General features: G+C 43.3%; 1 protein-coding gene, 2 non-coding genes and 1 pseudogene across 3 annotated transcripts; 1 reads left to right on the plus strand and 3 right to left on the minus strand.

Moving 5' to 3' along the window:
* The first annotated feature begins 13,409 nt into the window (after positions 1-13,409).
* On the plus strand, positions 13,410-108,604 carry BLK (BLK proto-oncogene, Src family tyrosine kinase). The gene is made up of 14 exons (XM_073625136.1): positions 13,410-13,551; positions 13,656-13,690; positions 21,124-21,223; positions 29,175-29,229; positions 32,076-32,169; positions 37,215-37,316; positions 42,501-42,604; positions 56,992-57,141; positions 58,417-58,566; positions 63,362-63,541; positions 65,861-65,937; positions 89,212-89,362; positions 96,743-96,874; positions 106,686-108,604. Exons 3-14 carry the CDS (start codon positions 21,125-21,127, stop codon positions 106,886-106,888), a joined length of 1,497 nt encoding a protein of 498 aa, XP_073481237.1. The 5' UTR covers positions 13,410-13,551; positions 13,656-13,690; position 21,124; the 3' UTR covers positions 106,889-108,604.
* Positions 24,753-24,886, minus strand: LOC141141976 (U2 spliceosomal RNA; annotated as a pseudogene).
* TRNAA-UGC (transfer RNA alanine (anticodon UGC)) lies at positions 99,897-99,968 on the minus strand. Its single transcript has one exon. It is a non-coding gene; the product is annotated as a tRNA-Ala (tRNA).
* On the minus strand, positions 102,952-103,023 carry TRNAA-UGC (transfer RNA alanine (anticodon UGC)). Its single transcript has one exon. It is a non-coding gene; the product is annotated as a tRNA-Ala (tRNA).
* Positions 108,605-144,179: the final 35,575 nt, after the last annotated feature.

The raw sequence follows: 144,179 nt of genomic DNA on the forward strand, positions 1-144,179 counted from the left end.
TATGCTAAAAAAAAGTGAGACTTTATGACAGGAAAAGGTTCACCTTTCTGTTTATTTTTTTTTGAAAAGGTGAGCTACGCCTTTAAAATTAATCAATGGAGATGCAGCCCAAGGCCTCATACATGCAAAGCAGGTTCTTTGAGCGCTCTCTCATCCTGGCCTCACAGGAGACACTGAGATCAGCGGGAGCCATAGGCACCCGCTGCTGTCAGTCAAATCCTGTGAGAAGGGGGCATGGCTTAGCCATGCTGTGTGTGTCTATGAATGCACACAGCCTGGCTCTGGCAGCGCACCTACATGGGTATCCCCTCAGCTTTCGGCTTGCTGAGGGGACACACACAGTAAGGAGGAGCGGACAGCGCCGGCGGGGGACCACCAAGAAGGAGGTAAGTGACCACTCTGTCCACAGAGCAGGTAAGTAAGTAGGATGTTTTTTATTTTAATAAAAATAAATAATAAATAATAATCATAAATAAATAATAATAAATAAATAATAAAAATAAAAAAATTAGCCTTTAATATTACTTTAACGCTTGTGGCATAAGCTCCTTTTTAAGTAAACAATGGAAATGCCATTGAACCCAGAGACTCCCACGTGCAAGGCATTTACTCTACCACTAAGCTTCATACCCCTTACTCATGCCTATTGGCTTTTTTTTTTTTTTTTTTTTTTTACAAAATTGGAAATCTATGTTGCATCAACCAGCAGTTATCACTGATTTAGGACAAATTGCAAAGCCCACCCTCCAGGGAGGATGATAGACTTCTTCTTCTGTATCTTGTTCCAAGACTCTCAGCTTAACTATGGCTGCTGCTTCTTCACTTTTATTCTGAAGGACTTCCAACCAAGCTCCTGCCTTGGCCTGTAATGCCTGTGCCTCTACCTTCACTTCTGCAGCTTATGCTTCTGCTCAGCCACTCACACATTAGCTTGTGGTTGATCTTGACACGCATGTGCATATGGCCACCCAAGAAAAGTTTTCTTCCTTTTCCCCATTTTCCAAAAGTAGATCTCCAGTTTTGTTATTTTAGATAAATTAAGTTGTCTTAAAAATAAAATGTGCCACTCTCACTGCAATACTCACCTTGTTTTTAGCACTATATCCCCAGCAGAAAGCACACAAAATGTGAAAACAATTTTGCTGTAGTTGCGATGTTTAGTTGTTAGGGTTGCCACCTGTCCGGGATTTATCCGGACAGTTCGGGTTTGGAATCATGCGTCCGGGTTTCAGACTGCCTGAAACCCGGACACATTATTCAGACTGAACTATGGCTTCCCAGCAGGGTTCCTGGCTGCATTTGACTAAGCTGAGAGTGTCTGTTACACTCTCTTTCACACTGCCCAAAGCCAGCACTAACAATATAAACAATACCCCCAACCCCCTGCCCCCACACTGACGGGAGCAGAGAAAGGGCTTGATCTTCTCCTCTTCCTCCTGCCCCTACCCCCCCCCCTCCATGTCTGTCCACACTCCAATCCCTGGCGCTGTGCCTCAGAAAAGGATAGTGGGGGCTGGAAATTTGAAGTCTAGCAGCCTCAGATACATCTGAATTAGAGGTGCTGGCTGCCAAGGGGTGAGTGAGCTCACCATCCTTCCCTGTCTGTGACTGAAGACTCCCCCCTACCCCTTTTCTCTCCTGCTTTTGAGTGAGTACACTAAGGTAAATCAGGGTTCTCAGAACACCCCTTACATCAGAGTTCCCCTTTACACAAGAGGCCACAGTGTTTCCCCTTACAGCAGAGTCCTCTCTGTACAGAGTGCTCAGTGTTCCCCCCCTATAATCAGGGTTCCCAGAGCATCTCTAATGCCCCGTACACACGGTCGGATTTTCCGACGGAAAATGTGTGATAGGACCTTGTTGTCGGAAATTCCGACCGTGTGTAGGCTCCATCACACATTTTCCATAGGAATTTCCTACACACAAAGTTTGAGAGCAGGATATAAAATTTTCCGACAACAAAATCCGTTGTCGTAAATTCCGATCGTGTGTACACAAATCCGACGGACAAAGTGCCACGCATGCTCAGAATAAATAAAGAGATGAAAGCTATTGGCCACTGCCCCGTTTATAATCCCGACGTACGTGTTTTACGTCACCACGTTTAGAACAATCGGATTTTCCAACAACTTTGTGTGACCGTGTGTATGCAAGACAAGTTTGAGCCAACATCCGTTGGAAAAAATCCTAGGATTTGTTGTCGGAATGTCCGAACAAAGTCCGACCGTGTGTACGGGGCATAAGAGTCCCCAGAGTTCTTCCTTACATCAGAGTCAGCCTGCAGAGTCCCCCCTTACAGTGAAAGGGAACTCTATGAGTTCAGATGTAAAAGGGGAACTCTGTGGATTCAGATGTAAAAGAAGAACTCTGTGGATTCAGATGTAAAAGGGGAACTCTGTGGACTCTGATGTAAAGAGCGAACTCTGTGGACTCAGATGTAAAGGGGGAACACTGGGGACTCAGCTGTAAAGGGGGACTCTTGTTACTAATGTCATATGATTGGAAATGTTATTTAATAGCAAAATATATGTATAGTTTATACTATAAAAAAGAAAAATTGCTGTGCGCCGCTAAAGTGTTCGGGTTTGATTTGAAGAAAAGGTGGCAACCCTATTAGTTGTCCAGGAATCGTGGAGTGAGTGAGCTCTTACAGCAGTTATTTATTACATTGTGTTGAACCATATGCTCATTCCTTGGTGGAATCAAGGTCGGGGCTTGAACTACAAATGTTCAACATACACTAACAGGCTATATTTTTTTAACGGAAAATAGGCTATTTTTTAAGTAAACAAGTGGAGATGCCGGGATTGAACCCGGGGCCTCACACATGCGACACATGCGCTGCCACTGGGCTACATCCCCTTCATGTTCAATGGTGCAAATCATTTGGACCTGAAAGCTCTGCAGTCCCTCCATTGAAGAACAATCTCCGGATTCTTCTGACCTTCCCCTCCATGCCAACCAACAAGGAAGTGAATTACTGAGCCCCAGCAATATTCTCAGACGAGGTAGACAACAAAGACTGGCTGTTTTTCTAAATTGAGAAGGGAAAAAAAAGTTACAGTATGCAAACACAGATTTCATATGGAAATTAAGTCCTTTCTCTCAGACCCTAAAGAAAGAAATGCAGATAACTGACAAGTTTGTTTACATGTGATCGGCTGTGATTGGACACAGCTGATCACATGGTAAAGAGACAATGTGATTGGCCCTTTTACATGTGATCAGCTGTGTCCAAAGAATACAGTGGTGACAGTGCGTGCCCGATGTGCGCCCCAGAGGGAGCACGGGAGTCACGTTCTGGGAGGATGCCCCCCCCCAGAACGAGAGAGCTGCGTTGTAGCCGTCTTCCGGCTATGGCCTGGTAATAAAGACGTTAAAGCCCAACTGAAGCTTGCATTTAAATCAGCAAAATATATTTCAGGTAACGCAAAACAAAAAGTTCAAATCTTAGAGATTATTTTCTTTATAAAATAACTACACCGTGAGTAGAAAAGCTTGTAGCTGCAAAGAATGACCTTTGCTCTGCATGGAAGCAGTAGCCTCCCTGCAGAGGTCTGACACACCTCCTGATCTGTAAGACCTATAACTCTGCAATCATCAAAATCACATCCTTTCTGCTGATTGTAGAGCTCTAGCTCTGATTCAGCAGAGGGTGTGTTGGACCTCTATATACAATCCATGGCTTCCACACAGAGAGCAAGGGTCCTTCTCTATAGCATGCTAGCAGGGTACAGACTTTTCTTCTCAGAGTGTGGATGTTTTTTTTTTTTTGTTTGTTTTTTTAATCCTCTGTTTTTGACATTACGCATATCAGTACATTTCAGTCCTGCATTACAAATCTTCATTGCAATCAAGCAAAGTTGGTAAGGTTATTACAGATGAAAAATCTAGCATAAGACGGATTTAGCTGGGTAATGAGTTACAAGTTAACAGCTGATGCAAACTACCATCCTCAACACAGTATGTATTTTATGACACATGACATTACCAATGTATGTGATCTAGATCGGCTCCCATAACCTGCACAATGTTAAAAAGTTTTCATAGAGGAAACATGTTGGGGAAGTACAGAGATCATAAGAAGGGGGGGGGGGGGGTCCATGTAGGATAGGATATAAAGACAAGCTATACTGAAAATGAAAGAAAGTGAATTAGAGAGAAAGAAAAAAAAATGGTGGAGGTGGCGGTGGTTGGCGGAGGAAGGGTGGGTGATCATTTTGGGGGTATGAGAGCCAGAAGGCAAGGAAGAACATTCTGTATTTACCAGATAGACTCGGGCACTGGGAATTGTAGGTACAGACGCCTGGTATCCGTAATTCAAGGCATCTAGGCTTTGGTGTTGGACTTAAATTGGAACTTTAGTGAGAAAAGTCCTGCTAGATCACTTCAGGTTGGCACCTTTTGCAGGTATAACTATGTAAAACATTAAAAATAAGTGCCTATACTGTTTAGAATCCAGTAATACATGGTCTCATCCCGCTCTGCACATGCTCAGTTGCTCTCTATTTTTTGGCACTGTGCTAAAAATTTGCTAACAGCCTAAAGATTTACTGTTGCTCAAGGACTCTGGACTTCAGCAAAATGGCAGCCTCCAGTAAGAAGAAACAGGAGCAATGCTGGACACAATTTACAGCATACACTCATTTTGGTAACATAATTAATAATGTGAAATGCATGTTCCTTGATAAAGAACATTATTTATTATTAAATTGTTATGGTTAAAGTTCCGCTTTAATATTATTATATTATTATTATTATACAAGATTTATATAGCGCCAACAGTTTACGCAGCGCTTTACAATGTATAAGGGGGACAACACAATTACAGTACAGTTCAATACAAAAGGTACAGGAGGGCCCTGCTCGTAGAGCTTACATTCTAAAGGGAGGGGGTGGTGGTACAAAAGGTAATAGCTGCAAAGAATGATTTGATGGGGGTGGCTCAGGGACAGTTATGTGGGTGTGGGGTAGGCTTCCCTGAATAAATGAGTTTTCAGGGATCTCCTAAAGGTGGACAGGGTAGGGGTTGATCGGACATACTGGGGCAGGGAATTCCAGAGGATGGGAGAGGCTCTGGAGAAGTCCTGAAGGCGAGCATGGGAGGAGGTAACAAGCAGGGCCGGATTAACATAGGGGCTGATGGAGCTGCAGCTCCAGGCCCCTGCCTTAAAATCGGCCCTCCCAGCCAGCATTATAAGCCCAATTTCTCCTGTCCATAAACGTCTATGGGACAGGAGAAGCTGTGTGTGAATGTAGGGGTGTCTGGCTGCATCTGTGTTGGCTTACTGTGGTTATTAGTGTCACAGTGCACAGTTCCCCCCCTACACAAATGGCTCTGCCTTCCCCCTCCCCTCTCTCTTCTCTCTCTGTGTGGAGTGAAGGAGCCGTGTGGGTTGGGAAATTATGAACAGAGCAGCCGGTGTCTTGCCGAGAATGTTCCCTTGGCGGATAAGTTTCCCCCCTGTACTGCGCAGGCGCAACGCCTGCGCAGTACATACTACTCTCAGCCGCCGGAGATAGCCGAAGCTCAAACGCTTCAATCAGCTGTACACGGCGCCTGCGCTCTGGGTCCAGGTTCCTTCCCCACCATCCAAGTGGACCTAGAGGGGGAATCTAAAAGTGCCGAGCGCAGCGAGGCCGTGCCCGAAGCGTGGCGAGCGAAGCGAGCCCGCGAGGGGCCCTCTTACAGGCGCCATGTACAGCTGATTTTCAGCTGTTCTGCTTCGGCTATTTCCGCCGATACCTACTGCGCAGGCGCAGTAGAGGGGGGAACTTGTACGCCGAGCGGAACTTTCTCGGCAGAACACCAGCAGATAGAAGGTGAACTGAACACATATCTGAGTGATAAGCTTCCGACCATCCAAGTGTGAGCTCAGTGACTGGACTCTTATCTCCCTTCTCTCCCCCTCTTTTACCTTTATCTTCAGCAATGGCTGTTATAACTGCAGCCAATATGTAGATTTGGCTCTTTGTGCTTTTAGGTGGGTTCACACTGCTTTGCTGTGTTTTGGCCCATTGCTGGTGTATCCGCAGTTTTCCTGCGTTTTACCCATAGTCCTATTGATTTCTATTAGGTTGCATGTTTTTTCTGAAAGCGCACCAAAATTCCTGCGTGCTGCATTTTATCTTTGGCACACTGTCAGAAAATGCGGCACAAATATGCAACCTAAATAATAAAGCAATAGGTCTGCAGCTAAAACTGCAGATACACAAGCAGTGCGCCCAAACTGCAGCACACCAGTGTGAGCCCAAAGGCTTGTACATACCCCCCTCTGTAGAACTTGGTCTGATCAATACTGCTGGCATTCAATTTACACACAACCATACCATCCCAGATGAGGAGGGGTGGGGGCTCCAGGGATTTGTTTGACTATGCAGGCCCTGTCCCTTCTTTCCATCCTGGAAGAGTCCTGGCGGGAGTGACAGGCTGCTGGTGGCAAGTGACACGCTGTATCTGGGGTCAGGCTGCTGGTGGCAAGTGGCACATTGCATCTGATGGCAAGTTGCACACTGTATGTGGTGGCACGCTGCTAGTTGCAGGCTGCTGGTGGCAAGTAACATGCTGTATCTGGTGACAGGCTGTCAGTGGCAAGTGGCACACTGTATCTGGTGAAAGGCTGCTGGTGGCACACTGTATCTGGTGGCAGGCTGCAGGTGACAAGTGGCACACTGTATCTAGTGGCAGGCTGCTAGTGGCAAGTGGCACACTGTATCTGGTGGCAGGCTGCTGGTGGCAAGTGGCACACTATCTGGTGGCAGGCTGCTGGTGGCAAGTGGCACACTGTATCTGGTGGCAGGCTGTGGTTGGCAAGTGGCACACTGTATCTGATGGAAGGCTGCTGGTGGCAAGTGGCACACTGTATCTGGTGGCAGGGTGCTGGTGGCAAGTGGCACACTGTATCTGGTGGCAAGTGGCACACTGTATCTGGTGGCAGGCTGCTGGTAGCAAGTGGCACACTGTATCTGGTGAAAGGCTGCTGGTGGCAAGTGGCACACTGTATCTGGTGGCAAGTGGCACACTATCTGGTGGCAGGCTGCTGGTAGCAAGTGGCACACTGTATCTGGTGAAAGGCTGCTGGTGGCAAGTGGCACACTGTATCTGGTGGCAAGTGGCACACTATCTGGTGGCAGGCTGCAGGTGACAAGTGGCACACTGTATCTGGTGGCAGGGTGCTGGTGGCAAGTGGCACACTGTATCTGGTGGCAGGCTGCAGGTGACAAGTGGCACACTGTATCTGGTGGCAGGCTGCTAGTGGAAAGTGGCACACTGTATCTGGTGGCAGGCTGCTGGTGGCAAGTGGCACACTATCTGGTGGCAGGCTGCTGGTGGCAAGTGGCACAATGTATCTGGTGGAAGGCTGCTGGTGGCAAGTGACACTGTATCTGGTGGCAGGCTGCTGGTGGCAAGTGGCACACTGTATCTGGTGGCAGGGTGCTGGTGGCAAGTGACACACTGTATCTGGTGGCAGGCTGCTGGTAGCAAGTGACACACTGTATCTGGTGGCAGGCTGCTGGTGGCAAGTGGCACACTGTATCTAGTGGCAAGTGGCACAATGTATATGGTGACAGGCTGGTGGTGGCATGTGAAACACTGTATCTGGTGGCAGGCGGCACACTGTCTCTGGTGGCAAGTGGCACAATGTATCTGGTGACAGGCTGCTGGTGGCAAGTGGCACAATGTATCTGGTGACAGGCTGTCGGTAGCAAGTGGCACACTGTATCTGGTGGCAGGCTGTGGTTGGCAAGTGGCGCACTGTATCTGGTGAAAGGCTGCTGGTGGCAAGTGGCCCACTGTATCTGGTGGCATGCTGCTGGTGTCAAGTGGCCCACTGTATCTGGTGGCTGGCTGCTAGTGGCAAGTGGCACACTGTATCTGGTGGCAAGTGGCACATTGTATCTGGTGGCAGGCTGCTGGTGGCAAGTGGCACGCTGTATCTGGTGGCAGGCTGCTAGTGGCAAGTAGCACACTGTATCTGTGGCAGGCTGTGGGTAGCAAGTGGCACACTGTATCTGTGGCAGGCTGTGGGTAGCAAGTGGCACACTGTATCTGGTTGCAAGTGGCACACTGTATCTGGTGGCAGGCTGCTGGTGGCAAGTGACATGCTGCATCTAGCGGCAGGCAACTGTGGAAAGTGATACTCTACATCTGGTGGCAGGCTATGGGTGGCAAGTGACAAGCTGCATCTGGTGGCAAGTGACAAGCTCAGGTTCCCACTGATTCTGCATGATGGTGAGTTGAACTATTTCACTATATATTACAATGTAGTAACTGAAATAATGGAATTTGATCATCCTGACACCATATCAAGCATGGTGTCAGGATGATTGATTTTAAGTACTAACACTAGCCATTTGCCTGACAAATCACCTCCACTGCCGATTTCCCTGCCAACCCCGAGACTACATCCTCCACCCTCATCTTTTTTTGGGAAGAGGGGTTTGTCCCTAAATGACAGTTTGGAAATGTGGTCTCCCTATCTTGCTGCTGGTGAGAGACCGCATAGCAGGTGGTATTGCTGCTGCTCAGAGGCTGCACGGCTGGTATTACTGGTGAGAGTATATTTAATTCATTTTAGCGAAAAATTGTTTGCATTTTCATTTTGTTTCCATAAAAAGGCCCACCGAAATTCTCAGCACCAGGCCCATGATGCTCTTAATCTGGCCCTGGTAACAAGGGAGCTAGAGAGCAGGAGGTCCTGGGAGGAGCGGAGGGGGCGATTTGGGTGATATCTGCAGATGAGGTTGGTGATGTAGATGGGGGCGATGTTGCGAATGGCCTTGTATGTTATGGTTAGCATTTTAAATTTTACACGGTGGGGTAGGGGAAGCCAGTGAAGGGATTGGCAGAGAGGAGCAGCAGTCACGGATCGATTAGTGAGGTGTATTAGTCTAGTAGCAGCATTCATAATAGACTGAAGGGGGGATAGCCTGCTTAAGGGTAGGCCATTAAGGAGAGAGTTGCAGTAGTCGAGGCAGGAAATAATCAAGGAGTGAATAAGTTGCTTTGTGGTGTCATTAGTCAGGAAGGGTCGAATTCTGGAGATGTTGTGGAGGTTAAGGCGGCATGATTTAGCCAGTGATTGGATATGGGGGCTGAAGGAGAGGTCAGAGTCAAGGATTACACCCAGGACCCTGGCATGTGTGGAGGGACCAATGGTTGTGTTGTTGATATTAATGGTGAAGTCACAGGAGGGGGACCGTGAAGGAGGAAATATAACAAGCTCAGTTTTAGAAAGATTAAGTTTGAGGAAGTGGTGTGACATCCATACCGATATGTCATTCAGCAAGTTTGAGATCCGTGAGGAGATAGTGGGGGTGAGTTGAGGAGTGGAGAGATAAATCTGTGTGTCATCGGCATAGAGGTGGTATTGGAAGCCATGGGAGGTTATCAACTGGCCCAGGGAAAAGGTATAGAGTGAGAAAAGGAGAGGCCCAAGGACGGAGCCTTGGGGAACCCCAACAGAAAGAGGAAGGGGAGCAGAGGAGATGGAGTTGTAAGTGACACTGAAAGTGTGCTGAGATAGGTAGGAGGAGAACCAGGATAATGCAGAATCACGGAGGCCAAGGGAGTGGAATTTGCTGAGAAGCAGCAGGTGGTCAACTGTGTCAAAGGCAGCAGAGAGGTCTAAAAGTATGAGTATGGAGTAGTGGCCATTGGTTTTGGCAGTTATTAGGTCATTGGTAAGTTTTAGTAGGGCAGTTTCAGTAGAATGTTGTAGGCGGAAGCCAGACTGTAGGGGGTCGAGAAGGTTGTTGTCCATGAGGTAGCGACTCATTTGGTCATGAACAAGGCGTTCGATGAGCTTGGAGGCAAACGGGAGAAGGGAGATAGGTCTGAAGTTATTCAAACAGGTGGGGTCTAGTGAGGGTTTTTTGAGTATGGGGGTAACCAGTGCATGTTTGAGCGGGGAAGGAAAAGTGCCGGAGGAGAGGGAGAGGTTGATGTGGGTTAGGGAGTTGAGGATAGAGTGGGAAGGTGGTCGCAGTAATTGAGAGGGGACAGGGTCCAGGGGACATGTAGTGAGGTGGGCCATGGAGAGGAGTTTATCAACTTCTTCTGTGGTAACTGGGCAAAAGGAGGAGAGTATTGAGTGTGGTGTTGGACCTGATATGTTGGGTAGGGGAGAATTTGAATGCTGGATATCTCCTTGCGAATTGTATATATATAATAATATATCAGCATATTGTGCCAAGCAGGTGAATGCGATGCACAGAAGCCAAATATCCCTGTATTTGGCCTCATTATTATACAAAGTGGCAGTTAGTGACTCCATTGTCCAGATTTTGGGAAACCATTGGCGAAGAGAAGGGGCGATGCTTTCATAGATCCGGGATACATGCGAGAGCTGCATTCGGCATGTGAGCTGTCGACTTGTCAAGAAGGTCTTATATTATTTCTGTAAAGAGATAGTCCCCATGCCTCTCCAGATGGGGAGACTATGGATAATGGGGATTTTAAAGTGCCCAAGACCAGTAAACAACGTAGCACAACACATAAAATAACAAGATTTTTATTTATACAAAATTTTAAAAAAGCTCCATAAAAAGTAATATATCAGCCATGGACATATAATACAAACATCTGTACATCAATGGATAACAAGAAATGTATGGATCGATGCATTTCGCCAACTAAAGGGCTTCTTCAGGATCCACTTTTCAATGTTCATATTATAAACACTGGCATGGCTGGGAGGCAGTGAATATGGAAGACCCTAGACAGAAGATAATAGCATCTCAATTTAAAAAATACCCTGTGGTCCAATTAATAGTAGCTCACCATTTTTATAAGAAAAGGGGGTTTCTTACTTTTTACTTGATCCACAGGATTTGGGAAGCAGTGCGAAATGTCACCCAGCATAGAGGGTATAGGAAACATGCCCATATGGGATAACGTTTGTCTTTATGAGCTGGGCAGACCCTCGGAATTCTTAGATTGGAAAAAGGCGGGCATAATACTCTTGTACCAGCTATATGAAGGGATGTTCTATTCCTTTTTGATGTATTAAAGGGTCGATATCAGTTAACGAATAAAAACTTCTATCAATATCTTCAAATACGTCATGCACACCACCACCAACAATGAAGAGGCTTACCAGATTGAATGGACCCAAAGGGGCATACGCCGGGTTGGGTCAGACAAAGCTTAGGTGGTCATTGGCTGTAGATGGCCCGGAGGGGTGATGTTTATGGCTGGCTGCAGTGGGGGGAACCCCCTAGACGACCTCTAAGAGGACGAAACGTGTCGGGTAGGACCCCACTGCCGCCATTTCCTTACAGCGCTGTTTTTTATGGATTTACATGTGAGTGTATTTCTTTATTTTTAATAAATTCCATATTTGTTTACGGATTCACACTATGTGGCCTTCCTTCCTTTTTTCCTACTTGCCATCACCACTACTTGGTTCCTAACATCGTTCCGAGGGATACAACCACCTACGGTTCATTCCATAAACATCACCCCTCCAGGCCATCTACAGCCACTTACCCCCTAAGCTTTGTCTGACCCAACCCGGCGTATGCCCCTTTGGGTCCATTCAATCTGGTAAGCCTTTTCATTGTTGGTGGTGGTGTGTCTGTCTTCACCTTAGATGTCATACACCTATTGATTTGCTCCGTGTTTGAAGTCATATACCTTCAGAGGACTTTCTAACATCGGGATTAATATATATGGATGATTTCCTCCCATATTCCATGTTTGGGACTGCTGGTTTACTTTGTTATCTCTGATGTTGGACATTTTAAAACCTTTTTTAGCGCTACACTTATTTTGTTCTCTCTTTACTTGGCATATATCTTGTTGACCATGTTAGCTGCTGTTTTTTCTTTAGGGCAGTGCAGAATTAATTTGTATATTTTTCCAAATACGTCATGCACCACAAACTCAAAGATTAAAAATCCAATTACAGTATGAATACTCTAAAATATTAACAAAGGCAGCTTCAACTGCCTGTATGAAACGAGGATTAATAGGAGATCTTTATTCCAACTTACAGATAATAGAGAACACTGAAAAACATAAAAATAGTTTTCTCTGGTGGCAAGATGACATAGAGGATCTAGATGAAGTGGACTGGACACGAGCTCTGGAAACACTTCCCAAGATATCTCTTTCACCTTCTTAAAGGCTATCTCAGCTCTTTATTATACATAGGGCTCATTATACCCCACAAAAACTCCATGCTTGGGGAAAAAATATAACACCATTATGTCCGAGATGTTCTTTATTCAATGGCTCTCTTCTCCACATGCATTGGCGATGTCCAAAGCTTCATCGTTATTGGGGAAAAAATATTCACAACCTTAAATTTGCTTTACTGAGATAATAGGAACGCCCAAGTTTGTGCTATTGGGAATAATACCTGATGGAGCATTACCTGTAGAGATGTACACTATCTGGACAAGATCGCTATACTTAGCACGTAAAGTTATTCTACAAAAATCTGTTGATCCTCCAACCCATAAACAATAGGTTAAGAAACTTAACTATAAACTTAAAAGAGAAAAATTAATGTATAAGCATAGAGGTACACCTGAAAAGTTTGGTAAAATATGGTCATGGTGGATAGAACCTAGTAACAAACTTTATGATGGTTTATCTAGTAGAGATGAGTAAAGGTAATCTAGATAGTTGGGAGTAAGGAGCTGAGGTACAAGGAAGTGGAGTAGATGAGAAGAAGAAGAAATGAATATGCAAAAGAAAGATAAACTGAAGCTACAGGGAGGATGCTTCCATAATCTGATATAAAGGGAGCTTAATTTAATCTGATTAGTAGATCCTACTATGCTTTGGTTATTATATGATAAGTGAATTTGATACGAGAGGTGCAAGGTTTGTTTGGTTTAAGGGTTTTTTTTTTTCAATGTTTTTTTTTTTGTTTGTTTGTTATTTCTTTCTTTTCGTATATATCATTTAATAACTTCAGATATTTAATGAACTTATTTGATATATTATCTGTTTGTATGTATAATTATATAAATAAAAAAAGTATTTGATTGAAAAAAAATGGTACCTTGTTAACATGCAGTGTGCCTGTTTTTAAGGAAAGTGAAACCGTCTGTAAGCTTTTGCACACGTTTTGTTTTGATGCACCTAGAACGTATTTAACTGATTTAAAACTAAAATTAAAATTAAAATAAAAAGGTCCAGCATCTGTAATTTAATGGATACAGTATGCCTTTAAAAACAAACAAGTGGGTTGCAAGCTGTGGAAAAAATACATCACTGTGAAAGTTTAAAAATACATTTTTTAGATGTGAAACCTGTAGACATTTCCCTGTTCTTAGCAACATCATCTTCTGCCTTGTTTCCACTCTGGTGGATTGAGACCCCAGTCTGTGACTTTCAGAAGTTTCCTCCATACTATACTACACGTAGTTGTGAGACTAGAAAAAGGTGTAAGTTCTGCAATTGATGGATAGTGGGAACTTAGCTAGTGAGCGACAGCCATCAGATGTTTTGTTTATCAAAGCCAGCACGCTATGCAAGACATTTCTCATAGATGAGTGGGCAGGAAACCACGGGTCGGCTCCTCTACTAACTGACAGGTCAAAAAAGCAAAACATATCTTTGGTGGTATTTAGTAATGAGTACTAAATACGTGTAACATGGAATAACTGTTTTTTTTTACTGCTTTTCTATGGATTTTCAGACTTCTAGAGATATGCACTCCATCTGAGGACCAAGGTAGGACCCCCTTTCTACTTTTCTGTAGTATATTTATAGTATAACTCAAACTTTTATCACATTTTTGATGAGATGTTTGATGCTACACGTCAGTATAGAGTTCAGTGGGGTTGAACATTTCAGAAAGTATCTATCAGATGTATATATCTAAGTTCTGCTGCTGTGCACAACAGGAAATGTTTAAATTTAGTGGGTTACCATGTTCTCCTTTTTTTTTTTTATGATTTTTTTTTTTTAATGATTTTCTTTTAATAATAATTTCTGCAATGTTTTACGGCGGGCATTGAGGCTTTCACTTCAAGCTCTCCTCGTTAAGGAGCTTACAATTTGAAGAACATACCACTGTCATACAGATAAACATTGTAGACAGATTTGGGCAGTGGCTGATTAACCTACCATTATTTTTAAAGTACAGCGAGGAGCTACACAAACATTAGACAATATACAAGTCTAAGGTCATTGTTCAAGCCAGAGAGTGACCATATGTGTCCACTTTTAAAATATTCTATATTCTATGTTTTTTTTTTAAGTAAAAGTGGATTGTGTCTATGCAAATATTTCATTGTGTTCTGTAGAAAGCAGCAGTTTATTAGTGGCAATGCTCTATGGTTGCCATCTCTGTCTTTAGAAGCTATGCTACATATCTGGATTTGCCCCAAACGAATCCCCAGCTTAGGCTCCAGGCAGCTCCAGAAACCCTTCGTTCTAGTTCCAGACAGCTCCAGAAACTCGAAGCTCTGGTTTTATGTAGTGCCTGAAACCCAAAGCACTGGCCCAAAAAAACAATGGCTCTAGTTTAAGGCAGCTCCAGAAACCCTTAATGCTAGTTACAGGTAGCTTCAAAATTTGAAGCTCTGGCTTTAGGTGGCTCCAAAATGATGGCACTAATTGCAGGTAGCCTTAGAAATCTTTGGCTCCAGCTCTAGGCAGCTTCAGAAATCCTCGGCTCTAGGCAGCTCCAGAAATCTTCAGGTTAGGTTTTAGGTAGCTTTAAAAAACTTCAGCTTTGTATTTAGGTAGCTTCAGAAACCCCCAGCTCTGGTTCCAAGCTGCTCCACAAATTTTTCCGCGCTAGCCCCAGGCAGCTTTTAAAGCCCTCAACTCAGACACTGTTGTTCCAGTTGCAAAACTACTGGTACTGGTACTGCCAAAACCAATGGTGCCCCACAAACAGCTTTTTTTTAAAAAAAAGGGAAAAAAGGTATTTATAATGTTTTTGTTATATCTATGCGCAAATATTTTGCCTTTCATTTCTATTTTTAAATGAATGGGTTGTTTTACAAGGGGAGGGTTTACAATCACTTTAAGGAACACTGGAATATCTGTAAACCTTTCCTGATAGCTGAGCCTGTTTAGAGGAAGAATGTAATGGTTAGATATGCTTTCTTAGCCGATCATTATTATAATCACCCTTGTCTGATGCACGCTGGCATGACTGTACGTCAGGCATTGGTAAAAAACCATTTGTAAAAATGATTACACAGTGAATGTGAATAGTGAATGTGGCTTCATTTAGTTAGTTACATTCATTCCAAAATTGAATGTTAAGAGCAAACAAAATTTTTGAAGTACATTCGAATAACATTCAATAAGTCATCGAATGTACCTCAAATTTTTTTTGTACGAGTGTTAATTCTGAAAATCTACTAGTGTCTGGCCAGCTTAAGTCAGCACTAGATTCTAGATCTTAGCTGCATTCTTATATCTCCATCATCGGCTTTAGTATCAGCTCAAGCCCTGTAGTTTTTCTTAAAAAGCTAATGCCCCTTTTCCCAAGCCATGGAGCCAGATCAGGAACCAAAGCCTTAACAACCCTACTGTAGACCACTATGAATGAGCACCATGGGTGCCAAGAAATTCTGAGCCGTGTAGCAGAGTGCAATTAATACTGTGTTCAAGCTATAGGGGGCCTCAATAGTGGCCGTTAACATTGCCACATAATATTTAGATTATATAATGCATTATAGTTACAGTTCTTTTACAAATCAATGCTCCCATTCACATTATTGAATGTTGGAGTTTGAGGGCCATGCAACAAGTACCATAGGGCTGCATGTGGCCCTTGGTCTGTAGGTTGGGCATCAGGGCTTTATCAGTCCATAAAGCTAAAATAACAGAAGAGAGTAAATTAAAACTATTCACAAGCTATATTACCTGACTGCCCTCTTTTACAATATAACTTTGTTCAAAAAGGGTTTGAAGTGCTTAACGCTAGGCCCATCCAGTGACACTTGTTTCATGTGCAGCCGACTATAAATTATGGAAAGTTTCTTTTGTAACATGGTAAAAGCAGATCGAAACTTATGCCCCGTACACATGATAGGATTTTCCGACGGAAAATGTTCTATGGCAGCTTGTTGTCAGAAATTCCGACCGCGTGTAGGCTCCATCGGACATTTTCCATCGGAATTTCTGTCACACAAAATTTGAGAGCTGGTTCTCAAATATTCCGACAACAAAATCCGTTGTCGGAAATTCCGATCGTGTGTACACAATTCCGACGCACAAAGTTCCACGCATGCTCGGAATCAAGCAGAAGAGCCGCACTGGCTATTGAACTTCATTTTTCTCGGCTCGTCGTACATGTTGTACGTCACCGCGTTCTTGACGTTCCGAATTTCCGACAAGATTTGTGTGACCACGTGTATGCAAGACAAGTTTGAGCCAACATCTGCCAGAAGGAAAACATGGATTTTGTTGTCGGAAAATCCTATCGTGTGTACAGGGCATTAGGGTACAAATTCTATAGATTGACATAAATTATGGGTACATGTGAAGTACATAAACATCCCTGTGTAATTATATGAATTATATTCGCTATATTATAATTAGCTATGATTGGCTTAACATTTTAAGGACATTGTCTAAAATGCAATAAATCTGCATTAAGACCCTTTAGATGCTTTGTTTTTATTTTTTTACTAGCTATGCAGTAAAAATATGGCTTATTTTCATTTTTATTTTACTGTGTGTGTGTGCACTTTAGAGAAGTAAAAACTCCCTGTGTTGGCAGCACACTGGAGAGTTGGACAGCCTCTATGACACAGGTCAGTGATCCGACACTCCCCCTGCACAGTGCTCCAATCAAAAACGCTGCTTAGGGAGCATGAGTGTTGCTGATTGGAGCACTGTACAGGGGGTGTTGAACCACAGAAGATCCAGGACACTACACTGTATGTGACAGGAGCGGTCTGGTCCTCCAGTGTGCTGACAACAAAGGCATCTTTTACAGCCCCATCCCAGATAGCAAGCAATTGTGCTGCAAGTTTAAAAATGACTTGCATAGCTATTGCTGGACTTGCCAGGCTTCACAAGTTTGTTGCACAATTGCAGCAAGTCCACATTGCATGACTCCAGATCAACTTTCTTTGCAAAGATTCTGCAAGTCTGCTGCAAGTTCTGGTTCAGTAATGTTGTGTAATAGTCATCCCACCACCAGGGGTCACTGTGACTGAATTTTAATGCTGTAGACTTGCAGAGCTCTTGCTGTAGACTCACCACTGCAACTTGGCTCTTGCTAGAGACTTGTCACGCAAATTTGTTACAAATTGGAAAAGTGTCAACTAGGACTTGTGCTTCAAGTGCTCTGCAAGTGTACACATTGCCAGTGAAAATGTGCAGCAAGTTAACAGACTAACAATTCAACGCTGCCACAAATTTGTGGCAAGTTATCCTTGCTATCTGGGAAGTGCACACTAGTTATGGGACCTGACGGAAAAAAAAAAGGAATCTGTGCATACCGAGAACTACATACTGATGGCAGTGGCATGCTAATGCTCTGCTGCTCAGTAGCAATGTGCAACTATGGTGCTGACAGAGAGGCTCCCTTTAGGAGCTGCTGTCAATCAATCCAGGTGGCACTAGGCAGGGGAGCATGTCAACCAGGCTGGCTACAGGACTAAATGTATGTTGTGCACTTGCACAGAATCCTGTAGCTCGGATTACAAGTTGAAGGATGCAAGCTCAAGTACAGATCAGCCACCCTGCTTAGCTTGGTTAGAATGCTCCAAGAACATAAGGGGACTGCCAGGATCACCAAATATTTGCTGCTCAATATGAATGTTACTGTAAAAAAAGGAAGGTTTTGGAGGGTGTCTATGGGAATGTTTGACCATTCTTTCAGAAGCGCATTTGTGAGGTCAGGCACTGATGTTGGATGAGAAGGCCTGGCTCGAAGTCTCCGCTCTAATTCATCTCAAAGGTGTTCTGTCAGGTTGAGGTCAGGACTCTGTGCAGGCCAGTCAAGTTCCTTCACCCCAAACTCGCTCATCCATGTCTTTATGGACCTTGCTTTGTGCACTGGTCCAAATCATTTGGTGGAGGGGGGATTATGGTGTGGGGTTGTTTTTCAGGGGTTGGGCTTGGCCCCTTAGTTCCAGTGAAGGAAATCCTTAAGGCGTCAGCATAGCAAGACATTTTGGACAATTTCATGCTTCTAACTTTGTGGAAAAAGTTTGGGGATAGCCCCTTTCTGTTCCAACATGACTGTGCACCAGTATACAAAGCAAGATCCATAAAGACATGGATGAGAGAGTTTGGGGTAGAGGAACTTTACTGGCCTGCACAGAGTCCTGACCTCAACCCGATAGAACACCTTTGGGATGAATTAGTGAGAAAACTAGACATGTGCACCGCCAAAAAATTCGTTCATTTTCGTTTTCATTTCATTAGTTTATTATTTTTTTCGTTTTTCGGGTCATTCGTTATGATCGCGATTCGTAAATTCGTTCATTCGTAAATTCGTAAATGCGTTCATTCGTACATTCGTTCATTCGTACATTCGTTCATTCGTACATTCATACATTTTTACATTTGTACATTCGTAAATTCGTACATTCGTAAATTCGTACATTCGTAAAATCGTACATTTGTAAATTAGAAAATTCGTAAATTTGTAAATTCGAAGTTTGAAAATCCAAAAACCCGAAAATTCAAAAATCTGAAATAGAAACTAACTATTAAATTATAGGTATTGTAATTTCCTTTCAAATTTGACTGTCAGTGAACGTAACAAATACGAATTTAACCGAAGTTACGAATTATCCAAAATGAATGCCGCATCTAAACAAATGGAACGGAACAAATTAATAATCAATAATAATAATAAAACATTGTTATTATTATTTATTATTATTAATTCATTACGTTCCATTCTGTTTTTTCGTATCATTCATAACTTTGGATAAATTTGTATGTGTTACGTTCACGAACAGCCAAATTTAAAAGGAAATTACAATACCTATAAATTAAAAGTTACTAGTAATTACTAATAGTTAAGTTATTATTAGTTAACTTTTATTTCAGATTTCCGAATTTTCGAATTTACAAATTTACTATTCACTAGATTACTAATGTACGAATGCACGAATGTACGAATGTACGAATGTAAATTGCGAATGTACGAATGTACGAATGCCCGAATTTACGAATGTCCAATTTTATCGAATTTACGAATATTCGGAAAAAAATTCGTTAAATGGGTTTTCGTTAATTCGGATATTCCCGAATTAACGAATTTGTCGAAATTAGTTAAAAAACGAATTCGGAACGAAACGAATTGCACATGCCTAGCGAAGACTACGAGCCAGGATTTCTTGTCCATATCAGTGCCTGACCTCGCAAATACTCCAGATAGCAAGCAATTGTGCTGAAAGCTGAAAATGACTTGCTAAGCTATTGCTAGAATTGCCAGGCTTCAAAAGTTTGATGCACAATTGCAGCAAGTCCACATTGCATGACTCCATATGGTCGGGATCTCTCCTGAGCTTGGACAGGCTGAGTGACAGCCGACAGCAGACTGCACTCCTGTGACCTACAGGAGAGTTATAGCCAAAATAGCTTTGGCTATACTTCTCCTTTAAGAGAAAAGGCAATCCTACCTAATATTAGACGAGAGTACATAACAAATTGACCATAGAGTGTATATTAGGATATAGAAAGATTTCCACAGGCTTACTGTTGTCCCCAAACTTGGGCTCTTGCTCCAAAGCTGAAGATTGATTAATAAAACCGCATCCCAGTTATATGTGTTGGTGTGATAGGTAAACTAATAGATACAGTATGTGTTAAGCCTCCTTGGGTGTAGATACACTTTAATGACTTTCAGAGGAACACATAAATGAGTTAATGGGTGTTTTGTATATAGCACCCCCCTAGTTAGGTTGCAAACAGTTGAGGAAAATAAAGTTTTGGGCTCCCCTTGTAGCAGAAGAGCAGTGTTTAACTGTTTTTGGCTTATCTGGTTTCTGCTGGTTGCAGGCTCTGCTGCTTTCCCCTGGATTCTGGTAGGTTCCAAAATTTAGTGGGTGGAAGAGGCAGATCCTCACCGGCATATTCATGCAGCCTCAGCCAATCCCTGGCAGGAAGAATGGCCAATAGGGGGATAGGGTGTGTATAAATAGGCTGGGGCCTGGAACAGCAGGGTGCTTGTTCCTATGGAAGAAGACCCAGGTTGACAGCTGAGGCCCTCTAGGTTAATAGCTGCAGCTTAGAAGAAACCTATCTGTGTCCTAGATCCAGCTAGAGCTAGGGGCAAGGCCAGGAGAAGGGGTGGGTGAAAGGGGCAGCTGCCCTGGGTGCAATGGTTTACTGTAGGGATGGGGGCACCTTACTTTTGTTACAAGGCTGACAGGAGTAGTGACATCAGCAGTGATTTTGACAAGCAAGTGATTGCTGGGCAAAGGATCCCCCCGAAGCTTGCACATCATAGATGGGAGGGCAGTTTGGCATCTTTTTCCTGGGCACTGGATGAGCTTGTTCCAGCACTGGCTAGGGGATCCATGTCCAGAGTTACATAGTTACATAGTAGGTGAGGTTGAAAAAAGACACAAGTCCATCAAGTCCAACCTATGTGTGTGATTATGTGTCAGTAGTTCCTGAAGAACAGTGGAGGAAGTCCGCAGAGGATCTAGCCTGGGGGCATCCAGTACAGAAGCTGGCTGGTACTAAGAAAGCATTGAAGTACACAGGGCACCATGAGTACTAACCTAAAAGATCCCAGAGACTGTCCTTGCTACCTTTTGGAAGAGCTTACTCCAGTTTACTAACTCAGGATTTACCTTTGCAATAGGGTCCCCTGAGTTGTAGTTCACTAAACACTGAATTCAAGAGGGTGGTTGCACCCCGAAGAGACAGTACAGTTAGAGGTGTCCTCTATTTTTTCTTTCTGCTAGTTTGGAGTACCCCAAGGCTTACCTGCACCCTACCCAAGTTAAACCAATAAATAAACTACAAAATGACATGCACTGTCTGGTTTATGAGTTGAGAGACTATGATCTGCTGTGCACCTGGCTGTCCTGTGCCTCACATGGAATGGAACCTGGGATAACTCAGTCTGGGGTTTATGCTACAAAAAAATATTTCTGGCATTGTTTATAATGAGATTTAAATGAGATTGTAGAGATGCTTTATAATGTTGTGCTGTGTTCTCTAAGGATGGGTCTGGGTTCTAGCAAGAGGATTTGGAAGAGAGAGCAACAATATGAAGTGAAAGGACCCAGTCATAATAACTTTTACAAAACTCATCCACCAACCGTAAGTATCCACCTCTGTTACTGATGTGTATGTCTCTATTTTTAATATATGAAAGTAGTATACTGTATAATAATAATAGTAATGTTCCACATTCTGTGTGCTATATTACCTGTGGCCTGAATGCTCAGGGAATACCTGTAGTCATAACGTAACGCCTCAATGAGCACAGCACCAGGATTTTAGGAAATGTCCCCATGAATCAAACTACATATTTTACACTATTCCTGGGCAACTCTTGAATATTGAAGCCACCTCGCAGCATTCACACCAGTGGATATACACACCTTATTAGTGGTTTATTGGAACCTCACTTGAACTATATTATGCATCAACCATTTGCACCCAGTTCATTCAGTACCAAGATCTGTAGAAGTGTGATTGCTGGAATGAATGGATGCGAGTGCAGCTGCAACCTTTCCTAGGACAACGTTGTCTTTTTTCAATTTAGTTGTGGAAGATATCTTCACTGGTATTTCTAGTTTTTTTTGTTTATTAATTATGGTGCTTTTTCTACAATAAGTATATTTTTATTCAACCGTGGTGTTCCGCACATGTGACCTTCTTGGTAGGATTTCTTTCCTTCCTTTTGTGTATTCGTTTTTTTTGGTCACGTGGACTGCGCCATATGGATGCTCATATGGTGATTAGTTGAGCAATTATACTAGTGGACATACACAGCCACTTAATAGATAATCTTTTCAGAACACTCAGAGTATTTAGTCAATATTAATGGTTGCAATGTGATTTCCTCTCGCACAAGAATAGCACACAGGAATACCACAAATACAACCTACACACTGCAGCAAACCACATATTAAAGAACTTAACTCACATAGGAGAACAAAGACTGGCTCACAACAGGTTTCACAGAGTCAACAAACCCACAGAACCCCTTGGAAGAAACAATGCAGTGAGGAAAAGTCACAGTCTTTGGGTTCAACGGGAACAAAGCGGTGTCTTCTTATGTACATACTGGGGGGTTGATTTAATAAAGCAGTTTCTCCAGAGCTTAGTAGCTCTATTGACTTCCATCATCCAATCATGTGCAAGCAAAAATGCTGTTGTTGATATTTTCCTTGCATGTGATTGAGTATTCTTTGCAAAGTGAAGCTTTACCTCATAATCTAAGCTCTGGAGCAACCGCACTGGCAGAGTGCACTACCATACCTCCCAACTTTTTGAGATGGGAATGAGGGACACCTATTAGCAAACGTATGTAGGCATAGGACACACCCCCTGCCACACCCCCTTAAAGGAGAATTATACAAAAAAAAAATGATTGCGTATAGAGGAAGGGAATGGGATTTTCAGGGTGCAATTTAATTTAAAACGTAATAACAACTATGTTATATAAGAAAGTTTTTATTATTTTAGAAAAAATAATAAAAGTTTTTGTTAAAAATACAGCAATTGGCATGTACGGATTAACAACAAGTATTTGTGGATACAGCATATAAGGATAGAATTCCCAACATGTTTCACCCATATATCGGGCTTCTTCAGGGGATGCTGTCCAACTAGAGGTATGGGTATATCCTGAAAATTCAGGCTGGTGGTAACCAGAGTCAAGCATGGGAAGATCAACCTGATGCAAAAAAAGGTCCCGGGAATAGTTAATTAAGAGGGGGGATGGTGGGAAGGTTGGAGGTTTGTATGCCTGAAGGTGAAGGTGAGAAGAAAACAAGGCTGTTCTGTTTTACAGCATGGAAGCCTCTAATGACATCCTGGATAATGCATACAGGGAAACACTGTCATCTCACCACATCAGCTGTCTTATCCGTCTCCACCAGATCATCCACCTGTTACTCCCAACTACTCTGTGCAAATTGCAGACACGACCATGATGCGGTTAAGCCCAGATAGCAATCTTTGTATGCCACGTTGTCTCCACATCCAGGAACCTTCTAGGAATCACTTCACCTCCGCCAAACGGAGCCATGAGCTATGACCGTCCATTCGTCATTATCCAGGATGTCATTAGAGGCTTCCATGCTGTAAAACAGAATGGCCTCATTTTCTTCTCACCTTCACCTTCAAGCATACAAACCTCCAACCTTCCCACCATCCCCCTGCTTGATTAACTATTCCTCGGGACCTTTTTTTGCATCAGGTTGATCTTCCCATGCTTGACTCTGGTTACCACCAGCCTGAATGATCAGGGAATACCTGTAGTCATAGCGCAAAGCCTCAATGAGCACAGCACCAGGATTTTAGGAATCAAACTACTTTTTTTACACTATTCCTGGGCAGCTCTTGAATATTGAGGTTTATTGGAACCTCACTTGAACTATATTGTGCATCAACCATTTGCACCCAGTTCATTCAGTACCAAGATCTGTAGAAGTGTGATTGCTGGAATAAATGGATGCGAGCGCAGCTGCGACCTTTCCTAGGACAACGTTGTCTTTTTTCAATTTAGTTGTGGAAGATATCTTCACTGGTATTTCTGGTTTTTTTTTGTTTATTAATTATGGTGCTTTTTCTACAATAAGTATATTTTTATTCAACCGTGGTGTTCCGCACATGTGACCTTCTTGGTAGGATTTCTTTCCTTCCTTTTGTGTATTCGTTTTTTGGTCACGTGGACTGCGCCATATGGATGCTCATATGGTGATTAGTTGAGCAATTATACTAGTGGACATACACAACCACTTAATAGATAATCTTTTCAGAACACTCAGAGTATTTACTCAATATTAATGGTTGCAATGTGATTTCCTCTCGCACAAGAATGGCACACAGGAATACCACAAATACAACCTACACCCTGTAGCAAACCACATATTAAAGAAGTTTCACAGAGTCAACAAACCCACAGAACCCCTTGGAAGAAGCAATGCAGTGAGGAAAAGTCACAGTCTTTGAGTTCAGCGATGTCTTCTTATGTACATACTGGGGGGGGGGGGTTGATTTACTAAAGAAGTTGCTCCAGAGATTAGTAAATGAGCAGAAGCTCTGCTAACTTCCATCATCCAATCATGTGCAAGCAAAAATGCTGTTTTTTTTATTTTCCTTGCTTGTGATTGGGTATTCTTTGCAAAGTGAAGCTTTACCTCATATTTTAAGCTCTGGAGTGTACTACCATACCTCCCAGGTGCCAAAAACGTGTGTTGTGGTGAAGTGACCATGGTGCCATAAACTGTGACTGTAAGGCACCCCTGAACTGCCACTTCAGGGGCACATTCACTACTGGCTTTTCGTGCAACCCTGACACCCCAACCCAGACCACAGCAGCCCCCACCCCAGCCAGGAAGGCCTGAAGTTCTGGGAGCTTGGTGAGATCCCTTTACCATCAGGCCCCACCATCGCTCCCATCCCTTTTACCTAATTACATTCGGGAAATACTAACCACTCCCCCCGCCCGAAGGAGGAGCCAGTGTTCTCTCCCGAAAAACTGACCGGAGCTAGAGCTACCCCAATCTAGGCCAGAAGGCCAGGGACCCGACCCTCTTGCCAGACCCAATGGCTTTCCATCCCCATCAGAAGGCTTCCCTTTCGGCTACAAACCGCACCAGGTTACCTTTACACCAGTGGGTTTTGCATAGCCTCCGCCATCACTGATACCACTTCGCCGCAGATCAGGGTCAGAAGCAAGCGCCACCCCCTGGCAACTGATAAGAACAGATAATACACATGATCTTAGCCAAAAGGCCGAGAAGGTTCCTCCAATACAGCTTTTTTGGTTATCAGGACCCATTAGGGCTTGTGGGCATCAGGAAAACCCTACCCAGGTTGTCTTCTTCCACATTTGTGCTGCTAATGGAGAATGCAAGACTAAAGTGGTCACTACATTTACAGACATGAGGTTAAATTCACAAAGCCTAAACACAGTGATTAAAAAAAGAAGTGACATTTATTGTTAGCTGTGTTCAATGACATTGCAAAAATTACAGTTACTTGGCCAGAACAAAGATCTCCACCTTTGTGTTAAAGCTTTATAAATGAAGCCTACTGTACCTGATGACAAAAAAATGTATTATCCACAGCCAAAACTTAAAAACAAAAGTTGGACAGAGAATGTATTGGTATTTTTTTCTGTCTGTGTCCCATTGGTGAGAAATATCCTCACTTCCTGTCACATATATATAACAGTAAGTATGAGAAAATCTGTCCAAAGTGAGTTGAAAATCTCTTCTTAGGCTGTTGTCAGTAGAAGAGGTGCCCCATTGGAAAGTTTCCTCTCTATTCTGGTTATGGTGATAAATTTTGGATTTTTCTTCACTTTTATCCCTGGTGGCAATGGTCACCCAGACCAAATGAACCCAAAAAAAAAATACATAAAAAAAAATAATAATGTTGCTATAGATACTTTTTAACCACTTCGGCTCTCACACCTATACATCAGCTATAGAGCAATAGAGCAGAACATTTCTGCTATCGGCGGGTTTAAAGTGGTTGTAAACTTTTCCTCTGCTATCTGCATGAGCCACTTTTTTTTTTTTTTTTTTAGGGTATAACTATATACATTTATTAAAAGTATCCACTTAATGAGCCACTCATATACAGTGCTATCAGTCTCACAATTTTTTTTTCATCAATAATTGTTTATTAATTATATTGTGATACAAAAAGAAAGAAATTACACATATGTCAACATGACGTATATAAACAAAGTATCAAAAGACAATGGGCAATGCTTCTTATGAATTTGAACAGAACAAGTTCCCCTAGTGGACTTTAAAGGCACATATAAGAGGACATATAGGAGAATGTATAATAAATAAATGATAGTTTATTCATTACAAAAACATCATAGAAAACATCAAGATATAATTCAAAATCAAAGGAATGCGATTCATGTATATATACACATGTAACTAATGATACCAGTATGGTTGCATCCGACGCGTTTCGGAGTTGTTAGCCTCCTTCTTCAGGGGTGGTTGTAAGTTTTAGCAATGGTTTCTATATTAGAAATGGTATATTTAACATAGACATAAATATACATTGAATTATTTTGTTTACACTTACATCAGTATATGTGTAGATTATCTTTTTTATGTCACAATTGGGAAACACGATGGATGGCAGACAGTGTCAGCACGTTTGTTTTTAAACTTTTTTGGAATGCGTAGATAATCTACACATATACTGATGTAAGTGTAAACAAAATAATTCAATCTATATTTATGTCCTTACGGTCTGAGATGTACATATATTTACCATGTTTATGTTAAATATACCATTTCTAATATAGAAACCATTGCTAAAACTTACAACCACCCCTGAAGAAGGAGGCTAACAACTCCGAAACGCGTCTGGTGCAAGCATACTGGTATCATTAGTTACATGTGTATATATACATGAATCGCATTCCTTTCATTTTGTATTATATCTTGATGTTTTCTATGATGTTTTTGTAATGAATAAACTATCATTTATTTATTATACATTCTCCTATATGTCCTCTTATATGTGCCTTTAAAGTCCACTAGGGGAACTTGTTCTGTTCAAATTCTTATTTTAGGATGTGGCACAACTCGCAGATAATTAGCCGGCCAACACCCCATGCTCTCAATGCTTCTTATGAATACCACATAGGGCATTCAAATACCAATACAATACAGATACAGTAACATAGTACAATCACAGATGCAAGCAGTTAAATCTGTTCAACTTATTATTACAAAAGTAGGTACATCAGGGAAGATTTGCAAAGGGAAACGAACAGGTTGAGAAAATACACAATCATTATGTGGTAAATTTACAGCAAGAGTCTGCATGAAATTGTTCAAGATATAGAAATTGTTCAAGATATAGAAAACTAGGTCAGCAAACCATAAAATAACACATTATCCAGCATGATCCTTGCTACACCAGTCAGTTCATGGCTTCCATGTTTTGTCGATTGTCTCACCTGGACCCGCCTGGTAAGCTAGGGATCTTTCAAAGGAGAAGTTAGTTTTGACTAAAGTTATGACTTTTGAAAGGTTTGGGGCCAGATTTTCTTTCCAATGCCTAGCTAGTACTGTTCTAGCAGCAATAAGGATATGGATCATCACTGTGCGGGAGGAAGTGGGGATATCCTCTATTTGAAGATTTAGGATCGTTTAGGCAGGGTTAGGGTGGATTAGGATGCCAATTATTAGGGATAGAAGTCTAAATGTGAACCTCCAGAAGCTTGTGAGGTGTTTGCATGCCCAAAATATATGGATCAAATTTCTAACTTGAGTACACTCTCTCCAACGTATCGGGGAGTTAGGATTGGAAAACCTGGTCAACTGGTAAGAGGTTAGGTACCATGTAGTAATTATAAACTTCTGGGACATCTCCCAATGATCGGTGCAGCGGGAAGACATATAAAATGCACCCGGTGGCCATGAGTCACTTTTAAGAGTCTGGGCCAGTGATGGCGAACCTTGGTACCCCAGATGTCTTGGAACTACATTTTCCATGATGCTCATGCACTCTACAGTGTAGGTGAGCATCATGGGAAATGTAGTTCCAAAACATCTGGGGTGCCAAGGTTGGCCATCACTGGTCTAGGCCAACACTAGACAATCCTAGGAGCACCCCCCTTCTCCTCCAGCACACTTTAGACAATTGACAGCCTCATCTGTACATGTTTCCCAAAGAAATGCAAGAAGCGAAGCTACAGCACTACTGTTTCCCAATGAGACTGTGCAGAAGGGGGTGTGTCCATTTCCCCCACTCAGGTCTCAGATTACACTCTGCTCTCTTCTATATGCTCTTTAGTGTGTGACATAATATTCCTGCCCCCTGCTTTCTGGAGTTCAGAAATGCTGTGTGGCTACAGATAAACAGGTACAACTTATGTAGGAGGATGTTTCATCTCTGTATATCACCTGAGGCCAGTCACTTCACGTCACAAATGAATACATTTATCTTTTTTTAAGGACAAACAAGACTTTCTTTTGGTGATATTCTCTTGCAGTCGATAGGCATTAGACAAAAAGCATGTAAGAAAACCAAAAAAACTTTTCCTACTTTGACCAGTTTTATTTAAAAAGAAATAATTACAGTAGATAAAATTGAAAACATATATATTTATTCGTTTTTCCCATTTACTATAACACTGAAATTATGATTCTGATACAAAGCATTGCAATGTTACTTACAACTAAAATAAAGGCTTTTCCATTTTTTTTTTTCAATTTTGCACTTTTTTTTTCAATGCGAAAAAAATTAAAAATCAACATGAACCAAGGCAAAATTGTTTAGATATTAATGGTTAGAAAATAGGAATAAAAAATAGGAAAATAACTGCCTAGAGGAGAAGAAGACGTTATTAAGAACTGATTATGTTAAACTAAGGGTTAATAAGTATAACAAATACATTTTTTTTTTAGTAAAATTTTATTACATTTCAAGACTAAACATCCCTCTGTGATAAAAATATTTATTTATTGATTAAACCATCTACTTGCATTTTTTTCTTTCAGTGAATGATTTTATTATTATGTACATGGCCAGCATTATACTGAAGAGTGTACTACAAATTGAGTAATTCAGTAATATCTCTGTAGGGAATTGAAAATTATTAATTCACAATTATTGTGATTTAACACTCAAAAAATACAGTGCTCGCAGCACAATTCAATTAAATGCATAACCCTCCCACTATTTGTAAATCAATAATTGAAATAGAATAAAATATATATCAAACCAATAAAACAAAACATATACCGTATATATTGATTTGATGTGTACTTTATTTTTATTTATTTTTTGTGTATTTTTTGTGTATTTTGTGTATTTTGTGTATTTACATCTAGTGAGGGGGTTATGAATTTAACTGAATTTCGCAGTGAGTGCTCTATTTTTTGGGTGTTGTATGTAGTAGTCCCAATCGGATACACAGCTGCTTGTTTGGGTGAGGAGATTGTAGATTAGGAAGAGCAGAACTTTGAATTATTGTGATTTGCATTTGATTTAATTTTATCAATTGATACATTTTGCGTCTGATTTGCATTTGTCATTTCGGCCACAGATTCCAGCCTCCCGACCACAGAATTTTTCCCACCAACACAGGAAGTCAAATCAAGGTGAGACCCCAGAGTTTTTGTTTGAATGAACATATTAATGCTAAATTTTTGTTTAATCTAAAAAGTGCTGAATATATACCTACATCATGCTGCCTACAAGGCACAATGATGTCCCCATTTGTCATATAAATGGCTGTGCGGACACTTACTGAACAGACATGGTACTCTATTGTCACAGGAAATAACATGCATGAAGCAAGACGTTAAGACTCCACAGTCATTTTTTTTTTTTTGCTTCACTCTCAGTTTTTCTTGGTGGCTAATGTCTTGTTGTATAGAATATGATGGAAAATTCTAAATTGTTGAGTTGCTATGAGAGCAAGAGGTTAGGGGAAATGTTTCAATGGGGACACCTATTACAGTGACAACTGTAGATTTCCTTTAACTTCCTGTAGCACTAACTCTCGGTGGAGCTGCTTGTTTAAAGCGGGCTGTTACCTTCACTCTCGATACCTCTGTTTCACCGGCACCGGGTCTAGGGTTCCGTTGAGTTTACCTCTGGACGATATAAGCACCAAGCACTTTTCCAATGCTTTAATAAATGAATGTAGCAGGAAAGAGGTAGAAGGAAAGCTGCAGGGACGCTCAAATACCTTTCCTTAGTATACTTTAGAACATTTCTCTGGAATTGATCACTTGTGGTTGAAGCGCTCCCCTTGTGGGATTCAATCTTTGCCTGCCTGGATAGACCTCCCTCACTTGTCTAGCAGCCAGCACACAGCACGAACTAAAGTCTCTGCCACAGACTTGTTTAAAACAAAACCGTACGATCCTCTGCCACAGGATGTATTGGTCTGGGATGAATGTCAGACACAGCACTTGAACCTTTAAGCCAACCCGGCAGTACTGTACTGTAAGATTACTTCAGGATGCGTCCTACAACCGAGTCACCAGGCCCCTCTCCAGACCAGCACTCTGCATGATCCTTCCATGATGGGTCCTCCCCTGGGATCTTCTCGGTTGTCCAGCTTCTTCACTCAGGATAGACAGCTCAGGACCATTCCTCTGCTGCTGTGGTAAGCCCCAGACAGACTTCTGGGCCCACCCACACGCCACAGCGACGTGGGCCTTCCGGAACGGAGGAACACGAGGTGGTATTACTAGTGCATACCTGTCGGCCAGGAGGGCCAGTAGGTGGCTGATAACGAACCCTAAAACATGGCGTCTGTCCCATAAATACCCTCTCCCAGAATGCAACTCGGAGGACCACCTCCACCGAGTTATCTCCGGGACAGAGGAGCACTCATACGCTTCAACACTTTGCTCTTCCAACATCAGCCCATGATGACAACGACACCCACCGGCACAGTGTGGAACTACACGCAACGTCAGCCAAGCTGGAACAGAGGCAAATCTAACTTCCTCTAATGAGCGACCCACTAAATTTACTTATCAGCGGTAGATCAAAAATCTACCAGCGCTACATTCCTGTGAAGTAAACAGAAATCTCCCAAATAAAACACAGAAGGGAAAGAATTGACCGGGGGTTTAACCCTCCCTTACTGTAAAAAAAATAAAATAAAATTGCTTTAGATATACTTTGAGTTATACTGTTGGAAAATAGACATGTGCACAACAAAAAAATTTGTTTTGTTTCGTTTAGTTTCTTTTTGATTCGTAACGTTTCGTAATTTCGTAAGACGCGAGTTTTCATATTGTGACTTGTTCGTATTTTGGTAACAGTTATATATTGTCGTTGATATGAAATGATTCGTAATTCCGTTAGTCTAATGATTCGTAATTTCGTAAGACACGAGTTTTCATATTCGGACTTGTTTGTATTTTCGTAACAGTTTTATTTTCGTTGATACGAAATGATTCGTAATTCCGTTAGTCTAATTTTCTTTGATTCGAAATTCGTAATTTTGTTAGATAATAATTTTCGTTTATTCGGTACGCTACTCGTAATTTAGTAAATGTTACTTTTGTGAGATTGCCTTTTTCGTTAATTCGTACTTTCGTAGGAAAAAAAGAATATTAATCCTTTAGTTGCTTTTCTAATAAGTCCTGTACTTACTCCAGTCCACTCCCTCAGTCATGAAACCGGACTCAGTCTTCTCCTCAACTGAATCTAAAAAGACTCAGGAATGCAGTGTGACTCCGACACAAAAGGGATAAGCTGATTGGCTAAAGATATTAAGTAAGATACATCACTCACTAATACAATGCCCATTCGAAAGAACGATTCGAGAACACGAAATTACGAACATACGAATTTACGAACATACATATTAAGATACACTTACACTGTCCATTCAAAAGAGCAATTGAAGAACACGAAGAAACGAAATTACGAACAGACAAAGAAACGAAATGACCAACACACAAATGAAAATACGAAATTATGAACAGACAAAGGATTGAAAATACGAAATGTAAATCATTCGTTAGAGATGTCATTTTCGTTCTTTTACTGTTTTGGAGTTTCGTATTTTTTTGTAAGTTTGTCCGTTCATAAGTTTGTACTTTCACGTGTTCGTTTTTTTGCTTATTCGTAACTTCGTAATTTCCGTAGTTTGGTTCTTTCAGCTATTCGGATGTTCGAGTTGATCTGAATGTACGAATACTAACAAATTTTTACGCAAATCTATTAATTACGAACCGAATCACACATGTCTATTGGAAAATATGATAAAACCTTTGTAAATAAACCACCATCCAATCATTATGAAACATGAGCAACAAGATCCTGCTTGTAATGAATAACTGCATTACTTAAAAAAAACATCTGCAGATAATTCCCGTTTGTATATTCAATGTGTTATAAAATCAGATATACCTTACAGAGAGCATAATAATGTGTAGTAGTTCTGAGTGTCTTATTGATTCCCTCTCTTATGACACAGGGAAGAAGTTTGTTGCTGCTATGTTTGACTACACTCCAATTAATAATGGAGATCTCCAGCTACAGAAAGGAGAGAAGCTCCAGCTCCTGTCTGAGTGAGTTCTGTTTTTTTTTTTTCCAATAGATGATGGTCGGGGTGGTGAGACACTTGGTAAAGGTTTTCAGATATGGCTTGTCCTGAACTGACAGATTTAAATCCTGAGTGATATAACCATTTATCTGTGTTAATTAAAGCTGAAAAAATATGTCTAACCCTTTCCCCTCCTGTCATGGTTCCTTTTTTTACTTTCTTTTAGAGTTACTTTTCCTTTCCTTTTTCTTTCCCTTCATGTTCTTTTTACTTTCCATTCATGTTCTATTTTTTCTTTCTTCCCGTGCCTTTCCCTTTCCTTCATCATCATTGCCTTCCTTTGTGTTCCCTTGTATTCTTCCATCCCTTTCTCTTTTCCCTTCTCTAACTTTTTGTCCTTTCTCCCCACTTTATTTCATTATTTTTCTTTTTGTCTACAGTACTTTATTTTCCCTTCCATTCGTTTCCCTTACCCTTTGTCTGCTTCATTTGCCATTTTTACATTTTCTTTCTATCTTCCTTTACTTCCCCTTCGTTTCTCTTCCTTTCTGTATGTCTTCTTTCTATCCTTTTCTATCCAGTTCCCCATCATTTTCCCTTTTTCCTATCAATCTATCTTACTCTATTCCATCACTTTCTTTGCCTTCCATTCTCTCTCTTCCTTTAGTATATATGACATTATGTTTGTGTTTGACTTTGTCCCCTTCCTTCTCCTTTACTTCCATTCCATTCTGTTCACGTTTCCATTTATTTTCTCTTATGTACATAACATTATCTTCTTTGTTATCATGATCTTTCTTCTCTCTTTTACCTTCTATTATGCCTCCTTCCTTTCCATTCCTATCCATTTTCCACACCTCCTACTCCTTCCTTTCAGTCTCCTTCTTTTCTTTACCCTCCCTTTCCCCTTACCCCCCATTCTTGTTCATAATGTTAATGTTTCCTTTCCCTAATGTTCCTTTCTTTGTTTATTTCCTTCCCTTGGATTCTGTCCCCTCCGTTCCCTTAGTGTCCATTTCATCCCCTTCCTTTCCCTTTCTTTCCATTCCATTCCCTTCCCTTTCCCTCTTTCGTCCCCTTCCTCACCTTTCCCCACCATTTTGTCGCCTTCCTTTCCCTTCCCTTCCATATTCTCTTTCCTTTCCCTTCCTATCCATTTTGTCCTTTTCCTTTCCTGTCCATTTTGTCCCCTTCCTTTCTTTCCCATCCTTTCATCCCCTTCCTTTAGTTTCCCTTCCCTTCCATTTTGTCCCCTTCCTTTCCCTTTCCTGTACATTTTATCCCCCTTCTTTCCTTTCCCTTTCATTTTGTCCCCTTTGCTTTCCCTTCCCATTCATGTCATCCCATTCCTTTCCCTTCCCTTCCATTTTGTCCCATTCCTTTACCTTTTCATTCATTTTGTCCCCTTTCTTTCCCTTCCCTTCCATTCTGTCCCTTCCTTTTTCTTCCCATCCATTTCATCCCCTTCCTTTCCATTTTGTCTCCTTCCTTTCCCTTCCTGTCCATTTGGTCCCCTTCCTTTCCCTTCCCATCCTTTTTATCCCTTTCCTTTCCCTTCCATTTTGTCCCCTTCCTTTCCCTTCCCATCCATTTAATCTCCTTCCTTTCCCATCCATTTTGTCCCCTTCTATCCCCTTCCCATCATTTTCATTCCCTTCTTTTCTTTTCCCTTCTATTTTGTCCCCTTTCTTTCCCTTACCATCCATTTTGCCCCCTCAATTTCCATTCACATCCATTTCATCCCCTTCCTTTCCCTTCTGTTCCATTTTATCATCTTCCTTTTCCTTCCTGTCCATTTTGTCCCCTTTATTTCATTTCCCATCCATTTCATTCCCTTCCTTTCCCTTCCATTCCATTTTGTCCCCTTCGTTTTTTCTTCCCATCCATTTTGTCCCCTTCCTTTTTCTTCCTATCCATTTTGTCCCCTTCCTTTCCATTTTGTCCCCTTCCTTTCCTTTCCCTTCCATTTTGTCCCCTTCCTTTCCCTTCCTGTCCATTTGTCCCTTTCCTTCCATTTTTTCCCCTTCCTTTCCCCTTCTGTCCATTTCATCCCCTTCCTTTCCCTTCCTGTCCATTTCATCCCCTACTTTTCCCTTCCTGTCCATTTCATCCCCTTCTTTTCCCTTCCCCTTCCATTTTTTCCCTTCCATTTTTTCCCCTTTCCCTTCCTTTCCATTTTCCCCCCTTCCTTTACCTTCCCTTCCATTTTGTCCCCTTTCCCTTCCCTTCCATTTTGTCCCCTTTCCCTTCTCATCCATTTTGTCCCCTTCCTTTCCCTTTCTGTCCATTTCATCCCCTTCTTTTCCCTTCCCCTTTCATTTTTTTCCCTTCCATTTTTCCCCTTTCCCTTCCCTTTCATTTTGTCCCCTTTCCATTCCCATCCATTTTGTCCCCTTCCTTTCCCTTGCTGTCCATTTCATCCCCTTCCTTTCCCTTCCTGTCCATTTCATCCCCTTTTTTTCTCTTCCCCTTTCGTTTTTTTTCCCTTCCATTTTGTCTCCTTTCCCTTCCTGTCCATTTCATCCCCTTCCTGTCCATTTCATCCACTTCTTTTCCTTTACTGTCCATTTTCGACTCTACCTTTCATTCCATTGGACCACAATGTTTCCCTATTTCATCCCCTTTTGCATGCAAAGTCAAAACTTTTTGTTTTGTTGTGGATAAAGCAGTGAGGGGTTACGACCCCATCTGCTTTTTATTGCTGTGTCCCCACTAAAGGGGATTTGTCCTGATGATCGTTGCCTAATACATAAAAATGATAGGAAATCCAAACTTTTAAAGTTGTCACATAAACAGAAGGATAAGGGAAAATCATGCCACGGGTAAACTTGTTCCGGTGACAGCTGTTTAGGAGGATATATCCCCACTTATTGTACAAATCTTTCTGTATATAACATTGGGTTCACTTCTATCATCCCTCCTTCCCTTCTGTACGTTCCCTTCAATGCTGTCCATTTGATTTCCCTTCTGTTTTCTACACCTGATTCTCCTTCCCTTCCATTCTGTCCTCATCCTTTTTCTCCATTACTCCCCATTTCCTTCCACCTTACCTTCCATTCCTGGGCATAATATAATGAAACTCCACTTCCCTTCTTTGCCTTCCCTTCCCTTCCAATCTTCCCCCTTTCGTTTCCTTCCTATCTCCTCCCATTCCATAAGGCTAGGTTGAAATTGGTGTGATGCAAGAATGAACGCAAACCCTCACAGGTTCCCGAAGTCCACAAAAAACTTGTACCCCTTTTTAATTCTTAATGGCACCCCAGCGCACCTTGCAAAATTGCATGCCAAGATGCATGGTAACAAAGTACCATTTAAAAAAGCCTTTAGCACTTTGTGCAATCTTTGTGCAAAGGACAGACAATAACATGCAAAAATGTGCAAAACATGCACATACTGTCATTCCTGCATTGGTGTGAACAGAGTCTGACACTTACCTTCCTCTCCTATGAATACCATTATGTTCTGATCTTCCCTTCCTTCCTCCCCTGTCCCCTTTCTTTACCCTCCCCTGATTTTTTCCACTTCTGTTCTACACACTGTTGCCCCTTTCTCCCCCCCTCCCCCACCTTCCTTTCTCCTTATCTTCCTTTCTGGTACATGATACTTTGTTCCCTTCTTTTATCTCTTCCCCCTTTCTTTCCCTTCCCTTCCCTCCCCCCCCTTTCCTGTTCTCTTCTTTCATCTCTTCCCCCTTCCCTTCCCTTCCCTTCCCTTTTTCCCCCTTTCCTGTTCTCTTCTTTCATCTCTATCCCCTTTCTTTCCCTTCCCTTTTTCCCCCTTTCCTGTTCTCTTCTTTCATCTCTTCCCCCTTTCTTTCCCTTCCCTTCCCTTTTTCCCCCTTTCCTGTTCTCTTCTTTCATCTCTTCCCCCTTTCTTTCCCTTCCCTTTTTCGCCTTTCCTGTTCTCTTCTTTCATCCCAAATTCTCTTCCTTTCTTTTCCTTTTACCCCATCTTCTTTCACCTCTGTTTATTCCTTCCTTCTCAATGAGATTTTTTATCACTTTCCTCTTCCATTACCTCCCCTTGTTTTTATTTGATCCAATATACACTATATTGTCAAAAGTATTGGGACGCCTGCCTTTACCCACACATGAACTTTAATGACATCCCAGTCTTAGTCTGTAGGGTTCAATATTGAGTTGGCCCACCCTTTGCAGCTATAACAGCTTCAACTCTTCTGGGAAGGCTGTCCACAAGGTTTAGGAGTGTGTCTATGGGAATGTTTGACCAATCTTCTAGAATCGCATTTGTGAGGCCAGGCACTGATATTGGACAAGAAGGCCTGGCTCACAGTCTCTGCTCTAATTTATCCTAAAGGTGTTCTATCAGGTTGAGGTCAGGACTCTGTGAAAGACAGTCAAGTTCCTCCACCCCAAACTCGCTCATCCATGTCTTTATGGACCTTGCTTTGTGCACTGGAGCGCAGTCATGTTGGAACGGGAAGGGGCCATCCCTAAATTGTTCCCACAAAGTCCCAAAAATGTCTTGGTATGCTGACGCCTTAAGAGTTCCCTTCACGGGAACTAAGGGGCCAATCCCAACCCCTGAAAAACAGCCCCACATCATAATCTCCCCTCCACCAAATGATTTGGACCAGTGCACAAAGCAAGGTCCATAAAGACATAGATGAGCAAGTTTGGGGTGGAGGAACTTGACTGGGCTGCACAGGATCCTGACCTTAACCCGCTAGAACACCCTTGGGATGAATTAGAGCAGAGACTGCGAGCCAGGCCTTCTCGTCCAACATCAGTGCCTGACCTCACAAATGTGCTTCTGGAAGAATGGTCAAACATTCCTATAGACACACTCCTAAACCTTGTGGACGGCCTTCCCAGAAGAGTTGAAGCTGTTATAGATGCAAAGAGTGGGCCAACTCAATATTGAACCCTACGGACTGGGATGCCATTAAAATTCATGTGAATGTAAAGGCAGGCGTCACAATACTTTTGACAATATAGTGTGTATTTATTAAGGAAATTGCTAAGCTTTATTTTGTATATGTAAATATTCCTTAATTATTCTCACTTTTCTGGCATTGTTCATTTCATCAAAGCTCCCTTCTTTTCCCAGCACCGTTGGAGAGTGGTGGTTTGCAAAGTCCGAGGTTAGTGGCCAAGAAGGCTATATCCCCAGTAATTATGTCACAGAGGTTGCCGGATTGGAATCGGAAAAGTGAGTGGATTACCAAATAATTATTTTTTTTCCAAAAACAGACAAAAAAGAAAACACTGTTTTACATTTAATGTGATTCTTTGCACAATAAACTACTGAAATATTACCCGCAGACTTCCTTTGGGTTGCTCTGCGTTGTATCCCCACCTTGCCTCACAATTCAGTGTCACTCTGTCTTAAGCTCACCGCACTTGTTACAACACTTGTTTTGATTGTCCAATCTCCTTTAGATCTACTGCAGGGCTTTATTTGGTCGAATCTCTGTTCCGCCACCTCCAGCACTGGCCCTGTGCTTGCCGCACACTGACAGCATTCCTCTCCTAGTAGCTGCACTGAACCCTCCCTCTCCCAACACATGCCTTGGAGTGCAGGGAGGTGAGAAGTAGACATGTGCACAGCCAAAAAATTTGTTCATTTTCGTTTTCATTTTTAGTTTATTATTTTTTTTCGTTTTTCGAGTCATTCGTTATGATCGCGATTCGTAAATTAGTTCATTCGTAAATTCGAACATTCGTTCATTCGTACATTCGTTCATTCGTACATTTTTACATTTGTACATTCGTAAATTCGTACATTCGTAAATTCGTAAAATCGTACATTTGTAAATTGTAAAACCCGAAAATTCAAAAATCTGAAATAGTAATTATTAAATTCTAGGTATTGTAATTTCCTTTCAAATTTGACTGTCAGTGAACGTAACAAATACGAATTTATCCGAAGTTATGAATTATCCAAAATAAATGCTGCATCTAAACAAATAGAACGGAACAAATTAATAATAAATAATAATAATAAAACGTTGTTATTATTATTATTGTTATTTATTATTATTATTCATTACGTTCCATTCTGTTTTTTCGGATCATTCATAACTTTGGATAAATTTGTATGTGTTACGTTCACTAACAGACAAATTTGAAAGGAAAATACAATACCTATAATTTAAAAGTTACTAGTAATTACTAATAGTTAAGTTATTATTAGTTAACTATTATTTCAGATTTACGAATTTTCCAATTTACGAATGTACATTCGTAAATTGCGAATGTACGAATGCCCGAATTTACGAATGTCCAATTTTATCGAATTTACGAATATTCGGAAAAAATTAGTTAAACGGGATATTCCCGAATTAAAGAATTTGTCGAAATTCATTAAACGAATTTGGAATGAAACGAATTGCACATGCCTAGTGAGAAGAAGCGGGAGGTCCACACAGCCACTCTAGTGTGGCAGCAGCACTTCCTGAAGCCTGCCCCCACCCTGTAGCCTTTCAACTCTCCTACCAAAGCAAGCTGCATCATGCTCTTCTTTCAGATACTCTAGGAGGGGGATTTGGGGGTGAGGGGAGGGTAATTTGGAGGAAAGGGGATGCCATTTTGGTTTAAAATGGACCAGTCCTATGCTGTCCTGAACTAAATACATAGACCACTGCTGAACTCTGCACTCTGTGTGTAGTGCACACCTGAACCCTGTACACTCTACATAGAGCACTGCTGAACTCTGCACTCTGTATGTAGTGCACACCTGAACCCTGTACACTCTACATAGAGCACTGCTGAACTCTGCACTCTGTATGTAGCACACACCTGAACCCTGTACACTCTACATAGAGCACTGCTGAACTCTGCACTCTGTATGTAGTGCACACCTGAACCCTGTACACTCTACATAGAGCACTGCTGAACTCTGCACTCTGTATGTAGCACACACCTGAACCCTGTACACTGTACATAGAGCACTGTTGAACTCTGCACTCTGTATGTAGCGCACACCTGAACCCTGTACACTCTACATAGAGCACTGCTGAACTCTGCACTCTGTATGTAGCGCACACCTGAACCCTGTACACTCTACATAGAGCACTGCTGAACTCTGCACTCTGTATGTAGCGCACACCTGAACCCTGTACACTCTACATAGAGCACTGCTGAACTCTGCACTCTGTATGTAGCGCACACCTGAACCCTGTACACTGTACATAGAGCACTGCTGAACTCTGCACTCTGTATGTAGTGCACACCTGAACCCTGTACAGTCTACATAAAGCACTGCTGAACTCTGCACTCTATATTTAGTGCACACCTGAACCCTGTACACTGGTGACTACCATTTGATTCATTTATTGCGATGTTCTTTATCTATTATATGTAATTTTTTTAACAATTTTTTTATTTTATCCTATTGTGTTTATTAAAAGTGTTACGGTATCTTCCAGAAATCAAATGCACTAAGCAGTCATTTTGATCTACAAATGATCATTAAAAACAGCAAAGGATGATCCCTCATGATGGAAAATCCAGTTAAATTCTCTTTGTTGTTGGGTCCAAAAATTGTTTTTGAGATGTATAATTTAAAGCAATATAATGGTATTATTATTATTATACAGGTTTTATATAGCGCCAACAGTTTGCGCAGCGCTTTATAACATATGATTGATGTTCATCATTAAAGCGTAACTTCACTTTTGTTGAGAAAAAAACATTCCCCCCGGGTGATCTATGTACATTGCTGGGATTTTAGCAAACTTTGTTGCAGATTCCTACCTTTTGTTATTCTGAAGAAAGTCCTGTGTGTTGTTTCATTATCAGTGGAAACAGGATGCACCTGAGCTCAATTTTGAGTGACGTGGCAAAGGCTGTGAATACTTACGTATATGATGTATATGTATATGTATAAGAACTTCTTCCAGGTTGCTATTATGGGGTATCGTTTGTAGAATTTTGAGGAAAATAATGAATTTAATCCATTTTGGAATAAGGCTGTAACATAACAAAATGTGGAAAAAGCGAAGCGATGTGAATACTTTTCGGATGCATTAACGACCATACACCACACATATGTGTCCATAGTCAGCAAAGGTTCCTGTACTGAGAGTGTGCTCAAAGACAGCTCCCGGTCTCTAGTAATCAGGAGCTGGTGGGAAGTGGCGAAATGTATCCGCTTCATTAGGACTAAAAGAACATGGACATTGACTCTGTAACGTTTTTGTACAACAGTAAAATTATTGAATGAATCTAAACAATCCCTATGACATTCATTTCATACTATTGTAAAGAACACCAAGGCAGCAAACACAGTTCAATGCAGAAGGGCTTTGTACAGCAAATCCATTGCATAAAACAAACAAAAACTCTATTCGTCCGGGTCACTAACTAAACTCAAGTCAGCTTCTCGTTCAATATTTTTATTAAGGTTTACATGAGATATACATAACAATCTATAGGCTTCAACAGGAATTATATCTGAAAATTAGACTTATAATAATATAGATTCACTTAAATAGCCAACATTAGAACCCCAAAAACTTTGGTGTATTTAATGAAACATGCCTCCAGACCACCCATCCACCCCTGATGGGCACAAACTGTGGATGGGTGGGGGCAAAGCTGTATAAATCGGGAATATTTACACCAAAATCATTTTAAATATTGCAAAAGCCATAAGGGGGTCTAGGTATTCCAATCGTAGATTACACGTGCCATTTATATTAAATCAAAAATATAAGAATTAAGAGAAATATCAGATAAAAATAAAAAAAGACAGTGCTTGTCAATTTCAAAATATAAAACCATATGTGTAAGAAGAGAGATTCCCCTATCCGTAGGGAGGATAAGAAAAGATAGGAAGAAGAAGAAGAGAGAAAGAGGGAAGAAAGAAAGAAAAGGAAGGGTCTTCCACGGTGGTAGTGCTGCCCACACCCAAAAAATGCATATCGTTAATAAAATAAATATCTATATCGATACAGATATATATATATATATATATATATATATATATATATATATATATATATATATATATATATATATATATATATATATATATATATATATAAGAATTATTGCAGCAGCAACAACAATGAATAATCAAAGTCATGGGGCAAAAAATGTTTAACCCAAGGTTTCCAAATTTTGTTGAATTTTCAAGTCAGCTTCTGATTAAAATGGTGCCCTCAATGGGCTCCCCAAAACAAACAGGCAGCATTTTTTGTGTTTTGTCAGCAGTCAGCCTTTTCACGCAGCAGCAGATTCCCACAGCAAAAAGCATGAGAGAGAGCACCCTGAGTATCAGTCAGTGCGCTATGTAAAGGCCTGCGGACAGCTGAGACTAATAATGAGGTTCATCCAGCAAGTAGGATGTGAACCTAGGGATAAAGGCTTTATCTCGACCAAAGCTCTACAAAGTCTCTGGGCTCCAGGACCCAGTACAGAAATTATTAATATTTTAGAAAACAAAAATTGTGTTTTCCCCACATCCACCACAAACCCTGGAGCCCCTTTCCCTTGCCATGTGTATGTGAGAAACCTAGGTTACACATATACACCATCCACAATCCTGCCAGCCAGTGACTCACAATAAATGTACTGTGCAATGGGGTGGATTTACTAAAATGTTACTAACCCCAGGACCCTGCATTCACTATATCTGATCTCCCACAGTGCACAGAACATTGAATGCAATTATTTTAGTAAATATAAACTGCTAAATACCTTTTCTCATCAGTAGTATATAGCAGTCTTGCATCTCCTATCAGTGTCCAGCTGAGCACTGGTTAAAGCTCGTAGGAGGAGTTTTCATTCTCCACTGACTGTCCTATGAAGCCACATGACTCTCTGTCTGAACAGTGCTGATTGGCCTTGTGCTGCTCACATGCACTATCCCAAAAAAAAAAAAAAAAAAACTCTAGCAATCCATACCAAACTGAGCATGTGCAGAGTGCCTCCTAGGGCTCTGTACTAACAGCAGATGGATTGGGGACAGTGGAAGGAGGGGATGATCAGAGAAGATAGGATCAAACTGCCTTTTTACACAATGTGGAAGATTAACCTCTTAGGTTCCACAGTGAGTATAACAAGTATGCTTTACTGCATATACACACTGATTTTACTGTTGTTGGTTTAGGAACACTTTAATAGAGCATTCTCACTTTACGATACATAGCATATACAGTATAGTATATACATTGTCTATCTTTTAGCCCTGATGATGGGGGTATTTTTAGCTACCGAAACGCAGTGTGACACTTGTTACTTGGATTTCTATGATGGAATTAATAACTTTGGACTCCAAATCCATGAGGTTTTCACATATTTGCCAAATAATAATCAACTGACAGCTCTATCTGGTGGGGAAATGTTTATGGCACACCTTCAGATAATATATATATATTTCTGTCCGCAGATTCTTTTTTAATAACATTACTCGAAAAGATGCGGAAAGACAACTATTAGCTCCAGAAAACATTCCTGGAACCTTCCTTATCCGGGAGAGTGAAACAAACCCAGGTACAGTATGTTACCAAAAAGTTATAAGACAAGTAAAAGAAGGCGCAATACAAAATACCTTATATACTATTGCCTATACACACAAGGGCAGGATCCATACAAACATATATATAACATATATATGGGTGGAGTAAGAGTCATTCAAGGCAGCCGCCAGAAAGAACCAAAAAGCCAGGTCCAATATGCTAGAGAAAAACAAGGAAGAGGGGCGCCACTGAATATGTATCAGATTAAATTTATTATTAAAAAACAATATCCACTCACATGTAAAACTGAAGTGTAGATCTCAGGTACATCTCATGACACAAGAAGGAGCGGAGGACTACAAGTGGCAGCAAGTCCGAATGCACTAACATCACCTCTCATAGGCTGAAGATGAGCTGTACTGAGCCAATTTTGTAGTCTGTTGACGTTTTGCACTATGGTTTTGTTTTTTACTTTTGTATAAAATTGGTTGCTTGATTCTTTTCAATAAAAGATCAATCGTGCCCCATTCCAGGTGTTGTGGAAGGAATAGTGCCCGATTCCAGGTGTCAGTGGAAGAAATAGTGCCCCATTCCAGGTGTTAGTGGAAGGAATAGTGCCCTATTTCAGGTTTTTCATGGAACATCCAAGGAATACACATCCATGTTCAGAATATTTACAATATATACGTAATCCACTACCAACACATTTTTAGAAAACTATTTACATAAAGCAGCAGAGAGGGCCTAAGAGGCACAACCCATCACCTATGTACACAGCCATTTATCAAAAATTAATCCAAAAAAATAATAATCTAGGGTGATAAGAGACAGACAGCCACACCCGGGAAAGAGACTCCTGGCAGTCAGGGAGGCTTGAAACCCCTCCACGCCTTCAACCAAACCCCCTGACTCCACTTGTCTCTCTCAAGCACCCGAATCTTCTCCACCTCATGCAAAATGTCATATACCACCACCTCAACAGGAAGGATTTTAAATCGAATGCAGACCTGACACCATGCGTTCCAGGTGAAATAATGGACTACTAGGCTAACTAAAAAAAGTGTATCCAAACAAAAAACCCCACCAGTATTGAATGCTCCGTACACCCACTCGGCATAACCCAGCCTGGAGAGGAAAGGAACACCGAGGGCCCGCCCCACCTGTTTGTACATCTCTATGTTAAAAGTGCAAAGGAGCAGAAAATGGTCCATAGTCTCCTCCTCACCTGCACACGCCTCCCGAGGACAGCTACGATCCATCCTACTGCGGAATTTCAAATTGCCCCTAACATAGAGCCTTCCATGGAAGCACAACCAGGCCAGATCCCTGAATTTAGGGGGTACTCTGTCCAAATTAATAAGTCTTAACCCTGCCCTCAAAACTGGGCCTGGACAATCCCTTAAGGCCAGTGGGTCATGAAAGACTTCGCTCAAGACTCGACTCATAAGGACTTTCCTCTGAACCGATCTGAGATCTTCAGCCGACAATCGCCACTGCCGTAGTAACTTCAGGCACAGAGCGACATAGGCTGGTAGCTGACCATGATGACCCCTGAGATTCTTCACTTGGCCACCTTCTTGCCAAAGTTGTAGAAAAGGCCTAAACCAAGATCTAAATATGCCTGCCCATCCAGGAGGTTCCACTGCAAGCATATTACCAATGTTAAACTTGAGAAAAAGCAGTGAAAAGAAAAGAACTGGGTTGACCATACCTAAGCCACCCTCCCTCCTGGATAGATAGGTGACATTCCTCTTGATGGGGTTCAGTCTGTTCCCCCACAACATCTGAAAGAACACACTACTGACCTTAGCATAGAGAGACACTGGCAAGATGCAGACAAAGCTGACATACAAGAAGATCGGAATCAGGTAAGTCTTAATCAGATCTACCCTTTCCCTCGTAGATAACTTCCATCTCTTCCAGCTGACCACCTTAGTATTGGCAATTTCCAGTCTGCCTTCCCAGTTTTTGAGGCCATAATTGCCGGGTCCAAATTCAATGCCTAGAATCTTAATTCTTTCCTGGGGAACTGGAAAGGTGTCCGGGAGATCAAACCCCCCACCTTCCTTTCCCATCCAGAAAACTTCACTCCTTTCCTGATTGATCTTGAAGCCTGATGCTTCAGAATACCGTGATGTCAGAGAGACCACCTCCTCTGCTTCATCCGCCCCAGTGACAATCACTGACACGTCGTCCGCATAGGCAACAACCCTCAAAGGCGGCTTTCTAGCCTCCTGATGAAGGGGTCGATTGCAAACACATAGAGCAGGGGACTCAGGGGACAACCTTGGCGCACCCCAGAGCCAATCTCAAAGGACTGCCCAACCCAACCATTAACAAGAGGAAAGCTTTCTGCCCCCTTATACAAGACTTTTAACCAATCAACAAAACCACCCGGCAGACCGTACTTACTAAGGAGCAACCACAGGTACTCATGGTTAACACGATCAAAAGCCTTTGCCTGATCCAATGTGAGCAAATACTTTCCCCAGCCTACAGCCCTGTACCGCTCCAGGGCCTCCCGGACAGCTAAAACCGCTGTGAAGGTGCACTTACCCTGGACCGAACAGTGCTGATGGCGAGAAAGCAAAGACTCTGCTACTGACGATAGGTGCCAGAAAATGATCTTTGCCAGTATCTTTCTATCAAAATTAAGAAGGCTGATGGGGCGCCAATTCTCAATCATCAAAGGATCTTTACCTTTTGAAAGAAGAATCACAGCCGAGTGCCTCATGGAAGGAGAAAGCACCCCCTCAGCAAGGCAACTGTTAAAAACCTTTACCAAATGTGGGGCCAGAATAGACTTAAAGGCTTTGTAAAACTCAGCCGTCAAGCCATCCGGTCCAGGTGACTTTTTGATGGCAAGCTGTTCAATTGCCCTCATCACCTCTTCAACTGTGATCTCCTCTGTCAAATTCATCAATGGAACATCTCCACCATTTAGACCTGGAGTAGAGTCCAAAAAGCTTTCCATCTTGTCACGGTCAAGCTCTTTCCTCCCAAGAAGGTCAGCATAAAAGGACCTCACGACCTCCAGAATCCCTGACCTGGACTTTGTCAAGGAACCTGTACTGTCCTTAAGGCCAACAACCATTTTAACAGCTACACCTTGTTTGCAGTTCAGTTCTGGTAAGGGTCAGGCGAGTGGTACTTCCCATAGTCCCTCTCCAGAACCAAAGAGGCATGCCGGTCATATTGACACTTCCTGAGAAGGAGTTTCACTTCGGAGATTGCCCCAGGATCTCCTCCTCTCGAGACAAGAATATCCAGCTTCCTCCATAATCGTTGGTAGGTCATGTATTTATTAAACAGTTTTCTATTGACTAGGCCCCAGAAGAATCCAGCGATCCTCTTTTTGGTCAGCTCCCACCACTCAGCCTTGCTGCTACAAAAGTCCAGGATGGTCACCTGAGCCTGAAAGAATTCCTCAAAGGATTGTCTAACATGTTCTTCCTTGTGTATAGTTGAATTCAATCTCCAGATGCCCTTGCCCCTCTGAGGGGCGTCTGCAGCATTCAGGACCACAGATAGCATACAGTGATCAGAGAACTCTACTGCCTGAACCCCTGGGGGTGAGAAAGCAGAGGTCTCCTTAAACAAAAAAAACTATCTATTCTACTCTGACTACTACCTCGATGAAAGGTGAACCCGGTGTCATCCGGGATTGCTTAATGTGCACATCCACAAGACCAGCATCCCTAACCATACTATTTAAAAAAACGCTATCATATCCCAGCCTGTCCCTGAAGTCCTTCCTGTCCTTGGGCCTAGTTACTGTATTAAAGTCACCTCCAAAGAGCACTTGCCGGGATATAAAAAGAAATGGCTTGATCCTTGTAAAAAGGCATTTCCTGTCCCACTTTGTGTGCGGCCCATAAACATTAATTAGGCGCAGGTCCTGCCCTCCCACAAGGACATCTAAGACCACACATCTCCCAATCTCCACCTCAATAACCCGCCGGACAGTTACCAAGCGGTTTTAAACAACACCGCCACACCGCTGTAAGGCTCGGCCGCAAGAGACCAGTAAGATGGACCATACCTCCACTCTCTCTTGGCCATATGAATATCTGCCAACGAGGTGAGTCTAGTCTCTTGCAAAAATAACATTTCAGCATCTAATTGGCTGAACAAAAAGAAGGCAATAGAACGAGCTCTTACTGACTTAATGCTGGCGACATTTATTGTCACCACTTTTAACGGAGGGGGAACTGCCATTTGGGTTATTGAGTGGATTGCTTCTTAGCTCCCCTCTGCTGCTCATCACCAGAAGCCTCTCTCTTTCTTGAGGCCGCCTCAAACTCCATTTCCGAATTGGAACTACGCTCTGAAGAAGCTCCAGATGAGGAAATATCCCACTTAGAGGACCTATGACGGTTGGAGACAGGCACTGGAGCCCGTTCCATCCTCACCGCCTGCTTCTTCCGCTTCCCAACCTTCCTTCTCTCCTCCAGGTACTGCAGGTCAGCTTCAGAGATGCCCTCATCTCTTATTTTTGTCTTTGAAGTCTTTACAGAAGACTCCTTTACAGAGGAAGAAGCGACCTTTTTAGTACATGCTACCACTCCTGGTGGGGGGGGTGCTCCCTTTGAGTCAGACTTAGGAGGGGTAGACTCCTGGGGGGGCACAGACTTAAAAGGTTCTGACACAAGAGGAGAGGGTACAGTAGGCGGGGGGGACACGGAGACAGATACAGAAAGAATACTTACAGACACAGGAGGGGTGGCCACAGGAACTGGAGAGGGATCCTGAGCAGGACCAGGGGAGTCGGTCACCGCAGAGGAATATGGTACACCAGGGGCCTCACCCTCCATGCTGTCCAGCCTTGACGAGTCATCTAGTACCTCCTTCGCCATATTGTGCCAGGCTTCAGGACATCTGCTATAGGGGTGGCCAGGGCGCAGGCACAGGTTGCACCTGATCATCTCGGTGCAGTCATTGGCCATATGACCCTGACCCCGACACACTGAACATATCAAGGCTGAACAGGAGGAGCTCAAATGCCCCTTTTCTCCACAGCGGTGACACAGCTTCGGCTGACCAGGGTAGAAAATAGTCATCCTATCCCTCCCTATAAAAGCTGAAGAGGGCAGGTGACGGACAAAATTCCCATCCCTGGCCAACCTGACTGTAACCAACCAACCCCCAGTCCAGATGTTAAGTTCATTAAGTATTTTATTGGGCTTAGTCAATACCTCACCATAATTTTTTAACCAGACCTCTAAATCTCGAGCAGGAACACTCTCATTAGTCAGAATAATTGTGATCTTTTTCACCGTTGACCTCTGTGAAACCGCAACTGGGGTCAGACCTTCCCATTCAGGTCTTGACCTGCACCGAGCCTCATATCGCTCCCAGAAAAGGTCAAGACCCTCTGGCCTAGTGAAACTAATAGTATATTCCCGGCTCCCAGCAACATGTATTAGGGCATACAGATCGTTTGCCCCAAAACCCATCTCCAAAATCATGTCCACTACTGCACGCCATGCTGGAGGGATTGTGCCACCTTCCCATTTAAGAATGACTACATTTCATCTCGGACCCTCAGCAGAAGCCAGAGACCCAAGACCAGATCCTGGGATGCTCAAAGTGGTAGGCCGCAGGGGGAAAACCTGCTTGGGGGTGGAGCTACCAGGAGCAGAGCGTACCACCTGAGCAAATGTAGGCTTATCAGGGCCAAGGCCCCACACTGATGTCACATTAGTCTGTACATTACTACTACTATTATTATTATTATTAACTGCTGGAACGGAGTTGGTAGGACTGTCCATCACACTGGTACTGGGATGATTTTTATCAGTCACGCACACATTCACATTCCCATCAGGAATAGTCACAGTTTCTGATGTAATACCAGCTGTCTCCTGAAGCTGTGCTGTAGTGTCTTCAGCAGCTGTGGGGCAAACAGCTTTAGACTCAGCTAAAGGGGGGTTAATTGGTTCTGCTGAATCTTGCAGTTCCTCTGTAGAAATGTCATGTTTTAAATGCATTTTTTGCTGTACTGCAGCATCAGCAGGCACAGCATTGCTACACATAGGACTAGCAGCCTGATTGTCACTGGGCACATTGTCAATATCAGTCACAGTGTTGAAAAAAAATGTTTTATGCACCACATGGGGCTTGACAGGCTTTACCTTGTCAGGCACATTATCAGTAATGTCCTCATCATGAAGTCCTGGGAAGGCATGGGGCTGCTTACCTCTCCCTGAGGGGGCAGGGGGTCTGAACTGGGGGTCTCCTCCTCCACCTCGCAAACCTTCTATCATTGCAGAATTTTTCCTTAAAGGGCCCATCTTTGCCTTCCATTATGGCCACAATGGTTTCCTGGTGTTCCACCTGGACCTTGGCCAGTTGGATCTCCAGATCCATGGACCCACGTTTCTGGCTGTGCAAGCCCTCACGCTGCCTTCTCAAGCACTTCAGCTCTGCTCCCAGTTTATAGAGCTTGTCTCTTTCCCTATTCAGGACCTTAATCCCGGCCACCACTCGCTCCTGAATTGCCTCTGAGCCTTCACCCTCACCTGGGGCAGAGAGATCACAAGCCATGGCTTGTACAGGGGCAGGCATGTCACCCGATGGCCCAGGAGATGGCTGCGAGCTTCCAGCAGGAGAGGTCCACTTGGCCTCCATGGCTTCCCCAGAAAGGGGCCAGGAGAGCTGGGAGAGATTTCACCACCACTCCCCTCTCACACGGATCACCTGGAGCAGCTCCAGAGACACCTTCCTCCTGACACACCTGTGCTCCAATGATGGGTGGGGCACTATTCCTTCTATTGACACCTGGAATGGGGCACTATTCCTTCCATGGACAACCTGGAATAGATATAGTCAGGAGAATAATTTGGTGGGACTTTATAGGTGCCACCAAATTAAAGTCCCACCAAATTATTCTCCTGACTATATCTACTACTCAGGGATGGTGGTGCCTTCTCCTTGACATTGTCACCTATCCATTTTTAGTAAAAACCTGGAATAGGGCACCATTCCTTCCACTAAAACCTGGAATGGGGCATGATTCCTTCCACTAACACCTGGAATGGGGCACTATTTCTTCCACTGACACCTGGAATCAGGCACTATTCCTTCCAGGACACCTGGAATCAGGCTCTATTCCTTCCACTGACACCTGGAATGGGTATACCATTCCTTCCACTGACACCTGGAATGGGTATACCATTCCTTCCACCGACACCTGGAATGGATATACCATTCCTTCCACCGACACCTGGAAAGGGATACTATTACTTCCACTAACACCTAGAATGGGACACTCAAAGGGTTAGCAAAGGGTTAAAAGGGTTAAATATGTTCCTAGCTGGTGTTTTACTAAAGTGTTGGAGGTGCTTGTACTAGGGGAAGGCAGAGATCCATGGTCCTACTTATCAGCAACACAGGATCAATGTCTTCCCCCGCTGACAGAAAGGCAATCTGCCTTGTGCTATTCTGCCTGTGCAACGAATAATCAACAGGTGGCGGCAGACATCAAGTCGGCGGTACCCCGCTGATTAGCTTCTGCCGTTAATAATCACAGCGGGAGCGGACCGCCCATGGCGCGCCTGCGCACCCCCAACCTGGAAGTGCTGGATTACGTACTAGGTATGTGATCCAACACAGAAGAGCCGCCTTGTCACTGTATATATACAGTATGCAGTTGGCAAACGGTTAACAGATGGCAATGAAAAGCAATCATATAAAAACAACAGGTGAAACCCCACATTTGCCACCATCCTCATAGACCAACTGCCCCTTCCCAAGTCAGTATGGACATACGGGGGGGGGGGGGAGAATGAGGGGATGCAGTGCCTGAGCGGGTCAGTCAGGTGTGCATTGAGACCACCTAGCACCAACACAAAGGGAGAAGATTAAATATGGTTTAAGAAATATCTAAAAAGAACTAATAAGGTGTATCAAATAAGTAAAAAAAGTTGGTCTATGAGGATCACATTATTATTAATATAAGGATTATTCAGCGATCTATTCCCATGATTTGACTCCTATGCCCCCAAGGGATATGGATACCCCCAGCTAAGAACTCCTTCCTTATTGTAACAAATATAAAGAACCTCACTTGGCAGTGACATCTTAGAGGCAAGCATATAAATTTGGCATAATCACCACATAAATGTAGGATGTGAAAGTCACACGTTGTTTCTTGGGGCTGAATAGACAGGAAACCACATCTCTTCGCATCTTTGTTAGCTTTCATTTAGAGGAAGGTATGTCCCGCACATCTCCTCCAACGTCTGGCCAATATTTTAGGAGTTCTGCATTATATATGGTTCCATATGTGTCCTCTGCTCTCCATCCACAACCGCTTATGGGGGGAGACTTTGAAAGTGCGGCATATTTCCCTGTACACTAAATGAAGATCATGGACGCAGATTATAGCGCCGTCTTCTTGGAAGAGAGATAAAAGTGTTTGAGGCTCATAAAGAGGTGAAGTGAGGTTTATGTGAATAACACTTGTGTCATGCGAAGTTCTAAGAGATGAAAGAAATCCCATGAAGCAAAGCCGTAGACGTGCCGCCACAGAGTGTTATGCGCCAGTTTATCCTCACAGTGCAGCAACAAATATCTTCGTGATTCCGTCAGTGGTAGAGGGTTGTGGTAATTGCTGAATCACTCCGTTGTTTTAATTTATTTACTGCAATTAAAGATGGAATTCCTATAAAACAAAAAACTGTAGTTCTCCTCTAAATTCATCTAAAGTGTTGGCTGTCAAATATTTTCTCAATAAGCAAGTCATGACTCTCCAACTGAACTACAGATCCCAGCATTCTCCTATTAACTTTGCAAAGAATGGCCCTAGATGAGTCAGTTTGTTTTGTTTAACCACTTCAATACAGGGCACTTTCACCCCCTTCCTGCCCAGGCCAATTTTCAGCTTTCAGCGCTGTCACACTTTGAATGCGCGGTCATGCTACCCTGTAACCATGTGACATTTTTATCAATTTCTTCACACAAATAGAGATTTCTTTTGTTGGTATTTAATCACTGCTGGGTTTTTTATTTTTTACAAAAAAAACCCCGAAAATTTTGAAATAAAAAAAGTTTTTCTAAGTTTCTGTCAGTAAATTTAATAAAATAATAAATAAGTCATTTTTCTCCTTCACTGATGGGCACTGATAGGCTGCACTGATGAGGTGGCACTGATGAGGAGACACTAATATGCCGCACTTATGGCCACTGATAGGTGGCACTGATATGTGGCACTGATGAGCACTGATAGGCAGCACTGATGGGTGGCACTGGTGGGCACTGATAGGTGGCACTGATGGGCACTGATAGGCGGCACTGGTGGGCACTGATAGGCAGCATGGATAGGCAGCACTGATGGGCACTGATGGGCGGCACTGATGGGCACTGATAGGCAGCATGGATAGGCAGCACTGATGGGCACTGATAGGCGGCACTGGTGGGCACTGATAGGCAGCATGGATAGGCAGCACTGATGGGTGGCACTGATGGGCATTGATGGGTGGCACTGATGGGCAGCAATGATGGGCATTGATGGGCAACAATGTTGGGCTGCACTGATAGCCAGCACTAACTGGCATCACTAATGGGCACTGATTGGTGGCACTGATTGCTGGAACTGGTGGGCACTGATTGCTGAACTGGTGGTGTGTTATTGTAATCAGGGCACTGATGATCAGTGCCCTGATGACATGTCTTGATGTCCCCTAGGAGGAGATGCCACGGATCGGCTCTCCTCGCCACATACTCTGTCAATGTGAGGCGATGAGAGCCTATTACCGGCATCTCCGTGTTTACATGTGACCGGCTGTAATTGGACACAGCCAGTCACATTATTTAAAGTGCCACGGCTCTTTACAGAGATTGGGGTCATGCCGTGTCCTAGCAACGTGGCCACGATCACTGATCACTGCACTGCGCCCCCACGTCATGCCAGAACGAGAGCCACACCGCCCCACCGTCATTTGACTGTGGGCGGGCAGCAAGCGGTTAATCAGCAGGCTGACCAGATTCCCCCATCCGCTCAGTTGAGGTGGATGGGGAAATCCTCCACTGTGTCATTGTATCCTGACAGTGTGGAGACTTCCCTGCCCTCAGAATACACAGAGCAGAAATTTTCCAACAGGATGATTGAAGAGAAGTCAATCAATATGTGGGCAGGGCCTACTTCGCCTTGCACGCGGGGTTACCTTTGCCCGGCTGATCGATACCCAGGACCAGGCGGAGACTGCGGTCATGTGAAGAATCGAACATTAAAGGGGTTGTAAACCCTCGCCGTTTTGCACCTTAATCCATTCTATGCATTAAGGGGAAAAACATTATTTAATACAGCAGCGCCCCCGAGCCCCCCTTATACTTACCTGAGCCCCGAAATTTGCGCAACGGGAACGAGCACACCAGCTCCGGCCAGTGTCTCGTGTCCTGATTGGATAGATTGATAGCAGCGCAGCCATTGGATCCCGCTACTGTCAATCAAATCCAATGACGCGGACGCCGGGGTGCAAGGCCGAGTCATACATTCGGCGGCTATGAACACCGAATGATGGACTCAGGAGCGTGCCCGCAAGGTAACCCCCAGGTAGAGTGCTTCTCCTAGGGGGTTATCTGATGTGGGGAGGAGCTGCGAGAGCCGCCGGGGGAACCCTGAAGATGAGGCAGTTCCCCAACTTAGAGATGAGCCTTCGCTGTGTGCAGTAAAAGTGCAGAATTCACCTGAAAAAGTGCTGTCCAATGTCACTACACACTGTACTTAATGTATAATAAAAGGAAGAAAAAACTGTGCTTATTTGAATAAAAATCAACCCAAAATAAACCAATTATTCAAGCAGCAACTCTACTCTGAGATATAGACACAGTATCATACTATTCAAAACATCTACAGAGTCGCACTTAATAGGTAATAAATTGCGCCCATATAATTAAAAACAATAAGTGCCATCCAAATGAAATAAAGTCCAAAAGAGTCAGAATATAAATGTGAAATCAATACATCTGCAATATGGTCACCATCCGTCACCAAGGGATCTTGTCTGGTGCACCACCACCTATATCTGGACAAACTGCATGCTTACCAGCTCAAAGGGACCTCCTATCACAGAAGGTCAGCAACACTTGTGGCTACACACCCAGCCAGGCCTTTCAATGCTGTTTAAAGATTTCCTCAGAGCCATAGGTGAAGACCATCCAGATGATGCTTCCATAAAACCACCCCCCTTTTGTAGTGGTGTTGCTCATACTCCTTTGTGCTTTAAAGACTCTGGTTCTTTAGATATGCCAGAACCAACACGTACCCCTTTGAATAACTTCAGACCGGGTTTAGATGCAACGTTACTGAAAGAATTCAACATTACAGTCCAGTAAGAACAGAGTCCAATCCTAATACTAACTATAGCTGTGTGGCTGCCCAGGCATACCGCTGCAATGTGGTAGCCCATTATGGTATTCTCCATGACTTGGATTATCTACAGAACCCCAGTGCCTCCAACGGCCTGCAAGGCACAGCAGTCCTAAGACCGCTAGTTGAGTCTTGAGCAGCGAGCCCTGGACTTCAGTCTTCCCCTTTTTTATACTTAAAGAGGTTGTAAGCCTCAGAAACCCCCCCAAAAAAAAAAAATCCTGCAAGACAAAGGCATATTGAGCTAGTATGCATCGCATATACTAGCTCATTTTAAAATACTTACCTCAGAGCGATTTCCCATGATGCTCAGCTACACTGCAGCGTGCATGAGCATCATGGGAAATGTAGTTCCAAAACATCTGGGGTGCCAAGGTTCGCCATCACTGGACTAAGGTTTGAGTAATTTAGCAAAAGACAGCTGGGCAGGGCTGACACCATTTAGTCTATAAAAATGACACGTGTTATCAGCTTACAACAGTAATTAGGAGCCGACTGCATTTCTGACAGAAGCAATGGTATTTTTTGAGTAGAGTGAGCTGTCAACAACAGTATCATGACTGCTCCTGATCATGTGACCATTGTGACAGCCAATCACACAGTGATCACATGATCAGAACCATAGGTGTGCACAGCCTATTGCATTAGGGTATGCACCCCAAATCTCAAACACATATGTGTGTGTGTGCATGTGTATATATACTGACGGTGTCAGTAGATCAATGGACGGTGTCATTAGGGCAGAGACTGGTGTCAGTAAGGCAGTGGCTGTTGTCGGTAGTTTTTATTTTTATTATTTTATTTTTTATTGTTTTTTACAATTTTATTTATTTTATTATTATTATTTTTATTTATTTTTACATTTTTCTAAGAAGCCCCGTTAGGGGGCTTTGGTAAAAAATCAGGGGTCTAAACAGGAGGAATCTGTGCCACATGGGGTGATTAGGGTGTGCCCAGGCACACCTGGTACACCCTGTGCGCATGCCTATAATCAGAGCTCTGCCACCCGGCATTAAGTTAAAGAAGGTAAAAAAAGAGCATGTATTGCAGACATGTACTACATATGCCCTTGCATACACTTAAACCACTTCCGGACCGCCGCACGCTGATATACGTCCTAACTTTGAAGAGGGATATCTTTGTTATGGCAGCAGCTAGCTGCCATATCCCTGGTATCCTCTTCTTCGGCCGGTGGTCCTCCGGTTTCCGATAATAGTGGTCTCTGTGGCGGATTCGCCGCGAGATCATTTTTATCGGCAGGGGGAGAGGGGCCCCCCGCTGTGCTCCGGTGCCCTCCGCCGCTTACCAGAGCTGTCAGTAGCGGTGGAGGCGATCGGATACTTGTCCTTCCTAGGTATGGAGACGAGTGAGGGGAAGATGGCCCCCACCCATCTCAATGCCATTGCAGGGTGGAAGCGACGTCAAAACATCGCTTCCGCCCATAGCTCTTAAAGGGCCTTTTTTTTTTTTTTTCAAATTACAATTTTTTTTTTTATTGCATTTTAGTGTAAATATGAGATCTGAGGTATTTTTGACCCCAGATCTCATATTTAAGAGGTCCTCTCATGCTTTTTTTCTATTACACGGGATGTTTACATTCCTTGTAATAGGAATAAAAGTGACACATTTTTTTTTTTTAAAGAACAGTGTAAAAATAAAAAATAAAAGGTAAAATAAATAATAATAAAAAAAACATGTTATGTATCAACGTGATCGGTAGAGCAAGAGCAATAATTCTAGCCATAGACCTTCTCTGTAACTTAAAACATATCGTTATTATATCGTTGTTATCGCAGCAGCTAGCTCTTCTTCAGCTGGCGGTCTGCTTTCCAATAATAGTGGTCTCTGTGGCGGATTCGCCTCGAGATCACTTTTATAGGCGGTGGAAGAGGGCCCCCCTCTCCGACTGCGCTCCGGTGCCCTCCGCCGGTTACCGGAGCCATCGGCAGCGGCAGAGGTGATCGGATCTTCTCCCTTGCTGCACCCGTCTCCATACCATTGCAGGGCGGAAGTGACGTTTTGAGCTTTTAAAGGGCCATTTTTTTTTTAAATGACAAAATTATTTTTATTTTTATTTTTTGATTGCATTTTTGTGTAAATATGATCTCATATTTAAGAGGTCCTGTCATGCTTTTTTTCTATTACAAGGCATGTTTACATTCTATGTAATAGGAATAAAAGTGACACATTTTTTTTTTAAAGAACAGTGTAAAATAATATGGCAGCTAGCTGCTGCCATAACAAAGATATCCCTCTTCAAAGTTAGGACGTATATCAGCGTGCGGCGGTCTGGAAGTGGTTTAATAAGGAAAAAAAAAAAATTTTTAAACGCGCCCCGTCCCGCCGAGCTCGCGTGCAGAAGCGAACGCATACATGAGTAGCGCCCGCTTATAAAAACGGTGTTCAAACCACACATGTGAGCTATCGGCGTGATCGGTAGAGCAAGAGCAATAATTCTAGCCCTAGACCTCCTCTGTAACTTAAAACATGCAACCTGTAAAGTTTTTTAAACGTCGCCTATGGAGATTTTTAAGGGTAAAAGTTTGTCGTCATTCCACGAGCGGACGCAGTTTTGAAGCGTGACATGTTGGGTATCAATTTACTTAGCGTAACATCATCTTTCACAATATAAAACAAATTGGGCTAACTTTACTGCTGTCTTCTTTTTTTATTCAAAAAAGTGTATTTTTTCCAAAAAGAGTGTGCTTGTAAGACCGCTGCGTAAATACGGTGTGACAGAAAGTATTGCAACGACCGCCATTTTATTCTCCAGGGTGTTAGAAAAAAAATTTATAACGTTTGGGGGTTCTAAGTAATTTTCTAGCAAATAAAATGTTTTTAACTTGTAAACAACAAAGAAAGAAAGAAGAAAAAGGTTAAAGTGGTTAAATATTAATAGCTGTGCTGCAGCAATTAATGTAGCAAAACGTTGCTTTAATGTGCATTGTGGGTAATATTTTATCTACATCACCAAGAAGCATGCATGAAATAATGTTATTGTTGTTATTATTATTTCTATTATGTATTTTTCTTATTGTTATAATTTTCAGGCACTTATTCACTTTCTGTGCGAGACAAAGACGCAACCCGGGGAGATTTAGTGAAACACTATAAGATCAGAATGCTGGATAATGGCGGATATTATATTTCCCCGACTCTCACATTTTCCTCACTACAAGACCTAGTGAAACATTATACTGGTGAGCAGATACTATTCCTTTTCTTGTATGACAGACCGCACTCTCCATAATGGTACATTACCCTCTTACTTTCACCTCTGTAACCATTATGGCGGGGCAATAAAAGACTGGCGACAAGCTAAATAAAATAGCAGCCCTGTTTAAAAAAGTGAAAATAGGATTAATTAATTATTTGTAAGTGATCCTGTCAACTGTAAAGCCAACTGATCACATGATTAGATCATTTTGAAGCCAGGTATATGTGGCTTTATATTTGGGGTTTGATGTACTAACGATAAATAGACTGTGCACATACCTCCCAACTGTCCCTGATTTGGAGCAATGTCCCTCTGTCCCTCTTTCCTCCTCATTTGTCCCTCATTTTGGTCTGATCTCTATAGTTGTATATAAAATGCACTTTTTATCTTTCAAAAAGTGTTTCCCAGTGCTAAACCTTTTATCCAAATTCTAAATTGCTGCATTTGTAAATTTTAAAAGCCAATATAAAGAAATAGCAGTGGTAAAAAAAAAGCACTTGTGGATTTAATTAACCTTTTTTTGGGGGTTAATTCTCCTTTAAGGGGGTGTGGCAGGGGGCGTGTCCTATGCTTACATACATTTGCTAGTAGGTGTCCCTCATTCCCATCTCAAAAATATTGGGAGGTATGTGTGCACCTCGCTAGTGCATATACACTCTGCAAGTGCAGTTGCTCTATTTACTAAGCATTCATGTACTTGAAGCGGAGTTCCGACAAAAAAAATAAAAAAAAAAAAAAGTCTACAAATAGTGTAGCTGCTGACTTTTAATAATTGGACACTTACCTGTCCCAGGGTCCAGCAATGCGGGGGAACGAAGCCCCGCTCGCCCCCCCCCCCTTCCTCTCTGCGGTGCCGGCATTGTCACTGTGGGCGCCCGGCTGTAACTTCACAGCAGGGCACGCACTGTGCATGCGCGAGCAGCACTGCGCATGCGCGAGTCGCACTGAGCAAGCGCAAGCCGCGCTGCGCGCTGTGACTGGCCGGGCAATCATCTGGGACCTGTGACGTGTCCCAGATGATTGCCGAGAGGGAGGGGGGAGAGGTGAACTTATTTCCGGTGCCGCGGTGCCCCGGGAGGAAGTGGGAGCTGGGACCCTCTAAAAAGAGGGTTTCTGCTCCCCCCCCCAAAATAAATGGCATGTCAGGGGGTCACCTTCCCTTAAAGCAGAAGTTCCATTTTTGGGTGGAACTGCGCTTTAACATCAAATACATTATTTTATCTACATTATTATTATTTTTTTTGCTGTCATTTTATAGAAAGAGCTGATGGTTTATGCCGGAAATTGGAAAAGCACTGTCCAGCATTGGAGAAAAGCACGTGGGAAGGGGATGTCTGGGAGATCCCAAGGGATTCTTTGCGGCTTGTAAAGAGGCTTGGAGCTGGGCAATTTGGAGAAGTATGGATGGGTGAGTTGTAAGTGATATCAGCACAACCAGTCTGTGATGGGACAATCCAATGTGGATACTTTGTACAATTAAAAAAGGGGTGCGCTTGGTCAATATAGTGAAAGAATGCAGGACTGAACAAATCCCTGGATTGATGTGAGAAATGTGGTATTAAATGTAAAGTGCGCTGTCAAAACGATTACATTTACACTTTACACTTAATACCACAATATAGATACTTGTTTGTTCGCCCCTGCACTGTACAGTCATCTCTGTACTGGATTTGGTTGTATTGTTAGATTTAAAGTGTTACTAAGCCCACAACAATAAAATCAGTCTGTATATGCAGTAAAGCATGCTTGTTGTACTCACTGTGGAACCTAAGGGGTTAATCCTCCATATTGTGTAAAAAGGCTGTTTGATCCTGTCTTCTCTGATCCCCCCTTCTTTTACTGTCCCCAATCCATCTTCTAATAGTACAGAGCCTTGGAGGCAGTCTGCACATGCTCAGTTTGGTGTGCATCACTAGTGAGGTTTTTTTCTTTGGGAGGGTGCATGTGATCAGCACAGGGCCAACCAGTACCATCCAGACAGAGGGATAGGGGTGCTGCAGCCTCATAGGACAGTCAGAGGAGAATGAAAACTCCTCCCTCAAACTGGACACTGATAGAAGTCACAAGACTTCTATATACTACTAATGAGAAAAGGTATTTGGCAGTTTATATTTACTAAAATAATTGCATTTCCATGTTCTGTGTGCTATGGGAGACCAGATATAGTGAATGCAGGGTCCTGGGTTTAAAAACACTTTAAGAATTCCAGATTTGGATATTTTTACATAGCCATATTGGTCCAACTTAGACCAATGAAATTGAAAAAAATGCTCCCAAGAGCCTATAGGCAGCTGAAAAAAAATTTAACTAGATTAAATATATAAAAAAAATCTCTTTAGTGCATACAAATATATATGGAACATGAATTAAAAACTACATGAGCTCTGGTATGCATAATATTCAAAAAAATGAGATGTCAATGTTACATATGCAGATAGCAAGAAACGCAAAGTGTATTTCTCAACACTGGATGCTACCACTCAGAAAATCCCAACGCGTTTCAATTGTCTTCTGTCCTGATCTTCCTCAGGGGGACGAAGACATCTAATGTTATAAAACATATCAAAATGATAGCATTGTACAAGAAGGAAGAAGTGCACATATATGGACACATCATCCAATTGATTTAGCCATTATTTGATCTAAGGAATCATACCTTCAAATTAGAATATCGAGTGTAACCAGAGCCAACTAAAAACATATGGACAGGTTGGTTTCCAGGTGGTGATCTATCTGGAAAGTGTGCAGAAGGTCCAAGGGGACCCAGGGAAAATCACACCTGCTGGATGTAAGGAATCAGAGAGGAGCACACACAAGTCTGCAATATAGATAGTATGGTTGAATGAAGATGGTTATGTGTTATTCAATTGTAGATGGTAAAAAATGTCATTATGCATCATGTATTTTTGGCTTACCCACAAAAAAGCCCCTGATAGTAAAAAGCACTCAATATACAGCTGACACCTTGATAGGAATTTATATTCCAAAAAATATATATACATATATGTGTGTATCCCACTGTCAAAAGAAATCAGCAGCACGCGGGGCTATTAATTGATGCTCCTTCATTTGGACACATATGTAAAATAGGATTATATATAGAAGGGATAAAGGAAAGAAAAATCTTTATAGAGATCTCTTTACCTTAATTATGTAGTCAATTCAAATCCAATGTGGATTATCCCATGTACCTATGTTTATACCATACCTGTGGGATCCCCTGAAAGCTGACAATTACTGTAAGTGATTCTCTATAGCAGTGATGGTGAACCTTGGCACCCCAGATGTTTTGGAACTACATTTCCCATGATGCTCATGCACTGTGCAGTGTAGTTGAGTATCATGGGAAATGTAGTTTCAAAACATCTGGGGTGCCAAGGTTCACCATTACTGCACTATAGGCACCTACTCCAGGGATCTCCACTAGCTTTCAGGTCCCATGCCAAGCATGTGTTCAGCTGCATTAATGTCACCACCCTGCCTTTCCACCTCCTCCAATCAGAGAATGCTTTGTATTCATTGAGAAAATGTAAAGAGATCCCTGAATGGTGCCTGGCAATTGTTTACAGTGTACTGATTAGTGTGAGTTCCCAGTATAGCCGCTCCGAGTGGGAAGCCAGTGGAGATCACTGGAGTAGCAGTGTTTACTACAGTGATTTTCAGCTTCCTTAAGGATCCAACAGGTATGGCACATACATAATTACAGTACGTTGGTCCAAACTGGACCAATGTAACTATATAAAAATATCCATTATGGCTTGGAGCTGGGCAATATCCACTATGCAAAAATATCCACAATTAATAGCATATATTTCAAGCCTTAGGTCCACCATACATGGTCTAGTGGTCCATAAGGGTGCATTCACACTTGCAAATTCACCTGTTCAAGGATTATCGGGGGCTCCCGCGATCAGCTACTAGCCCATATTGAAAGCAATAGGAGGCTGCTGGTTCTTGCAGCTTATTGCACCCACTCGCATGTAGTCACTCATACAGCAATCACATGCGAGTGATTGGCCCTGGACAAAGGCAGTCTGCATCCAGGGCCGGTCACTCACATGTGATTTCTGCAATGCTGCATGAGCGATTACATGTGAGTGGACACGAGAGCCAGCAGCCCCCCATTGCTTTCAATGGGGCTGCCTCTCGCAGTTCATCGTAGGAGAGGAGCCCCCGCTGGATTTCTTGCCTTTAATCACAGGCTGGGAGCATTTGCAAGTGTGAATGCCCCCTAAAGAGCATGGTAATCCCCAACACAATGGGAGTTGTTTTGTGATTGATCATCAGAACCTTTTCCCAGCATGTGCATAGCTCCCAACTGTCCCTGATTTTGAGGGACTGTCCCTGATTTGGAGCAATGTCCCTCTGTCCCTCAATCCACCTCATTTGTCCCTCATTTTGGTCTGATCTATATAGTTGTATATAAAAAGCACTTTTTATCTTTCAAAAAGTGTTTCCCAGTGCTAAACCATTCATCCAAATTCTAAATTGCTGCATTTTTTTCAATTTTATAAAGGAATAATAGTGGTTAAAAAAAGCACTTGTGGATTTAATTAACCTTTTTTTTTTTGGTTATTTCCCCTTTAAGGGGGAGTGACAGGGGGTGTGTCCTATGCCTACATACGTTTTCTAGTAGGTGTCCCTCATTCCCATCTCAAAATGTTGGGAGGTATGCATGTGTGCTAGTTTGGGATAAAAGCTGTGGTAAGTCTCTGCAATGCCAAAATCCAAAACATTATGGGCGCATTTGTCATTGTACAAGAATCTTGATGCAGAAGGTTGGTTTTCGCATTCTCAAAATAGCATGATTGTTTTGGAATTAATTTTTTTGCACCAATGTTTTCTGTATATGGAAATATTTTTACACAAAAATTAAAAATAATTTACCCAAATCCTTAACTGCAATAATCAATCTTTCTCCTTAACTGTAATATTTAATATTTGTAACTCTATTCCTAACTCTAAACGTATAAAACCAAAGGCAAAAACTAAACCGTCCCCTATAGGTCTATTCACACTAGTTTCTCCATTACAACGCAGCGGGTAGTGTGTGGTTCCATGCAGCGGAATAACTGCAGTGATGATTCTTGCTAGGCACACTGTTCACTGTTTTTTTAAAACAAACTTTATTGAAATGTCACATAGTGACATTTCATTAGCATGCCTCCCAACTGTCCCTGATTTAGAGGGACTGTCCCTGATTTGGAGCAATGTCCCTCTCTCCCCCTCATTTGTCCCTCATTTTAGTCAGATCCATATAGATGTATATAAAATGCACTTTTTATCTTTCAGAAAGTTTTTCCCAGTGCTAAACCTTTCATCCAATTTCTAAATTGTTGCATTTGTACATTTAAAAAGCCAATATAAAGGAATAGTAGTGGTAAAAAAAAGTCTTTGTGGATTTAATTAACCTTTTTTTGGTTTATTCTTCTTTAAGGGGGTGTGGCAGGGGGCGTGTCCTATGCTTACATACGTTTGTTAGTAGGTGTCCCTCATTCCCATCTCAAAATGTTGGGAGGTATGCATTAGGTTCTAATGGCCGCTCCACTTTGCTAGGCGGTGGACATATGAATTTTGATTACTGCATATTTATTAACAGATTATCGCACTTTATATTTATATTTATATCTATATGCACATTGGATGTTTATGATGTTCACGTAGCGCTGCACTTATTTAATTATTTTATCGCCTTAAAGCGGTGTTCTGCCCACCGCTGGAAAAATTAAAAGCCAACAGCTACATATACTGCAGCTGCTGACTTTTAATAATAGGACACTTACCTGTCCTGGAGTCCAGAGATTTTGGCACCGCAGCTGATGTTTCCATCAGCTGTTAGGTGCGGCCGCCGCCATTTCAGGTAAGGGAACCCGGCAGTGTAGCCTTACGGCTTCACGCCGGGAACCCTACTGCGCATGCGCAAGGCTCTACTCCTCTCTCTGGCCTGGAGGCAAGGGAAGGATGAGGGAGGAAGCGGTGACGTCAACTGCCGCGGCTGTGGCATCCGCCCCCCCCCCCAAAAGGTGCCAAATGTGGCACCGAAGGGGAGGAGACAAATGAACGGAAGTTCCATTTTTGGGTGGAACTCCGCTTTAAGGAAATCCCTTACAGTATTGCCATACAAAACATTGACCCATCATAATTCTACTCTCCCGTTCCGGAGGTTTGCCCTGATTTCTTGTCTTTCTATTCTAACCTGTTAGGATATTATAATAACAATATGAAAGTGGCCATCAAGACTTTAAAAGAGGGCAGCATGTCACCCATGGCTTTTCTGGAGGAGGCTAACTTGATGAAAACCCTTCGACATGATAAACTGGTACAACTTTTCGCTGTGGTAACCAAGGAACCCATATACATTGTGACAGAGTACATGGCAAATGGTGAGTTAAAGGGGCATTATGAAGGATTAACATGATGTAGTGATTCTTGTAAAATTTTTTGTTCCCATGTTCAGGCAGTTCATTTTCCATGATGAATCATAGCAGTGGCGTCACTAGGGTTGGTGTCACCCGGTGAGATAAAACATGGTGTCACCCCCCTCCACCAACTATAGTCGCCCCCCAGTACAGACCCCCCTCCACTAAGTATAGACCCCTCTCCACTAAGTATAGACCCTCCTCTGTCAGTGCAGACCCTCTATGAAGTATAAACCCCCTCCATCAGTATAGACCACCCCCTCTTTACAGACCCCCCTCCCTCAGTATAGACCTCCCCCTCCCTCAGTATAGACCCTCCTCCATTAGTACAGACCCCCCCAGAACAAACCACCCCCTCCATAACAAACCACCCCCCTCTATTAGTACAGACCCCCGGAGAAAAAAACACCCCCCTCCATTATTACAGACCCCCCCAGAACAAACCACCCCCCTCCATTAGTACAGACCCCCCCAGAATGAACCACCCCGCCCCCTCCATTAGTACAGACCCCCCAGAACAAACCACCCCCCATCCATTAGTACAGAACCCCCCCAGAATAAACCACCCCCCCTCCATTAGTACATTAGTACAGACCCCCTAGCACCAACCAACTCCCTCCATTAGTACAAACCCACCCAGAACAAACCACCCCCCTCCATTAGTGCAGACCCCCCCAGAACAAAACAACCCCCCACCCCCTCCATATGATATCGCTGTGACCAGCAGCATAAACCAACCTTATCAGCAAGCCCCCCTCCCTCACAACACCTCACGTTGGGTGGCGGAGAACATCTCCCCCCCAATCTCAAGCTGACACCCCCCCGCCTGTAACGGCACCAGCCTGGGTGGCTCAGGTACACAGAACACCTGGGTGGCAGCTGGAGAGAAGAGGACAGTGTGCAGCCGCGCCGCCCGGGTGGAGAGCAGATCGAGACAGGCTTGGGCAGGAGTGGGAGACAGAGGAGGAGGAGGGGAACACATGGCAGGCACGGCCGTGGCGCTGGAGATGTGTCTTGGCTGAAGAAAAAAAAACTGCCAAAGGGAGCAGGCATTCATCACCCTCGGGATGGTGTCACCCCACTAGTGGGTGGCACCCAGTGTGGACCACACCCCCGCATAGCCACACCACTGAATCCAAGATGAAAGATAAATCTGATCAAGTAGATATAAAAAAGGCGCTAAATGTCTATATTATTCCTATAACTACAGGGTATGTTTGGACACACCATTTGCACATATGCAACTCTTGTATGACCAAATTTTGTCTCTTGGCAATTCTTTATTCAAGAGGATATTTATTAGACCCAGAATCTGGGTCAGTCAATACAGGCAAGGATCAAAGGCCTGGCTCGCAGTCTCCGCAGTCTAATTAATCCCAAAGGTGGTCTATCGGGTTAAGGTCAGGACTTGCCTCCTAATCCCTTTAATCCAGGGCACATATTCATTACACTGGTTTTGAGGCTAATATAATACACATAAGGCACTAAGTGAGTTTAATTACCACCTTAATCAGCCTCAGGACCTGTGTAATTAATGTGTGTCCTGGTTTAAAGTGATGAGGTGGCAACCCTACTCTGTGCAGACCAGTCAAGTTCCTCCAACCCAAACTCGCTCATCTATGTCTTTATGGACCAGTCATGTTGGAACAGGAAGGGCCAACCCCAAATTGTTCCCACAAAGTTGGGAGCATGAAATTGTCCAAAATGTCTTAGTATACTAAAAGATCATAAGAGTTCCCTTAACTGGATCTAAGGGGCCATACCCAACCCTGAAAAACAACCCCACACCATAATCCCCCCTCCACCAAATGATTTGGACCAGTGCACAAAGCAAGGTCCATAAAGACATGGATGAGCGAGTTTGGGGTGGAGGAACTTGACTGGCCTGCACAGAGTCCTGACCTCAACCCGCTAGAACACCCTTGGGATGAATTAGAGACTGCGAGCCTTCTCTTCCAACATCAGTGCCTGACCTCACAAATGCACTTCTGGAAGAATGGTCAAACATTCCCATAGACACCCTTCTAAACCTTGTGGACAGCCTTCCCAGAAGATTTGAAGTTGTTATAGCTGCAAAGGGTGGGCCAACTCAATATTGAACCCTACGGACTAAGACTGGGATGCCATTAAATTTCATGTGCGTGTGTAAAGGCAGGCGGCCCAATACTTTTGATAATATAGTGTATATCTCCAGTAGTTGGCAAGGCAGAGAAGGAATTTTCTCTCTCGAGACTATGTGGTGCTCTGAATTCCCATTGATGTCAATCCCTTTTACTTTTTCAGGAAGTTTAGTAGACTTTATGAAGACCGATGAAGGAATGCAGCTGCGTTTTCCAAAACTGTTGGACATGGCGGCTCAGGTCTGTGAAATATTATTGATTAAGATAACTGTAGACATGTGCTGATGGAGTTTTCATGCATGATGCTCTCTGTTGGGGGTCACAATTTGTCTTTCTGCATAACCTGTAAAGTAGAACTTCAGATATTATATAAATGTATATAAAGATCAACAGCCCAAAGGTATTGCAACCTCAGTGGGTATAGGACATGGACATGAGGCCAGTTCAGCTCTCTTGCCACTAAGAAGATGCATACATCATAACCTAACATAGCAAACATTAGCGCAACTTGCTAATGCGTGTAACCTGAGTTAGTGTGCCTTGTGGTAACACATGCGTTAACACAGGCTTGTGTTTTGGACCTCATTCTCTTGTGTAGCTCTGGCCTAAAACATTTCAGGCCAATCCAATATTTTACTGCAGCAGGGGTGATTGTGTTGTGACATTGCAAAGGGTATTGCTCACGTGTGTAGCGCTTTATAGTGGGTCCACGACAGTCAGCAACAATGTTTTAGGGCTTTGGGGCCCACTTTTATTTGATTTTAAAGAAGAGTTCAACTAAATAAACGGTTGCCCATGCAGGGGTTTCTGCCATCACTTCAAACATATAAATAAAGGATAATCAGCATCCTGGCTCTCTCTTGCAGCACAACTTGCACCACTTGCACCACCACTGCTAAGACCTTACTGGACCTTGCACTGGTTCCCAGTACCTACTGTGCTCAAATGCAGACCATGCAGCTCTCACATGCATCCTCTGCATATCACTCCACATCTCACTGTGCACTGCCTCATGCCATGACCTCTCCATAGGGCAAGCATCATTAAATGGTGGACCGTGGTCCAGACCTGGACCCAGTCACTGTCCCATCCAGAGCGCCGCAGTCCCACCATTTTGGAGATGGTTCTTCCCTCCAGCTGTCACCACTGTCATCCTCACAGAACCAACAGCAGGAGACAGGATGGAGGGCCGGAGCTGCCTGAGTTAACAAGCAGGTGATTGGTTGCTAGGATGCAGGGTGGTCCTGGCAACCAATTACCAGCCTCCAGCTCCCGCCCTCCATCCAGACCTTCTGTGCCACCCACCCTCAGCCCCGTCTGTGTAAGGGCCAATTCACACTGTACAGTGACAAAAGTTTTACCGCACGGTAAAAAGGGCTGTCACTGCAGGGACACACAGGAAACAACCGTTTCCCAAGTGCCCCATTCACACTGCAACATAGCCTAGCGCTGGACTGCAGTATGCTGCTGTAAAATGCACACATGCTGCATTTTATAGCAGCACACCAGCCCGAATCACACTGCAATGTCGGGCAGCGCAGTGCATCGTGTTGCCTGACCAGTGGCATCTCCAGCTTTATATTTAGGGGGGGCACATGGGGAGACAGGGACAAAAGTAGGGGGCAACTATAAAATGCAAATATATATATATATATATATATATATATATATATATATATATATATACATATATATATCCTGGGGCCCTTTACTACGATCCCACATTGGGCCCTTTCACATGTTCTGCAGTGAGCTCCCATCCTACTGTATTGGGGCCCCCCAGGGTGGCAGAAAACAAGAGATATATGTCACCAGCATACCAAGAAAATATAAGTGTCCAAAGCAGTGGGAGAACTATCAGGGTTGCAAAGGTTGTCTTGCCACCGGGCCCTGGTGTTCTGCCACTGTGGGGTTTCCCAGCTTCCTCTTGCTGCCCTGCCCCTGCTATTGACTGCTCTGGTCTGGCATCTCTTGGAATTTACAGGCTGGTTCTCCTGTCCTAAGGACGGGAGAAATCAGTCTGTTTTTTCAGTAACTGAGAGTCCTGGTGGAGTCCTTCCTGCAACTCGCTCTTCTCCCTGCCAATGAGGATGCAGGGGAAGGAGCAGATCAGGCGGCCATGGTTGTGTGAGCGCTCGCATTATGCAGTGTCAGCGAGCAGAGGGAGGGGGAGGAATCACCCACAGGAGCTTACTGGGGACGCTCTCCCTCTCAATAGAGAATGTGTTACTCCAGCGGCTGCCCTAGTAAGATGCGGTGCATCCGCTACGAATGCAAACAAAAAGACATTGCCTTTTTGTAAAAAAAAAATGTATATATTTTTTTTTAATTGGGGGGGGCACAGGGTGGGGCACACCATAATGTTGGGGGGGGGTCAGGGCCCCCTCTGGCCCCCCCTAGGGACGCCATTGTGCCTGACATTGCAGTGAATGAAGTGTACGTTTTGTACACTTCAAATAAAGCTTCTACAAAATGAAAAAAAAAAAATGGAACCATGTGATGTGATGCATTGCCCACCACACTGCCACTTGTGCAGCTGGCACCGCAGAGTTTTTTGTCAAAATTCTGCATATTCGTTCATTCGGAAACATCCGAATTAACAGAAAACTGTTTATCAAATTTTTTCTAAAGCAAATCAGAAATTTGAATATCCGAAAATTAGAAAGAACGAAAATCTAAAAATAAGAAAGAAAATCCAAAAATAAGAACAAAAATCCGAAAATTTGAAAGAACGAAAATCTGAAAATCTGAAAGAATGAAAATCCAAAAATAAGAACCAAAATTCGAAAATCCGAAAGAACAAAAAACATTTGGATAATTTCTACTATAATTAAATCATTACGTTCATTAACCAATATTATAGTTTTTATTATTATTATTAATAATAATAATAAAAACTATAATAACTAATAATCTATAGGTATTAGAATTTCTTTTCAAATTTGTCTGCCTGTTAGTGGACGTAACAAATGTGAATTTAGCTGAATTTACAAATTTTCTAAATAACGAATACTGCATCTATATGAATGGAACGTACCAAATTTGAATTTTTCTGAATTCACGAAATACTGAAATAACTAATACTGCATCTATACGACTGGAACGTTCCGAATTTGAATTTTTCCAAATTTACAAATCTATTTGAAATAACGAATTTAGATCACAACGAATGATCCGAAAAACAAACAAAAAAACCGGATAAAACTAAAACAGAAAAAAAAAATTTCAGCCGTGCTCATGTCTACTGCAGAGCAACCAGAGTGACCGGTGAATTTCCACTCTGAGTTGCAGTGTGAATTGGCCCTAAGGTAGGACAGTTAGGGGGGAGGAGGGCAGGGGAAACTTGAAAAGCAGGCTCAGGACATTAGTGTAAAGGGGGTAATGTAGGGGGAAGAGGGCTGAGGATCGCAATGTGGGGAGAGGGAAGTTGAGGACAGTAATGTTGGGGGGGGGGGCTGAGGACATGAATTTGGGGGGGGATGTGAAAAGGGGCAGAGTACAGTGTACACTGCAGTGAAGGGGGAAGAGGATAGCTAGTACTGTTGGAAGGGGTTGATGTCAAGGGGCAATGAGAACATTACTGTGAAAAGGATGTGATGTGAAGGGGGGGTTGATCTTGATGTGAAGGGGAGGGGACTGTGATGTGCAGTGGGGGCTGAGGACACTGAAGTAAGAACGGGATTGTGGGGCTCGGTTCAGATCTGCACATGAGCACATCGCAGGTAGGTCAGCCAATTCATTTTAAAGTGGGAGTAAGCTCCCATGGTTGATTTTTACCTATAGGTAAGCCTATACCCTGTTTCCCCCAAAATAAGACCTAGCGTGATTGTCAGTGATGGCTGCAATATAAGCCCTACCCCCCAAATAAGCCCTACCTTGTTTCCCCGAAAATAAGCCCTACCCTGAAAATAAGACCTACAAGGACTTTAACTAGGGCTTATTTGGGGGGTAGGGCTTATATTGCAGCCATCACCGACAATCACGCTAGGTCTTATTTTCGGGGAAACAGGGTAATAAGGCTTACCTATCGGTACAGTAAATATCTTCTAAACGTGCACCATTTAGGAGATATTTACTTGCAAAGCTGCAGGCGACCTCACTGGCGCATGCGCTCTGAAGGAACGGCATACCTGTGCCGTTCCTTCAGAGTCCTGTGTCATGTCCACCGTGGGAGTAATGTCATTGTGGCTCATCCAATCAAAGCCCGCCAACCCAGAAGGAAGACCAGGTGAAGATGGAAGTCCTGTCAGCGGTGACAGCGTGCCGCTGGAGGGCTTCGTTTTTCTTTCAATACATGTCCCACGAAGTCCATTCCCGGTAACCGGGTGACCCTGCCCCCTCTGACGCTACGGGGAAGCCATAGGGATGTCCCCGTGCGTCAGAGGGGGACGGGGTCACCCGGGGACGTCACCGTGTGGCCCCGCCCTCAGTTATAAAAGAACTGTCACCTGAGAGGATGGTCATTACAGCGGGTGCCTCCCATGGAGGCGGATCGTGGCGGCATGTGGCTTTTATTTATTTTCTTTTTCTTTTTCCGTCCGTCGGAGCGAAAGAAGGCGATGAATGGACTTCGTGGGACATTTTTATTTTTTAATTTTTTAATAAAGGACTTGTCCCAAGCCGTGTCATGTCATTTTTACCATTTTCACACTTTTTTTGTGAAAAGGTAGGGGTACATTTGTACCCCGTTACCATTTCACACAGGGGGGGAGGCCGGGATCTGGGGGTCCCCTTGTTAAAGGGGGCTTCCAGATTCCAATAAGCCCCCCGCCCGCAGATCCCCACAACCGCCAGGCAAGGGTTGTGGGGATGAGGCCCTTGTCCCTATCCACATGGGGACACGGTGCTTTGGGGGGCTATGGATTTTTGGGGGGACCCCCACACCATTTTTATTTAAAATTTTGGTTCGGGGTTCCCCTTAATATTCATACCAGACCCAAAGGGCCTGGTAATTGATTGTGGGGGAATCCCATGCCGTTTTTTTTAATGACTTATGTGTATTGCCGGGACCCGACAATTCATTTTAGTCGCGAGTACTTTTGAATGACTTTTTTTCCTTTAGAAATGTCATTTTGTGTAGGGACTGTTCTAAACACGGGAAACATGTGCCACTTTACAGGCATACTATAGACACCCCCCAGGTAGGAAATTTAAAGGACTATTTCACTTTTATTGTTTCACTTTAAGCATTATTAAAATCACTGCTCCCGAAAAAAACGTCTGTTTTTAAAACTTTTTTTGCATTGATACATGTCCCCTGGGGCAGGACCCAGGTCCCCAAACACTTTTTAGGACAATACCATGCATATAAGCCTTTAAAATGAGCACTTTTGATTTCTCCCATAGACTTTCAAAGGGTGTCCCGCGGCTTTCGAATTTTCCGTGAACACCCCAAATTGTTCGCTATTCAGCGAACAGGCGGACACCTGATGTTCAAGTGCGCTGATGAGACGAAACTGATGGGCACTGATAGTCTGAACTGGTGGGCATTGATGAGGTGGCACTTATGGGTACTGATGAGGCGGCACTTATGGGCACTGATTAGGTGGCACTAATATGCCGCACTTATGGGCACTAATAGGTGGCACTGATATGTGGCACTGATGAGCACTGATAGGCAGCACTGATGGGCACTAATAGGCGGCACTGGTGAGCACTGATAGGCTGCCACTGGTGGGTACTGATAGGCGGCACTGGTGGGCACGGATAGGCATTGATGGGTGGCACTGGGCATTACTGATGGGCATTGATTGATAGCAGTGATGGGCATTGATGGGCAGCACTGATAGGTGGCACTGATTGCCAGCACTGACTGGCACTGACTGGCATTGCTAATGGGCACTGATTGGTGGCACTTGTGGGCAGTGGTGGGCACTGATTGCTGCCACTGGGTGGCACTGATAGCTGGCATTGGTGGGCACTGATTTGTGACGCTATATTGTAATCAGGGCACTGATGATCAGTGCCCTGATTACATTCCTAGATGTCCCCCTGTGTGGAGATGCTGCTGATCGTCTCTCCTCGCCACACACTCCTTGTTTACATGTGACCGGCTGTGATTGGACACAGCCGATCACATGGTTAAAGAGCGGACGCGGCTCTTTACAGAGTTAGGGGTCGTGCCGTGTCCTAGCAACACGGCGCAACCGCGATCACCGTTTCATCATTTGACGGCGTCTCAGAACGAGAGCCGCACCACCCCGCCGTCAATCGACAGTGGGGCGGGCAGCAAGCAGTTAAAGACACAAAGCAGTGATAAACCAAGTTATGAACACAGAGAAATGATAATAAATCACATAATGTAACACAACATACCCTCTCCTCTTAGGGTATGTTGCGTTACACTATGTGATTTATTATCAAGGACCTGAATCATTACACAAACATGAGGTTCGAACCTCTACTGGAAGAAAATTTTACTGACCAGACCTCTGTGAATATTAATTAAAAACATCTGTTATAGGGGAATTAAATATCCTGGCACACCCAGATGAAGCCCTTCTGTTTCCAAGCCTAAGGCTATGTACACAGGATAGGATTATCCGACAACAAAAATCGTGGATTTTTTTCCGAAGGATGTTGGCTCAAACTTGTCTTGCATACACACTGTCACACAAACGTTGTTGGAAATTCCGAACGTCAAGAACGGGGTGACGTACAAGATGTACGACGAGCCGAGAAAAATGAAGCTCAATAGCCAGTGTGGCTCTTCTGCTTGATTCCGAGTATGCGTGGACTTTTGTGCGTCAGAACTGTGTACACATGCTCGGAATGTCTTGTTGTCGGAAAATTTGAGAACCTGCTCTCAAACATTTGTTGGCTGAAATTCTGACAACGAATGTTCTATGGAGCATACACACGGTCGTACTTTCCGACAACAAGCTCACATCCAACATTTGTTGTCGGAAAATCCTATCGTGTGTACGGCCCATAAGACCTCCTGCCTTTTGGGTGGAGAACACTTGTCCCTTCATCAGTGCCCTAAATTATAGCCAGGTCTTTGAATATAAAGGGTGTGTACACCTAAACACACATGGCTTGTCAGTCTCCAGTAAGACCTGGACATCAGGTTAGAGGCTTTATCCCTCCCAAGACTCTTTAAAGTCCAGGAATTTAGAGGCCCGGAGAAAGCTGCAAGAACAACTTTCTCCGCTCAATACAGACACTCTGGAGCCCCTCACTCTGTATTTGTGAGAGCCCGGTGCCATCTTTGCCTACCTTTATACAGTGGAAGGGCCTTGTACTGTCATTACAAAACAGGCACACTTAGAGGAGATAAAATTAGCCAACCTTTGTGTAAATTTGGTTTGTGGTCTCTCGTATCAGCTTCATCATCTGTGGCAGGAAACTGTCGCTGACATCATTTTTCCATCACAGCAAACAAAATCAAACTTTGAGAACCCTTTTTAGGTTTCAGAAACTCTGATCAGAGATACTTGCAAAAGCCACAACTTCATGTTACAGCAGACTCCCCTCTTCTCTTTATCGGTAAATATCGGTGACTGCCTGCCACTCTGTGGTGCATGTTCATTTTCAAATGAAAAAAAAAAAGGAACGTTCACTTCTGAGTCAAACCGCAGTCTTCTTACGTCTTTGTGACTTCCCATCAAATAAAACTAAGCTGGGGGTCAAAAAGCAATTTCAGACAATAAATGAAACAAGTGAACTGCTAATGGTACTCAGCAAACACTACAACAGTGCTAAAGACACAAACTCAAAAACTCTCCTATTTTGCTTTCCGCCATGGACATCAAATGCAGCACCAACATGTAAACAGACTCCCGGCTGCAACCAGGGGTTTGTTTGCCTTTTACCACCGGACTGTCGGCTCGCACTGGCGGTGCTATCTGAAGAGCGATATGTGTTTGGATTGCTCTTCATAGAGCATTTGACAGGTGCTGAGGAGGTGTCGTATCGCCTCCTCACTGCAGTTGCACGCCACCTGAGTGTGGAGAGTTTGCAAAGCAGCCCCATCCATTGAAAGGGTCACTTTCTGCGGGCGGCCGAGCGCTATGCCCACCAAAAGCGACATAGGGTCGTATACCTCTGGCAGCTAAGGAGGGAAGCAATTGAGGGGCACTAAAAGTGCCCCTCAAATGCACATTATTCTGCCCCCCCCGTCGCCCCCAGTCATGTGCCTTCCCAGGATGGAAAACAGTGGTCTTCACTATGAAGAATGAACCTAGAGGCACTCAGCTCTGAGCACTTCCGGGTTCAGGGCTGGAAATCCCTGGGCACTCAGGCTCTGGAGGAAGCTAATTGAGCACAATCTGTTTTCAATTGGCTTCAACAGAGTGCAGGGGTTACTTCTGGAGTCTAACACACTCTGTTGCCTCCATAAGGAGAACCTGTCACCTGCAGTATATTATCACAATCGTTAGGCCTAAAATGTGCATTTACAAAAGAAAAAAGGCTCTGACAGTGAAAGGGGTTAATGGGAATTCTTGGTAAGCCACAGGAGCCATGCAATGCACACTAGCAGGATTTAAACTACTGCTTTAAGGTGGCGTATACACACACAGATCCCCACATCAACTAAACAATGTGCAATGCGGGAATCTCCCCCTGCTGTTCTATTGTATTCTGAAAGCAGGACTTCCCCCCCTCTATAACACTTTGATCAGCTAGACCGTTTGACAGAAGAGGGTCATTAGACTGGCTTTTGTTGATCAGACAGCGGTACACATTTTCCTGAATGTTTCGGTACTTGTGTACCCGGGTTAGGTGTTAAGGGTCAACATTAGAGGCTGAGTTATATGTTAGGGTTGGGGGAGGTATAGAGTTAAATGTTTTGGGGTAGATGATTCATTTCCATGTTTAGAATTTAGAAAAGAGGGAAAAACCTTTAGTTTTAATTTTAATTAGAATGTAGCTTTAAAGAGGATGTAAACCCCGGATTTTGTTTCTTTCTTTTTTTAACATATTATCAATCAGCAATATATATAGGTGCCTTCCATATTAAAAAAAAGTAATTAAAACGAGTTTGGGAGATACCTTTTTCTGCTTTTATATTCCCTGGCTAAATCTAGTGCATGCGCGTGTGCTCTTATGGACGTCTGTGTGATACTCTGGTTCACTCCCCTTGTGTGACGTCTTATACAGTCACCCGGGGAGAACCAGGAAGGTGTGGAGGAGGGCACACTATGGCAAGGCTTCCTCTGTGCCGTTCTCAGTGGAAGGAATTAACCTGCCATACAGAGGCTATTAAAACGGCACACATAGTGTGCCGTTAACGAAAGTACGGACTGCGCATGCGTCGGTGACATAATTAAAGATTGCAGAACGGATTATGAAGAGACTGTAACAGTAAGTGAAATTTCACAGGCAGGAATCAGTGGGCACATCACTGTAGATTAGAATGAGCTGAAGTGAAAGTATAGAGTTTACAACCACTTTAAGGGGTCAGTTTTAAGTAAAATCTCAGGAGCTAAAACTTAACTTTAGGTAGATAGAAAACACACAGATTAGTGCAGCTCTGTAGTTGTCTCTTGCAATCTAAGTACAGTATGATAGGGAGAAGCTAAAGGAGACAGCCAATCAGTTGTGCTGCAGTGCTCATGTGCTAACAAGGAACATGCTAATAGGAGAAAAGAGCAGAGTGACAGTGACATGAGGTCTGCTGCTTCTCCTTTCACTGTCCAGTCACAGGCGGGGGAGAGACCAGATCTGTAAGTGTTAAAACAACATTTCCTTCACTCTCTCTGAGTATCTAGACAGGGAAAATACACACTACTGACTACTGAGGCCCAAATATCAAACAGTAGGTACCAAAGGGCTATAGGTTGGGCACCCAGGACTTGCAGTCTGCAGTGATGGGTTCATACCCATCTCGTCAATAAGTTTGCAGAAACTCTGCTCTAAAAAGGAAGTTATCCTTTAACAGGATGGCTATACTTGGCTTTCTTTCTTTCCTATAATGCTAAAGCAACGGGCAAGCTACAAAAACAGCTGCAGAAGCAATGCTAGACCTATGAAGCCCACAGCTGACTATAACAATAAAAATCTCTGATATGTACAGTAGAGTAAACACCACTATATTACTTTCTCTATTTCTCCTCTTCAGCTATTGTTTGCTAAAAAAAAAAAAAAAAAAAAAAAAAAACAACCTCGTGCCATTATGGTCCGTTGAACAATCAACCACAAGCCTTAAAAAACAGCAAAATAAAATCTGCATCTAACAGTTTTCACACTTGGTGTATTCCATAAACAGGTTCTGGAGAACTTGTAACTGTCTGTTTACAATGTGACCATCAGGTGAAGAAAAGTGATGACGGATTTCAGAAACAGGCCCTTTCACTGATTTTAGGATGAGATACATTCATAAAGTAGAAAACACCTGAATCGCGCTAATAAATAACCATAAAGATTATTATATAATCAATTGTGAATATGATGCATCCCGAACTGATTTGGTGAGATGAATACATTAAAAATAACAGTATATATCTCTGTGATCACTAATAATGGTACCTAAAACCAAATTGTATCACATTTAAAGGACAAATAATAAAAAAATCTCTCAATAGATTGTGAATAGTCCACCCGTGCAAAAACAAAAATATAAAAAAAGTCCACACATAGGAGAATCTTCAGCTGTTATGTGACGGGCCCCTGGATGATGTGACCTATCACGAAACGCGTAGGGCGGAGCAGGACGACGCGCTGACATCACCTCCAGTCTGTTTGCTTTCGTCCAGCAGGACCGGTTTGTCTGTGTGTGATCGGCCGACACCACGGACTTTAGGCTTTACCACTGACGATTTATGTAAGTGTGTTTTTGACCTTTTATGAGAATAAAGTTTGAAGGTTTTACACGATCGGAGCTTTCCACTTTTTGTTACATGCCATGTTCACATCTGAACCGATCTGGCTTGTGTGACGTTCTGAGGTACAGCCGCAGCAGTCCAGCACGGGAGATACACTTACCACTACAGCTGACATGACTTCTATGATCCTCTGTAGTGGGGGATCGTCTATGTCTGGTAAAAAGTAACCCCTTCTTTACTGGTGGTGGACCATTATCTTTCATCACATAACAGCTGAAGATTCTCCTATGTGTGGACTTTTTTTATATTTTTGTTTTTGCACGGGTGGACTATTCACAATCTATTGAGAGATTTTTTTAATTATTTGTCCTTTAAATGTGATACAATTTGGTTTTAGGTACCATTATTAGTGATCACAGAGATATATACTGTTATTTATTATTTATTCATCCCATCAAATCAGTTCGGGATGCATCATATTGATTATATAATAATCTTTATGGTTATTTATTAGCGCGATTCAGGTGTTTTCTATTCGATTTGTTATATGTGTGTCATATATTTTTTGAATTGCTGCTTTTATGAGTATTTGCTCACGTCTATTATTTTTATTTTTATTTTATCACTTATTTCTTAGCGCGGTTTTTTTTTTTCTTTCTTTCTTGGGTTACATTCATAAAGTATTCAAACCCCCTTCACTTTTTGAATTCTGTTATGTTGCAGTCTGATACTACAGTTGTTTAAAAAAAAAAATAAATAAATCATTAACCACTTCACCTCTGGAAGATTTACCCCCTTTATGACCAGGCCTTTTTTTTGCGATACGGCACTGTGTTAATTTAACTGACAATTGCGCAGTCGTCCGACGCTGTACCCCAAAAAAAATTGTAATTTTTTTCCCACAAATAGAGCTTTCTTTTGGTGATATTTGATCAACTCTGCGTTTTTTTTTTTTGCGCTATAAACAAAAAAAGGCTGACAGTTTAAAGAAAAAAAAAATATATATTTTTTTTACTTTCTGCTATAAAACATATCCAATATTTTTTTTTTTTAAATCTAACTTCTTCATAAATGTGGGCCCATATATATTCTGCCACGTTTTTGGTAAAAAAAATTCCAATAAGCGTATATGGATTGGTTTACGCAAACGTTATAGCATCTACAAACTATGGTATATATTTACGGATTTTTTTTATACTAGCGACGATCAGCGACTGATAGCGGGACTGCAATTTTGCAGCAGACAATCAGACGCTAACTGACACTTTCGACACTTTTGTGGGAACCAGTGACACTAATACAGTGATCAGTGCTAAAAATAAGCACTGTCACTGTACTAATGACACTGGCAGAGAAGGGGTTAAGCATCTAATTTAAATATGACCCACCCCTTCCTGTCAAGGCCACACCCCTTGCTGTTTAAGAGCCGCCCTGAAATTTTTGAGTGGGGACACCAGTTCTGAGGGCCTAGGGGGGGCAATGGATTCCCTTAATTTGCATAGATTTCCTCTCACTTCCTGTTTGGCTATGGGACAGGAAGTGAAGGGAAATCTCTGCAATGGGACAGGGATGGTAAAAAATAAACTGACAGGAGCTATAACCCTCCCTTATTATATCCAAAATGAAAAAAAAAATGTTGCCTATAGTTCTACTTTAAGCACAAATTTCTGATAATTTTATGGAGAGGACTAAGAAGATATAACCATGCCAATGGTGCAGCAGAAAACATATAGCACAGTGAGGAAGGTTTGTGGTCCAGGATGATAGGACAGTCAAAATTAGAAGCGGCGCCCCCCCCCCCAACAGTTGCGGAATGCCAGCTGGAAGCAGTGCGGCCGCTTTATGGGGGCACTCTCAGCCCAGTCTGCCCCATAAGACTGGCGCTACACTAATAATGTAGTGCAAGCCGGCGGGGACTCTGTCCATGCTGCCCCCCTGTAAAGTGCTGCCCTAGGCCTGGGCCTTGTCGGTCTAGGCCAGGATACAGCGTTGCACCCGGGCACAGATGGGGATCACAGTGCAGCTTACCATGTCATGCCCCCTCCCATACTGCACCTGCATCTCTCTTGCCTCCGCCATGAGTGCAAGGCATGTAGGGATCCATGCAAGCCGCTGAGAGGAAGGCTGTCTTTGTTTTTACAAGTGACAGTTGTGAACAGGGAGTAAAGTTGGTGGAATGTAGTTACTCCAAGTTTTGGCTGAAAAAAAGCCCTGGGTGGGAGGACGGCATGAAATGGCCTGGATTCAGCCTGCAGGCTTGATGTTTGACACATGTGGTTTAAAGACTGCGCATTTCCAGCGGAGCTGATGCTCTGGTCACAGGATGCTTTATATAAGCATATACAGTAGCAGTGATTGATAAGCTGTGCTGATCCTTCCTTCCTCCTTTTTTTTTTTTTCAAACAGGAGTTGAACAAAAAAAAAAAAAACAACAGATCCCTGCATCAACACAAACAATGTTGCTGCAGAGATTTCTCTGCTGTTATTGTATTTTTACAGGGGAACGCCGCCCCCTGCAAGAATACACCGAGCAGTGCTTGCAGCTGGTTTTCCAGCATGCCCGTTCAACAAAAGTTGGTTGAACAAACAAAAGACAGCTGGACCAAAAAGTCATCCGGTTCCTGCTTTAGGTGCACATGGAAGGGTTTTTTTTCATCGCACTTACCAGTAGGAATGAGCTTAGATGTGTTAAGATCGTGGTCTGAACCTACCTGAGCTATCCCTTCAAGAAGCTGTCACTGCACAGAGCCAATGGAAAGCGGCCGAGGCCTGCAGTAGCACAATTACAAGGTAATACATGCAGCTGCAGGGTGGGGAATGCCATTTACCATTGGCCAGGGGCGTTGCTAGGTCTACAAAAAGATCTGGGGCTAGAACCCATAGCAGCGTAGTAAAGAAAGTCATATGCTTGGGCGGGCATACAAATGTATATACAGTAATATACGTGTGTGTGTATATATATCCCCAGAGAGCCCCCCACTTACATCAGGGTCCCCAGAGAGCCCCCTTACATCAGGGTCCCCAGAGAGTCCCCCCTTACATCAGGGTCCCCAGAGAGCCCCCCTTACATCAGGGTCCCCAGAGAGCCCCCCTTACATTAGGGTCCCCAGAGAGCCCCCCTTACATCAGGGTCCCCAGAGAGCCCCCTTACATCAGGGTCCCCAGAGAGTCCCCCCTTACATCAGGGTCCCCAGAGAGCCCCCCTTACATCAGGGTCCCCAGAGAGTCCCCCCTTACATCAGGGTCCCCAGAGAGCCCCCCTTACATCAGGGTCCCCAGAGATCCCCCCTTACATCAGGGTCCCCAGAGAGCCCCCTTACATCAGGGTCCCCAGAGAGTCCCCCCTTACATCAGGGTCCCCAGAGAGCCCCCCTTACATCAGGGTCCCCAGAGAGTCCCCCCTTACATCAGGGTCCCCAGAGAGTCCCCCCTTACATCAGGGTCCCCAGAGAGCCCCCCTTACATCAGGGTCCCCAGAGAGCCCCCCTTACATCAGGGTCCCCAGAGAGCCCCCCTTACATCAGGGTCCCCAGAGAGCCCCCTTACATCAGGGTCCCCAGAGAGTCCCCCCTTACATCAGGGTCCCCAGAGAGCCTTCCCCTTACATCAGGGTCCCCAGAGAGCCTCCTTCTTACATCAGAGTCCCCAGAGAGCCTCCTCCTTACATCAGAGTCCTCAGAGAGCCTCCCCCTTTCATCAGCGTAGCCAAAGGGCCCCCCATTTACATCAGGGTTTTCAGAGAGCCCCCCTTACATTAGGGTCCCCAGAGAGACTCCCCCTTAAATCTGGGTCCTTAGAGAGCCTCTGCCTTAAAATCAAGGTCCCCAGAGAACCTCTCCCTTGCATCAGGGTCCCCAGAGAGCCCCCCACTTACATAAGGGTCCCCAGAGAGCTTCCCCTCCCCTTTGGGGGCCCCTGCAGAGACTTGGGGCTATTGGCCCCATATTCGGGGCTATAGCCCCAAAAGCCACCCCCTAGCGACGCCCCTGCCATTGGCTCTGTGCAGTGACAGCTTCCTGGCGGGATAGCTCAGGTGGGTTTGGACCACAATCTGAGCATGTCTGAGCTCACCCCTGCTTACCAGCTAGCCTGCGAAAAACTGTCACTTTCCATCAATTTGCTTTAAAAACAGAGGTTTTAGTTGCACACATTTCCAAATTAAAGTGGAACAAGCAATGGGGTTAATTTACTAAAATGGAAGCGTGCAAAATCTGGTGCAGTTTTGCATGGTAGCCAATCAGCTTCTAACTTCAGCTTTTCAAAAAAAAAAAAACTGGAAGCTGATTGGTTTCTATGCAGAGCTGCACCAGATTTTGCACTCGCCAGTTTTAGTAAATCAGAGTGTTGCACTGTTATAAATTCAATAAACTATTAAGAGCATAAATGCAACAAGTTATAATGAGAAAATAAAAAAACTATAAATTAAAAAGTAATCTGTGAAGTGTATCCTTTACACCACCTCCACCAATCCAGTGCTCATGGCCACCACCACGCCAATTGGCTTACTGGACCCCGAATCATAGGAGGTCTTTTTTTTTTCTTTAGTGTTAAATAGACTTGCAAAAAGAGCTTTGGCTAGTGAGGGCCTGGTTGGTTTGATAAACCCTGTAAATGATAAAGTATACATTGTTGTTGGTAACTCTACTTTTGTTGAGAAAAAAAAAGAATTCCCCTCTGGTTGATCTATGTACATTACAAGCATTTTAACAAACATTGTTGCAGATTCCTACTTTTGTTATCCTGAAGAAATCGCTATTTGTTTGTCTGTGTCTATGTGGAAAGTGAATCTGTATGGGAGTGGTTTCATAATTATCAATAAGCTGCTGCACTTGCAGGGCCCTATCGAGGGAAATGACAGGGTCTGCATCTCTTTAGACGTGATTTCCTATTGGGAGTATCTCACCAAAAAAGACATTTGTGTTGCAGGCGATGCCAAAAATCTGACTTGTATCTTATTATTATTATTATACAGGATTTATATAGCGCCAACAGTTTACACAGCGCTTTACAATATAAAAATATATAAAATATAAATCTAAAATATCTTAGTGCAGACTTCTGGGAAAATCAGTGAGCCAATCACACAAGCAGAAAATGATGTTTCCGTTGGGCGTTCTGTACCCCTTCTGTGTACAGAATACCTTCAGGTTGCCATATTGCATTTTACAGAAAATTACAGAGCTGCAGATTGAAAAGGAAAGGTTTAATAACATTCTATTGCAATATGACTTGTGTCGCAATTGTATGCGCTGCATTATTAGTATTTTTTGCTATTTTTTCCCCACAATAGTGGAGTTACCCTTTAAATGAGATTGTATAATTTGATTTTACCATCTGTGGCCAAGTTTAATGGGATTAATGCAGGACATTTTACAGACCTAATTATTGTAGCCGTCTATTCACTAATAGTGACACCTTTGTGGAAGTTTGTTGTAGTCACTTCCTCTTTTTAGCTCTTGCTTCCCTTTCTGAGTTCTTTATCCTCATTAATGGAAAATACCTAAAATTAGCTTACAGGATCATCTTGCCAAATTTTTTTTTTTTTTTTTTCATTGTAAACCTATTCTATTGATAATTGAGTTGCCTTACCAAGTTAATACCTACAGTAAGTGCTTGTGGTGCTTGTAGTGCTGCAGCAGGGGGGGCTAAAGACTTGATCAGTAAACACTCTTAATGATTACCAATCAAGTTTTCAGCATAACTAATGTTTTTATTAACTCTTTTACTGCTGGTGCTGTAGAACTAAATTCACACTTGCAGTTGGGAGGGAGGGGGGTTAAAAACAGGTGGTTAAGCCGGGTTTTTACCACCCTCTATCTGCCCACCCAAAGGCAGCTGGACAGGATTCTATACTTGCTGCCGCTGCAATGCTTTGCTGCACAGTAAGAATTATAACCCCCCCCCCTGTTGCATTTGCCTGCAGAATGGAATGCATTGAAGTAAATGGGTCTAAGTTTAAACTTTGTCTTAGATATTCCCACGCACTCGACAGGTAGAATACTTTTAGAACTATTGTTTTAGTTTCAATAAGAATTGATTCACTGTAGCAGGTTTTAAGGGCTTGTTCACATGGGCGTATTTAAAGCGGAGTTCCATCCAAAAATGGAACTTCCACTTTTCAAAATCCCCCCCCCCCTCTGGTGTCACATTTGGCACCTTTCAGGGGGGAAGGGGGAACCTGTCTAATAACAGGTATTTTGCTCCCACTTTCCGGCATAAATAGCCGAGCCACCCGCGGGTACCTATGCCGCTTCCGGCGCCTTCTCCGTCCCCCCCAAGCCCCCCCCCCCCCGCTGTCTTCTGGGAGACACACAGGTCCCAGAAGACAGCAGGGATCAGTGGGATCGTGCAGCGCGAGTCGCGCATGCGCAGTAGGGAACCAGGAAATGAAGCCGCAAGATGGCGGCGGCCTCCACCAGAGAGCCGAGGGACAAGTCGGCTTCGAGCGCCGACATCGCGGGCGCCCTGGACAGGTAAGTGTCCCTATTTTAAAAGTCAGCAGCTGCAGTATTTGTAGCTGCTGACTTAAAAAAAAAAAATTAGGCGGAACTCTGCTTTTAGTTTACACCCATGCAAGGACTTTGCCCGCAAATGGAAGCACAGGTGTTCTGTGCATCCCCATGCAAGCAGTCCCATTCATGTCAACTGGCACTTTGTAGCTGGAAGGGCACAGCCGCTGATCCCAATTTGACAACCGTGTGGGTTTTTGTGCAGCTTCAAATCTTCTGGGAAGGCTGTCCACAAGGTTTAGAAGTGTGTCTATGGGAATGTTTGACCATTCTTCCAGAAGTGCATTTGTGAGGTCAGGCACTGATGTTGGATGGGAAGGCCTGGCTTACAGTCTCCACTCAAATTCATCCCAAAGGTGTTCTATCGGGTTGAGGTCAGGACTCTGTACAGGCCAATCAAGTTCCTCCACCCCAAACTCGCTCATCCATGTCTTTGTGGACCTAGCTTTGTGCACTGGTCCAAATCATTTGATAGAAGGAGGATTATGGTGTGGGGTTGTTTTGCAGGGATTGGGCTTGGCCCCTTAGTTCCAGTGAAGGAAACTCTTAAGGCGTCAGCAAACCAAGACATTTTGGACAATTTCATGTTCCCAACTTTGTAGGAACAGTTTTGTGATGGCCCCTTCCTGTTCCAACATGACTGCGCACCAGTGCACAAAGTAAGGTCCATAAAGACATGTGTAGCACCCATAGGTGTGAGCAGGGGGTGTGCCAGGTGTGTCTGGGTGCACCCTAATTACTACATGCAGTGCTGATTCCCCCTACTGCCCAGGCTAACCCTGCCCCGCAGTGCTGCTGGCGTCCCTCCTCTTCTCTCCCCACCAGCTGTTATGGGGATATTTCAGGATTGAGAATGGGGAAGGGGCTAGTAAATATGTCAACCAGCCTCTTCCTTTTCTAAATGAATACAGTGAACACACTTATTCACTGTGTTCATTCATAACCGAAGCGTAGTAAACTGTGTTTACTATGCTTCAGTTTGTGAATGAACAGGAAGCTGCTCAGCAAAAAGTACTATCCCATTCATTCACTGTCCAGTGCAACTGAGGCTGCAGAAAAAGGCATGTGTGTTTGAGCTTTGGGGTGCACACCCTAATGCAATAGGCTGCACACACTTATGATAGCACCCTCTACCTTAGGTAGGTGCTAGAGTTAGTTTTTTGGCCCGTGCAGGTAAATTTAGGCAGGCCTGATGGCTAGGCCTGTTTGTTTTGATCTGGGAGCTGAGGAGTGGTTTAGTGTAGGCTGGCGACTCACAGATAGCATCACCTTTTGGTTACCTCCCTCTGGCTTCTAGAAGATTCTAGAGGCAGAGGAGGGGAAGAGAGGTGGAGCTGTCTGGGGTGTGGTAAGGAGCCCTGACCAATCCCCAACTAGGATTGGCAGGGGGCAGGCCTCCTTAAATACCTTGGGTCAGCCCAGCTAAGGAGGAGCTGTTCGGGTGGAAGAACTGAGAGATGAAGTGTTAGGCTGTCAGGGCCTTTGAGGGAGTTCCCCAGTTTGGCGGGGGTGGCCTTGGGCCAGGGGCGCAGACCTGTGAAGGATCCCCACACAACCCAAGGGGTGTCTGAACAGGAGCAGGAGAGGACAGTGGGGAACACTGCCGGGCAAGTCTTCTGGAGGAATCCACCAGGTGTTGGTGAGTCACAGGCACAGTCAGGAGAGCTGGGAGAGGCATGCGAGGAGTGGATGTAGAGCCAGTGGGAGAGACTGTCATGTAACTGGCATTGACGTAAGGCGGCTGCAGCCAGAAAGACTATCAGAGTCTGCACAGGACTGACTGGGATCAGTAGTCCACCTCAAATACAGCTAGCACTAAAAGACTTTCTTTCGTCATTGGTTGCTACACCAAAGGGGCCCCCGGTCCCTGCCAGCAAATGGCAAATCCCTGAAGTTGGGCTTAATTCAGAGTTGGGCCTAACTGTGTGCTGGCTGTGCCAGGAACCAAGCATTGCACAGGAGAGAAAGTAACAGTCTACAAATAAGCCTTGCGCTGGAGAAGTCTGGAGCTTTAGAGACTATGAATAGAGATTCCAAGCAATCATCTCATAGTTTAATACTATTGATTCTGGTCATCCCATAATCCCTTTACCCCATCCAAGTTTATCCCCTCAATAAAATAACAAAAACAAAGCTGATGGACTGTTTATTGTCTGGAGAGTGACTGGAAGTAAATGCCAGGCTGGGGCAGGGTGACAGGTGGAACCACTACACTCAGCGGCCCCACGTGGGGTACACATGGATGAGCAAGTTTGGGGTGGAGAAACTTTATTGGCCTGAGTCCTGACCTCAACCTTGGGATGAATTAGAGTGGAGACTGCGAGCCAGGACTGTAGGCCAACATCAGTGCCAGACCTCAGAAATGGACTTCTGGAAGAATGGTCAAACATTCCCATAGACATACTCCTAAACTTTGTGGGGCCAAGACCAAGCCCTGAAAAACAACCCCACATCATATCCCCCTCCACCAAATGATTTGGACCAGTGAACAAAGCAAGGTCCATAAAGACATGGATGAGTGAGTTTGGGGTGGAGGAACTTGACTAGCCAGCACAGAGTTCTGACTTCAACCCGATAGAACACCTTTGGTATGAATTAGAGCGGAGACTGCGAGCCAGAGCTAGTCCAACATCAGTGCCTGACCTCACAAATGAGATTCTAGAAGAATAGTCAAACATTCCCATAGACACACTAAACCTTGTGGGACACCCTTCCCAGAAGATTTGAAGCCTTTATAGCTGCAAAGGGTGGGCCAACTTAATATTGAACCCTACAGACTAAGACTGGGATGCCATTAAAGTTCATGTGCGTGTAAAGGCAGGTGTCCCAATACGTTTGGTAATCTAGCGTATATACAGTAAGCAGCTTCACATATGACAATGTAACATCTCCCAATGTGTAACATAGATGGGGGCTCAGTAAGCAAAGAGCAGATGAAATGAGAGCTGATGCATTTTGAGTCAGGTGTTGAGACTCTTCTTTAGGTTTAGGTAAATGCACTCGTATGCACAAAAATCCGCACGGTTGTCAAATTGGGATCAGTGGCTGTGTCTTTCCAGCTGCAGAGTGCCAGTTGACATGAATGGGACTGCCTGTATGGGAATTCACAGAACACCTGTGCATCTATTTGCAGGTAAACAAGGTCCTTGCACGCAGGGGCGGATCCAAGGGGGGGCAACAGGGCAATTGCCCCCTCCGAGAAATTAGTGCAATGAACAGGCCAGTCAGGGCACAGGGACGAGTGTGCGTGCGGGCCAGTCAGCGGGAGTTGGCAGCTGAGCGAGCTCCTAGCGTGGGGGGTGCCGTGGCCCCGGGTGTGACATTTAGGGGGGCACCAGTATGTGTCACTGGCTGCCTCCTCCTAATTTTATCTTCCTGTGTCCCCGGGCTCCGGCCGCCATGTTCACTGTCCGGCGCCCTGTGATTGGGCGTATGGGGTTCACATGAGGCTAGAGCTGGCCTGTTCGTGATTGCTCCTGAAGTCCCGCCTCCGCACATGACCCCCATACGCCCAATCACAGAGCGCTGCGCCCGACACTGAACATTGCAGCTACAGCACGGGGGAGAGAAGCATTGTGAGCCGCCGCTGTCTTCTCCTCCTCCGGACTGATGCAGGCCAGCCAGACACGAAGGTGAGTGAGACTCCCTCGTGACAGTCCTGTTACTGGCCCGGGGGGGGGGGGGGAGAGAAAGTCAGTTAGTGTAGTATAGTGGTCAGTTAGTGTAGTATGGTGGTCAGTTAGTGTAGTATGGTGGTCAGTCAGTGTAGTACAGTGGTCAGTCAGTGTAGTATAGTGGTCAGTCAGTGTAGTATGGTGGTCAGTTAGTGTAGTATGGGGGTCAGTTAGTGTAGTATGGGGGTCAATTAGTGTAGTATGAGGGTCAGTTAGTGTAGTATAGTGGTCAGTTAGTGTAGTATGGGGGTCAGTTAGTGTAGTATGGGGGTCAGTTAGTGTAGTATGGGGGTCAGTTAGTGTAGTATAGTGGTCAGTTAGTGTAGTATGGTGGTCAGTTAGTGTAGCATGGGGGTCAGTTAGTGTAGCATGGGGGTCAGTTAGTGTAGTATGGGGGTCAGTTAGTGTAGTATGGGGGTCAGTTAGTGTAGCATGGGGGTCAGTTAGTGTAGCATGGGGGTCAGTTAGTGTAGCATGGGGGTCAGTTAGTGTAGCATGGTGGTCAGTTAGTGTAGTATGGTGGTCAGTTAGTGTAGTATGGGGGTCAGTTAGTGTAGTATGGGGGTCAGTTAGTGTAGCAAGGGGGTCAGTTAGTGTAGCATGGGGGTCAGTTAGTGTAGTATAGTGGTCAGTTAGTGTAGTATAGTGGTCAGTTAGTGTAGTATAGGGGGCAGTTAGTGTAGTATGGTGGTCAGTTAGTGTAGTATAGGGGGCAGTTAGTGTAGTATAGAGGTCAGTTAGTGTAGTATAGGGGGCAGTTAGTGTAGTATGGTGGTCAGTTAGTGTAGTATGGTGGTCAGTTAGTGTAGCATGGGGGTCAGTTAGTGTAGCATGGGGGTCAGTTAGTGTAGCATGGGGGTCAGTTAGTGTAGCATGGTGGTCAGTTAGTGTAGCATGGGGGTCAGTTAGTGTAGTATAATGGTCAGTTAGTGTAGCATGGGGGTCAGTTAGTGTAGCATGGGGGTCAGTTAGTGTAGCATGGGGGTCAGTTAGTGTAGTATGGTGGTCAGTTAGTGTAGTATGGTGGTCAGTTAGTGTAGTATGGGGGTCAGTTAGTGTAGTATGGTGGTCAGTTAGTGTAGTATGGTAGTCAGTTAGTGTAGTATGGTAGTCAGTTAGTGTAGTATGGGGGTCAATTAGTGTAGTATGGTGGTCAGTTAGTGTAGTATGGTGGTCAGTTAGTGTAGTATGGTAGTCAGTTAGTGTAGTATGGGGGTCAATTAGTGTAGTATGGTGGTCAGTTAGTGTAGTATGGTGGTCAGTTAGTGTAGCATGGGGGTCAGTTAGTGTAGTATAGTGGTCAGTTAGTGTAGCATGGGGGTCAGTTAGTGTAGTATAGTGGTCAGTTAGTGTAGCATGGGGGTCAGTTAGTGTAGTATGGTGGTCAGTTAGTGTAGTATGGTGGTCAGTTAGTGTAGTATGGTGGTCAGTTAGTGTAGCATGGGGGTCAGTTAGTGTAGTATGGGGGTCAGTTAGTGTATTTTCTGCCAGTGCCCCTCCCGAGACTAGGCTCTGGATCCCCCCCACCGGCTTGCACGGGTGTACACTTACGTACGCTTATGTGAACAAGCCCTTAAAACTTGTTACAGTGCATCAATTCTGATTGAAACTAAAACAATAGTCCTAAAAGTATTCTACCTGTGGAGTGTGTGAGAATATCTAAGACAAGGTTGTGACGCAGACCCATTTACTTGAATGTATCCCATTCTGCAGGCAAATGCAACAGGGGGTTATAAGGCAGGCACCCCAATACTTTTCGTAATATAGTGTATGTATTCTTTTAAGAATTTTTTATATCAATAAAAGTTTTTCTACTTTTTTATATAAAACTTTCTCAGCCTGTGCCTGTATAATCCCACATAAAGAGGGTTCCTTTTATATTCTTTATAGTCAGACAATGAGCAGTCTTCGCTTTGCCAAGATGAAGCTATGTAGCAGTTGGCTGTTTCTAGCGTGAAACATATCTGAAGAGTAATACTTCATATTCCCATCGCACACGTTCCTGGTATAAGCTCTCAAGGTTTGGGTGCTGCAGCAACAACCAGCTGGATACTGGTTCAAGTCACAACGTAGATATTTGCCAGCACACCAAGGATCAGCACAAAGTGGCATCCAAAAGGGTAGTTTATTGCATGATCTGATAAAGGGGTCCTGCGTGACTCCGAAATGTTGCACCTCTCTTGTGTTGTGATCATGCAATAAACTACCCGTTTGGACGCCATTTTGTGCCGATCCTTGGTGTGCTGGCAAATAACTTGCTCCTGCTGGCTATTTTAATAAGGAAGATTTGGCATCTCAGTGTGTGCCATTCTTGTTTTTGGTACAAGAGATTTCTTCAGTGGAGACAAGCTGAGCCAGCACCTGAGATGTAATTTTGGAGTGTGCAGCCCATTCTCCCCTGAGGCGGCATATGAAATATTTGATTATTCATCCAGGTGGTTGACATTAGAACTGTCTATGGTTTTCATTGCAACCGGCCAGGTTCTTCCTCCTTCTATTATTTTCAAAACCGAATTACTCCTTCAGACACAATGACAGATGATTTGGTGTGTTCCCTCTCTCCAGGTTGCGGAGGGCATGGCGTACATCGAAAAAAAGAATTACATCCACAGAGACCTTCGAGCTGCCAATGTCTTGGTGTCTGACATACTTGGCTGTAAAATTGGAGACTTTGGCCTGGCCAGAGTGATTGATTCAGAATACATAGCCAAGGAAGGTAAGTTGACATTTTTTTCAGCACAGATTTTGGAATCACTTGTAGAGGACCTGGATTGGACAGGATTTTGCACCATGTTGGCCCAGGTCTCACCCTACTTTCTCTTGGATGGGATAGTCACCTATCAGTTATTTTGGGAGATACTTTGTCATGTTGTGTGTCACACTTTACTTGTCCCGAAGCCCACCTCCTTCAGAATAAAGGAAGCTGCAGTCCAAAAGGCTTTACTGCCCAACTCAATCACTGTTCAGTACATTTCTTGTAAACACAGTTCCTTTACAACAAGACATTAATTCACATAACTCACCAAGCAGAAGTATGAAGCACTGAGTGCTATTCCATAGCATATGACGTTCTGAACAGTAGTTCCTCAAGTGCAGAACACTCACATAAGTCCCGGAACTGTCAAAGCCATCTTCCCAGGTGTTACTGTCTCCTTATTTAGATATTTCATATTGGGGGTGTACCATACAAAGGAAGATCATCCAAAGGCCCAGCCCCAGAGGCTGTCCTAAACCAAGCCATGGGACTCCGCTAGGCAAGGGTCAAGGGGGCAAGGTTTCTCTTTCTGTTCCCAAAGTGTCCTGTTCTGGATACCCCAGTGGATCAGCTCTCTCTCTCTATAGTGAAGCATAGGCTACATCTTGGTTGATAAGGGGTTGCCCTATTTCCACACCCCAACTCCACCAGACCCCACTCACAGCTGGCATATAAAGGGGCACTATCTCTACCCATTACATCACTACAGGAGGGGCTACAATTAAATGGCACTAAAACCTGCCAACACACTTTTATGTTGTAGAGAGTCAGCCTGGAGCAGGGTTTAGAGAGGGTTAACTGAAGAGGCAAGTTACTTCCCCTTCAGGCCTGTTTGTTAACTACTTCCTAACCATGCCATAGCCGAAGGACGTCTACCGCACAGCTCTGTTGTTTCTGGGAGGACGTACATGGATGACCTCTCGAAGCCACGCCCCATCTGGCGCGCTCTGTGATCGCGGTGTCCTTTGGACACAGCTGTTCACAGATCAAGGTAAAGGGCCAATCACAGCGGCCCTTTACCACGTGATCAGCTATGACCAATCACAAATGATCACAGTGCAAACAGAACTGCTGGTTATCGGCAGTACTTTACTAATGCGCTATCACAGCGGGAGAGGAGGAGAGTCGGTAACCAGCAATCCTGTCAGGGGACACAGACAATTAGGGCACTTATCATCAGTGCCCTCATGATCAGTGCAGCTCCATCAGTGCCATCAATGCTGCCCATCAATGCTGCCCATCAGTGCTGCCCATTAGTGCCATCAAAGCTGCTCATCAGTGCTGCCCATCAGTGCCCATCAGTGCTGCTCATCAGTGCCGCCTATCAGTGCAGCCTCATCAGTGCCTCCTCATCAGGGCAGCCTTTCAGTGCCCTTCATTGTAGCCTATCAGTGCCCATTTTTGCAGCCTCATAAGTGCACCTCAGTGAAGGAGAAAAATTCTTTAATTGAAAAATGCTATAACATAAACTGAAATTTTCCATCTTTTTTCATTTATGTAGCCAAAAAAAAAACCCAGTGGTGAATAAGTACCACCAAAAGAAAGCTCTATCTGTCTCTAAAAAAATGATAGAAAAATGAATTTGGGTACAGTGTAGCATGACCGCGCAATTGTCATTCAAGGTGTGACAGTGCTGAAAGCTGAAAATTGGCCTGGGGAGGAAGGGGGTATAAGTGCCCAGTATTGAAGTGGTTAAGCAGCTGCTCAGAGAGGCTGGCGGGGCGGCAGTTTTGTGTCTGTAGTGAGGAGACATGGATGCTGCCTGCAAGTCCCCATAATCTGATTTTGACCAGCTGGATGAGCTTTCCTTTAACAGAGACTTTGAAATACGGTGTATTCTGTGGCTGGGACGCTTAAAGTTATTCATGTAAGACTGTGTTGTACTGATGGGAAGATTTACCTGTCATGTTTAAACTGAATCTGAAGACAAGCTTGTCACTTTTCTGTTTGGTGATAAAGTGATTTTCAGTTTATTAAACTGTCTGGCAAGAGCCAGTTTACACCTCTGATCCCAACAATGTCTATAAGGATTCAGTAAAAATGTTCCAAGCCACAGTTTATGCTTTGGAAAAGGCTGTGCTGCTATGCTGGAAGTCGCTTAAGTTCATGGCTGTCTTTAACACAGGACAAAAGGGGCAGCTGCCCCAGGCCTAGTCATTGTGGGGCCCAAAGCAACTGCTCCTTAAGCCCGCCCTGCCCGCAAATAGTTGAAAAGTGGATCTGGCTTTCGCTCAGGAGATTGAATGTTGGAGGAGCTGGTGATTGGTTGGGTGTTATGTCTGCAGCCTGTGTAGTGATTGGCTAGCTCAGTAAGGTAAGCCTTGCCTAGGGAGAGTGCCTGTCAGTATCAGGCACATTAACACTGGCCCCTCTGAATTTCTTTGTCGGAGGGTTCGGTGGGGTGTGCCTGGTGTTCGCCTGACATCCTCTGGAATCTATCAAGGTAAGACTGCTGGGGGGTTGAGGGTAATGCAGTGGTCTGTGGAGGGAGGGGGTGTGGGGGAAGGGTCCTGTGTAATAATGGGGATAGTATGAGGGAGGGGGTCCTGTGTAATAATGGGGGTAGTATGGGGGAGGGGGTCCTGTGTAAAGATGAGGGTAGTATGGGGGGGTCCTGCATAATGATGAGGGTAGTATGGGGGAGGGGGTCTTGCGTAATGATGAGGGTAGTATGTTGAAGGGGATCCCGTGTAATGATGGGGGTAGCATGGGAGAAGGGTCCTGTGTAATAATAGGGGGTCGGATGAGGGAGAGGGTCCTGTGTAATGTTTGGGGTAGTATGGGGAAGGGGCCTGCATATTGATAAGGGTAGTATGGGGGAGGGGGTCCTGTGCAATGATGGGGGTAGTATGAGGGAAGGGGGGTTCTGTGTAAAGATGGGGGTAGTATGTTTTTTGGAATGTTGGGGTGGAAAGCGAAATTGCATAGGGGGGCCCAAGAAAATGTTTGTCCAGGGTCCAATCAATATTAAAGATGGCCCTGCTTAAGTTATATGCAATCTTCTTTCTTTTATTAATCCACCCCCTCCTTCCGAGCCCTACAGGTGTTTCGGAGAAAAGAGCCAATTCAAGATTTGCAAATAGCTTTGACCATCTCTATCTTTGGATCCACTTTAGTTTTGGCATAAAGTTTTCACTGAAGCCAGCTTCTGTATTTTTTCATCACCTGCTCACTTTGAACTGTCCAAGCTCATGACATAATTGCTAGAAGGCATACTAAAGAAGTCTCCTAAGTAATTACGTGGTGATGTTGCTTGAGAAGCCAATGGCAGCTCTGTGACTTGGGCCACCAAAATTTCATATTTGTAATTGCTCCCACTAGTGGTCATTTGGATGTCTCACCTTATGATTGCTGTTTGGTTAAGGTTTCGGTAGCCATAGGTTTGAGCTGTCATTATACATATATGTACAAGCTACACTTTTTTTTCATGTTTTTAAAGGATTTTATTTTTGTACAGAACATGTGCCAGCAGGTTTAGATGATGCCAATCTTGTTAGCAACATCTAGTGCATAATCGGGAGCAAGACGAGCTTATGCCTATTTCTCACCGTCTGGCCTAATGAGGGTGTTCACTTTGGCCACATCAATGTCATATAACTTCTTCACGGCTTGTTTAATCTGGTGCTTGTTTGCTTTGACATCAACAATGAAAACCAGAGTGTTAATGTCCTCAATCTTCTTCATAGCGGACTCAGTGGTCCGGGGGAACTTAATGATGGCATAATGGTCAATCTTGTTCCTTGTGGGGGCACTTTTCCTTGGGTATTTGGGTTGCCTCCTCAGCCTCAAGGTTTTGGGTCTCTGGAATGTAGGAGCCGTTCGGATCTTCTTCTTGTGACTGTGCACTCCTTTTAGCACGGCTTTTTTGGCCTTCAGAGCCTTATGCCGCGTACACACGAGCGGACTTTACGGCAGGCTTTGCCCGGCGGATGGGATTTCGTCGGACAATTCGATCGTGTGTGGGCTCCAGCTGACTTTGTTTTCTCAAAAGTTGGACGGACTTAGATTTGAAACATGTTTTTAATCAATCCGTCGAAATCGAGTCCGGTCGAAAAGTCCGCTCGTCTGTATGCTAGTTCGACGGACAAAAACCCACGTTAGGGCAGCTATTGGCTACTGGCTATGAACTTCCTTGTTTTAGTCCAGTTGTACGTCATCACGTACGAATTCAACGGACTTTGGTGGATTGTGTGTAGGCAAGTCCGTTCATTCAGAAAGTCCGTCGTAAAGTACGTAGAAAAGTCTGCCGGGCAAAGTCTGCCGTAAAGTCCGTTCGTGTGTACGCAGCATAAGAGTTCGCTTCAGTCTTGGTAGGGCCAGCTTCCTTTCCTCGCCTTCGGTGCCATCTTGGGGGAAAAAAAAAGCTACACTTTTTTTTTTTTAATTCCTTTATTCTGATATGTAATAAAGTTTATACTGTTTTATATATTTTGGTTTTTGGAGGCTGAAATGTCCACAATAGTCCCCAATTTTTTGGAGGATATTTCTCTTCTCTCTAGTGGTCATCTGTACTTTGGGGTTGCAATTAGCATACCAACTTAATGAAAACCTCTCTTCTCTCATGCCTAAAAACATTTAGGCGACCTTCTCAGCAGCACATAGACTCCAGTGGCTGAATCTAGCAGAGAAGGAAAGGCCAATATGTGCTGCTGATGAAGCGGGCCTTAAAGCGATCCTGATGTTTTGCTCCACCTGGGTAAAGTACAGGTTCATTTCGAGCCAAGTGTTCTACATATTCTGTGGCATAGAGTACAGAAAGTGCCAGGATGTCGGTAGATGATCAGTTTGGTTAGTGCAGTGGTTCTCAACTCCGGTCCTCAGGACCCACTAACAGGCCAAAATGTAAGTATTACCTTGGGGAAATGCAGACTAGAATACTGCAATCACTGAGCAGCAAATAATATCACCTGTGGTGTATTTCAGTTATCTTGCAAACCTGGCCTGTTGGTGGGTCCCGAGGACAGGAGTTGAGAACCACTGGGTTAGTGCTTGTGTTTAAAAAGCAGAAGTGATACACACACCTCCTCATAGCGATACTGACAGTTTGCTTTGAACTTCCACTTCTCATGTGTAGGTAATCGGATCTTTGCTGGAACTTCACACGGGTCCTACTAAACTCAGTCTATGTATTCCTAATTTAGACAAACCTTTTCATTTTTTTTTTAACAGAATTCCAGAAAAATATTTGAAAATAAGTGATTTGCCAACAACTTTGAGATATTAAAGTGGTGATACATGTACATATTATTATTATTTTTTTTTTTAGGGGGGGTGAAAAAATGTCTTTATATTTTTGGCTACATCTTGCAAGAAGAACTGTAGCGCATGTGGCCAGAGGTGGGGGGGGGGTGCCAGAGACACTCGGAAACACTCGGTTGCTGAGTGTCTCAGAGCGTCTCCGAGAGTCTTTGAGTGTCTCTGAGTGGTCTCTGAGCCCGAGTGTTTCCGAGTGTCTCTGGCGCCCCCCCCACCTCTGGCCACATGCGGTACTGCATACACTAGCAGTGACACTGGAACTAATTATCTGAGTTTCCATTGATTCCTATGGGGAAACTCGCTTTGATATACGAGTGCTTTGGATTACAAGCATGCTTCTGGAACTAATTATGCTCGTAATCCAAGGTACTACTGTATTTAATGTTGATTGAGAGAGTTTAGTTCCGCTTTAATGAGCTAACATCTCCTGTGTTTTGCATAGTTCCACATTTCACCATTGAGCTGGTTCTAAAGTAGTATTAAAGTGATTGTAAAGGCAGAACATTTTTTATCTTAATGCATGCTATGCATTAAGATGAAAAACCTTCAGTGTGCAGCAGCCCCCCTCAGCCCCCCTAATACTTACCTGAGCCCCATCTCGATCCAGCGATGTTGTAGGAGTGTCTCGGCTGTCCAGGACTTCCCTCCTCATTGGCTGAGACAGTAGCATGGTGCCTTTGGCTCCCCCTGCTGTCAAAGTCAGTGAGCCAAAGAGGAGAGAGTGAGGGCAGGGCCAGGCCATGGCTCCGTGTCTGAATGGACACAGGGAGCTGTGGCTCGGCTCGGGTGCCCCCATAGCAAGATGCTTACTGTGGGGCGACTCAACAGGAGGGAGGGGCCAGGAGCACCAAAGAGGGACCCGAGAAGAGGAGGATCTGGGTTCCTCTGTGCAAAACCACTGCACAGAGCAGGTAAGTATAATGTTTGTTATTTTTAAAGAAAAAAAGGAGACTTTCGTATCACTTTACCACTTGCCGACCAGCCGCCGTCATTATACTGCGGCAGGTCGGCGCGATCCCACGAGCTGTCATAGCTATACGTCGGCTTCTTTAAGCTGCATAGCAGGTGCATGTCTTGATAAAAATCGCAGATCGCTGCCATTACTAGTAAAAAAAATAATAATAATAAAAGTGCCATAAATCTATCCCCTATTTTGTAGACGCTATAACTTTTGCGCAAACCAATCAATATACACTTTTTGCGATTTTGATTTTTTTTTTTTTTATTACCAAAAATACATAGAAGAATACATATCGGCCTAAGCTGAGGAAAAAAAATGCTTTTTTTAAAAAAAAATGGGGATATTTATTATAGCAAAAAGTACAAAATATTGTGTATTTTTAAAAAATTGTCGCTCTTTTTTTGTTAATAGCGCAAAAAATAAAAACCGCAGAGGTGATCAAATGCCACCAAAAAAAAGCCCTATTTGTGGGAAAAAAGGACGTCAATTTTGCTTGGGTACAACGTCGCATGACCGCTCAATTGTCAGTTAAAGCGACGCAGTGCCGTAACGCAAAAAGTGCTCTGGTCAGGAAGGGGGTAAATCCTTCCGGGGCTGAAGTGGTTAAACCCTCATCATTTTTTAGCTTAAGCAAAATAAAATAAACACTCCCCAGTAAACTTTTTGCTTTCCTTACAGAAAAACAGTTAACAGTGGACAGTGCAGTCTGGAGTCAGTTTTTTTAGCTTGGAAAAGAGATAGGGAGGAGCAGGGGAATGCCTTGCCATCCTAGGCTATGGGGCTGTGTGTCTCTATTGATGCACATAGTGTAGGAGGAGACACAACTCTAATCCCTGCATGCAAGGGTGACTCCATAGGATGTTGCAAGAGAAAGGAGTAACCCTGAAATAGGAAACCCGGGGTCGCCATTAGGTTTAAACTGGAACATAGGCAAGGATTAAAAGATAAAGAAGCTGTATACTCAGTAAGTGAATAAATTAGCTTCTGAAAGTGCTTAAAAAAATGAGGGATTAATGTCACTTTAATAAATTCCCCTTTGTTATGAATGTTCTCTTTTTATGCTGTTCAAAGTACAGAAATACCAAAACGGGATTTTAAAAAAAGTCTCTTTATTTAAACTCCAGGCACCAAATTCCCCATCAAGTGGACGGCTCCGGAAGCCATTAACTTTGGAATATTTACGATAAAGTCAGACGTGTGGTCATTTGGGATTCTACTTACAGAAATCCTCACCTTTGCTCGCGTTCCCTATGCAGGTAAAATGTACTGAAATAAAATCTATTTATTCATTGTATGACAAGCTGCGCTATACAGAGGCATCCTTCCAATGATGGAGTTCAGGTGTTTCCAGTGGAGGGCACTGCTGAGCTTTAAAACAAGAAAGACCTCATTGACCTCAGTAGCTGTGTGTAATGTGGAGCAGTTCATCATCAAAGTTCACAGCAGAAGCAATGAAATCCTCCAGTTCAACTCTCTCCGCAGCTCAGCTTACCCTCCCAGAGCTACAGTTCTGGTATTTAAAAGGGGGGGGTTGGTGCTGGGTTGGTCTAAGGGGTAGGGTGAACCCACATCCCAAGTTAAACTAGCTAAATGGAAATTGATCCTCTTACAGGACTTTAAAGGGAACACCTACTCACAGGTCATAAAGAGTATGGAGGATGTAAAGATTGTATGATAAAGTGTTTATTAATAGTATAGATCTTTAAATAGATCTGTGGTACATGGGGTAAATATGCAGCATACGTGATACATACAAAAAGATAGCAATACAAAATGCAAAAAATTCACAATCATAGAACTCCAATACACATGGAACACATATGCGGGGAATACCCGACGCGTTTCGAGATATACTCTTCCTCAGGGGTATCAGATTGGAATCAGCAAGCAAAAGGTATGTCTATAAATTAAGAAAACAGTTATAAACCAATTGTAAGGGTATTGTAATCGAAATATATAAACATAGATGTATAAAGAAAGGTAATGGTTGGAATAGAGCTACAGTTCTGGTATTGACATTAGAATTTAGAATAATACAGGGTCACAGTAGCAAAATTAAAGTTTGATAAAACCTTGTGCACTCGTGTCAACCTTTGGTGAAGTAAAACCTTAGGCTCCTTTCACACTAGCTGACTCCAAAGTTGTGCAATGTTCAGACATTGAAGTTGTAGTGTAGTAGTGCAGTAACCTTTTCTGAAGTACGACTTCAGTAGTGTCATAGAGATACAATGCTCCTGGAAAGTATTCACAGCGCTTCACTTTTTCCAATTCCAAAATTGATTAAATTAATTATTTTCCTCAAAATTCTACAAACAATACCCCATAATGACAACCTAAAAGAAGTTTGTGTGCAATCTTTACAAATTTATTAAAAATAAAAAATGAAAAAATCCCAGGTACGTAAGTATTCACAGCCTTTGCCATGACACTCAAAATTGAGCTCAGGTGCATCCTGTTTCCACTGATCACCCTTTAGATGTTTCTACAACTTGATTGGAGTCCACCTGTGGTAAATACAGTTGATTGGACAGGATTTGGAAAGACACACACCTGTCTATATAAGGTTCCACAGTTAACAGTGCATGTCAGAGCACAAACCAAGCCATGAAGTCCAAGGAATTGTCTGTAGACCTCCGAGACAGGATTGTATCGAGGCACAGATCTGGGGAAGGGTACAGAAAAATTTCTGTAGCATTGAAGATCCCAATGAGCACAGTGGCCTCCATCATCCGTACATGGAAGAAGTTTGGAAACACCAGGACTCTTCCTAGAGTGGGCCTCCCGGCCAAACTGAGCGATTGGGAGAGAAGGGCCTTAGTCAGGGAGGTGACCAAGAACCTGATGGTCACTCTGACAGAGCTCCAGCGTTTCTCTGTGGAGAGAGGAGAACCTTCCAGAAGAACAACCATCTATGCAGCACTCCACCGATCAGGCCTGTATGGTAGAGTGGCCAGATGGAAGTCACTGCTCAGTAAAAGTCACATGACAGCCCATTCAGAGTTTCCAAAAGGCACCTGAAGGACTCTCAGACCATGAAAAACAAAATTATCTGGTATGATGAAACAAAGATTGAACTCTTTGGTCTGAATGGCAAGTGTCATGTCTGGAGAAAACCAGGCACCGCTCATCACCATCAGACCATGCCTACAGTGAAGCATTGTGGTGGCAGCATTATGCTGTGAGGATGTTTTTCAATGGCAGGAACTGGGAGACTAGTCAGCGTTGAGGGAAAGATGAACGCAGCAATGTACAGAGACATCCTTGATGAAAACCTGCTCTAGAGTGCTCTGGACCTCAGACTGGGGTGAAGGTTCATCTTCAAACAGGACAACGACCCTAAGCACACAGCCAAGATAACAAAGGAGTGGCTACGGGACAACTGGGTGAATGTCCTTGAGTAGCTCAGCCAGAGCACAGACTTGCACCTGTTTGAAGATCTCTGGAGAGATCTGAAAATGGCTGTGCGCCGACGCTCCCCATCTAACCTGATGGAGCTTGAGAGGTCCTGCAAAGAAGAATGGGAGAAACTGTCCAAAAATACGTATGCCAAGCTTGTAGCATCATATTCAAAAAGGCTTGAGGTTGTAATTGGTGCCAAAGGTGCTTCAACACAGAATTGAGCAAAGGCTATGAATACTTATGTACATGGGATTTTTAATTTTTTTTTATTTTTAATAAATTTGCAAAGATTTTAAACAAAATTCTTTCACGTTGTCATTATGGGGTGTTGTTTATAGAAGTTTGAGGACAATAATGAATTCACTCCAAAGACATGCTGGTAGGTTAATTGGATCCTGTCTAAATTGGCCCTAGTATGTATGAATGTGAATTAGGGACCTTAGATTGTAAGCTCCTTGAGGGTAGGGACTGATGTGAATGTATAATGTATATGTAAAGCGCTGCGTAAATTGACGGCGCTATATAAGTACCTAAAATAAAATAAATAAATAAATAAAATAAATTTAATCTATTTTGGAATAAGGCATAATTTGGGACATGCTAAATGTGGAAAAAGTGAAGTGCCGTGAATATTTTCAAGATTCACTGTACATGGCATTTCAAATGTCTTGTGACATTGGGTCTCACAGAGATATATGGCATTTCACATGTCCTGCGACTTTGGGTCTCACAGAGATATATGGCATTTCACATGTCCTGCGACTTTGGGTCTCATAGGTCAGATCCTAAGTCGCAGAAATGTGAAAGGAGCCTATTAGATCATTAATTGAATCAACATGATTACCATAGCTCAGCAAGTAAGCATCATCTTTCAAAAGTTGGAGATGCCAGGGATTGAACCCGGGGCCTCATACATGCAAAGCATGCGCTCTACCACTGAGCTACATCCCCTGATGACTGAAATGTTAAAATATAATTTCCTTAACTTAAAGTTCAAGCCATTAAATGCATAAATAAGACAAATCCTGCAATTAATGTTCTGCTAAATATTACGTATATGTTGTGTGGTTGTTGTTTTTACTTTTGCCTTGTAAGTTGCTTGAATATTTGTCCCACAAGTGAATGTCTGACTGTTTTAGACAGAGGCAGGAAAATGTACTTTTCATGTCTGCAGAAATTCATAATTTTCAGTAAAATAAATTGTTTATCTCCAACTTTTACCATCCTATTTTTTTTTTTCTACTTTTGCCAACTTCTATCCATGTTGAAACAATTGAAACTTTTAAAATGACATTCAGTTTACGTGTTTGTCCAAGTACCAGTGACCCCTAGTGGAAGGAAGGAGGACTGCCCACCAGAGTTATTACAGATCTTTACAGACCGTGATTTGGCACACACACACACACAATATTGTTCATATTTGTTTTGCCTCTCCAAACTAAGCACTGCAAGTGTGATCTCTATAAATGATCCAGATGTGGCTTATGGTCTCAGTAGAATTAGCAAACAATGACTCGATCCAAGTGACATCCTGCAGATCGTAGAAAGCTTTCTAACCACTTCCTTACCACACTATAACCAAAAGACAGCTACAGCACGGCTCTCTCGTTCTGGATGGAGGTCCTCCCAGAACTATGCCCTTTGTGCGCCCCTGGGGCATGCATCTGTGGCCTTTTACCATGATCTGTGGTTTATAGTCCTGGAATGAGAGAGCCACGCTGTAGCCGTCTTTTGGCTATATCGCGGTAAGGAAGTGGTTAAAAAGCTTTCTACGATCTGCAGGATGTCACTTTGCTGGAGTCACTGTGTGCTAATTCTACTGAGACCGTAAACCACAGATCATGATAAAAGGCCAATCACAGCAGCCCTTTACCATGTGATCAGCTGTGTCCAATCACAGCTGATCACAAGGTAAACAGAGTTGTTGGCTATTGGCTCTCTTTTCCTTGTGTGCTGTCAAAGCGTGAGGAGAGGAGAGCTGGTAACTGGCAATCCTGACAGGGGACATGCACACAGATATTTAGGGCACGGATCATCAGTGCCCTGATTATCAGTGCTGCCCCATTAGTGCCTATCAGTGCCGCCTATCAGTGCCAATCGGTGCTGCCCATCAGTGCTGCATATAAGTGCTGCTGCATATCAGTACCCATCAGTGTTGAATATCAGTGCCCCTCAGTGCTGCGTATTAGTGACCATCAGCACCACCTAGTAGTGCTGCCTATCAGTGTCGCCTTTCAGTGCCCATTAGTGCCGCCTATCAGTGTTGCCTCATCAGTGCCCATCAATGCAGCCTCATCAGTGCTTGTCAGTGCTGCCTCATCAGTGCCCGTCAGTGCTGCCTCATCAATTATTACTATTAGTTATAAATATATATTATTATTATTTATATTATAGTAGCACAATTTCAGTAAAAAAATATACTGACGTTATTTTGAGGTCACACAAACGCAATATATTACTTAAGAATTGGTGTGTGCGCGGACTGAACATAATTTCTTGTGACTTCCTTTCTATACTACTGTGTTTCCCCGAAAATAAGCCCGGGTCTTATATTAATTTTGGCAACAAAAGACACAGTAGGGCTTATTTTCAGGGTAGGTCTTACCATGTAATGTGATGTCTTCTCTTCCCCTCTCTCTCCTTGCCTGAAAGGAATTCCCAGTGTGAACCGAGTTAAAATGCTTGTAAAAACCTATAATCCACTCTATTACAGTAGTATATAATGTAAAAATAAATAAAGATGGAATCGCGCTAAATATGTAAAGTGATTGTGTATAAATACATACACTCATTGATATAGCGATGTGCCCATAAACATATCACATCTGATGTGAGCAAATTGTGAAAAATAACACCAAAACTTAAAAAAAACGACAATTGAAAATGTGTAGAATAAGTCCAAAACATATAGTGACAATATCACCTGTGAAATTGCAATTGGATGATAGATTATTCTAAAGAGTCCATCCGTATTTTATGGAGTCCTCGGTAGCATGGAGAAAAGTATAGTGCCTGGTCCACCACCAAAGAATATAGGTTTGCCGCTTACCAGAAAACCATGGTCCTCCATTACAGAGGATCAGGGAAGGCCTGTATTGGAAACTGTCCTCCGGGACATAGCAGATGCAGCCAAAACTTAGATTGATTGATGGTAAAGTGTGGTATTCAAAACACGCCCACCGGAGCTTCAGATCTCATCGTACCATCCCCAACTCGCAAGTGGATAGGTATAGCATGAAAGATATAAAGGGGCTCCAATAGTGTAAAACCATAAGACTTTATTAAATGTTAAAAACAAGGTTACACTCACATTGTGTTGGTAGAAAAATCGCCTGTATGTCTGGTGTGCCGGCAGGCGAGCACTCAGACAAGCCCGTCCTACTGGAAACAGCAACAACGATACGAGGTGACGCAAGCGCGTCTCTCCGTCCTACGCGTTTCGTAATAGAATTACATCGTCCAGGGGTATATAATGTACAATGTGTGTGTTTCTGTAATATAACTGTGCCAAATACCTTCGTTATAGTGCCGCTCTGCGCTTCTGTGACCCGCCGGAGCTCTCTTCCCTGCAATTATATTACAGAAACACACACATTGTACATTATATACTACTATAATAGATTTTATTATAGGATTTTACAAGCTTTTTAAACTAGGGCTTATTTTCAGGGTAGGGCTTATATTGCAGCCTTCCTGGAAAATAGCGCTAGGTCTTATTTTCGGGGAAACAGGGTATGTTCATGCACCCAAGCATTAGCCAAGTCCCGAATGATGGGCAAGGCAGTTCAGCATATCTGCGCATTACGCCAGTCCACCAAGGGTGGTTGCACCAGCAATAAGGGGACTGATGGTCCTCTTTAAGATTCTTGTTTTTCTTTGAATTGAATCAACATGATAATCCTTGTTCAGCAAGTAAGCATCATCTTTCAAAAGTTGGAGATGCCGGGGATTGAACCCGGGGCCTCATACATGCAAAGCATGCGCTCTACCACTGAGCTACATCCCCTTATGTAATTGCTCACTCTTGCCGAACTTAAAGGGGCAAGCTTTTAATTGCAGCACTGAGATTAATTTTCTATTTTATATTATGTAGTGGGTATTTTCTACTTACTCTGTACTCTCTATTTAATTACTCCCTTACTAAGTAGTCTGAATATTTGTCCCCCACTAGTAAATGTCTGCCTTTAGATAAAGGCAGGGAAATGTATATTTGAAAATTAAATAAAAAATCACAATAATCAGTTGAATAAATGATATCTCTTCAACTTTTCCCAAAGCAAAAACAACTTAAACTTTTAAAATGACATTCAGTTTATATGCAGCGCGTGTTTGTCCAAGCACCAGTGACCCCTAGTGGAAGTAAGGAGGATTGTCTCACCAGAGTTATTGCAGACCAAGATTTTCCACACGCACAATATTGTTCTCAATACTATGATTTATATTTCAGCTCCAGAAGATTTTACCCCCCCCCCTTCATGACCAGGCCATTTTTTTTCTATTCGGCACTGCGCTACTTTAACTGGAGATTGCATGGTCATGCAACACTGTATGAAAATTGCATTTCTACCATTTTTTTCACACAGAAATATAATTGAGCTTTCATTTGGTGGTATTTGATCACCACTGTTTTTTTTGTTTTGTTTTTGCGTTTATAAATAAAAAAAGACTGAGAAGTAAAAAAAAAAATTTTTTTTTTTAACTTTCTGCTATAAAAATACTTCAAAAAACAAAAACACATTTCTTTATCAATTTAGGCTAATATGTAGTCTACTACATGTTTTTTATTAAAACAAAATCCCAATAAGCAAAACACCTAAGTGTACAAAAAAAGTCCATGTCAACAATACACACAAAAAGAGCACTTAAGTGTGGATAGCAGGGAGGACTGCAAGTCCTAGCAATCCCCCTGCATGTGGAAGGCTCTATGACATGGTGTCTGGAAGAAACAGGGACTCCCATAGAGGCAGAGAGCCCTGGCAGAAGCAGCAGCTGGAGGTCACATCTTGCTGTCTATCTGTGTCGTTTCTTCCCATGCAGCAGGCTGTGTGTTGTGGGACTACATGGCTCAGCAGTTTCCCATACAGGCTCCTCTCTCCCTGGGTGGTTGCTTGGCTGAACTGATTACATCTTCACCTGACAGCCTTTCCTTTTTCCCTCGTGGCTGGAACTAACTGGGGCAGAGCCTCCTTCCTGAATTTATGAGCACAGGGAGGGGGCAGAGCTTGGTCTCTTTTCCCTATACCTGGCAGTACCATCCTGGGTTGGCAGGTGGAACAGCAAAGCCCAGGAAATATGCATAGTTGCCAACATTGCAAAAAAAATGCGTGGGACACTTTTTTGGCTGTAGGCGGAGTCGCACAATAATTAGGGGGTGGGGCATTCTTTTGTGGGCGTGGCTTCGAAAAATTAGAAGTGCGGCGTGTGAAGCGCGGAAAATGGGCGTGGCTTACGTGAAAAGTGGGTGTGGGTTAAATGGGCGTGGCTCAAGAGGGTGTGGTTAGAGTCTGAGATGAATGAGGGATGGAGAGGGAAAGGGGGAGAAGGAAAGGGGGAGAGGGGAATGACGGGACAGCAGCCCCAGATCCTACACAATAGAAATATGTGTATTCTAGAAAGTTTAACAATCAGCAGATAAAGATACTCCAAACACCTGGTGTTAACGCTTCAATCATCCCGGCACCATGGTTGTTATGGTGTCAGGATGATTGAAGCGCATTATTTCTATTATTACATTGTAATATAAAATTAAATCATTCAACTCACCATAATGCCGAATCAGTGGGATCCCTGAGTGTGTCACCTGCCACGTCGCCTGCCACCAGCAGAGTCTGTCCTTGCATCAGGTGCCCCCGGCAGAGTCTTTCCTTGCATCAGGTGCCCCCGGCAGAGTCTGTCCTTGCATCAGGTGCCCCCGGCAGAGTCTGTCCTTGCATCAGGTGCCCCCGGCAAAGTCTTCCTTGCATCAGGTGCCCCCGGCAGAGTCTGTCCTTGCATCAGGTGCACCCGGCAGAGTCTGTATAGACCCCCTCAGTGCAGACCCCCTCCATCAGTGCAGACCCCCTCAGTGCAGACCCCCTCAGTGCAGACCCCCTCCATCAGTGCAGACCCACTCCATCAGTGCAGACCCCCTCCATCAGTGCAGCCCCCCCTCTATTAGTGCAGACCCCCCTCAGTGCAGCCCCCCCCCTCTATTAGTGCAGACCCCCCTCAGTGCAGCCCCCCTCTATTAGTGCAGACCCCCCTCAATTAGTGCAGCCCCCCCTCTATTAGTGCAGACCCCCCCTCTATTAGTGCAGCCCCCCCTCTATTAGTGCAGACCCCCCTCAGTGCAGCCCCCCCCTCTATTAGTGCAGACCCCCCTCAATTAGTGCAGCCCCCCCCTCAATTAGGCAACGGCGGCGCCGTGTCTTCTGCTTTAATGGAGAGGGGAGGGGCCGTGCAGCTAAAGAAGCCCATTGGCTGCACGGATCGAGCCCCCTTCCTTTCTCCACTTACTCAACACTAGGGGGAAGATCGAGCGGCTGCGCCGGCCGCCATTTTGCTGGAGCCAGCTGCTCCAAAAATAAAAAAAACAACATTCCCAATTTTCCTTATGGAAAATCCAGATTCGGGACAGCCTCCAATCGGGACGAGGGTCCCAAAATCGGGATTGTCCCGGGAAAATCGGGACTGTTAGCAACTATGAAATATGGTGGGGGTTTGAATATACCAAGGGTGTGTAAAAGCGATCATGCGACTGTATAGCCACCAAATTCCTTTCCATCTAACGGCCAACAGTCATCTGGTCAGATTTTACACACACCGGGGTTGATTTACAAAAACTGTAGAAGGGCAAAATCAGGTGCAACTGTGCATAGAAACCAATCAGCTTCCAGGTTTTTTTTTTTTTTTGTCAAAGCTTAATTGAACAAGCTGAAGTTAGAAGCTGATTGGCTACCATGTGCAGCTTCACCAGATTTTGTACTCTCCAGTTTTGGTAAATCAACCCAACCATGTGTGTAAATTTTGGGGAGGGCGGCAAACAAACCTGGCCCCCTCACTCGCACTACCGACCCCCCCCCCCCCCCCGTGTGGGAGACAACGATCGGTGGCCTTACCTTTAGGAGGCCTTACCTTGGCTGTGAGAAGCAGGAAGACATTAGAGAATATTAATGTGCTAATTTCACATAACTGGGTGGGCTCAGGGCGCAGTGCTCTGCACCCCGAGCCCACCCTTTTTTGAAGCCAATTAATGCCTCAGGCTCTAATTATGTGCTTAAAAAAACCCCAAAAAACATTGAAATCCATGCATCCGGCACCCTGCATGTAGATTAGGGGTCGGGCACATGGATTAGGGGGGTGGTCTCCACTGTAAGTTTCTAAGCATTGTATGTTACTCTATCATTTTTTTTTTTCTTAATTGTCCTCCACATGAAATATACAGTTGGCCTGGGATAGATGCCAAGTGTCCCTCTTTCTGTATGAAAAGTTCCCCCATTTTGCCCAACATTTAAGAAAATTTAAGAAAATTTCATCAATTGTTCTACCCAGACTTTCCCATTTTTTTCAACTTGGACCATTGAGGAAAAATTTGAGGCCCCCAACAGCCATAGAGATGCTAAGTACATTGTAACAACACTGCTCAGGTTCTTCAATGAGGTTCCTCACCCGTTTTCTTTCTTTCCTCAGGTATGTCCAACCCAGAAGTCATACAGCTCCTGGATCAAGGTTACCGCATGCCCTGCCCGGAGAACTGCACCACAGAACTTTATGAGATCATGTTGAAATGTTGGCGAGAGAAGCCGGAGGAAAGGCCAACCTTCGAGTACCTTCAGTCTGTCTTGGAAGATTTTGGTACGGCCACAGAGAAGCAGTATGAAGAGGAGCCTTGAGATACTTTATATGGATTTACAGATTAAAGAGTAGAAAACCTTGTATGAAACGTATCAATGGCCTTATGGATTAGAGCAATGGAGTATTGAAAAATATGGCCTCATTGTCATGAGATCTTGAGAACAAAATATCAATATTAGGAATCAACTTTGATGGTGATGTGCACAACTACATGCTGGGTTAGTGTGGTTTTATAATACGTGCTCAACTCCATCCTCAGTAATCATCTCATTGGTCATATTTGTGGACTTTCGATGCACCATTTTGTAATCAATGTTGCTAAATGTTTTTGACAGGGTTGAGCTTATCAACTCAGATTTATCTAATTGTGATTGCTAGCATAATGCTTAGAGCCAACCCTAAGGCTTCGCTTATACGGGTGGCCATGGGGGGCGGTAAAAATAGGCAGTCAAATTGCATTTTATCCACCCCAACTGCCCAGTCTCAGGTTAGCATGATTGGAAGCCATGTTAATACCCACTATCACGGTCATGCTCGACAGGCAGTGCTGTCACCAAACGCAGCCCATTCAACTGATTGGCTCCTGAATTCCTGGCTGCCGCTGCTCTATCATCCTCTGAAACCAGATACACCATAGATAGACTTTGGGTTAGCTTTAGAGCTCAGATTTGGGTGCAGAAATGACTCCTAACCTATAGGCCCCCATCACCATAATCTCCCACCCCCCCACTAACCCAACTCTAACCTATGCCTCCCCCTAACCTTAACCCTCACTTGACAGTAGTAAAAGCTTTAGACAAACAGCTGAATACATAGACGAAATACTGATAAGGGAGTAGTTCAACCTAAAAAAGGATTTGTATTTGTGTCCTAATATTGCCATTACTGACCTTCTAAAAATACTAGTTGTCTGGATGTTACACTGAGATACTGGTTACAATACATTCTAAGCAGCTGAAACAGAACACATTTTAAAAAAAATTGCTTTTTTTAAAAATAGGTTCCCCTGGGTGCCTTTTCAAACAAAAAAGGAGCTCTGGCTACAATGCTTATCTGCTCTATGGAGCTGCCTCCTGCAGTAATCCCTTTCTGCCCCTAGATGTCCTCGGTCTTCTGGTTGAATGACACCCAGCATAATACTGAGGACACCCAGTGAACGCAGGGCGTCATGGACCCGTAGCCAGAGGGGGCAGCAACATGGCGCTCTGTGTAATAGGGCAGAGACTGGCCCTGGAGTCCTCAGGTCAACGCAAGTTTCTGCATCACCGAAGACCTCCCACCACTGCAGAAAATCGGAAGAGTGCCCTGCATGTCACATGATTAGACTAAAACTGTAAAAAAAAATACAGGTGGGATCAGATTAGGACAGGGGAACAAAGCAGCAGAAATGACACTATGTGCTCTTAATTGAGACAAGGACACATTATAGAGGGATACGCTTTGTTCATATTTCATGTCTGAGGTTTACAACCACTTTAACCTAATAAAAGAGGTACTAATGAGTAAACTGCACATCTCTGTCCACAAGGTTAACCCTTAGCAATCCACTGAGTTTTTTTTTTTTTTAATTATTATTCTTGCCTTTACAGCCCCTTTAAATATAAATGGTGATCAGCGGATCCCCCACCTAGGCTGTAATCTCGTGCTGCAATGCTTTAGAAGGGCGGCGGGCTGCCCACTATTTTAGCACATTTTATTAATATTGTATGTAAGGCAGCAAATTAATAATAAAATATCTTTCTCATTCAGGTATATGTGATGGATATGTTTTTTTCTCAAAAAGTGGGGGAAAAAAATGACAAGTGGCTGAGGGGGCAATAAATAAATAAATAACATCCATTCAGGTACTTCAACCGTACACAGTTTAGTAATAGCACAGAGGAGAGACAGTTGTCACCCCATAACAGGAAGTGCTCAGATGCAGCCTGTTTCATTTCCTGGCTGGAGGACAGCCAGCATCATCTTGAAGAAATGCCGGCACTTCAGGTGGAATCCACAAGCAGATAGCCTTTATTAAATAGAACAATGCATAAAATTCACACAGGGCCAACGCGTTTCGGCCATTAGGCCTTAATCTGCCATACGGCCTAATGGCCAAAATTCATTAGCATTTATTAAATAGAACATCTGCTTATGAATTCTTCCGAAGTGTCTGCATTTCTTCAAGATCCAGATTCTACAGGGCTTACATCGGCCAATAGCTCATGCACCCGTGAACACAACCAGCTTGATTAGGGAAAGAAGGTAGCCTTTTCCTCCCTGACCTGATTGTGCCTGGCCTGCCCCTTTCATTCACTTTATTTCAGTTATTTTATTCATGGAGGCTCAGCATGGTTACTCAGGGTGGTCTCAGCATTACAGGTGGGTATTACTCATGGTGGTCTCACCATTACAGGTGGATGTTATTCATAGTGCTCTCAGCATTACAGGTGGGTGTTACTCACGGTGGTCTCACCATTACAGGTGGGTATTACTCATGGTGGTCTCAGCATTACAGGTGGGTATTACTCAGGGTGGTCTCAGCATTACAGGTGGGTGTTACTCACGGTGGTCTCACCATTACAGGTGGGTATTACTCAGGGTGGTCTCAGCATTACAGGTGGGTATTACTCAGGGTGGTCTCAGCATTACAGGTGGGTATTACTCAGGGTGGTCTCAGCATTACAGATGGGTGTTACTTAGGGTTGCCACCTGTCCAGGATTCACCTGGACAGTCCAGGTTTTGAATTGTGTCCGGGTTTCAATTTCCCCTGAAACCCAGACACATTATTTAGACTGGACTGTTGCTCCCCAAGTAACTGAGATAGTCACACACAAATCTGTTGCCATCCAGGAGCCGTGGGTGGCTGTCTGGTGGCAGGTTCAGCATCACTGGGAGGCTTGGCGATGATGTCAGCAAGTGGCCACACCCACGGTTTACCACTGCGTACTATACACGCTGCATTCCTACTTTCCTTGGGGCACCCAAAGATATCCCAGGTCTTTTACAACTCTTTAGTGTAAAGGGATCGGCAAACTACGGCCCTCCAGCTGTTGCAGAACTACACATCCCATGAGGCATTGTAAAACTCTGACATTCACAGACATGACTAGGCGTGATGGGAATTGTAGATCCTGAACAACTGGAGGGCCGTAGTTTGGAGACCCCTTGCCCTGTGTCGCTAAAGTGTTCGGGTTTGGCTTGAAGAAATGGTGGCAACCCCTAGTCTCAGCATTACAGATAGGTGTTACTCAGGGTGGTCTCAGCATTACAGGTGGGTGTTACTCAGGGTGGTCTCAGCATTAGTGGTGGGTATTAATTAGGGTGGTCTGCATGCAAATACAGTCTGCCTAGGAATGCACAGACCTCTCGACTGACATCCACCCATCAAAGCATTTTGATATTTGCATAACTCCTCAAAAGAGCCAGTCCACTGCCTCAGGGCTGAGGCAGTACTTGGTAGGAAGCCCCCTGCCAGCCCTTCTCACGAACCATGATATGCCTGCATTGCATAGAGAAGCATAGAGTCCCAGTGATAAGATAAGTATTAAAATGGGAATTTATTTGTTAGTTTGTTTTTTATATTTTTTTAAAAATCATTAATGAATGGACGAGGAGGGAGGAAGCAGGAAAGGTGAAATATGAGCAGATTAAACTTAAACTTTAAAGCTTAAAAAAGATTAATGACAGCAACAATGTGCAATGGCTGTACACTGTGCTCCAGACTTTACTGCTGGTTTGGTTCTGTCTGAGAGTGACATGTGACATGTGGGTTTGAAAGCATCTTTTGTTTATTGTCTACCATACAGTCGATCCAAAAATAGATCAGAGGCAATTTCCATGGTTATTTTTTTTTTTTTAATAATTATTGTTATTTCTAATTAAATTATTGAGATATGTGTTGTCTAATTCAAATTGAATAAGGGGGCATTGAACCTGACAAAGCAAAAAAAAAAATGTATCCTGCAGTTCCCATATCTTCCATAAGATGGCAGCAAAATATAATCAAATTTACAAAAAAGTGATATGAAATGAATGAGATGTTTAAAAAAAGTTTTGGAAGAATAGTTGAATAAAAAAAAAAACTGCATTACACATTGGGACAAAATTGCTTGTGCAAGTGATTGTAAAGTTTCGTTTTTTTTTTGTTAAAAATAACAGACATGTTATACTTACCTGCTCTGTGAAATGGTTTTGCACAGAACAGCTTGGATCCTCCTTTTCTCAGGTCCCTCTTTGGTGCTCTTAGCCCCTCCCTCCTGTTGAGTGCCCCACGGTAAGCAGCTTGCTATGGGGGCACCCAAGACGAGTCACAGCTCCCTGTGTCCATCCGGACCCTGCCCCATCCCCTCTCTCTCCTCATTGGCTCACTGAATTTGATGGACAGCAGCCTGAGCCAATGGCGCCATGCTGCCATCTCAGCCAATGAGGAGGGAGAGTCTCGGGCAGCCAAGACACACCTCCAACATCGCTGGATGTAGATGGGCTCAGGTAAGTATTAGGGGGGCTGAGGGGAGATGTTGCATACAGAAGGCTTTATTATCTTAATGCATAGAATGCATAAAAAAAACCTTCTGACTTTACAACCCCTTTAAGGAGAAGAACCAGTTCTCTTATCTTAATAAGCTGTGTTCACTTTAAATACTCAATTATGTGCATCAGAATTTGAAAAAAAAAAATGTTTTTATCAGCACGTGATTGGATGTTGGAAAGCAGAAAAATAAAATGTTTTTATGTGACGCCATATTAGCGCAGCAGTTTATCCAATGCAAATTTGCAGGAAAAAATACACTACAGTGAATGTAATTTCACACAAACACAATATGGTACCCAATTTTTTGGTAAAATACAAAAGATGAGGTCACATTAAGTAAATAGTTGGCAAACATGTCAAGACTCAAAAATGTGCACACCAGAGAAATGGTGACAAACTATGGTACCGGTACCGAAAATGTTTCATAGGCGCTGCTTTAAAAGTTTTTACAGGTTTGCATAGATGTGCAGGACGTATGCTTGCATTTGCATTTGTGTGTATGCATTGGGGTGCTTTTAGAAAAAATAAATTCACTCTTTTACATTTATTTTATTACATTTGTGGCTTCAATAAAAAAAATCCTTTATGGCTATATGGTAGGATCCTAACCACCACTGCTGCAAATACTTCTGGTAGTTAAGATTTTAACACATATATATATATATATACACAGTATCTCTCAAAGTGAGTACACCCCTCACATTTTTGTAAATATTTTATTCTATCTTTTCATGTGACAACACTGAAGAAATGACACTTTGCTACAATGTAAAGTAGTGAGTGTACAGCTTGTATAACAGTGTAAATTTGCTGTTCCCTCAAAATAACTCAACACACAACTATTAATGTCTAAACCACTGGCAACAAAAGTGAGTACACCCCTAAGTGAAAATGTCCAAATTGGGTATAAAGTGTCAATATTTTGTGTGGCCACTAATATTTTCCAGCACTGCCTTAACCCACTTGGGCATGGAGTTCATCAGAGCTTCACAGGTTGCCACTGGAGTCCTCTTCCACTCCTCCATGATGACATCACAGAGCTGGTGGATGTTAGAGACCTCACGCTCCTCCACCTTTCATTTGAGGATGCCCCACAGGTTCTCAATAGGGTTTAGGTCTGGAGACATGCTTGGCCAGTCCATCACCTTTACCCTCAGCTTCTTTAGCAAGGCAGTGGTCATCTTTGAGGTAAGTTTGAAGTCGTTATCATGTTGGAATACTGCCCTGCGGCCCAGCCTCCGAAGGGAGGGGATCATGCTCTGCTTCAGTATGTCACAGTACATGTTGGCATTCACGGTTCCCTCAATGAACTGTAGCTCCCCAGTGTCGGCAGCACTCATGCAGCCCCAGACCATGACACTCCAACCACCATGCTTGACTGTAGACAAGACACACTTGTCTTTGTACTCCTCACCTGGTTGCCGCCACACACACTTTACACTATCTGAACCAAATAAGTTTATCTTGGTCTCATCAGACCACAGGACATGGTTCCAGTAATCCATGTCCTTATTCTGCTTGTCTTCAGCAAACTGTTTGCTGGCTTTCTTGTGCATCATCTTTAGAAGAGGCTTCTTTTTGGGACAACAGCCATGCAGGCCAATTTGATGCAGTGTGCGGCGTATGGTCTGAGCACTGACAGGGTGACCCCCCCCCCCAACCCTTCAACCTCTGCAGCAATGCTGGCAGCACTAATATGTCTATTTCCCAAATACAACCTCTGGATATGACGCTGAGCACATGTACTCAACTTCTTTGGTCGATCATGGCGAGGCCTGTTCTGAGTGGAACCTGTCCTGTTATGCCCTGTACACACGGTCACACAAAGTTGTCGGAAAATCTGATCGTTCTGAACGCGGTGACGTAAAACACGTACGTCGGGACTATAAACGGGGCAGTAGCCAATAGCTTTCGTCTCTTAATTTATTCTGAGCATGCGTGGCACTTTGTGGGTCGGATTTGTGTACACACGATCGGAATTTCCGACAACGGATTTTGTTGTCGGAAAATTTTATAGCCTGCTCTCAAACTTTGTGTGTCGGAAATTCCAATAGAAAATGTGTGATGGAGCCTACACACGGTCGGAATTTCCGACAACAAGGTCCTATCACACATTTTCCATCGGAAAATCCGACCGTGTGTACAGGGCACTAAAATGTTGTATGGTCTTGGCCACCGTGCTGCAGCTCAGTTTCAGGGTCTTGGCAATGTTCCAATAGCTGAGGACATCTTTATGTAGAGCAACAAATCTTTTTTTTCAGATCCTCAGAGAGTTCTTTGCCATGAGGTGTCATGTTGAATTTCCAGTGACCAGTATGAGAGAGTGAGATTGATAACACCAAATTTAACACACCTGCTCCCCATTCACACCTGAGACCTTGTAACACTAACGAGTCACATGACACCGGGGAGGGAAAATGGCCAATTGGGCCCAATTTGGACATTTTCACTTAGGGGTGTACTCACTTTTGTTGCCAGCAGTTTAGACATTAATGGCTGTGTGTTGAGTTATTTTGAGGGGACAGCAAATTTACACTGTTATACAAGCTGTACACTCACTACTTTACATTGTAGCAAAGTGTCATTTCTTCAGTGTTGTCACATGAAAAGATATAATAAAATATTTACAAAAATGTGAGGTACTGTGTGTGTGTGTGTGTGTGTGTGTATATATATATATATATATATATATATATATATATATATATATATATATATATTTGTAACAATTATTATAATAATAGTTAAGTCATATTTGTGGTGATTTGCATGCTGTAGCATTAATTGTGCCCTTCCATGGAGACAGTACAAACAAATGGCCACTGCCCTCACCTATAACTGGCCTTTGCAGCAAGGAACAGGTTAGCAGGCTGGCTGGTAAGTTGAGCTGGGAATTTCTTTGGTTTTGCCTTCCATGGAAACACCTGAACTCAGTCACTTGGAGTATCTACATACTGTACTTGTGGTCATATCGGGGTCTATTTCAGGGTTTCCACCTTTTCTTCAAGTCAAACCCGAACACTTTAGCGGCATGAAGCAATCTTTTCGTATAGTATAAACTATACATATATTTTGCAATTAAATAACATTTCTAATCATATGAAGTTAATCACAAGAGTCCCCCTTTACATTAGAGTCCAAAGAGTTCCTCTTTTACATCTGAACTCACGGAGTTCCCTTACACTGTAAGGGGGGACTCTGCAGACTCTGATATAAGGGAGAACTCTGGGGACTTTGACATAAGGGATGCTCTGGGAACCCTGATTTAAGGGGGGACATTGAGAACTCTGATGTACAGAGAGGACTCTGATGTAAGGGGGGAACACTGTGGCCTCTGGTGTAAAGGGGAACTCTGATGTAAGGGGTGCTCTGAGAACCCTGATTTACCTTAGTGTACTCACTCAGAGGCAGGAGAGAGAAGGGGGGAGACCTCAGTCAGAGACAGAGATGGATGATGAGCTCACTCACCCCTTGGCAGTCAGCACCTCTCATCCAGATGTATCTGAGACTGCTGGACTTTTTTCTGGCCCCCACTTTCCTTTTTTGAAGCACAGCGCCATGGATTGAAGTGTGGGCAGACACAGAGGGGTAGGGGCGGGAGGAAGAGGAGCATATCGAGCCCTTTCTCCTCTCCCGTCTGTGTGTGTGTGTGGGGGGGGGGGGGGGTAATTGTTAATGCTGGCGTTGGGCAGTGTGAAAGAGAGTGTAACACACACTCTTGGCTTACACAACTGCAACCAGCAACCCTGCTGGGAAGCCATAGTCCGGTCTGATTAATGTGTCCGGGTTGCAGGTGGTCTGAAACCTGAACGCATGATTCCAAACCCGAACTGTCCGGGTATATCCCGGACAGGTGGCAACCATTTGTTGCACGAACGTCAGAAGCATTCATGCACGCTGAACAAAATGTGACCATAATTAATGTAGATTAATGCCCTTGTCTTCAGCTCCATCTAGTGGCCTAAATGTGGTATAGTTTTCTCATTGAGGTGTTTCAGAAAACTATACTGCATATTGACCACTAGATGGAGCTGAAGATATAGGCATTAATCTCCTATAAAAATTGCAACCACACATGGTTCAGTACCCACAAATGCTTCTGGCATTCATGCAAGGAATGTTTTATCAATAGACCCTTGACAGTGTATAAGTGTTTGCCTGCAGATCCCCTTCAATATTCATGATGATGGATTGCAAAAGATAAAACCAAACTAAACCACTAGATGGAGCCATGTCCTTCTGAAAAGTATTGAGTAAAACTTAGGGAGACTTATTAAAGGATTCAGGATTGTTCGCTTAGCAAAATGAAGATTCAATAAACCTAAATAAGAAAGGTGAAGCTTCATTCACATTAATCAACCCATCATATGCTGGAAAAAATATTTATTTTATCATTTATATAAATTGAGTATTCCAAGTGAACACAATCTCGCTGTATTTACTAACATTCAATTTGCAAATGCTTTAGTAAATCGACCCCAAGCGTCGCCCATAACTGGGTCTAATTATAAAGGTTCAGAATAGTTTTATTTATTTATTTATTTATTTTTTTGCTTTCTGTTCAATATATAAAAATGTTTTAGGGTCTGTTCACACCAAAATGCAATGAAAAATGCACAGATAAAGCCATCACATTCACACAACATTCACACACCTTTGCATGCATTTTGCAATTCCTTTCATTTTTGCATACTCTGAGATGTGTTTATTCCTATGCTTTTTTTTAACATTTTAATGAAAATGTAACTTGTAGTTTTTTTTCTATTAGCTACTTTCACATGCGTTGTGTTTGCACACGATTATTTGCAATGCAATCTGCTCTACTTTTTTCAAAAGCTTGTAACTGTATGATGTAAACTACGCTCACTGAGAAAGATTCATATTTTTACTATCAATGTGTAGGGATCTGCTGCCCTCTACTGTCTGAATTTGTAAATATATTTTGGAGGCATTTCCTGTCTCTGGCTTTTGGCTTTGAAACCCCAAAAGGAGGAAGGGGAACGGGAGAAAGTCTCAGCCCCATATCCTGTCCATGCTGCTAAATCCTGGGCCAGAAGAGACTATTATACACTACGAAGAAAGGACTAAAGCACAGAGTAGACAAAGTAGGCTGACATTGAGTTCCAGAGCCACACCACAGTTCCTGTCGGTAAGAAGCTCCATTCTAGGCTGGTTGGACAACAGTTGGAGGATCTCCCCTCGACCACAGACCTTGTCTTCAGATCTCAACACAAAGACAGACACCATATCATTCTCAAGAGCACCTGCAACCTGCAGTTTCTTTACCTTTAAATGAGCTACATTCACAGGCATTGCTTTTACACCATCACGTGCATTGCATTGCAAAATTAAATGCAGTCTGCTTCCATTTTTTTCAAAGGGTTGTAACTGCATGATGTGAACTACTCTCACTGCGAAACATTCATTTTTTTAATTATAACTGTGTAGAGATCTACTGCCCTCTACTGTCTGAATTTGTAAATGCCTATAAATATATTATGTAGGCACTTCCTGTCTCTGGTTTTTGGCTTTGAAACCCCAAAAAGGTGGAAGTAGAAAGAGAAAAAGTCTCAGCCCCATATCCTGGAACAGAAGAGACTATTACACACTACAAGGGAGTAATTAAACTGCAGAGTAGATAGGCTGACTCTGAGTTCCAGTGCCACACCACAGCTCCTGTCGGTAAGAAGCTCCATTCCAGGCTGGTTGGACAACTGTTGAAGGATCCCCCCATGACCACAGATCTTGTTTTCAGGTCTCCAACACAAAGTCAGACACCGTTTCATTCTCAAAAACACCTGTAACCTGCAGGTTTTTTTTTTTTTTGCTTTTAAAGAGCTACATTCACATGTGTTGCATTTGCACGCGATCATGTACATTGCATTTAAAAAAAAATCAGTCTGCTCTACTTTTTTCAAATGGTTGTAACTGCATGATGTGAACTACTTTCATTGAGAAACATTATTTTTTTTTATATCCATTGCCCTCTACTGTCTGAATTTGTAAATGCCTGTAAATATATTATGTAGGTACTTCCTGCCCCTGGATTTGGCTTTTAAACCCCAAAAGAAGGAAGGGCAAAGAAAGGAAGTCTCAGCCCCATATCCTGTCCATTCTGCTAAATCCTGGACCGGAAGAGACTATTATACACTACAAAGGAGGGACTAAAGCACAGAGTAGATAGGCTGACTCTGAGTTCCAGTGCCACACCATAGCTTCTGCCGTTTAGAAGCTCCATTCCAGGCCGGTTGGACAACAGTTGGAGGATCTCTCCGTGACCACAGATCTTGTCTTCAGGTCTCCAACACAAAGAGAGACACCATATCATTCTTAGGAGCCCTTGTAACTGGAAATTGCTGCAACATTCATCTTGAGTCATCTTTATTGATAACTATACAGTGTATACTGGGATAAATATTTTCACAGTTCCACCAGGACTCCTAATGGGCTCTTTATTGATAATACCTATTTGGATGTATATACTATTAATAAGTTCTTCTTATATAAAGTTTGTATATTGATGTGCATCTATATATTTATAGTTATTGTTATATGCTGGTTGCAGTAGTTCCTCTGCTCCTAATTACTTGGTTTAGAATACTGATGAATTTTCCAGGAAGGGAACCCCCTGCTCCTGGCACAATTTCACCGTCAATATTACAGAAGGAGGTAATAATGGCACACGTTATACAGATTTGGCAGAGTCACTTTTTCCTAAGTTTCTGGCCTGGCCGTGGTCAGGTGACTTGGAGCTGTAGAAGATGTCAGCTGTGACTTCAGCTTTCTCAGGGAACTTAAAAGATCACTTCTTCCCAATAAATCATCCCGCCTAGACACCCGGGGTGCGAAGATTACGGCGAGGACGATTTCAGCCGGCTGCGGAGAGCGTGACAAAGCCCAGCGCAGGCCAAAACACTCCGAAGAGCAGATTAGTCTGTGAATACATTTCAATTGACAAAATCCGATTTGTATGGGAAATGGAGGAATGAAGTGCGTACACCAGAGACTGTCAGAGCGGGCCTGGTCATTAATCACTCTGTCTCCTGGATGAAGCTTGTGTAATGCTCCGAGCTGACATGTGAGCTGTGTTTTATATAAAATGACTGCTGCTTGATGGGAATGTATAGAGGTATTACAACCAGATTATTCACAAGGCAACTTAGGCAGAAGTCTAGGGCCCGGTGGATGTCCAGGGGGGCCAGTTTAGGCTGAACAGAGGCCCCTGGTTTCCAGAGGCAGTCCCTGATTTTAGGGGCTGTTTCTGGGGGAAAAATGTCCATGATTTGGTCCACAGTTAAAGGAATGTGTCTTTCTTTCCAGTTCTAATAATGGCGTCCTCAGCCCAAGTGGCTGCAGGGTAATCTGTGATTGGTCTGGAGCAGGAGGGGGAGGGGCGTGTCTGCTCCCAACTATGTCCATGGTTATTGATGATGTCACATGCTGATGTTTCCCTCGATTCCAGGGACAGAAGTCCCCAGTTTTTAGGGACAGTCCCCGATTTCTTTCCAGCTTTAACCACTTCTCTACCGAGACAATTCTGACATGTAAAAATCAGCATTTTTTTGCTAGAAAAGTACTTAGAGTACCTAAACATTAAATGTTTTTTCAAGCAGATGCCCTAGAGAACAAAATGGTGGATGTTACAATTTTTTATGTCACACGATATTTGCGCAGCGATTTTGCAAACACATTATAATACCCAATTTCTTGGTAAAATATAAATGATGTTGTTAATCAATTGACATGGCTAGGTGGTTAGCACTTCTGCCTAGCAGCACTGGGGTCATTGGTTCAAATCCCAACCCATCCACTTTTTATAGGTTACCTGAGCTCAGTCCCAAAGGATGCACAGAAAACCAGAGTTTTTTGCAGTATAGAAGGGCTGAAGTCAGATCTTGGGATCACCAGTAAACACTAATCTCTGTGTAGTAAGAAGCATTTGCTTAGCAGTGTATATTTATTGCCCATCCTCTGTCTTTAAAGGACAGTGGAGGTTTGTAGTTTTACAAGAAAAGAAGTTAGAGTTTAAAAACATTTTTATTAGAATTACAGTGGAACCTTGGATTACGGTCATAATCCGTTCCAGGAGAATGCTTGTAATCCAAAGCACTCGCATATCAAAGCAAGTTTCCCCATAGCAGTCTATGGAAACAAAGATAATTCGTTCCACATTGACTTGTATTGCATGTGGCCGGGGGGGGGGGCGGCCCCGGAGAGACTCGGAAATACTCAGAGACCACATGCCTGCACTCGGAAACCCTCGGAAAGACTCGGAAACAGTAATTCCGCGTGTTTCCAAGTATTTCCGAACGGCTCCAAGTGTCACCGGGGCCCCCGCACCTCTGGCCAATTGCGGTACTGCACACCGCAGAGGTTGAATCCTGCTCGTTTTGCGAGACAACACTCGCAAACTGAGTCAGGATTTTGAAAAAATAATTGCTCGTATTGCAAAAACGCTTGTTAACCGCGTTACTCGCAATCCGAGGTTCCACTGTATAGCGTAATTGTAGGCAAGAGCATTATTATTTTGTCTTATTATAAAATAGCATTAATGTTAAAAGAGCACTAGGGTCAACGGTTCAAATCCCAACCATGACACTACCTGCCTGGAGTTTGCATGTTCTCCCTGTGCCTGTGTGGGTTTCTGGGTTTCCTCTTACACTCCAAAGACATGCTGGTGGGGTAAATGTAAATGTAATGTAAAGCGCTGTGTAAATTAACAGTGCTATATAAGTGCCTCAAATAAATAAGCAGGTCTCACTTTAAAATTGCGCATGTTTGTGGAATGTTTTTTTTTTTTTTGCACTACATAGCATGGGCCATGAGAGGTGGCAGAATGGCAGAACAGGCCTGAGCTGGAAGTGGTTAACCACTTGCCACCAAATCAAGTACCTGGTATATCATTTGACTTCAAGTGATCGTACCGGGATGACATGCAACTGCAGGCGTTATTGCCGGCGGACGTCTCTCTTGTAATACCAATCAGAGCAGCTAACTAGTACCCCCCCATCGTTGCCTTCTGTGACTCTCTAGGGCTCTCCTATCCCACTGGGAGACCCAAGTTACTAGCACATCCGCTGGCTAGGCGAGACCCATACAAACCTGGAATCAGCTTTGATCGGGTCTCCGCTATGGTAACACGGAAGCAATGACATGACATCACTTCCGGTTTACCCTTGATGTCAACGGCGCCTTTTTAAAAAAAATTGAAAGTATTCAAAAACGCTGATCTTGATGTTTTGAATGCTTTCAAGGATAGATTTGGAGTCCTAATGACTGCAGATCTCTCCATAAAGAGTACAGAGTAAAAATTAAAGTGCCAATGTCCCGTCTCCAGTGCTAGCGCGCAAAGGTGAAGCATGTGTCGGTCCCACACATGCACAAACCGCGATCGTCTCATACATCAAATGTCAGATCATGGGCAGTAAATTCTAGCTCCAGACCTCCTCTGTAGATCTAAAGTGGTAACCTGTAAAGGCTTTTAAAGCGTCGCCTATTGATAGTAAATTTACGTGGTTTGTCACTGTTGCGCAGATGTGCGCGATTTTAAAGCGTGACATGTTTGGTATCTATTTGCTCGGCATATAAAAGAGAGAAGAACTGATGCGCAAAACCAAACTCACTCAAAAACACAAACTAAGGATATGAGAAGCTGCCAACATATAAAAGTGTTCCCACGCAGAAAAATGAATGAATAAGAGAGTATGTGGCGCGAACTATAAATACCGTATTTATCGGCGTATAACATGCACCCCAATTTAGGAGGGAATTTTAAGGAAAAAAAAAAACTTTTAGGAGGGAAGTTGAAGGAAAAAAAACTTACATTTAAATGCCCATCATTGCAGCCTTCTCAGTGCAGCCTTGCCCCAGTGCAGCCATGTCAGTGCAGCCTTGTCAGTGCAGCCATGTCAGTGCAGCCTTGTCAGTGCAGCCATGTCAGTGCAGCCTTGTCAGTGCAGCCTTGTCAGTGCAGCCTTCCCCAGTGCAGCCTTGTCAGTGCAGCTTTCCCCAGTGTAGCCTGGTCAGTGCAGCCTTGTCAGTGCAGCCTTCCCCAGTGCATCCTGGTCAGAGCAGCCTTCCCTAGTGCAGCCTCGCATCCCGTGATCCCGGACCCCTGCCATCCTGTCTTTCAAAATCGCCGACCGCGATTTGAAAATGGCGCCATCGGCGCCGAAATACACAGAGCCGGTCCTCGGCTCTTCTCGGCGGCTCTCGTTTACTTTCGGCTCCACTCGTAGTCCCGAGCGGAGCTATCAGAACCTAGCCGAGTACACTCGGCTAGGTTTGGGCGGCGCTCGAGTGAAGACGAAAGTGGCCGAGAAGAGCCGAGGACCGGCACTGTGTATTCCGGCGCCGGCGGCGCCATTTTCAAATCACGGTCGGCGATTTTGAAAATCTGGCAGCTCCGGATCGCAGGGGATCGGCGTATAACATGCACCCGCGATTTTCCCCTGGTTTTAAGGGGAAAAAAGTGCGTGTTATACGCCGATAAATACAGTACTAAATACAAAAAGTGAACAGTATTAAGTGTGGTAAACACACTAAACAAAAATCACTTCCAGAACTGAGCTGCAGCTAACGTGCTAAATAATCAAGTGCAAATCAACTGCAAGTACGTAATAAATGATAATAAACATTCATAATAAAGTGCAGACAAAGAAATAAAGTGCAAATGTACTTAAAAAGTGCAATCAAAATCCAATAAGGTCCAATATTCTCATAAAGTGCAAACAGAGCAATAAAGTGCAAAAAATAGTCTAAAAGTGATGAAAGTGCAATCAGAGTCCAATGAAGAGGGAACAAATCTCCATATGACAGTTTATAGAAAAAGAAAAAAGTGCATGTGAAATATGATCGAACGATATCCACTTCATCCAATTACTATGACCATCCGTGGTGCGCCACACATTTCCCCCAGCCTCTCAATTAATATGAAGACCCCTACAGGTCAAGTCAGGCCTTGGTATGTATAAAACCAGGATCCTCAGCAATCGATTGACTCCCATAAATATCCACAGCAATACCGATATCGGGCTGGACTTCAGGCTCATCCGGTGTGGTAGGGTAATGCAATAAAGAGGGGGGCTCCATAGTGCAGTATTTCAATCAGATTTATTAAAACAAAAAGTAGTAACTTACAGTTAAAATTCCTAGATACAGCTATGTAAGGTACTTCTGCTCTCGGCCGCGACTGAAAGTGACGACACCTGGCTCCTCCCTGACGCATTGCGTCATTGCGTCACTGAACACGTGACTTCATCAGTGCTTAAAGATTGTTTGCACTTGATTATTTAGCACATTAGCTGCCACACGGTTCTGGAAGTGATTTTTGTTTAGTGTGTTTACCACACTTAATACTGTTCACTTTTTGTATTTTATATTTTACAAAAAAAACATGGGTTATGTATTATGTGTTTTTTTTTTTTTGCATTAAAATTTAAAAAAGTGTATTTTTTTCCAAAAAATTATGTTTAAAAAAACGCTGCGCAATTACTGTGTGACATAAAAAATTGCAAAGCCCACCAATTTATTCTCTAGGGCCTCTGCTTTAAAAAAAAAAAAAATATATATATATATATATATATATATATATATATATATATATATATATATATATATATGTTTTTTTTTTTTTTTTTTTAATATATATATATTTATTTATATATATAAAAAGTTTGGGGGTAAGTAATTTTCTAACAAGAAAAAAATTATTTTGACATGTAAACAAAAAGTGCCAGAAAATGCCTGGTCCTAAAGTGGTTAAATTTGCAGCAGCCGCAGCAGCACAAAGCATCGCGGCCGCCGCGTGTGCGACTGTTATGAAGCTTTTACGTGGGCGGCTTAGCTGCTTTTACCATTGTCCAGCCGCCCATAGGAAAGAGTCCTAAGTTCTCAAAAATGGGAACAAGCTGTAAATTTGCTCAGGATAGCAGTAATTATAAATGCCGTTGCGCTTTTTTGGCGAATGGTGCTGTGCCTTTAATTCCATCTTCAACCTCAAATCCTTCCAAACACAAAGTCCTTCGTTGTCTTAAAACGAGGAATCTGTTTCAGAAAACAGCATCATCACAAATTTTATTGGCGTATCATGAACTGTTATAAAGCGATTTACGTCTCGCGGTCTCGGAGGGGCATCTGGAGGGATTAGTGAGTTTTAATGGCGCGGCCCAGATAGGAGTCACCTCCGCCTCCCCGTCTAATCCCGGCCTCCCTGGCTACACATCAATAACAACACAGGCACGGAGCTGTAGAGTTTTATACAGGATTAAGCGAGACATCAAAGGCCGGGGAAATTGTAAGAGCTCATTTGTCTTCTATCATTACCAGGATACATGGAAAGGAAGCTCTCCTTATATATATACAGTATGTATATGAATCAATGGCAGCACTATGCTGAAGGCGAGCATCCCCTTTAAGAAGACCATCCATCATGTTGAGAAGTAGATAAGACATTTTAATGGTGCCTGCTCTATGTTTTGGCATAGAAAGCTAACTGTCCATTGAGATATGATTTTCTGGGATTAGGAGAAAGCTGAACAGGACTCTTAAAGTGGACCTGTCACGTGAGCACATTGTAGGGAGTCAGACACGTGGGTGGAATCGGTGGTTTATTAAAACCTTTTGGTAACCAAACAGAAGGTTCTGAAAAGTTGGCAGATATTGGCAGTAACGTAGGCCATACATGGGTCGAATTCCAAACAAATTTTCTTTCGAAAATCAGAAATGTTGTGTGTTTTGTGATCCGCTGGTGCCACCATTGATTTCGAAATTCCACCAACCAAGTCTTCAATTTTATGTTGTTACTGAAAAAAAAATTTGTGGCCTGGGAACCTTCTTTTCTTTCCAGGTCACAGCTCATGCACATTTCTTTTTCGATTATATTTCTTGTATGATTCTTCCATCATTGATTAGAAATTTGTATGTTTTTCCAAAAAACATGCTCGATCACTCAAATGACCGCACAAAAATCGGCCATTGCTGCACCCACTAATGGTGTGAAATTTGAACGAAAATCAAAAGAGATTAAACTCCAGAGATAAAACGATAATTCTCCCGCTCTACAAGACTCTGGTCCGGCCGCACCTAGAGTATGCTGTCCAGTTCTGGGCACCAGTCCTCAGGAAGGATGTACTAGAAATGGAGCGAGTACAAAGAAGGGCAACAAAGCTAATAAAGGGTCTGGAGGATCTTAGTTATGAGGAAAGGTTGTGAGCACTGAACTTATTCTCTCTGGAGAAGAGATGCTTAAGAGGGGATATGATTTCAATTTATAAATACCGTACTGGTGACCCCAAAACAAGAAGTGACAGGAAATCCTGCCAAAGTGCGAAAATCCCTGTTTGTTACCAGAACTGGTGTCCCCAGTCCCCCCTCTATTCCTGTTCTGGTGACAACCCATAATTTGGATTTACTTTTACTCTCAGTGATAATGGTAAACAGGACAAAAAGAGAGGGTGAGTATCCCTAACGGGGAGCACAGACACCAATAAAAACCTGTTCTAGTTCCTCTCCACTCTATCCAAAACACAAAAAAATGTTTTGCCCATAGTTATACTTTAACCACTTCAGCCCCGGACCATTTGGCTGGCCAAAGACCAGAGCGTTTTTTGCGATTCGGCACTGCGTCGCTTTAACTGACAATTAGGCGGACGTTGCTCCCAAACAAAATTGACGTCCTTTTTTCCCCCACAAATAGAGCTTTCTTTTGGTGGTGTTTGATCACCTCTGTGGTTTTTATTTTTTGTGCTATAAACAAAAAAAGAGCGACAATTTTGAGAAAAACGCAGTATTTTTTACTTTTTGCTATAATAAATATCCCCAAAAAATATATGAAAAAACATTTTTTTTTCCCCAGTTTAGGCCGATTTGTATTCTTCTAAATATTTTTGGTAAAAAAAAAATCACGATAAGCGTTTATTGATTGGTTTGCGCATAAGTTATAGAAAATACAAAATAGGGGATAGTTTTATGGCATTTTTAATAATATTTTTTTTTTACTAGTAATGGCAGCGATCTGCGATGTTTATCGTGACTGCGACATTATGGCGGACAGATCAGACACTTTTAAAACTACTTTTGGGGCCATTCACATTTATACAGTGATCAGTGCAATTAAAAATGCACTGATTACTGTGTAAATGTGACTGGCAGTGAAGGGGTTAACCACTAGGAGGCGATGAAGGGTTTAAGTGTGTCCTAGGGAGTGATTCTAACTGTGGGCGGGATGGGTTTCAAGTCACATGACAGCGATCACTGCTCTCGATGACAGAGAGTGGTGATCTCTTTCATGACACAAGGCAGAACGGGGAAATGCCTTGTTTACATAGGCACCTCCCTGTTCTGAGGCTCCGTGACACGATCGCGGGCACGGTCACGCTGTACGTGGCCATGGCGCACGTGTCCCTGCTATCCCCGGCTCTTAAAGGGGACGTACAGGTATGTCCATTTGCCCACCGCTGCCATTGTGCTGACGTATATCGGCGTGCGGTGGTCGGCAACTGGTTAATATGTTCTCCCTCTATGGTGGTCATCTCCGTCTAGTGGCTATAATGTTGTATTTTCCTGAAATACCTCAATAAGGAAAATACGGCATTATGGCCTCTGGGTGGAGCTGACCACCATAGAAAATAAACATAGTAAAAACAATATGATGAATATTTGTGACAGCTGTGCAAATGCAGACCCTTTAGTGTAAAGCTGGCCATACCTCCCGACTCGACAAAAGTCAATTTACGAACCGATTGAGCTGAGTACAAATTACTGGAGTAGCTGCATCCTATCTGGTTCGTTCAGTCACTGTTCACACTGCTATGCCCCGTACACACGGTCGGACATTGATCCAACATTCCGACAACAAAATCCTAGGATTTTTTCCGACGGATGTTGGCTCGAACTTGTCTTGCATACACACGGTCACACAAAGTTGTCGGAAAATCCGATCATTCTGAACGCGGTGACGTAAAACACATATGTCGGGACTATAAACGGGGCAGTAGCCAATAGCTTTCATCTCTTTATTTATTCTGAGCATGCGTGGCACTTTATGTGTCGGATTTGTGTACACACGATCGGAAATTCCGACAACGGATTTTGTTGTCGGAAAATTTTATAGCCTGCTCTCAAACTTTGTGTGTCGGAAAATCCGATGGAAAAAGTCAGATGGAGCCCACACACGGTCAGAATTTCCGACAACACGCTCCGATCGCACATTTTCCGTCAGAAAATCCGGCCATGTGTACGGGGCATTAGGGGGGTGCTGATGGGGGAATCAATTGATTTCTCTAGCTATCTCTTGGGGACTCCGTGAGTTTCCCAACATGAAAGCTTACTATGACCATTACAACAAGGGCTGTATTTCTAAAAAAAAGAAATGCATAGCAATTTGCCTAGTGAAAGCGCATTTACATTCCCTCTGTGCAAATGGGACCATAAAATAACTGTTATTTGGCTATTTCCTATGCTGATTGAATGTGTGTCATTGATTTAACCACCTCCCGCCTGCCGTATTGTGAAATGAAGGACGCAAGGACGCTCTCTTGTTCTGGGAAGAAGTCATATAACGTCATCCCACTCTCGCTGCGCTTGCGGAGTGTAGCGATCGGTGGTGCGCTCTGTTCCTGGGACACGGAGCATCACTGATCTCAGTAGAGAGCCGTTGATGAGGCTCTCTACCCATGTGATCAGCTGTGTCCAATCACAGCTGATCACATGTAAACAAGGAAATAACCGTTATCAGCATTCCTCTCCTCACACACCAATCAGCAGCAGTTTCTTACAGGGGAGATCGGCACAGAAAATCAGGGCACTGATCATCCGTGCAGCCCCAAAACTACCCAGCAGTGATGCCAGTCAGTGCCCAGCAGTGATGCCAGTCAGTGCCTATTAGTGCTTGCTCATCAGTGCCCATCAGTGCCACCAATTAGTGCCCATCAGTGCCACCTATCAGTGCTCATCAGTGCTGCATATCAGTGCCATCAGTGCCACCTATCAGTGCCCATCAGTGCCGCCTATCGGTGCTGATCAGTGCCACCTATCAGTGCCGCCTATCAGTGCTCATCAGTGCTGCATATCAGTGCCGCCTATCAGTGCCACCAATCAGTGCCCATTAGTGCCGCATATTAGTGCCGCCTATCAGTGCCCATCAGTGCCGCCTATCAGTGCTCATTTTGGCCTACAGATGTGAGCACTTGGCTTGCTGCCGCAATGTTGGTTTGTTACCGGGACTACCGGACATCCACGATCACAAGTGATTGCGTTACACTGACGACTCATCTGGGTATATTAGTCTGGACGTTCCCTTATCAAGCAAAGGCCGTCGCTGGGCTATAGCCATCTGCATGCTTTTGCTTGCCATCTGGTAAGCAAGTTTTCTATTAGGTGGCGGCACTTATGTTTGGATCAAGCTCACTTGGGTGTTTTTTATGGACTTTGTCAGTGCACACATATTCATTATCTATAACTCATTGAAGGTTTAGATATATATAGCGCAGCTTCTCCCTTCCAGTGACGCCAATCAGTGCCCATCAGTGCCACCTATCAGTCTCCTGACTATCAGTGCTCATCAGTGCCGCCTATCAGTGCTCATCAGTGCCGCCAATCAGTGCCCATCAGTGCCAACTATCAGTCTCCTGACTATCAGTGCTCATCAGTGCCGCCTATCAGTGCTCATCAGTGCCGCCAATCAGTGCCCATCAGTGCCAACTATCAGTCTCCTGACTATCAGTGCTCATCAGTGCCGCCAATCAGTGCCCATGAGTGCCACCTATCAGTCTCCTGACTATCAGTGCTCATCAGTGGTGCATATTGGTACCTCTTCATCAGTGCCCTTCAGTGGTGTCTCATCAGTGAAGGAGAAAAATTACTTATTTACAAAATTTTATACCAGAAAGAAAAACTTGTTTTTCTAAATTTTCAGGCTTTTTTTCATTTTTTTTTTCTTTAGCAAAATAATTGGTTCAGCGTTCCATGACTGCGCAATTGTCATTCAAAGTGCAACAGCGCTGAAAGCTGAAAATTGGCCTGGGCAGGAGTGGAGGAAGTGCACAGAAGACAAGTGGTTAAAATGTAAAACAGCACATTTGGCCACTAGATGGCGCTAAGTATTATAAGAAACTTATTGCCACTTAGTGGCCAAATGTGGACTTTTCCCGTTTTATTAATGAAAAACATTCCACCAGCACAGGAAATAAAAATAATTACATTTTTTTTTTTTTTTTTTGCCCATTCAGACAGGACAAATGTACAGAGAACAGTTCATCAATTAAGAAGTAATGTGTAGGCTTTCCTGCCCTCTTCAGACTGGGGAGATCCTAAGGCAGATTAGCTGGAACAAGAACAAAAATGAGGGCGCTCCAGCATTGTGCGTAACTGTAGAAATAATAATAGAAAATAAAGAAATTTCAATATATTAACCAAGGAAGTAACTACAGGCACATAGAATCAATCCAGTAAAGACGTTCGAGTGATGCCCATGAACAGAGAGCAAGGTTCAATGTAGCTCTGATGAAGTGGGTACTGCCCTCAAAACACTTAAAGAGGGAGTCTACCTAAACCGCAAAAAAAAAAAAAAAAAAATATATTAAAAGCCAGCAGCTACAAATACTGCAGCTGCTGACTTTTAATAAATGGCCACTTACTTGTCCCAGGGTCCAGCGATGTCAGCAGGCGACGCCAAGAACCCGCTCGATTCTCGGCAGCTGCCGCCGCCATCCTAGGAGAGGGAATTAGGAAGTGAAGCGTTGCGGCTTCACTTCCCGGTGCCCTACTGCGCATGCGCGAGTCGCGCTGCGCATCGTAACTGGTCCCTGCTATCTCCTGGGTCCTGTGTGTTTCCCAGGAGACAGCGCAGTGGGGACGGGAAGAGGCATAGACTCCCGTGGGAGTCTATGCCGGAAGTGGGTGCAAATACCTGTCTTAGACAGGTATCTGCACCCTCCTCCCCCCTGAAAGGTGCCAAATGTGACACCGGAGGGGGGAGGGTTCTGAAAAGCGGAAGTTCCATTTTTGTGTGGAACTCCGCTTTAAGTATTGCTTGCTGTTGATGGGCATCACTCGAGCATTTTTACTGGATTGGTTCTATGTGCATGTAGTTACTTCCTTTAGGAGTATATTGGAATTTCTTTATTTTCTCAGTAAATAATTTTACAGGATTTCCTATCTAAGACGAATATATAGGGGCCTAAAAAATTGAAGCTGAACTCCAGCTAACACTTTTTAAGCAGTTACAGCAACAGCTTATTTATTTTTTCCTTTTCTGGTAAAGGTTTTACATAAATGCTGGTCATTGTGAGCACCCCTGTCAGTGGTAAAGTAGAACGAAAGGGGGTAATACTTTACATTGATCCCTCACTGGCAGCGGCATCTTCTTCTGTGTGCCGGCCTTAGGCCATCTTCATTGGCCGGGGTGGGGTAGACCAGTCATCCCGGTACACAGGGATTGACCTGATGCTATAAGCTGTGCTGCTCATGTTCAGCTCAGTTCACAGCGCCAGAGAAGACAGTGAGAAGGCAGGTAGGAGCATTTTTTTTGCAGTAGAGATATTGCATGTATCTTCTGCAAAAAAAAAAAAAAAACTACTTGCTCACAATTTTTTATTATTATTAGTATTATTATTTTATATATATTTATTATTAATAATAATATTATACAGGATTTATATATCACCAACAGTTTGTGCAGCACTTTACAATATAAGAGCAGACAGTACAATAACAATAAAGTTGAATACAGAAGGAATAGGAGGGCCCTGCTCATGCAGTCTAACCAGTAAAGCTCTGGAAGATTTTAACCCCTTCATGACCAGGCCATTTTTTTTAGTATACGTCACTGCACTTTAACTGGCAATTGCACAGTCATGCAACACTGCATGCACATTTTTTCACACAAAGAGAGCTTTCTTTTGGTGGTATTTGATCACCACTGACTTTTTTATTTTTTTATTACATAGACGAAAAATAAAAAACATTTTTTATTTTCTGCTATAAAAACATATCCAAGGAAAAAAAAACTTTCTTTATGAATTTAGGCTAAAATGTATTCTACTAGATGTGTTTTGGTAAAAAAAAAAAAAAAATATTGATTGATTTGCGTGAAAGTTATAGTGTCTACAAATGATGGTATAGATACTGGAATTATCTTTTTTATATATATATATAATGACAGTGATCAACGACTTATAGTGGGACTGTAAGGCGGATAATGCGGCGGAAAATCTCACACTAACTGAGACTGGGTGGCAACTGACTAACTGACATCTCCAGTGACACTAATACAGTGATTGGTAATAATATTATACACTGTCACTGTACTAATGACACTGGCTGGGGAGGGGTTAACATCTAGGAGCAATCAAAGGGTTAAAAGTGAGCCTAACAATGTGTAATGTGTGTATTATGTGCTGCTTTTACTAAACGCCGTGGCTGATTTTTATTGGTAAAGGGGCTTCCAAATTTTGATAAACGCCCAACCCACAGAATCCCACAACCACTGGGTCAGGGTTGAGGGGAGCAGGCCCTTGCCCTCATTAATATGGGTACCCCCGATGTTGAGGGCATGTAGCCTGGTATTGTTCAGAAGGAAGGCACACACTAGTCCCTCTCCTTTCCTGACCAGCTAGGCTGGTCAGATAAAGGTCTGATATGGCTTTTTTGGGGGACCCCATGCTTTTTTTTCTTGTTTTATGCTTGACGCTCCCCCTTAAAATTCATATCAGACCTGAGTGGCACGGTTTGGTACTTGGGGGGTCCCCACACAGTTTTTTTTTTTCATGTATGGGGTCTTCCATAACAAATCCTCATCAAAGATAAGGACATGGTATGTATTTTTGGGGGGAATCCCATACTTTTTTTGTGTAGGGGGGTCCCCTATTATCCACATCCCACCCAAGGTACATCATATGACGTCATGGACTTTGAGTGGGGATATCTGAATGATGCCTGCAGCTATCATATTTTTCAGCCGGAGATTCTGTGCGCCGTAAGAACAATCATAGCAGCAGTTCAGCTGCTTGATTGTTCTTACAGGCGGCGGGAGACGACCCCACCCCTCCCACCGCCCTCCGGTGCTTCTCCCGGCTCACTCCCGCGATCGGCGAACCGGAGAGCGAATCGGTCGCCGCCAGAAGTTTAGCATAGAGATTTCTGGTGACCAGATGGTCCCCAGCCATCTCTATGACCCTCGAAGGCCTGGGCGCGATGTTATGACGTCACATCCGAAGTAAACAATGCCGGGGACACGGCTGGAAAGGCCGAGAGAGTTTTGTTTTTTTTTCTATCTCAGCCTTTCCAGCCAGGAGGAGAGATGTGGGGTCTTATAGACCCCACATCTCTCCATAAAGAGGACCTGTCACACACTATTCCTATTACAAGGGATGTGTACATTCCTTGTAATAGGAATAAAAGTGATCAAATAATTTTTTAAAGAGAAAGTGTAAAAATAAAAAATAAAAGTAAAATAAAGAATAAAAAAAAAAATTTAAAGCGCCCCTGTCCCCGCGAGCTTGCGCACAGAAGTGAACGCAAACGTAAGTTGCGCCCACATATGTAAACAGCGTTCAAATCACACATGTGAGGTATTGCCACGTGCCTTAGAGCAAGAGCAATAATTCTAGCCCAAGACCTCCTCTGTAACTCTAAACAGGTAACCTGTAAAAAAATTTAAAGCGTTGCCTATGGAGATTTTTAAGTACCGAAGTTTGGCGCCATTCCACGAGTGTGCGCAATTTTAGAGCATGACATGTTAGGTATCTATTTACTGGGCGTAACAGCATCTTTCACATTATACAAAAAAAAATTGGACTAACTTTACTGTTTTTTTTTTTTTAATTCATAAAACTGTTTTTTTCAAAAAAAAACGTGTTTGAACAATCGCTGCGCAAATACCGTGTGACATAAAAAGTTGCAATGACCGCCATTTTATTCCATAGGGTCTCTGCTAAAAAAATATATAATGATTGGGGGTTCTGAGTAATTTCCCAGAAGAAAAATATGATTTTTACATGTAGGAGCCAAGTGTCAGAATTACCCCGGAGGGGAAGTGGTTATTACCTATATCAGACCATCGTCTAGGATAAGGCTACAGTATATATGAGGGGGACTCTCCTGCCAAAGCTGTCATTTGGTGCCTTTTCATAAGGAGAACAAAAAAACACCACATCACTGCTCCGTGTACAGACCCTGTGTTGTTAGAAAACACAGGGCTCTGTGCTGTGATTTGCTATGCCAATCAGCAGGTCCTGGCCATAAATCATTGGCCAGGACCTGTTGACCAACTGGTGCTGTTTTCCGAATCACAGCCCAGATGAGGCGGCGGGCACGCACCCCGTTCCGGGATATGCTGAATATGTGATCCGGAGCAGAGCGGCTGCCCCGTCACCGCACATGTTCATGGGGCGGTCCGCAAGTGGTTAAAACCTACATTTTTATAGCATTAGTTCCAGTTTGAATGCTTTTAGCAGACTTTACCATATAAGTGATTTTTGGTTTTGCCCATAGTTCCACTTTAAGGATTCATTGTACCTACAGGAAGTTGTTCCCTGTCACTATGTATGTGAAAGAACATCTGAATAAAACATGTGTCCCTAATTATCACACGTTCAGGGACAACAAACCAGATTGTTAGTAAACGGCCAAGGTGTGTAAAAGGAAAAAATAGATAGTGGGAGGAAACTGGTCACAAGGTGTATACATACAGAAGACACGTGGGCAAACAGCAGCCACACATGACACGTCCTGTTCTACAGGGTCAGATCTCAATAAAAATAACCTCTGTGATACTTTACATAAACCACCTACGTGATTTACGCAACCGTCTCCTGCATTATGTTATTGATATCGGCCAGGTGCACTGAATCTAAAATACATTTTCTTGGATCATTCTCTGGCTTCTTATATATCTCAGTAAAACTGAATAACAGAGTGCCAAACATTGGACTTTCTTTATTGGTGAGCTGTGTAGTAAGGGTACTTATGTCGTACTTCATGCGTTGGGCATCGTTCACCATGACTTGGATTGACGTGGATTTAGGGTTGCCACCTCATCCCTTTAAACCCGAACACTTATGAATTACACAGGTTCTGGGGCTAATTTAATACAGATAAGGCACCAAGTGAGTTTCATTACCACCTTAATCAGCCACAGAACCTGTGTAATTAATGTGTGTTCGGGTTTAAAGGGATGAGGTGGCAACCCTACGTGGATTGGCATCTCTGGACAAGGTTCTTTTTGTAATAAAAGACTTGTCAAAAACGGTGCAAGTGTTCACGGGTACCCTTTACTCATTCACATGGTGGGGAGGGGTGCCTTTGTTTGATAGGGGGTTTTCAGATCCGATAAGCCCCCCCCCACCCACAGACCCCCACAACCACTGGTCCAGTGTTGTGGGGAAGAGGCCCTTGTTTTTATCAACATGGTACCCTCCTTCATGTTAAGAAGTGCTTGTTTCCCCCGCTCCCCTCTTCCCTCCATTCCTGGCCTGCATGATGGGATCTGGGTCTGGTATGGAGTTTCAGAGAGGATCTCACAATTTTTTTTCTAGTTTTTTTATGGGGCTTGTCAGGGGCGTAACTAGAAATAGCAGGGCCACAGAGCAAAATGTTGTATGGGGCCCCCTGCAAACAGCCCCCCCCCAGCTGCCCTAGTGTCAATGCAGAGTGACCTGTGCCACATACAGCGTGACCTGTGCCCAATGCGTGGTGACCTGTGCCCAATGCAGCCTGGTCTGCCTGTGCCCCGTACAACCTCACCTGTGCAGAGGAAGAGGCAAGCCACCCTTGTCAGCAGAGAGCGGGATTGCCCGCTGTAATAGCTTTCATTTGAATTTCCCGTCTTCCCGGGGCTCATTGTCACATAGCCCCACCTCTTGGCCCGACGCCTTTGATGACGTCACACGTCCTGCATTGGATTGGCGTTCTGTCTATCAAAGGTGCCAGGCCAAGAGGTGGAACTATGTGATGTGAGCCCCGGGAACATTGGAAGTTCTAATGAAAACTATTACACCGGGCAATTCAGCTCTCTGCTGATACGGACAGCTCTTCCTCTCCCCTCTCTTCCCCTGGCTGGGAGACTGTGCCGGCGGTGCTCTTATCCTCACCGGGCCCCATAGCACCCGCATGGGTCGCTATGGTGGTAGTTCCGCCCCTGGGGCTTGTCAATCAGATACATCTCAGTGAGAAATAACAAGAAAGAACTGTACAGTAACACCTTTCTATATTAAAGTAAATAATACAAAACTATATAAAGGATATGATCACCACTTCCCAAACAAAAAAACTCCTTATATAATGGTGGGGTGTGGATCTCCCTAATAAGATGATATATAAACAGAAGAACACACTCAAAATATTAAGGATTACTCTTTTTATTCTTGAAAAAGTGTCAATTATAATAATATATAGGATATTCATGGAAACCCCCTTTTGTCTCTTTAATTAGGGCTGAGGGAGAGAGGGAGATTCCATGAGTATCCTATATATTTTTCAAGATTAAAGACTGAGTAATCTTTCATATTTTGAGTGTGGTCCTTACTCAGCTCTTGTTTACTTGGTCGATATGTTATTCTATTTATTTTTTATTACAGATACTTATATACCACTTTCAATTTTATATATATATATATACATATACATATATATATATATATATATATATATATATATATATATATATATATATATATATATATATATATATATATATACACTATATTGTCTAAAGTATTGGGACACCTGCCTTTACACGCATATGAACATTAATGGCATCCCAGTCTTAGTCCGTAGGGTTCAATATTGAGTTGGCCCACCCTTTGCAGCTATAACATCTTCAAGTAAAAATAAAAAAATAAAATAATGTGGTTGCATAAGTGTGCACATCCTCTTATAACTGGGGATGTAACTGTGTTCAGAATTAAGCAATCACATTCAAACTCATGTTAAAGTGCCTCTGATTACCCCAAATAAAGTTCAGCTGATCTAGTAGGTCTTTCCGGACATTTTCTTAGTCGCATCCTACAGCAAAAGCCATGGTCCACAGAGAGCTTCCAAAGCATCAGAGGGATCTCATTGTTAAAAGGTATCAGTCAGGAGAAGGGTACAAAATGAATTTCCAAGGCATTAGATATACCATGGAACACAGTGAAGACATCATCAAGTGAAGAAATTATAACACAACAGTGACATTACCAAGAACTGGATGTCCCTCCAAACTTGATGAAAAGACAAGAAGAAAACTTGTCAGGGAGGCTGCCAAGAGGCCTACAGCAATATTAAAGGGGTTGCAGGAATATCTGGCAAGTATTGGCTGTGTGGTACATGTGACAACAATCTCCTGTATTCTTCATATGTCTGGGCTATGGGGTAGAGTGGCAAGGCGGAAGCCTTTTCTTACAAAGAAAAACATCCAAACCCAGCTAAATTTTGCAAAAACACATCTGAAGTCTCCCAAAAGCATGTGGGAAAATGTGTTATGGTCTGATGAAACCAAGGTTGAACTTTTTGGCCATAAGTCCAAAAGATATGTTTGGCGCAAAAACAACACTGTACATCACCTTAAGAACACCATACCCACACCGAAGCATGGTGGTGGCAGCCTTAGTTAAAGAGGAGGTCCAGCCAAAAAAAAAAAAATGTAAAAGACTTTTAATATTAGGGCACTTACTGTACCTGTCCAGGGAGCCTGCAAGGTCGGCACCCCAGCCGATCTTTGGATCGACTCCCGGGTGCTGCCGTCGCTATTCCTGGTAAGGAAAACCAGGCTGTGAAGCCTTTCAGCTTCACTGCTGGTTCCCTACTGCGCTTTCTAATTGGCCTGGCGGCAGAGAAAGGAGGAGGGCCGAACTTCCAGGAGATCGGGCCGTGGCCCGTCTCCCGGAAGTGGGGAAGGGGACCTGTCATAAAAGGGTCCCCATTCCCCCCTCCCACCTGAAGTGTGCCAAATGTGACACCGGAGGGGAGGAGGAACCATATAAGTGGAAGTTCCACTTTTGGGTGGAACTCCGCTTTAAGGTAGAGGGAATTCCAAATACCAGTCAATATTGGCACAAAACCTTCAGGCTTCTGCTAGAAAGCTGAACATGAAGAGGAACTTCATCTTTCAGCATGACAATGACCCAAAGCATACATCCAAATCAACAAAGGAATAGCTTTACCAGAAGAGGATTCAAGTTTTGGAATGGCCCAGCCAGAGCCCAGACCTTAATCTTTTTGAAAATCTGTGGGGTGATCTGAAGAGGGCTGTGCACAGGCGACGCCCTCGCAATCTGACAGATTTGGAGTGTTTTTGCAAAGAAGAGTGGGCAAATATTGCCAAGTTAAGATGTGCCATGCTGATAGACTTATACCCAAAAAGACTGAGTGCTGTAGTTTTTTATTTTTACTTCCCTCCACCTAAAAGATTTCAGTTTGTTGTTCAATTGAGTTGTACAGTGTATAGGTCACATTAAAAGGTGGAAAAAGTTCTCATATGATTTATCTTTGTCTCATGTTTTTACATCACAGAAACCTGACATTTTAACAGGGGTGTGCAGACATTTTATCCACTATATTACCAAAAGTATTGGGACTCCTGACTTTACTCACACATGAACTTTATTGGCCCACCCTTTGTATCTGTAACAGCTTCAACTCTTCTGGGAAGGCTGCCAATAAGGTTTAGAAGTGTGTCTATGGGAATGTTTGACCATTCTTCCAGAAGCACATTTGTGAGGTCAGGCACTGATGTTGGACAAGCTCTGGCTCTCAGTCTCTGCTCTAATTCATACCAAAGATGTTATATCGGGTTGAAGTCAGAACTCTGTGCAGGCCTGTCAAGTTCCTCCACCCCAAACTCGCTCATCCATGTCTTTATGGATCTTGCTTTGTGCACTGGTCCAAATCATTTGGTGGAGGGGGTTATGATGTGGGGTTGTTTTTCAGGGCTTGGTCTTGGCCCCTTAGTTCCAGTGAAGGGAACTCTTAAGGCGTCAGGATACCAAGACATTTTGGACAATTTCATGCTCCCAACTTTGTGGGAACAGTTTGGGGATGGCTAACAGCTAAAAATGGTACAATAACCCCTCACCTTCTGTCCAGGTGATGATGGTCACCAGGGCTAATACGGAAGGCAAAAATTTATAGTGAAGACACATATGACAGTGAAAACCTGGCAGTAGTTATAACTCTTCCCTACTCTATTAAATACAAAGTTTTGACATGAGATGTTTAAGTGACCCTATCACTATAGTAAATTCCCCAGAAAAGCAGTTGACCTAAGAAAAGCTGGCCATGCATGGATAAGCAGGAACTGGATGAATTTCAATCCATTTTCATGACTATTTCCCAGCAAATTTTAGGGGACAATTACTCAGTTAAGATGGGTGACTCTGCCTGAGTTTGGTTCATAATACTTTTTCACATTAGCCTCAAAGTTCATGAACTAGTTACCTCTTCTGCTTTCCTCACCACTACTCCAGTACATTGCTGCGGAATTTTCTCCTGAAGTCTACTAAGAAACCAACACTTTTACCCCCCGGGAGTGTCGATCTTCTGTGTTTCCCCCCTTACTTTCAATGGTTCCTTCTACAGACCTCCAGATCACCATTGTGTCAGCAACAGGAATCTCTGAACACCATGGAAGACACTGGAGATTTAAATTCCCGAAATTGCCTGTTTACCTGTAGATTTCAGAAGATGAATCCTCAGTTGGGATGACTGAATCTGCCTGGGTCTGGTTCATAAAAAATTTTTGCAAATTAAGCTTAAAGTTCGGAAACTGAAATTGAAGACAATGGGTTGTGGGATGAATCTTATTATTCAATTCTGGCCATTTGAAGGACTAATAAGAAAGCTATTATCAAAAAGAAAAGAAAGAAAAGGATCGCACGGTATCCATTGAAGGTAAAATCTATTTATTTATTTTATTTGAAGTTTCAGCAGTAAAAAGAGGCCAATGCATTTTGGGGGACTAAGGACTCCCCCTTCATCAGGGCTGCTAGTAGAAATGAATATGGAATGATCCTGTTGGAGGGTGCCATTGGCACATGGATTGGACTGCTAGATGTCCACAATGCTGGTTGTGTGTTCAGAGGCAGTAATGCATTGGATGCTGGGTGCTCCTTTTTCTTTCTTTTCTTTCTTTTCTTCCACATTAAACACGGAGTTGACCATAAGGCCGAATACGTATACTCCATGTATATTGGAGTGGCTAGGAAATCGATTCCTTCAGACTATTGGCTCATGTTACTCATATGACCAGGGGTAAATGTTACGTAGTGCATCATGGGTCATTCCATTCTTGTGGTGAACCTTCCAAATTTTTATGCAAAAGTTTGCAATTCATGGATTGCGCGCAAACCCATAGAAGAAGAAAACCCAAATTTCGTCTCTATTCCTCAGCAATGAGTTCTGCGGTGCACTGGGCAGGAGAGGTAAGTATTTTCACTTTTCTTTTCAGATAACTACTTTCCTGGGGAATTTTCATACAGTGTAGGGTAACTTTAATTGCTATAAGAAAAAAATGGATGTTTTAGTAACCCTGGCTGGACTTCTTCATGGCATTGCACACTGTTTATACAGATAGCAGCCAATCAATGGAAGAACAAGCAGAGTGTTTTGAGCGTGTACCGTAGTGACATAATTACCTTGTCACCGTCACACTCACAGCCAAAACAAACTGACCATCGATACGGTGTTAGTAAACTCTGATAGTAAACACAGCGAAACCAGTAAGAGGAAACCTTTCAAATGACCAGAAATCCCATGCTGGATAGGGCAACATGTGAACAAACAGGAAAATATCACACCGGCTTTTTTCAGGTCTATTAAATATTGTACTGATAAATACTGTAAGTACTCATATTGGCATTTAGCTAAAATATTGCTATATAATTCTACAAATGAAGAAAGGGCAATAAGATAGCAGGCAGCAAAAATTTGTTGATTACAAATATAAAAAATAAATAAAAGTCCAGAAATGCAGCTCTAGTTTCCAATATAAAAGGACATTCAAATAACATGAAAACAGTAAATGTCCATAAAATTAGTATTAGAAGGACAAATGAAAGGCCCCACACCAGCTTCTGTGCGTTAGGAACTACACATGGCACCACAGTGTTTCCAGCAAGTCTCCTTACCAGAAAGGTGATCAAAATAGGCATGTGTCATATGTACTGTATAGTCCATGACTCAGCACCGACCATCCAGCAGGCAATCACCATTAACTATGCGAGTAGATTCGAACAGGGAGCTCTAAGAATGATATGGATATACCAGCTTCTCAATGACTTAAGACTCACCAAAATAACAAATAAAGAACCCCCCATAGTAAAGCACATAGAAAGAAGTTCAATAGAACAAAAAGAAATACCCCCTGAATGGGTCATTGAAAGACCAGCAACTATTAGAGTTGGTGGTCTTTTGGAGTCCCATTCAGGGGCTATTTCTTTTTGTTCTATTGCACGAGGGATGGGACCACTATACTTACATCTGACATGGTGGAGGTCTCTCTTTTTTTCTAGAAAGAAGTTCAAGGCTTTATTAGAATTATACTTACAAAACATCTGATCAAATCGGGCATCAAAACAATCCAACAAAATGGCCATGTGTGCTTGTGTCAAAAGTCAGGTCCTGGCTAACGCGTTTCCTCATCAGCAGACATCATCAGAGGCGTACGCCTTCAGCCAGAACTTCAGCCAGAAAATGAGGCTTTATCTGACTTGCTGCAGCTTCTATTGCACACTTTGAAAAGCTCACAGTATGCAGTGAAATCAGAATAAGGAATTTGAGTACAGAAAAGGAGCCTTTACAACTGCGTGAAACTAAAGATTAAAGGTTGGCGTTCAGCTTGGCAGAAAGTCAAAAAGTTGACCAGAGCTACCATTTTCCAACTGTAATTTTTCCACAGTTGAGAATAATAATAATCATAAGTGGTGCCACACTCCTATAAACAATGTTAGTACCCCTTTAAGACTGCATAAAATTTTTTTTTCAAAAACATCAAATCAAATATACATCAAACAGTGACAATTCATTGATAAATGAGTCCTTAAAATGTCCTTAAGTGTATGGCCACTTGCATGCACTTGCTCTTTCATTAATGAGAAAACATGTACTCATATATCTAAAGGTGAGTTTCCTTAATTAGTGTGCTCCAATCATCCACATGTAATTGTGATTATCCCCTTACCCGACGTACCTTCACCTGGGGGATAAGACCAACCAATGGTCTATATGCGCTCTTTTCCATCTCTGAGGATCCGATGTGCAGTTTCACTTCCTTAATGGCAACCTTGGGGTTAAAATCCTCCTTTGCTTATGCTTATCTCCATTCACCCAAATCATAAAAGAGAAAGCTGGACACAGTGCTTATCCTATTAAAAACAACAGTTTTTTTATTTTATTATTTCAATGCTAAGGTATAAAATACTTACTTTTTTTGGTGCTGTGAGTGCATCAAACTGTAAAAAGCATACAATCCTCACAATATAGGTATGTAATGATCAGACAGTGTGTTACCGCAATGCTCTCTCGATTCACGCCTCAGCGTGATGACAGACTGGCGCCTTCCCTACGCATTGCGCCACAGGGACATGTGGCTTCCTCAGGGGGATGTTAATAATGGTAATGATAATAATGGGTCTTTCGCTAGCTCTGATGGGCAAAACCTTTCCTCTTGCTTGACCTGTGTTAAAGTGGATGTAAACCCAATGTCATCCTTTCTAAATTACTGCCATAGGGGTTATCTATAAGGCTATACATGCCTCCTGCATGTATCTTTACCTGTCAAATGTCTCCCCTCTGTCTGTTACGGGACCTGAAAAACTGCAGATTCTGTGGGTGGGTCTGTTGTTTGGAGCTTGATGGGTGGAGCCGTGATGTCAGTAGACTCCTACCTCTATACTCCCCTTGTGAATATGCATTTTCTCCTGTTTATTTCTTACACTGAACTTCTGCTATGATCTCTAACATCCAGTGAAAAGACAGGAAAGTAACCACATGACTTCAGCATGCCAAATCATTCTGAGGTGTGGAACAGCCAATCCTTGCAGAGCTGCTGAAGAAAGGAATGGGGGTGGGAATTAAAAAATAACACTTGTGTCTTAGTCTAGTGCACAAGATATGTAAATCACCTGTCACTCACAACAAGGGGGAGGTTTTGACAAAGTTTTTCTCTGTTTGTCAAGTTTTATCTCACTGAACAATAAAGGAGGAATGCTCAGAGCTGGATTAACTCTTTGTGGCAGGACTGGGCTCAAATGATTGGAAATCTTATACTCTATATTATGACATCTAAATAAATAAATATATAAATAAATTTCGGGTTTACATCCACTTTAAGGCTTGATGAAGACTAGTGTCTCCTAACAGTACCAAGAGTCAGACTGCTCTAACCCTGAAGAATGGGGAGGCTTTTCCCTCCAAAACTTATCGGTTGTATTTGATACTGTTACAAAAAGAGGGGGACACTAGAGAGAGAGAAAAAGATTGCTGCTCACCCCTTGAAGACTGAAAACAAAAGAAAAAAATTTTTCCCCAGGGTGGGGTTTTTAGGCAGCACAATGACAAAGTGGAGTCAATAATGCATGAAAAGTATAACAAATTTATTAAATAGTGTACCATGAAAGCTAAAACAATGAGCTCCAGTGGGGGGTACTTAAAATACAATTAAATTAGATAAGCTGAACATACATTGGCAGACACATATTCATAACAACGCTTGGTAACATGAATATTGAAACTGACGCGTTTCGACCCCTATACTTTGGGTCTTCTTCAGAGGGTCAGTCTGCCAATAATGTGTGTCCAGCAGAAAAAGAAAAAAAGGCCTCCCACATGGAGATCCCCTAAAAGGACTGTCCTCCCCTCTTCCCCAGAGAGAGAGTCCCAGGCGCCTCTGTCGCCAACACGACTTAGACCAGGGCAGTGAAAACAGCGACGTGACTTACGAGAGGTCACACTCTTAGGGCACCGCCCGCCAGGCCAAACGACCAGCCAGGGAACACAAAAACACACCTCCAAAGGGTGCTAGATAGCATATGTGTTTGCACAGTATTGCCCCATATGGCTAGACTGTTGCTTGTCAGCCATCCCAGGACTGGCCACAAACTGTATCAGGCTCAGTGGATTTGTATCCAACCCTGAGTCCAACAGTTAAGTGAGAAGCGGCAAGTGCTTGCTGTCCACCAAGCAGGGAAAGACTTCTTACTTAACTGTTGGACTCAGGGTTGGATACAAAAAGAGAGGAGGACAGTCCTTTTAGGGGATCTCCATGTGGGAGGCCTTTTTTTCTTTTTCTGCTGGACACACATTATTGGCAGACTGACCCTCTGAAGAAGACCCAAAGTATAGGGGTCGAAACGCGTCAGTTTCAATATTCATGTTACCAAGCGTTGTTATGAATATGTGTCTGCCAATGTATGTTCAGCTTATCTAATTTAATTGTATTTTAAGTACCCCCCACTGGAGCTCATTGTTTTAGCTTTCATGGTACACTATTTAATAAATTTGTTATACTTTTCATACATTATTGACTCCACTTTGTCATTGTATTTGATACTGTTAACCATTTTCAAAAAGACTTTTAAGTGAAATGAACTTTTGTATCAGATGCTCCTTTGTACACATTCAAGAATTTACCATTTGTCAATCACTCTCTTTTTTGGAATCAGTTAGGTAGCAGCCTAGGAGCAAAAAATGGTCCACCCTCACTATATATTCATCATGAATCTCCTTATGGTATACCCATCAGAACTTATCTTCACTCTTATTGGTCCAGTGCTATTATAAACACCTCAGGCAATTATTATCAATGAAGACATCTGCCTTGTACTGAAAATGTACAGTAGTGTCACCAGTGTGCCTCCACTTTTTCCATTCTGGAATACACAGGGTTACACACATTCGAAAACAATGCCTTTCACTGTCCATATTGTTGATCTTGTTCATCTTCCCATAAGAGAATCAAGGCCTTTCACCCTGAGCCGTTTGACGCAGGTTGTCTGCCTCCTGGCATTCCTGAGGGTAGGGTACAGGACATTCTACGGGAGGTGGAGATGTGATGGAGATCAGGTCCTTGGCCTCCAAGAGCTCCTGAAACATGCTGATTAATCTCTATTCTTTTTTTTTTTTTTTTTATCAGGGGAACATAGAAAAGTTTTCAAAGGAGGGAGATCAGGATGATTCCTTTGCTCCGAGACCTGTTGCCAAAAACAGAAGGACTGTAAAGTAGAAGGAACTCATTACAGTCCTGCAGATGGTCTTTACCAATGACCTTCTACAGGAGTAGGGTGAATTTATGAGTCTTTGAAAAGCTGTGGATTAGCTTTATTTTTTTCTTTTGTAGTTGGGCTTTGCTTTATTAAGTTGATGAGGATAAGAAAGGTCATAGAAAGCTATAAAACCCTTATAATTTGGCAAAGACAATATTTCAGGTAAAATAAGAGTAGCACCTTCATATTTCATACTTGTTCTCGCCAATTAAATTCTGCGAAGGAGAGACGATGAGGTAAAATGTGGAGGGGGCAGCAAATTTTCAAGTTTAGCATTTGACTTATCTGATGTTACTTATTAGAAACTGCTGATTTGGAGCTCTGATCTGCCATTTACGAGCACAGGATTTTCTGCGTAATTAGAAGCGATCCGTACTTATATGCAATGTTCATTACCGTAGCCTCTTGGTGCTGTATATAGCAGCTCTGAATTTATTTGGCTCGGTACAAATACATTTGATTTGTATTAATCATTTATGAGTAAAGAGATGAAGGACACATAATAAAGATACTTGCCATTGTGCTAAACCACAGCTATTAAAGCTTGACTCAGTAAACTTTTTTTTTTTGACAGACAG

The sequence above is a fragment of the Aquarana catesbeiana genome, linkage group LG04 (assembly GCF_042186555.1).
Source record: "Aquarana catesbeiana isolate 2022-GZ linkage group LG04, ASM4218655v1, whole genome shotgun sequence".
Taxonomy (NCBI): Eukaryota; Metazoa; Chordata; class Amphibia; order Anura; family Ranidae; genus Aquarana; species Aquarana catesbeiana.

Bases quoted from the DNA above. Each gene is read 5' to 3' on its own strand.
- BLK (XM_073625136.1), top strand. From the start codon at position 21,125: ATGGGTCTGGGTTCTAGCAAGAGGATTTGGAAGAGAGAGCAACAATAT. The intron at 57,142-58,416 runs GTGAGCAGATAC...GTCATTTTATAG, and splicing joins CCTAGTGAAACATTATACTG to AAAGAGCTGATGGTTTATGC. The intron at 58,567-63,361 runs GTGAGTTGTAAG...CTAACCTGTTAG, and splicing joins ATTTGGAGAAGTATGGATGG to GATATTATAATAACAATATG.